Below are 144179 nucleotides of genomic sequence, written 5' to 3'. Positions count from 1 at the left end.
CATTTTTATCTGTCAGCATTAAGAGAAAGATTATCCATTCAAAAGCAGCTGCCATCCAATTAACACATGATTCCAAGTAATAAATCATATCACAGATTTTACTGACGATCTGTAGGACATTATCTTTCCAATGACACTTGGCATGACCTTTAACTCTAAATGGTTTAAAAGAAGTTCAAGTACAGCAATTCAGAAGCTGCCACAATTCTAGTGCATGACACATCCTGGCAAATCTAGGGAGTGCCAAGCAGAATATGGAAAGGGCACGCTTGCTTGAAATACAATTACTGTTGATTAAGTATCATCCAACATCTCTTGTATACAGAATCTATTTTTAACATGCATATTTAAAATCCAGTTGAACTGGATTTCCTTTTTCAAGAGTTCATTATTCCTATCCTTTTTTTCCTAGAGAAAGATCAAATGTTCTATAATGCATTTTGTGTAAAACACTGTTTTAACACCACAAAAAATTCTGTTAAATGTCAGAAGAATTTAAAGCCTCGTTGTTGAAAATCACAGGCTCAGGATGTTACGAGTATTTAGATCTCTGGAAACTTTAATAACCAATGAGTGTGAAAATCTTTTGCAAGTCCCTGTTTGGCTGTAGAATATGATATGATCACTAGTTTATTAAAAGAAACCAGTAATTATGCATGTGAAACACAGGAAAGATTTGGAACGCTTTTACTTGGGTGCCATATAAGTCTTTATTCCCATGCACTCTCATACAGTTCAAGAGTATCAGCATTTCTCTTCATTTGTTCATTCACTATTCTAAATAGTAATGTCTGTAGGGTTGTTAAAATAATTTGCTATGTTGCATTATCTTGTGAGTACTTAAAATATCAAAGAAAAAAACAGAGGCAGAATTTTTAATCTAGAGGTGGAGACCTCAGGAGACATCAAAAGGAATTCAACATGGGTTAAACACACACACGCATGCATATACTTGCACACATGTACACACATATGCCCATATACATAAACATGTGTGTACACACGTGTGCACACAGAGAGACACACCACGCAGAGTTATCTAACATTGAAAATAGAAATCTTGTAAGACATTTTTCCTTCTGGTTAAACCACCAGATTATTTTAGGAAACATTCCTATCCCTAGCAAGTATTCACGTTTCCTTTCAAGAATGTTCTAAACCTCACTGACTACTGCCTTTCCTAGTCTTGCAATAGTTATAGTGCTGGACGTATGAAGCCTGAGAGTGCAGACAGTAAAATAGTTAGCATAGGGCTATTGATCAGGTTGAATAATTAATCTCAAAATTAATAAAACTAAAAAGCTAGGAAAGAATATAATATGGGGAAAAGACACTTGAACTCCCTACAGAAGATCTACCAAAAATGTACAAAGATGATAACATGACCAAAACCTGGTGTCCATGCTAATTAATGTAAATATATTACATATATAAATATATATAAATGTATGTGTGAGTATATCTGTGTATATATACACGGGGTGGGAGGAGATTTCTATTTACCAGGCCCTCAACTAGACACATTAAGGACAGAGAAATAAACATGAACGTTCCTGCTCTCACAGAGCTCATGATCCGCTGGTCACATAAATAAATTAAACTACTAAGCACAGCACAGAGAATAAGCCTGTTGTAAACCTTAGCCAACAATCATAACTATTATAGATCAGATATTTATTATATGTAAACTCAACAATAAAATTAATCTGGGAAAGCTTTATAAAAGTGGTAAATGTTAAACTCAGTTTTGAAGAAGGAAGAGACAAGATTTAGTGGGCACATTTGGAGTAGGCAAATCAGGAAAAAAAATCTATCCCTTGAGATATTACAGAAGCAAGAGATTTTGAGCTGTGTGCAAAAAGGTAAATACCTAAAATTATTTCTTGAGTCAAATACATAATAAAAGGTTTAGGTAAAAGGAATAAAAACTCGGTTCATAAAAGGACCTCTTGCTTAATGTTTCCCAAATTTCTGTTCTTATTTCCTGAATAATCATTGGTATATTTGACAGTAAAATATAGAGAAAGAACATAAGTTTTAGGATTAATTCAGTAAACAGGACCTTGGAGAGGAACCTGTCTCCTTCCCTGATGTGAAAAACAGGCAAACAATTCTAAATTAGGAGATAGTTTTGCGAACTAAGTGAGATAAAATACGTAAAGGGCTTAACATAAGGCTTGGTACCTACAATACACAAAACAAATGTTAGTTCATTTACTTCTCTACATATTTGTTCCCTGATCACTTTGGTACAGGAAGCGCTTAGTCTAATTTTTCAAACATATCATAAAGCACTGGAACATAATGATATTTGAAGACCTGACTTTTATATTTAAGATTCACATTACTCTAATCAAAGAAAATTCTCCAAGTTATGATTTTATAAATCTGCTTTGCGGTAGTCCCCATATAACTTAAATAAAACAAATCATACGTGGTTTAATCACAGTCGAATGTATGTGCCTCTTGGATCAAGAGAATACGTTAGTGACTGTGCAGTCTTTAAACACACTCTGCACATGGCTGTTGTAACAGAGTTCTATTTCTACAATTAGCTGTCAGGTAGAAGCTATGCTTTTTAAAAGAATTCTTCTCCTTCGGGTGCTGTGCCAGTTCCTCCCTCCTGTTGCCCCTTTCGATTTGTCCTGATGTGTTGTACATAATTGCCCTTGATAATAGTACCTAGAGCTCTTGATAAAGAGCTATAATGAATACGCCTCAATTCAGCATAAGAGGGACGGGCAGAGGAAGGGAGCTGTATGCATATCTGGGCTATTATCTCCTGACACGCTCTCTCCAAGTGAGACCCATTATGGCTTTCTCACTGGTTCCATGGAGCCAGGCAGGCTCCCTCCTTTCAGAAGCCGTCATCATCAGCTTGTCTCCCACCCCATCCCACAGATCCATGCTTCTACGGTGTCCCGGGAGCTGAGGGGCGTAGGGGAGTGGGGTTTCTAAGCCAAGGTCGCCTCCGGGATTAAGCTGGGTTCCACGGGCACAGATGTGAAAACTCTGAAGATGCCCAGTCGGGTTCTGCCCTCACTTCCTCCCCAGAAGGAGCACCGTGCTTCTTCTGCAGATGCTCAGGATTTTAATGAGACCCTTGCTGTCAAAATTCCTGCTCCTACGCGCAGGTGTTTGACCTCTGCACAAACGGGAGTGTCCTGCCTCAGTAAACAGCACGTTACCACCATAGCAATAAGTTAGAAACTCGAATTTCAGAAGCAGGGTCTTCAAAATAGGAGAGGATGATTTCAGGGCAGGACCTACAAGATAATGAAATAATTCAGATCTCCCTTGGTTTTACCAGCACTCATAGATATCGTCTGCAGTATTTCTCAGGCGATAAGAAAACCCCCAAAACATGGAACTAAAACTAAAATACAAGCCTATTTCATTAAGGCGTATTCAATCCAGTCCAACAAACGTTTATTAAACAAAACATTTTTGAGCCTCTATCGTATGATTTTTTTTTTTCTATTCAGCTTGTTCATTACTGATATATTCCCTGACATAACACTTCTTTTGCCATATAATTTAAGCGTTCACACTACTAAATTCTGCTCAATTTGCCCTCCTTCCACCTTACAATTAAAATGTTGCTATGAATTTAGTGTTTCCCCACAATGAAGTTGAACCTGGAGAAGAAAGGTCTTTCTTCTCATTTGGTAACCCCTTCACAGGTATTTGCTCCATTAACTATGCAGGCAACCAACTGCGTACTTTGCTCAAAGGTGTTTTGTAAATAGAGGTCCTTCTCCAAAAACTCTATTTCCCAAATCCCTGGACACTTTTGCCAGCCTATTTTTTTTTCTCACAAACTGACTCAATAGAATATTTAGTAAGGTTCATTTCTTTCATTCGCTCATCACCCATTCACTTACTTACCCATTCATTCATTCATTCAATCTATACTGATTACTGATTATAGGGCAGGCTCGTAGCTAGGAGCTGGGATCAGAGGGAACCAATCAAGACACGGTCTCACTCCTATGGAGCTGACAGTCTGTGGTTTCATTTTGTCAATGGGGCGATTTCAGGGGCTACCAGGAAATTCTGGCAGCCTGACAGGCAGACAGTGGGGCAGATTTGTAGAGCACACACACTTGGAAGTCCTCAGATAGGAATTCCGCCACAGTCTTGGGAACTTGGGGACGTTATTTACCCTCTGATCCTCACTTACCTCATGGATAATTATAGAACCTTCCTAGGGTTGATGGGAGGAGAAATGAAGTAATAACTCAAGTGAAGCATCCGGCACCAAGCATGTAAGTGCTCAAGAAATGTTAGCTACTATTATTTTGTCTTGATTTTTTTTTTTCAGCTGAGGAAGTGATTCTTTTTTTTTAGACCCAGTACTAGGATGACAAACTGTCAGCCCCCAGCCAGCTGCCACTGCCCACAGCAAGCATACATGCCGTACTTCTATGCTATAGCACTGATTAAAAATAGATTTTCATTCCCCACAGGACAAAGCTAAATCTGTGCACCTGAGCTTTCCCATCTCACTAGGTAAACCCTGTCAACTCCCTGGCAATATGCTCTTTAGACAAGTTTTAGTCCCTACCTGGGCTCACCTCTGTCTGCAAGACCAGAGGAATTCAGGATCATTCCCCCTGGAGCACGGAATCTTGTTCATTAGACAAGAATTATGAAATCACTTTTGCCACAATTGTCATAAACCTAGTTTATTAGTTCTAAGAAATCAATCACAATTTTTAAAAGGCCTCCAAGAATTATAAAAGAGGCTGCCTGGTATCCAAGTTTTTCCCAGTACAGACTCTTTGAGGGCAGGGAGGACTGGGGTGGAGTGGGGTGGAGGGGTGCTGGGACATTGTTGGCTCAGACAGGGGACATTCCAGCCCTGCCCCATGCTCCGGCACTGGGTTCTTTATTCTAAAATTAGAATGTCCTTGGCATTTCTGGGCATTTAATGCCCTGCACTATACCTCTCTCCTGTGAATTCTGGTTGTGTTTATCTTAACTTACAGAGATGATTTAAAAACCTTAACGTCTAATAGTTTTGTCAGACTCAGCCGAATGATTAGCTGTGGGGGGAAATTTTTTAATGATATTTCTATGCTTCATTAGCAGCCAAATATTCCAAACTCTCAAACTGGATTCCAAATCCCCTGAGAAGGAATCGAGTTTTTTTCAACTTTCAACCCCACAGAAACGTGCAGGTCACCTGGAAATGCACAATAATGAATGCATGAACAGAAGAACGCACAGCAAATCCATTTTCCGTGGTAGAACCCTGGGGCCTCGGCCGTGTTGCACTACGGTTCTCACTGCTCTGCAGGACCAGACAGAACCGGAGGCTGATTCCCAAGTACACTCTGAACAGCTGCCCGCAGGCGCTCTGAACGGGGACTTGGGAGCCGATGGGGAAACAAGACGCTCTGCCCCGAGTCGGGTCCCAGCTAATCCTTAATCCAGGATGTATGGACAACGGAGTAGGAGGGAGGCTGGACCTTCAGGCCCAGGAAGACACGCCCACACTCTTCCCTTCTTCTCCACACCCCTCCCCTCCTCCCATCGAGCTCCTCCCCTTTTCCCCATGCCCCTCCCCTTTGCACTCCAAGCCCCTCCCTTCCTTCCCCACACCCCTAAATGTGAATGTTTCCTTCACAGCCTCGGAAGGAACCATAAACATGGGTATTCTCCAAAATTCCACCCTCCTCCTTTTCCTCCTTTTCCTCTTCCATTCTCTCAGAAATCCCTTCTAATCCCACATATTCAACTTCCCCATCAATGGCATGATTAACAGCACCAGTCCTGGTGCCAGACGGCGCCACCACGTTTTAACTGTAGAGCCATGGGCAAGTTATTTAAAATCTCTGCCTCAGTTTTTTCATCTTTAAAATAGGGATAATAGTACCTCTTTATATGGGACCATTGTGTGGATTGAATGAACTGGTACAGGCAGAGCACGGAGAAAAGTGCCAGTGTAAATATTCACCATTTCTTAAGGTATCGGTATTGTAATTTCTGAATGCAGATGACTCTCAGGTCTTTACATACACTAAGAACTCTCACCATCATCTCAAGGTCTAAATGGCAAAGTTTGCACCCGTCACATTCGCATGTCTCAGCTCTGCTATTTTGTGTATATTTCCCCACACAAATATGACACCCTCACTCACCCATCTACCACAGCCAGAGCCCAAAGAGTGCATTTTACACTGCACTCTCCTTCCCTCCATTTCCTATCGAGGATAACTCCTGACTTTCTGAGCTCTTCCCCAGACCCCTCGCCCCCTGGCCCCTCCTGGGTGTGACCATCACCTCTGGGAGTCTCCCTTCTACAGGTCTCAGCTTCCTCCAGCCCCTCACTGCCTCCAAAAGTGGTGTGACCTGCGAATCCCTGATTAATCATGTTCTTTGGAAAGTGTCAGCACACAGTTCAGGACAGTGCTGTCTCTGGGAGGGCAGATGGGGGTGGACGCGATTGAGGAGATCAAAGCTCTTGATGTGTCTTACTTAAGCTGAGAGGACGTCACACAAGAGTTTGCTGTATTCATCTTCATTAAATTATACTGATCCACACTATATATACTCTTTTGTAGCTAAGCTTTATTTACTTTAAAAAGCAGCAAAAGTTTAAACGCTAACTGGGTGCAATGCCTGTAGGAAGGGCCTGATTCATAAGGCTTTCCACAATCGGACTCAAGTAACCTCTTGGCCCTCATCGTATGGTCGCATCACCCTCCTTCTTTCACTCTCCAGCCACGATGCAAAGGCGAGAGAGCGTGAGGGCAGGAAGGGAGCCAGGGCGGTGCAGGAGTGGGACCCCATCCCGGTGGTAAGTGGATCTCTCCCGCCATGGCCTGGAGGAGGCGCCCTGAGGTCACCTGCTCCCCTGTCCCCCAGCACACCAGCTGTGCCGCAGAAATCACCAGTCCGTTGTGTCCCATGGAAATGTGCAACTTACCCACACTGAGAGCCAGCAATGTGGTGCTTACAGAGGCTGGCGGAGCACGGGCAGAAACCACACCCCCAGAGAAATCAGCTTCAAATCTGTCCGACCTCTCTGTTCCCCAAACTGCTCGTCAGCTGAGCTTCTTCTGAGGCTGCTCCCATGCTGGTGTCTCCTCCCCTCTCTGCTCTTGTATGTGTGGGTAAGTGTGTGTGCATGCGTGTGTGTGCTTGTGAGCGTGTGTATGTGTGATCGCCTCTCCCTCCCGCCCAGCAGCGAAGCTCTCTTGGTCTCCTGGTTCTTGTTACTTTCCCAGAGCCTGGGAGGCTCGTGCTTTGCCTCAAACACCTGATCACAGGGAGTCTTTCTAACACCATGATTTCCCTTCAGGAATTCTGGTGAATACAGTGTTCTCCGTTGTGTTAGAACAGATTATCTCCCTCTAATACGTTTACGATAGTTACCACTTTCCCCTCCTGGGGTATTCGGGGAGCACTGCAGTATTCAGGGGCATGTTGTAGTGGGACCAGAGGAGGTGATTTCTCCTACAGCGGCTCCCGACCCACAGCGTTTCCACATTTATACGAGATCGACCCAGGGTCCAAGCTTTCCCTATGTTGTTGGCTCTGTCTGGAATATCTCACTTCCTTCTTATCACCTAGTTAATTCCTACTCATTCTATCATCTTTTTTTTTTTTTTTTCGGTACGCGGGCCTCTCAGTGCTGTGGCCTCTCCCGTTGTGGAGCACAGGCTCCGGACGCGCAGGCTCAGTGGCCATGGCTCACGGGCCCAGCCGCTCCACGGCATGTGGGATCCTCCCAGACCAGGGCACGAACCCGTGTTCCCTGCATCGGCAGGCAGACTCCCAACCACTGCACCACCAGGGAAGCCCCATTCTACCATCTTACTTCCATTTACTGTCATCCCCTTGCTAGAACTCCTCTTGAGAAATCGTAACTCCTCTCAGGACCACCACATTCAGTAGCCCCAGTTGTTTGTTCACTGCACAACTCCAGTGGGTGCCATTCCCATAGCCATTCCCATTGGCAACTATCTGAATCGTGTCCCTTGAGGTGGTGCAGGGTACAACCTATATGACCTAATACGCTTTCTTTTGTTCCTCCTCAGCAAGGCACACTCCTCTTTTTGTGTAGTTTCCTCTTCTCTGCTTGTCTTACCTCTACTGAAGTCTGTTCCTCAAAGGAGCAGGGAGCATGTTTTCTCTGAGTCTGTCCAACACTTAGCACAGTTCTGGGCACAAGTGGCTCTCTGTAGATAAGTAAGTGAGCTCATTGATTGGTTAGTTCTAAATGGATCGTAAATTCTCCAATTGCTCCGCAATCACACTGGTGACTTAATGAAGGTTGCTGAGCAATTGTTCTGCATACTTTAATGAGAGAATGAGAGAAAGAGAGAGAGAGAGAGAGAGAGAGAGAGAAGGGAGAGAGAGAAGGGAGAGAGAAGGGAGAGAGAGAAGGGAGAGAGAGAGAGAGAGAGAGAAAGAGAGAGAGAGAGAGGAGGGAGAGAGAGAAGGGAGAGAGAAGGGAGAGAGAAGGGAGAGAGAGAGAGAGAGACTGCTCAAAGTAAATAATACCCAGGAAAAGAACTGTGTAATAACACTGGTAGACCCTAATGAAGAAGCCTCGGAACCACCATGCCTGATTCTGATCAGAAGTGAAGTCCTCTACCCACCTGCACGGATAAAGGATGAGAAAAGCCAAGTAAAGCAAGTAGATAAACAAACTGCCAAGAAGGAGATTTCTTATGCTCTGGGGAGAAATGTCGGCATTACTGCGCCTTACCCTGGAAAAGGTCAAAGGAGTGTCTCCGCGGAGGCGTTCTAACAAGGATGCACTGCCTTTTATTTGCAAAAAGAAAGCTTCTGAGCGCAGCTCAGCCCGCGGGCGGGTCTGGGCTCTCGGATGAGCGCGCACCGCGGTGACGGATTTGAGTCTTTTCCACCTGGGCAGGTGGCTGCTGCTAGGAATTAGCAAATGACTGACCCAGCTGAGAAAAGTGTTTAGTAAAAAAAAAATTACCCTTAAATATTATTAGTCTATTTTCAGTAGACTTCAGGTTGACGAAATGAAGATCAAGCGAGCCTCCGCTCAACGGTTCCAAATTACAATTCTTCACGCGTTGCAGCGGAGAGCGCTGAGGCTCTCGCCCCAGACGGCGTCCCCAGGAAATCAACAGTGCCTGCGCTCTGGGGCCATTCTGCCTTGTTCCCTACGTATTGTTTCGATTCAGATTATTTCTGGAAACAAGATAATTGTCTCCTGGCTACCTAATTCCCCGGAATTCTCCCAAGGCGCTGCTCGTGGGAGGGCTCGGGGAGCCGGTTGCTGTTAGCAGCTCTGGACATGAACCCTCTCCCCTGGGTCTCTCCAGTTCCCGAGAATATAGAACAGCTTTTCAACATCCACACCGGGGAATTCCTTTCCGTTTTAGGGGAAGCTGGGAGGACAACTTTTTAGCATATTTACAATAGTCAAAAGTAAGGAGGTGGATGAAAAGAATTCTGTTAAAGGAAGAGTAAACAGGATCCTGAGACATCTATCTGTAGAAAGTCTTGCTTTGCTCACAAGTCAGAAGCCGGAGTTTTAAGATCACTCATGTAAATACCTCCCAGGATGTCTTCCCTGATTGAGGATGTGTGAGGGTTATTGAGTTTTGAATTAGAGGCACTTTAATAAAACAGTAGAATATTCTTATCTGATTGCACCTGCATTAATTGTGTTAAAGAGGTCTCTCCTTAGATCAGGGTAAATGAACCCCTGATCCAAACTTACTGGAGACTCAGACCGGTATTAGTTTTAAGATTCCTGTAAGCTATCCAATTTGTTAGATTTCAGTAATCGAAGGAACATGAGAGCATGCCTCTTGTTGAAGATTTTTTTTTTTGCCTGTGTTTTAGTTTGCTTAATCTCTCTGATTGCATACTCCAGTCGAGGTATTAAAAAATAACTTGCATTAAATAACAGAATTTATTTCAATTGTTTTTTAAATTGTAAGAAGTCTTTCATAGAAACAAAAAATGCATAGTTAAATATCACATAGGAAAACTAGCTATATATCTAATTAAAATGGAATGCACATTTCACAATTAAAATGCAAATATGTGTTCAATTGATATACATGCATCAATATACTTCAGATTATTAGTTGTGTAGTTTCTGATGACTTCCAGAAAATCAATATACATGAGTAAACGCATGGACAAGCTGCTACCTATTAGTACCCTAAACCTCAATTCTGCAAGAAAAAGCATTCATTGAGCTGAAGTTCGGAAAGTTTTCAATTGCCATGTGTATGATGTTGTAAACTTTATTATATATTATGAGAATATTAATAAGGACATCTTCAAAGTTTTTCCTCAATTGTAGAGATGTTCTTTTAACAAGCTTTTTAGATTTTACAAATAAAGCAAAACAAACACCTCAACATTAGAATTCATTAGTTCTTTCATTCAACAACTTTTTGTGTGTTTGTTTTAGATCCTACTGTACTCTGGCGCTCTTTTAGGAATGGGGATATGATGGTAAATGAGACATATGGGATCCCTGACTTTATGGAGCCAAGGAGCCAGTGCAGATGACAGACAATAATGAGTGAACATATAGAAGCATATAAATTCAGATGAGATGGAGAAAATAATGCACAGTGAGGCTATGGAAAGGTTGGGGAGAAGGTGGGATTACTGGATGGTGGGATGGTGGTGGTTCTCTTGGAGAAGGTAAAAGGTTAGCAGCAACGTGACTAAAGAGAAAGAAAGGAGAGTGTGAAAACATGTGGGAGGGGTGTTCTGGGTAGAAAAATCAGCAAGTGTGGAAACCAGATGTGGCTATGAGTTTGGTGTCTTAGAAACTGTATGGCTAGGAAGGAGTGAGCAAGGAGAATGGTGGAGAAGATGGAGTAGAAGGTTATTTGGGGTACCAGATCAGGAAGATCCAGGAAGGACATGGTGAGGACCTTTGACTGCATTTTAAGTGTGATGGGAAGCTAGTTAATAATTTAAATAGGAGTAACATTCTAATTTGTGAATTAAAATATCATACTAGCTGCTGTTAGGAGAATGGATTGGTGAGGGGCATAAATAGAAGCAGTGATGCAAATACAAAGATGCGTTGAGCATTGCTAATACCTGCCCAAATCTCTTCTCCTTTCTTACATAGTAAAAGAATTCAGCACTTCTTCTGGACAGTCATGTGACTACCTAGAAAGCTATATTTACTTGCTCTCATTCCAGAAGGAGTTGCCGGTGGGGTGTAATCAGGAGTCAGAGAGGGAGTCAGACATGTGGCCTGAGTCCTGTTGGCCCCTTCCTTTCCTCCTGCCTGTGTGGTCAGTGGTGTGAATGTGATGGATGACCAGTGACACAGGCGTCTTGGCCCATGCGGTGATGTTAGGATGGCAGAGGAAGAATGTAGAAGGATGGCCTACCTCTGAAATTCTGTGTGAAAGAATACAAGCATACCTTGCTTTTTTTTGGCTTTGCTTTATTTTGCTTCAAACATACTGCACTTTTTACAAATTGAAGGTTTGTGGCAACCCTGCACTGGGCAAATCTATCGGTGACATTTTCCAAAAGCATTTGCTCACTTCATGTCTCTGGATCACATTTTGGGAATTCTCATAATATTTCAAACTTTTTCATTATTATTGTATTTGTTATGGTGATCTTTGATCAGTGGTCTTTGATGTCACTATTATAATTGTTTTGGCATTTTTAACAATAAAATACTTTTAAACTAAGGTATATTCATTGTTTTTTAGACTTAATGCTATTGAATACTTAATAGACTACAATATCGTGTCAATGTAACTTTTGTATGCACTGGGAAACCAAAAAGTTCATGTAACTCACTTTAGTGCCTATTCACTTTATTGCAGTGGTCTGGAACAGAACCCACACTATCTCTGTGAATGACTGTAAACTTCTGTTTTGTTTAAGCCACTGATATTTTGGAGTTTAGGTTAGGCAATCTAATTCCAAGTATTTCAGTAGATAACAATGGCTTAATGAGACACAAAGGTGCTTGCTTGGATTGGGTATAATGTCGGAGGTGGGAATTGTTGGATATCACAGTGTATTTTGAAAGTAGAATCATGAGAGTTTACTGATCTGAATTTTCTAGATGAATGTGGATGATGAGAGAAAGAGTGGAACCAAGGATGGCTGCCAGGATTTTTGCCTGAGTAAATGGTTGGATTGGAAATGTAGATAATAAAACACACCCCTGGCACATGATTATAAGGGGGCAGATTTGTGATGAAAACATGAGTAACTTCCCTATAAGTTACTTCTATTTTTCAGTGCAAAGAAGTAAGGTCCTCAGCTGAGAGTGAAAATGATAGATGGGCTGTTGGAAACTTAAGGAGGGCGGAAAAGGTGTAGAATGGACATTTGAAAGAGGAGGTGAGTGAGTTGAGCTGGGAGATGTACTAGCATTCCTGGACTGCACTGAAAACTCACTTATGTTTGTGATGAAATGTTTCAAGTAAGACAATCTTCCCACCACCAGCAGCATCATTAGATAATCTTTCCCAGACCATATTCAACTGGTCAGATATGGACACATAGTTAAGAGAGTTGGATATAACCAAAACAGTGGTTTTACACAGAGAGTACAGTTGAGGGATAGAGGGGCAAAAGCCCTGAGGATGTATCGAGGGAGTTGCCATAGTAATGGACCATGAAATCTAAGCTGGGCAAGCAGGGAGTAGGAGGTGTAGGGAGGGATGGACATTGACAAAGGGGTAGAACAAATGAATTGGAGGTCCTAGTGTAGATGAAGCCATATCAGTGTAGAAGTACCAGCTTAAGTGAGCTGGAAAAATGAGACGTTGGGCCAGAGAATGCTTTAATTAAAGATTTTGTAGAGAATGTGGTACTGGTAATAGTAAGTACAAGGAAATGGTCATGGAATTGGATGGCTGAAGTGGAGGAGGAAAGTTTATTCTGGAGGTGAGGGAATTAAGGGACAGTAGGGTATGTTTTTGAGGATCCTTTACCTGGGTGTGCAAGTCGCCAGGAATGATGATCAGTGCCTTGGTGGAGAGAGAGAAAGAGAGTCACGTGGGTGCAAGCTCCAGACTGCCCAGAAGAATGGTAGGGGACTTTGACTGGAAAAGGGGGGCATTTGGAATAATCTGATTGTGTGTGCTTTAAGGATTCTGGGGGGTCATCTCTTTGGTCTCCCTTGTTTATTTTATAGGCCAGAAACAGACACTGTCTGGGAAACAGGGAGGATACCACCCCATCTCCGGGCCCTGCAGAGCCCATCACGAGGACGGGAGCCATCACTTGAGAGGCTTGTAGTGCAAACCGCATCTTCAGGTGGTAGTTGGGACTATGTGAGAGCCGGAAGGTGATGCACTGATAACAAGGCTCCACAGAGGACAGAGCTGGACAGAAATGTGGTCAGAAGAGAAAGAAGAGCAAACTGAGAATACACATGGTGACCAACCCCTGGAACATTCTTCAGACTTGGACATGTGCAAAGCATTCTTAGGGTGGAGGGTGGGGATTGGGGAGTGTGGGAATACTGAGCTCTTCCCGTCCCAGCCTCATGAGTAAATGCAGCTGATTGTCCAAGCCCCAAGGAGCATTCAGTCCCTGTTGCCTCTCAGAGGACATACTTGAAAGTAGAGATTGGACAAGCTTGGTCAGGCTGTCTCTGTTTCACTGTCCCTAAGCCTCCCCTGGGCTTGAGGAAAAGTCAGAGGATTGTCACACAGGCGTATTGTAGTGTTTTCTTTAAGGACATGTCCAGAGGCTCAGAGAGGTGCACACTTTAGCTTTAATTCTTGAAGTATTAAAGAATTAAAGTGCTAAGATGTCCTTTCCAAACCTAAGAATCCGTAACTGCAAGCTATTCTTGAAGTTTAAGACATATAAATGAGTTTTTAGAAAGAGAAATTCTAAGACCCAAAAATGATGACTCCACCCCTTCCTGGGCTGTGTGTACACACACACACACACACACACACACCAATCTGTCATTCAAACCTCATCCAGTTCCCTCTTCTATGTTCTCTTGGTAGCCTCCATGCTCATCCCTGCTGAGTACTTACAAGACTGTGTAATTTGCCTCTGTTCTTGTCTTCTTACTAGACTTGCAAACAGGAGCTGTTTTTACCATTGTGTTTCCAGAACTCAGTAAGTGGTAGGTGCTTGAGAAATGTTTATTGGATAAAAAAGAATGAGTAAACAAATGCCCCGAGACCCATCACAAAGTAGGAGACACCATTTTTTTTTCATGATTCCAGGCACATCCTACAGGTCTAGTTTCCCCTTACTCTGAATGGGGCCAGCAAATCTGTCTTCTCTTTTGCCATGTAAGCCAAGCCACCTGGTGGAAGCTGTGAAAAGGGTTGCCGTGGAGTTCATGGCTGTGACACCATTTTCAATATGGCACTAACCCTTTCCAAGCTAGGAGCCACCATGGGAGTATCCATCCGTCTAATGAACGGACCCTGATGTAATGCAAGACACTAACAGACATTGTTCATCCATTAAGTGGTTTATGGCCTCCACACTCCATCTGCCTCAAGGAATCAAAGGCCGAAAAATAAGTATATTTTAATGAATCCACTTACATGTTTCAAGTATGTTCTTGAATAGGTTCTTCCCAAACCAAAGAGCACCTAAGTGTATCAATGAAGTGAAACAGCACAGAAATAATACCAATGATCAAAGCCCCGTTCATACTGTAATTTCTTCCCGCAAATGCATTTCTCTCTAGTAACTGTCACCTTATACTGTACCCACACATACAAGAGCTTCTGTGCACTGAAGGCAAAGATCACACGTGTGAAACCAAATAGTCCCACAGCAGAAGGAGACTTTACCTCGCCTCCATAGATAACAACTCAATCGATTGTCAAAAGGCACTTTTGTCCCAACACTAATATCCCCCAAATCAGGGAAGAAGTTGAGGATACAATTTAAGTAACCCACAAAGGATTAATAAAAAAGTAATTACATGTGAATAAGACAAAGTAGGGAGTTTCATTTCCTATTTTCATTTCCATCATAAGGAGACAACAGAGAATCTGAAAGTGCCTGGATATAGGTTCACGTCACGCTCCAAAGCCACATGCAGACTGAAACAAAAATCCCACAGCCAAGAACCTGCTGATGAAAGTCAGACACACTGCCTGGTATGATTCTTGTGCCAACTGTACCTTTGGGAGCTAATGTAGAAAGATTGTGCTAAGAATAGCTAAGATTCAGCGCTGGCTTAGCGTTTACAGACAGGGTCCTGGGAGCCATCACAGACCACCTCCATGACTGGTCCTGCCCCAGCTAGGGATCCAAGGCCCACAGAGCCTGCCTGTGGGAAAGCAGGATACCTGGTTCCAAGATCTGGCAATAATGTGAACACACAGAAGTATTTTCAGGGAAGTGGTAAAAGAGGGAAGGTGGACTCATTTGTCCGGGGAATGGTAGAGTCCTTTGGTCCTGAATAGTAGCTGTTGGCTATGAACAGTTACTATGGATAGTCAGGCTGAGGAAATATAAGATCCTTCTTGCAACTAACTTTTGCATCCTGAGATCAGACACAAAAAACGTTTGGGGGGCTTCCCTGGTGGCGCAGTGGTTGAGAATCTGCCTGCTAATGCAATGGACATGGGTTCGAGCCCTGGTCTGGGAAGATCCCACATGTCACGGAACAACTAGACCCATGAGCCACAACTACTGAGCCTGCACGTCTGGAGCCTGTGCTCCGCAACAAGAGAGGCCATGACAGTGAGAGGCCCGTGCACCGTGATGAAGAGTGGCTCCCGCTTGCCACAACTAGAGAAAGCCCTTGCACAGAAACGAAGACCCAACACAGCCAAAAATAAAAATATATAAATTAAAAGAAGGCTCAACATAAAAAAAAAAAGTTTGGGGAATTACTACTGATCTTGCCAAAATTTTTTCTTGGTTCTTGGTGAAATGAGAAAAATAATGACTGTGTAGAGAGCTTTCTGAAAGGCTAAATATAGTCATAAAATATAGTCTTACTTTTTCTAATTAACCTTCTACCCTGTTTTTAGTGTTAAAATGCCTTTTCTTTTACAGGATTATAATGATATGTATGAGGTGAGAGTCACACCTCTTTGGTTTATGTCCTTGTTGGCATAATAAGAGGTGGATAACCCTGCTGGACCTCCACTCTCTTTGGAGGTTTTTACTAGACTGAAGTCTACTTCCCAAGAGGATCAGAAGCGGCTGCTCCAGAGGGCAGTCTTGACTCTTGCATGAAAAACTTGGGTCAGAAATTCTTTCATCAACCAAACAAAACCCAAGAGGCTGGAGAGAAGTTCCACTGCCCAACTCGCTGGGCCGCGCTAGTGAACATGTGTCTTGGACCCTCTCTTTTACCTTCTCCCATGCTGGCAGCATTTCATAAATCAGCAGAACCCACAGGGCTTCTCAAAACATGTGGCAGGAGAGCCCACAAGCTCTGCCATCTGTGGAGGGCACCAGCATTCCTCACGAGGATGAAAACCTAAAGGTCAAGGGCAGGTCTGTGCCCTTTCTCCTTCCTAGAATGTAAGTGATCCCAAGATGCAGTTCTACGAACAGAACACAGAAGATACATTCTGCTCATTACTCCTAAAAGCAGGACATTATGAGTGATGAATGATTGCGTCATTTCAGAAAATTATCTCCTAAAGACTCTCTCTCTTTGGAAGTTTTTTTTCAGGCATCTTTTCTCTTCCATCTTTTACAACGTCTTGGCCTCATCCACCCCAGCACTTTCTTTCTTTCTTGTTTCCTTTTTTTAACCTTCCTGACCCTCGGCACCTTATTTCTCCAACTGGAATCATTTATAGTAGAGAAGCTTACAGCGAGACCACAGGATGTAGTGGAGAGAACTTCGATCTGGTCCTAACAATAAATTTTTTGAAACTAGACTCTTCAGAGGCCTTCATTTCTATTGGAATCATGTCTAATATCTCTTCTAGCTCTAAACATCTGATCTAGGATTGCTCAGAGGTAAATATGTTTTCTTTAACCATAATCACACAAATTCTCCCAGAATCCAGGCCATGAGCTACTCCACGCCTCTCGGCTTGTTTGAGGCCATGTCTGGTCAGAATCCCATTCATCCACTTTTTCAATCATCTGTTCATTCACTCAATCATTTCTTATTTGTCAAATGCAACTGAAAAAATTACCACCTGTTTTTCTCCACATGTGTGAATGGAAAAGCAATCGCTGCTTTCTGCACACACAAGGTTAGCTTTCTCTTCTCCTCTGTAAAGTCTTCATTTGTTTTTGCAGATAAAGCTTCCCCACTCTGTGCTTTATTTAGAATTTCACTGTGAAATGTGTAGTACTGTGTTGTTTTTCATTGTTTACACACCTCCCTCTCTGACTGTAATATTAGCTCCTTGAAGGTGGTAAGTGGCTATGACCCAGTTCAGACCTAGAACAGAGTGTGGTGTGTAGCAACGTCAACAATTCCTTATGAAGTACTTTCTAGATTCCAGGCACTGTCCTAGTCAACTTACATGTACTAAGTCATTTAATCCTGGCAATGACCTTGTCAGTGATTTGTTGGTATCATCCCCACTATACAGGTAAGAAACTGAGGCTCAAAGAGTTGAAATGATTTGACCAAGTTCATACAGATGATAAGAAACAGAGCTGGGATTCAAGTCCAATAGACTGGTTCCTAATTCCACATAATAAATATTACACTATATGACCTCACCATTAATTGAAAAAATTGAATTGATTATCACCATTGGCTTCACAAGAATGTCAGAATGACATAAAATACAATAATTATATTCAATATATAATATACTCCAAAAGTTGAAATTTTACAATGATCTTCAGATTCTGAGATCCCACTTTGAGGCACAATTTTAAAAGATTATACCTCTATTTATTGTATAATATTCCACATTATATTAATTACATAACTCTTTGGAAGCATTCCATGATAAACTCCTCCATGGAACTGAACATATTTCTTATCTCCTGAGCACTATTCTAACTCTCCTTCCAAATAAGCCTGCTAACTTTAACTTGTAAATATGTTTACTTGGCTAGTTCAGGTTTTAGTCAGGGAAACATAAATGGCAATTAGGATGAAGATTCATGATTTTGGGAAACGAGAAGTAAATCTCACGGTGTAGACTTGATTGAAGATATTTCAATGAATAAATGGGCCAATAAAAAATGTGCTTTCAACCTTTATTAGTCACTGAATATTGACTAAATAAACGCTGAACCATGGGCTCTTCACAGATTAATTTTCCAGTTCAATGTGCAACCTCCTCTGAGGTTTCCTCAAGCTGGACTCAGTCCTTGGTTAACTTCATTACAGCTTGAAGAGACTAGATAAAAAGGAAGATGAATGGTATTTGAAATTAGTATTTTCCCCTTCAGGGCTAATCTACACATCAGATATTATCAATTTTTTATCCTATTTCCAAATCAAATGATTTCAGAGACTCTACACTGGCTGAGTTTGAAACAGAAATCCCCAGTGAGCTGAGACTCACAGCTGTAGTTTACTTGCTCCTTCCTCAACTTAGAAGCAGAGTCATTAATTTGGGCTTAGATTCCAGCCAGGCCCCGGGGGGCAGGGCTGCTAGGGGCACCTGGCAACTTCCCGAAGGCCTGGAGGAGTTGGGCCTAAGTATATCAGCCCTTCTTTTTAAAGATACAATAGGAACTTGTGAAGATTCCTTTTTTATTGGTAATTTCATTTTCCTCCCTTTAAAGACATTCTTCAGTAATGTGGTCCTCTTAGCATCTTAAATATCTCGCAGGCTGTTACAAAGACGCCATTCAGGTCTTCGCGGGAGCAAAGCTCTGTGATAGCACAAACACAGGAACTGAGAAGCTACAGCCTGTTCCCAGGGAGGGACTCAGAGCCACAGAAAGTTGGCAGAGGGCAGCCGCTGCTCCGAGGAGAGATGGCATGACTGCACTTGAGACAAAGGGCCGAGGGAGACTGGACCCATTTTCCACTGAGGATAAAAAGCTATCATCAGCCAAACCACCTAGTTCTGCTCCCTTTCACGCTTCCCTTCTCTCATCTTCTTGTCCGAATTATTGAATAAGTCACCCATCGGATGTTGTAGAAATTATGTAAAACAGAGAAATGTGACTTTATTGGGGAATGTGAGACGTAACTTGACAGGTCACCCCTCCATAGTTGCTGCTTTTATTGGCAAAGTAACCCAGGAGGCAAATATTCATTCAGACTAGTGAAAAAACTGAGTTTTATTTCCAGATGACAGATAACATATCCTTGAGACCCAAAGTATTGTATTATTCTACAACAGTAGTATCTTTGTAGCAGTAGTGTATGAGCAAGCCTTGCTTCCAAAACAAAGAAACAAAGTTAGGAAGGCTGAATGAGCTGCCATGGTCAAAAAATCAAGAAATTTAAAAAAATAATTTACTTTATTTACATTATCAGTAAATGGACTCAGAAGTCCTCAATGATCACTAGACCACTATATTATTTAAATCAACCACCAAGAGGATAGTATAACAAAACCTACCTCCCCAATATCTAAAGTAAAGCTACTGGGAGACTAAATGCCCCTTGGTGTTACATCATGGTTACTTGTACATTACATGTTTTTCTCAGTTAATACAACTGGTTTAAAGCACTATTACAGTAACTAACACCAGGACCATTTAATTATGTTTATTCAATAATGAAGAATCCCTAGCATCTTTCCTACAGGATAAAAGCAAATTGTAGAAACCTTTTTCTCTAAGGGCAGTACTCAACAAAAGGCCATTTCTTTTGAAAGTCCAATTTAATTATGGTCTTTGAAAAGCAGTAGGCATTTTGGCATTTCACTTAAATCTAATAACTGTGGCAGAGTATTTGACTTGTGAACAATATTAGCAAAGCCTAGAAAACTGGCGTTAAAATCCCCAAATTTCCATTTGTTTATTTAAAACAGAGAGTTCTTGATAAGCAAGATGGTGTCTTTCTCCTCCCCCAACCAACATGGTCCATACGCCTTTCTAAGCATTCCCTTGAGTCTGAAGCTTTTATAAAATCTTTCCCAAGGCTGTTTGACTGCAGGAGAGGTCTTTAGAAGGGGTCTGCACCTTTCCCTGAAGACCAACTATTAGACTTGACGGGATCGCAGTTCACCATTATCCCTCCCAGAGATGATGGAGTGTTTGTTCTGTGAAGCTCGTTCATGGAGTCCTGAAACTCCTAACTGAGGTGGTTTTCAGTTATTCTGGCCCCCATAAGGTACTCTTGCCACCTCCTTTGAACTGTCCCTCACCTCAGGGGTACTAACTCTCCACAGTACGGTATGAGATGTGACAAAAGATCAGTGGGAAGAGTCCCATTGTCCTCCTCTTACTCTGTGTGGCCCAAGGAAAGAGCATTCATCTCTCTGATTTTCAGTTTCTCATCTTTAAAATGGATACAACAGAAGCCACTACTCCTATTACAGAGTCATTTTAAGGTTAAAAGAAAATCATGCATGTCAAGCCCTTAACAGAGCACCTAGTACAGAAAAAAATGTGAGAGTAACTATTATTTGAGGACTTAAGAGACAAGGATAAAAAGCCAGGAAAAAGCTAGGAAAGTCAACAAGAAGAGGAAAAATGATGAGTGAGCCAAAAGACGGAAATAGATGAAAAGACACAATTACAAAATTTTGTCATCAACCACTCATTCTGCTCTATAAAAAGCTGGGTAGAAAGGCTCCTCTCCCTCATTATTGTTGCAATCCGTGTTCCACGACAGTGACTTCAGCTCATTTGGAACAACACAGAGTATAAATAAATAATGAAGTGCTGGCTGTTGAGAATGCACATCTACAATCTGAGAAGAAGAGTCACTTGTAGGTCTGCAGTCCCTGCTAGGTATGCTTTGCATGCATTTTCATAATTGTGACAAGAAGCAGGCAGCCCTGGCTTAAGGTAATTGACCAGAGGTAATGAATACAGGGCTGAGCATTGCACAAAGAGCACTGCAGGGACTCAGCCCCGGCCCTTCAAATACTTATAATTTAAGGAGGACATTAATGGCAGAGACAGACAGCCAATGGAAGCCATACAGCTCTGAGCCAGCATGAGGCTGACAAGGAAGGTGTGCGATGGGAAAATTCAATGTCAATGTATTTTAGGCCAGGGAGAGTGTATAACTGAATGCATAGCCAAATGGTTGGATATCCAGACTGGGTAAAGGTGGAGAAAGAGAAGATTCTGGAACTTTCTCATGAGCCCTAGAGGACTCTATGAGTATGACAGTCAACACTGAGAGTGTTGGGAAGAGGATAAAGGGTAGGTCAGGGTAGAACCTCACATGCTACGAACAATCCTTCACTCCTGAGGAAATGGGAAGACCCTGCTGTCAAAGAGACAAAGAGAAGAGTGAGGTGTGGTAGGACACATTGGCATTCACCAACCCTGCCTTCTCCACTGCACTTGAGCCCAGGTGTGGTGGAAAATCCATCAAGGCAAGCTGGACCTATTTAAAGAACTCCACAGAGAAGAAACTGATCAGGAAATAAAAAGTGTGGAACTTCAAACACAACTGATCAAGCCATCACTCTCTTATATCTAAACGTTCCATTAAAACACTCTAATTTTGAAATCATACCCAATAGTGGGCTATTTTGGGGTGGTCTTAGAGAATCAATACGTGTAGGAGGTTCTGAATTCTCTCTGCAGGTACTCCAGGTTTTCGGGGGTATCTCTACATCCCCAGAAACTTTGCTGAGCAGAAGACTCTTCTAATGTTTGCACAAACAGCCTGGGAGCCAGTCCTTACTCTGGGTCTATCCTCTCAGCTCAGGTAGGTGGGAGAACTGGAGTCGAGAACAAAGGCTTCTGGGAGTTTCTACTCTTCAGGCAATGGTAGAGCGTTCACTCCTTTTCCAGGACTCATTGCGCAAGGTGCAGCCTTCTGCCACCTTAGGCTGGAGAAAGCTTCCAGGACTTCAACCTTTTTCCACAGAGAGAAATGGGGAGGCAGATACCCACCAAAATTGGTGATACCATAACAGCAAATTTCCTAGCTAGACCTTGGTTTGATGGCAGTAATATGTCTCTTCATCAGTTCTCTGGTCAGGCAATGTTTAACCAAGATTTTGGAGGCAATATTAAGGGATAATTTAGCTAATAATTTCTAATGGTCCAATTAAAGGGCTTCTGTATATAAATAAAGAATATCTGGTCTTAGGGTAAATGCATTATTCTTGTACATATACATCTGACCTTACCATGCATTGGCTGTAGAAAAATTCTACAATTCAATTCTATAATTCAATTGCATAATCTGGTGACAAAGTGAGGACTAAAATGTGTTTCCTATGCTAATATCCTATTGTTTCAGATCAGCTAGTTATGGTAGGAACTGTGAATACATTGACTAGTGACAACCCTTGTCCTCACTAGGAGAGCCCAGTGGTAGAGACAGACAAGCTCACAGACAATTCCCTGTGAGAAGTGTTCTCAGAGATATGATTGAAGACCTATGAGGGCATAGGAGAGGGAGAACTAAAGTTCTGGAGAAGTCAGGTAACTCTGACTAAGAAGTAGCACTTGAGCAGGATAGAAAAGGATGACTAGGTGTGCCCAGTGAAGGAGATCACCTGACATGCCCAAGGCTAGGACCACACAGGGTGGTTTTTCAGGTTGTTACCTTCCAACTCTAAGAGCTATGGTAATGGTTGAATCTGCATAAGCCTTACGTCATTGTACTGGCGCCCTCTTAGTTATTCATCATCATTTTTTTGGTTTGTTTTGGACTTGGGTTCTTGCAATGGTCTTTGCCACCTGATTAATTGGAAACTATTTGACAGAAGGAGGCTGACATTGCTTCCGCCACCACAAAAATTCAGTGAGGTATATATTAATATGGAAGAGGGGGTGTGAATTGAATCTGGCTTTTAAGTTTAGAGATGGCTAGGAAACAAGAGTGGTACAGCTGAAAAGCACTCTCTCCACTGTGCAATAAAGGAGATTTTCTTAGCAGAAATATTAAGAGGAAATTTTCTGAGCGTAAAATGTACATTCACAAGAAAAGTAGCATAATTGATAGAATCTATGGTTTAACTAGAGCAAATGCTTCTTGTTATTTAAAATAAACTAACTTTCCTTGACTAGCTTCTGACTTTGGTGACACAATGAAGAAATGGGAATTTTCTCCTAGGAAAAGTTTCGGCTCTTTATAAAAATAAAGGAATCCATCAGGTCATTTCTTTGAGAGGCCACTTTAATTATAAGGCCACATGCACATGGCAGCAAGAGGCAATGACCTAAGAGAACAAAGATTCTGCATTTTGAGCAAGTGCCTATTAATCGCATCCACTCCACACTCTGATTTCCTCACAAATGGCCCAAGTGCTTATGAGATTTTTCTCTAATAATTGGGCTTTTTCATAATTTTAAATTTATGTTATTTGTCCTTTGGCAAATGTGTCCTTATGCACTGATCCTTTGCAAGGACCTTTTAGCCTTAGTGCTTGTTTCAGCAGTTCTAAATGCTGATGCCAACACAGATGAGTAAAAGCTGAGCAGCTGCTGGTGACAGTGGATCTGGGATTCCTTGCACGCACCCTAACATCTCTGTTCAGACTGGTTCAGCACGTGGTACAGCTCCCTCCTGACCTGTAGGTCAAGCCTCAGGTGCCCTAGGAAAGTGTGGCTGTACCCATCCTTACTTCCCTAGAGCGATGGCTCATTGCAGCCCTTTTGTCTGTCTCTTCCATTTGGATTTGAAGTTTTGCTCAGAGCACGCTTTTGGTACCCAGCTCTTCTTCCATTTTTGGATACCACACTTCCCAGTACACCTTGATGGCTGCCCTCAGCCCTGGCCACATCGGCCACTCAAGGGCCAAGTCCTGACTCCACAAACTCCTTAGAAGGAGGTCCAGAATCCAGGATGTTAACACACTGTGATAATAATAAGTAGGAAAAGAAGGTGAGACGGACACCAGATACTATCCGCGCTGTCTCTGATTCCACAGGAATCAATGCATGTCACATACACACTATGTTTTAGGCTCTCCCCATTATAGCCTTGTCCTCATTCTCATCACTTACTGTGCACCTGCTATTCAGACTCTGCTAAGCACATTTCATACACTTTTGCATTTAATTTTAATGAGGTTTTGCTGAGTAGGCATTTTTATCCCCGATGTGCAGAGCAGGAAGCGGGGGCTCAGACAGGCTGCATGATGAGCCCATCTAGTTATCAGCAGAGCAGCGGCTGACTCTGAGAAGGGCTTTTCATCCTGGCCAGAGCTCAACTCCCAACCCAACCATTATCTCTAGGACCTTGCTCTGGTAATTATATATGCTCTTTCATTTTCCTTCTTTTCTCCATCTGTGCCACTTTGCTCTCTGCCTACAAGTAGGCTTAATTATACTAGAAAAAATAAATAAAACTCCTTTGGATCCTGCTACCCTCCCCTTTTCTTTTTTCTTTCAAGGCCAAACTTCTTTGAAAAGTGGTAGAACCCTCCTGCCCGCACTTTCTTACCACCTGCTTGCTTCCCCCCAACACTTCACTGAAATGGCTTTCTTGGACATCAGTACTGACCTTGTAATCATCAACTCCTCAATTATTCTTGAAGCGCATTTGTTCTGGACGCTTCTGCTCCCTCACCCTCCATATCAATTACCAAGCTCTTTAAAGTTTACTTTCATTTTTCTTTCATTTTACTCCGTATTTCCTTCCTACAGTCCCACTGTCATTCCTGTAGGCTCTTTCACCAGGATGACGTCAGCAATTTTTCACTTGTGCCTCTACAATTTCATCCATTTCCTCTAGAAATCCCAACCCTGATGATATTACTTTTCCTCTCATGCCTTCATCACCCCTCTTTTCCTTCTTGATGCCCAGTTACTCCATCTTCATTAGGCTCCCAGCGCTAACCTTGAACTCAGAGCATCTTTTCTTCCTCTCCATCCTAACCCCAGAGCCCAAGCAAGAGAGTGCTGAGGATTCAGTCCAGCTGGAAATCTCGTTGCACAAAATCCCATTTAGAAGCTCCCTCAGTGGGTTGGTTGTGCAGTGCTGTTTATTTCACTTAGACCTTTTAAGAACATAAAGAGATGTTTGAAGTCTAGAAAATCTTGGAATATATGGATAAGGTAAGTCATTCATTCATCCAACAATCTCTGTTTTACCATAATAGAATTAGGGGACATTCCTTGAAACTTAAAAGGGCCAATTAGGTCAAATTAAACACTGTTTTGCAACTGATAGCTGAAGAATTAAAAATATTGAAATGGGTTTTAAAAGGTCAAGGAAAATTTACATAAATTCAGAATGTAAATTTCTGATGGAGGAGTGAGAGTGAGGAACACCTACAGTCTGTGCTGCCCATTCAGCCTGGACATGTTTCCCTCTTCTTCAAGCTCTTTGCTCTGAATTTCCATGGGACTGAGAGCTCTGTGCAAATAGGTTACCACTTAATTACACATTGTCTTGAAATGTTTAATGTTGTATCATGGATGTTCATTCTATGACCTCAGCTAGGTTATAAGCTCCTTGCGTTCATGGCCATGTCCACTTTTTTTGTTGTTGTTCTATATTCCCCACAAATCCAACTATTATGGTATCCACCAAAACATTTTAAAATAAATAATTATAATTAATCCTCAAAATTTTGCGATTTACATCATCTTAGTCAACCATATATTTTACACTTAAAAGAATGTTGATACACCTTTCTAGGCAGATCAGTAGGGTGTATGGATTATTGTTCTGACCAATTACAGTATTTCTTGTGTGTGGGGTAAACTATAACTCATTCTCCCAGAATTGATCCTTTTAGAGCTGTATATGAACACTTCAAGCCAAGAGCACATGGAGACAGATAAAATCATGATTAAAATTTCCTAACACAAGCAAGAGAAATCTTTAATAATGATGTTTAATATTTTAATATTACACAACTATGTGCAACATTTAATTTGAAAATATTATTTTCCTTAAACAGACTAATTCTTTAATAGGAACAAATATTCACTTATTTTTTCTAAATTATGCATTTTGAATAGCCTAACCTAACATTTGTATGTCCTTAGAAGCCCACATCAGTTGTTATTTTTTCAAGGATCCTAGGAGTTTTTAAATACTCCATTGCAACAAGACTTGTAGGAAATAGGTACTTTTTGAGATAATTAAAACTTATGAACACTGACAAAATGGAAAAGAATCTGCAGGAATTCTTGTCCATTTTCCACAAAATTTCTAAATACTCATCTCATATACAAACACCTAAGTTCACCAGTCGAATGGCTATAGTACTTTCACTCTACTGACAGTACTGTATGGAATTGTAAATGGAAAATTTAAGCAATTCTGTAAAAATGTTGGATCCAGCATATTCATTTTACTCCAAATTTGGCTACAGTGGATCCTTCTAGACTTCAATGAAGTGAATCTGAGTTCATGCAACCACACTTACTGGACAGAAGAGAAAACCACAGAAGGTGGGATAAGCTATTGGCACTGTATGGCAGGTCTTCCTATGGAGATGACCCATTTCCTTCAGGGAAGGTACTTTTTCAGGCGTAATTCTGAGGTTGCTTTGTAGACAGGGAAATCTCCCAGGACATTTCAGGCATGGAGTAAGGAAGTGACCACTAAACACCACAAGGCAAGCAGCAGCGTCTTGACTCTCAGAATTTGGCTCTTGGTCAGCTAAGCATTGAAATTGCAAACAATTGATCAGTCTTAAACTAACAGTGCCATTTTCATATCTCTAACAAGTCTGCATGCTTAAAATTCCAAAAGCTTAAAAAGTATTAAATGTCTGGACTCGACCACAACTTCTGATTGTTTTTTGTTTTCATTATTTTTACTATGAAAAAAACAAAAGCTTGAGCCTTAAAGGAGAAATAGTCAAAAAGATCAAAGTACTTGAAAACTACAGTTACAGTAGAATATATTCATGCTTTCCTTGGCTGTACCTACAGCAAAGCTATTCCCTTTATTCTCATCTTCAGTCTCCTCCCTTACCTTTCTGCTTTGAAGAACTAAGAGCTTTACAGAAGGTTTGATTGATTCAAGGAACCAAACGTAGAAGATGTTCTCCCAGCAAAGCCATCTGCTAAGCAGTCAGATTCCCCCAGGCATTTGCCTGCAGCAAATATGGCATAATACCTCCAGGCAAATTGCATGACCCAGATGCCAACAGATTCGCTGTTGTTGAACCATTTCTGTGTGATGAGGTTTTTAATCTTGGCAATCATAAACATGGCTTCTGATTTATTTCAATATAAGACAATTTTCCTTTTTGCCAAATACTAGGGGTCACATTCTTTTGATAAATTCACACTCTCATTCTGGAAACCTATAGCATTCCCTATCACATAGTATGGTAACCTTTCTTTGCTCTTTGCTTGTACCCAATACAAAGTATCTTGAAAGACAACTTAAAGAATTTCTTTGACCTACTATAGAGAGATCTCTACATATATGAAAAAAATACAACATATATGAAAAAATAAAATACATATATGAAAACATATATGAAAAATATATGAAGAAATAAAATACAACACCCTCCAGTTTCTGAGCAGCCCCAGTGTTCATATTTAACTGAAATTCAAGAACAATGTAGCTATAAGCCATACTAAGCTGCTTCTAGGGAAAATGTTATTTTACAGAAAGTCAGTCATCTGGCTATTCTGTATTAATGAATGCCTTCTGTATGCTTCCTTAGATAACACTATGATTCACCCAGCAGATGCACATAAATTAGCTCAAAGGTCAGGAAATGACAAGGAAAAACTTTTAAAAATATAAACACTGATTGACTATTTCTAAACTGCTTATTCCCACCCCTCCCATCCCTCTCAACCATGTGGAGCAAAATAGCTCCTTGCATTTTCTGACCAAAGCAGTTCCATTTGAAAAGCTTGCCAGCCAGGATATTTTAAAATGTTGCTGAATGATTAAACACAAATCGTTAAATGGAGAGAGCTGTTTTTTATTAAATATCCTAGAGCAGTGCTGTCTGTCCACACTTGTGCCCGTGTCTGGCTGCTGACAGATAAACGTCGTGGCTTTAAGATATTACTTATTAACATGCCTGTATATTTCTGCCTCATGCAGTCACCCAAGGTTGATTGCTATCTGTTAATTGAATTCTGTGCCCGCAACTGTGTCTTTGTGTGCTTGCCATTATAATTTCAAGGGTTGTAACTTCATTTCCTATTTACAAATAATAGTGATAAAAATATAAAGTGATGTACTGATGCACTCCGAAGTGTTGTGTGTGTGTGCACATGTGTAGTCATATATATGTGTGTTATGTGTATATATATTTACATATATGTATATATATTTGCATATATATATATATTAGGAAGAGTTGCTCAAAGTTACAATATATTACAGAAAGACACAATTTAATAAGCCAAACATTTCTATATAGAAACACACATATCCAACCACTTGACAGTTTTCTGCTATTGAGCATGGCTGACAGTCTATAAAATAAAAACAGGCATTTTTATTTTTTGCACAATAATCAAAACTGACATGGTGGGCAGAATAATCAGTGAACAGTTATAAAACTGTTCATTTATAAAGCTGTCTTTTGAAGTGTATAAGAATAAGGCACAGTGATTTGGTTAGCCCTCTTTGGATTTCAGAATGTCTGTCTCTGAATCAGTCATCGCATGAAATGAACCTCTGGTGAAGAAGAAAATTGGACCCTGGATCAAGACGGAACTTCATCAGCTGTGGTGAATAAGGTGAGGAGACAGAAGCCGTGGACACTTAGAGTCAAGGATTTCAACTTCTCTGGTGCAACCTGACCTCAATTCCTTTCATTTACTCCAATTTTCTAAGATTAAGGGAATTTCCTGAAGCGTGGTCAAAGTTTTAAGTCTTCCTGTAGCTGAGTAATATGCTCAATGATACATTCTGTTGGTCATTGGTACAAAAAAATGGTATCGACTGACTAATCCAGAAAAATGTTCCGGACATTACTAACAACCCACATGACTTCACCAAGTGATACAATAGATATTTCCAGTTCATGGAAGACAGAGGAGTGGTTTAGATTTTCTAGGGATGAGTCGTGATTCTTGGCTATTCTAACCACTCCCTTTAGTGGGACCCCTATTTATGTTCCCATGATCCCGAATTCTGGGTGAAACTTTCTCCTTTAGAAGTGCCAAAGTATGTGATAAGGCATGACATACTCGCATGTTAAAATGCTTCGCATCATGAATTTAGTGTTTTCACTGGATTTCTGGTATCTCAAGATATTTGGATTAAAATCACCGTGCACCTTTCCTTCTAGACTCAAAGTGGCAAAGTGGCAATAAATAAAAATAGATTAATCAAATGAATGGACACAATTTTCCAAAGAAGCCACTTTGATCTGGAGATAATTTCTAATTTCATAGAAACTGCTGCTCCCATCCCTCGGGTAAGCAATGGTCTGGAGGGTCATGCAGAGTACACAAAGGCTTATCTTTCTACATCCCAACAAGTCCTGGCATTCTCTCTGCCCAACTCCTGGGATCCCTGAGATACAGACCTGTGACTATGCTAGGCTTCCACCTGCAGGGAAGTACTCCAGATACAGAATTACTCACTTATAATGTATAGTACTTTCCCCACAAACAAAACAATTTAAATTCCATTTTATGCAAATAAGTTCATCAGCATTAACAAAGCAGAAATAGAGACACAGATGTGTAGAGAACAGACATATGGATGGGGGGTAGAAGGGTGGGTGGGATGAATTGGCAGACTGGGATTGACATATATACACTACTATGTATAAAATAGATAACTAATGAGAACCTACTGTATAGCACAGGAAACTCTACTCAGTGCTGTGTGGTGACCTAAAGGGGAAGGAAATCCAAAAAAGAGGGGATATATGTATATGTATAGCTGATTCACTTTGCTGTACAGCAGAAATTAACACAATATTGTAAAGCAACCATACTCCAATAAAAATTAATAAAAAAAATAAAAATAAATAAAATTCCATTCTATTACTGCAAGTGATTTTTTTAGGTATTGGGGAAAACATAATCTATTTTTTCAACTCAATTCAAATAAAAGTTGAGACCCTACTTTGTAATGTACTGACTTTCAAACTACAGAAAAGACAGGGGGAGAAAAAACATAAAATCAAGCATATAAGAGCATTTGGGGAGAATGAAGTGAGAGTGATGGAAAAACAGGAAGAAGACAAATGTACAAAAAAAGTGAGTGTCATGAACCAAAAAAAAAAAAATCGAATGGTGTTGAAAGGAGGGAATGATCATAACACACGTAGTGTTGAGAGAATGACAAAGAATTTATGGAGAGATGGCATCAAGGATGTATCTTGAAAAATATTTAGGGTTTAGAAATTTGGCAAACAACAGGAAGCAGACAATCCACGTTAATGAAATAATATGAGGAATGACATGACAAGCAAAAACTCTGGGTGTATTTTGTGCCAGCGCTTGGGTTTGACTGTAATCTAAATGCAGAAAAAGAGAGTTTGCTGACCTCTGAAACGGAGGATAAGCCATATTGGGCAGGGGTCTTGCTGACAATCTGTGCAGGCGGACCACACAGTATGTCATAGGGAGTCACTGACAGTTGTTGAGCTGTTCCTGGAGGCTATGACTGCAGTTGTGCTTTGAGAACTGCAGTCTACAAAGTGTACAGGAGAGGTTGGGGTCGAGACAGAGAGGAAACAGAATTACAAACAGGTGATTAGCCTAGAAATGGAGGTATGCCAATTAGCTATGTCCACAGTAATGCTGCATAACAAACAACCCCAAAATTAACAGCAGCAATAAGCCCTTTTTTAAGTCACAAATATGCAGGTTGGCTGGGTGTCAACTGATGTGGGCTTCCATATGGCTTCCATCCCTCTCCTAGGACAAGTGGGCTAACCCATGCCTTCTTCTTCTGGCGGGGACAGAAACACACTGATAGACACAAAAGAGCAAACAAGCACAAATGTGTAAGCACATTCTGAGGTCTGTGGAGTCAGACCTGTCAATATGCCACTGGCTAAATAAGTCACCTTGTCAAACCCAGCGTGAACAGAGCAGGGATGTCTTCCTCTCTCATGGAAATAAGCAAGAGTGAGTGAACAACCTGTGCGATAATCTAACCCACCATAACGGCATCAAGCAAAGAAGGTGACCCTGGAAACGGTAAAGAGGAAACAGATGTGAGGAGTCTGACAGAGGTAAAACCCAAAAAAGTCAACCATCATGTCACATAAAGGGTAGGTAGGATTAAATGACAGAGTAAAAAGACATGAGCTTCAGGTTTCAAACCTGGGAAGTTATAATTATTAGGAGGCCATTAGCATCAGTATTGAGAAGAAAGAAAATTTGGGGAGGAACATAATGAGTTTCATTTTAGATGTATGGAATGTAAAGTGTCAGGAGAATACAGCATAGGTGTCCAGCTGTTTCTATAGAGCTGGGACTCACATAAAAGATATGTCAAGAGAGAGCTGTGTGTCACGTACATGGAGGTTGGACTCAAGGAGTGAATAAGATTTTAAAGACAGAGATATCGTTCCTAGAAAAAGAGAGGAGGGGCCCAAAGGCAAGGCCTCTGAGGGCTGCGCCCACCACTCATTCAGACTCCACACAGCAGGCTGTCTCTGATGGCCCCTTCTTCCCATTATCCACATGCAGTCACTTTCAAAGTTCTAAACACTCTTTTGCTGGAATGTCCATCAAAGTTTTTCTTAAATTTTTATTCCCACTGTCACCTTAGGGTTTGATATGATAGTAATATATCTCCTACCTCGTAGGAAGCTTAAAATATAGACTTGGAGTCTAAACAGTTTACACTAGAAAGAGCAAATTTAGAGAGAGCTGTGACTCTCCCAACTCTTTGCTCTAGAGTTGGGAGAGTCAAAATTCCAGGAATTGGTTGAGATCATGAAGAGAATAAATAATGGGGTGAGGAAACAAGAAACTCAGGGGAAAGAGGCCCTACAGATTGGAGGTGCATAGAGGAAGAAGAACCAGTAAAAGAGCATAGGATACAGCTAGAGAAGATGGGGAGGTGGGACTGTATGAGGTAAAGACCCTAAGGGTCCAGGGAAATCTAAGAACGAAGTGGTTGCACACATCAAATGCGACAGAGGAAGAGAAGATGGTGAGGTCTGGAGAAATGACATGATATGGCACATAGAAAGTCCTGAGGGTCTGCGAGAGACTCAGTAAAATGAAGGTGAAAGCCAGATACCCAGGAGGTAAGGTACAAATGGAGGTAGAGGGGTATGAACCATGTCCCTAAGTTTGATCATAAGGCAAGAAAAGACCCAGAGGGACCCAGAGGAAAGAATGGCAGGAAGCAGTAATCTGGGGAAACTTTCTGATTTTTGAGCAATTAAAACAATTCCATTATTCTCCAACATAATCTTTGCATTTGAAGAAGATTTAGTTCTTTAGTTGACCACTGAAGTGTGGAGGTTGGAGAGAAGCATTTTAGTCCTTTTCTTGTGCCTCATTGCCCAAGCTAGCACTTTTCACACATGAAATCCCACACTTTCACCAATTGACAAGTCTCTGAATAAGGGTTGGAAACTTGGCTGGTTTTCCAAAGTAATCAAAACCCCAATCAAAAATTAAATTTTATTTTCTATCCTTGGGGATGAAAATTCTTTGGATTCTATTATCTTGTGCTAACTGTGCTACTTGTCCATATATTTTCAGGCACCAAGTCCTAGCTAGCAACATCCTCACCGTATCTCAGAGCACTCTTTCTTCTGCCATACAACACGGGTACACAAATGAGGTGCTGGAGGTTGTTAGTGGGACTCAAGTTTATTGGTCTGTACTATGTTTGAGTTTTAGGGCAACTGGCCTATATTAATCAAGAACACAGGGGAGTTAAAGTTAAGTGTTGGTATTAAATATACTATCAAATGCACCTGTTTAATGAGGCATGAAATTTTCCTATAGAAGCTTTCAATTATTAACAGATATGTCTACCTAAGAAGCCAGACTGGGGGAATAAAGTGTGTGTGTGTGTGCGTGTGTGTGTGTATGTGGAAGGGACCTATAATTTTTAAAGTGGAACACTTTCCTCATCTTCTCTGTAATAGAGATGATAACCCCAGCTACCATTTTTGAGCTTTTGTTATGAGGGCTCTTTACACAGATCATCTCACTCAAGTAGTTTAGCTTTCTGAAAAACTATTAATATTTTTGAGTCCCCAGAGCAAAACGCCCCTCTTCTCTGGACACTGGTACATTTATATTGTCCCTCACCGTCCCTCCATGCCTCTCTTTTCAATATGTCTTCTCTAAAGTTGACTTAGAACGTGGTGTTTCCATTTTCACCACTCCTTGTCGTTATTTTGTGGTACAATCACAGTTTATCCAAAAGACTTAAAGTCAGAGAATACTGGAATCCCAAAGATCTTGGGAGACTTTTTTCTCCTCCTCTCGTTTTGTTGATAAAATTAACCACGGCTTTTAGAGGCTGAGCTGTGATGCTTTCGGGACAAGAACTCCATTTTACTGGACCTAAGTCTAGTGCTGGACACAGGAGATGTTCATCTCTCCATAGCAATTCTAACACGCACTTGACCAGCCTCTTGTCCACACCCCATCTGATTCTGAGACAGGGGCTGGACTTCCCAAAGCTGATATCACTCTGCGGCAAGCCTGAGTGCGTAAACAAATCCAACACAAAAGTGGGCAGTTCTCCAGAATGAGTGATATAAACCTCACTTGCCTCCATTCAGGATTAGCAATGATCTGAAAACCACGTCGCTGGCCTCGGTTTACCAGGGCTGTTGCTGGGTTTTGGGAACTCAAGTAGGCCAATCCAAAAAGGCTCAGTACGAAAGCGGCCTGAGACAGAGCCCATTGTACAGCCCATAAACACAATTAACTCTTCTACTGCCAAAATTCCTACCACCTGCTGAAAAATGAAAGATTTCCCAGCTGGAAGATAGGCAAAGCCACGGGTGATTACCTAGGGACCCATCACCATCATTCTTCTGGTCCAGTAGGATCTGCTAATTACATTTATTCAAAATATGAGCATTATTATCTTTTAATTTCAAAAGTTACATATGATTTGATTGGGACTTTAATATTTATGTTTTTTGGTTTTGTTTTTTACTAAACATGCAATATATCAGTCAACATTAAGGCATCATTTTAGTTCAGTGATTGAGTGAAAGTTTCCATGCAAATAAATAACCAAGTATTTCCTAAATATGCATTTACATAATGAGCTATTTAAATGCAAGGGATTGTAACATATGTAAACAACTGCAAATGGCATGTATGTGAAAATCCATAGCAAAAATGTCCACTGTCACTTGGAATATGTGATTCATAATTTAGCCAAATCATATCTCCAAGTTTTTATATAAGAAAGAACCATATACTATACCATAAGCATAATACATTTTTCAAAGCAATTAGATCAGTAAAGTGAAGGAGTTAAAATGCAGCATGACAATGCTGAAAAGTTATTAAGTGTCAATTATAAACTTTTTCCTGAATTATGTAGTGTGTAACAGCCAGAGGAATATATTTTACAGTCATCAAGATCAATTCTACTACAACAAAGCCCATAGGAAGTGATTTCAGACTTTTTTAGTGAGTACTGACAAATCATACAATGCATAGTTTTTGTAGAGAAACATTCAAAATCATATTTTAATTCTCAATAGCTGTGAAGGGTTTTTTTAGCCAACCAATCAAAATATACTTTCTCAAAATATTTATTAAAATCAAGTTTGCAGCCAGCTCAGCTGTGCAGCCTTAACAGAATTAGCTCATCTTTCTTCTATATATTCCAACATTTTTTCCACCTTTCTTTTTTTTCTATTTTTTTCCTAGATGTGAAAAAGGGAGAAGGATAAAGAGAGTGAGAATGAATGCTTTCTGTTTTTGGTTTGTTTGTTTTTGGGTTTTTTGAGGTATGCGGGCCTCTCACTGTTGTGGCTTCTCCCGTTGCGGAACACAGGCTCCAGACGCGCAGGCTCAGCGGCCATGGCTCACGGGCCCAGCCGCTCCGCGGCATGTGGGATCTTCCCAGACCAGGGCACGAACCCGTGTCCCCTGCATCGGCAGGCGGACTCTCAACCACTGCGCCACCAGGGAAGCCCTGCTTTCTGGTTTTGATAAGCAGTAAAAGACTGATGTAGAGAGGGCCAGGTGAGGAGCTTAGTAGCTTTTGGCAGTAGGATAACCAAGTCTGTATTTCACATCTGCTGCATACTAATCACTGCCCTAGGAAAACCACTGGTCAGACACAAACAGCTAAAATCAGTTAAGCTCAAAGCTAATGGGTGACACTAACTGTCATTGATGGCAAGGATGTGGAAGATGTTTGGGAGAGAAAAATGTCTGTTTCTGCTGGTCGACCACTTCCCTTCACCTTTTCCTCACCCCAGATGACCTGAAATAACCAAACTACCGAACACACGTGGGATGGCGGTTTCTTCCATCTCCGCTGATGGAAACCATATACTACATTTCAAAGGCCAAACGCAAATTAAAGTTATAGCTGACCTGGAATTTTTTCATCACTTCCCAATGCTTACCTTATTCAAGACTCCAGATATTTTGAAAACTAATTTATATAAAAAACTTAAGAGCCCCGGTAGTTACTTCAAATGAATAGAAGACAGCAGGACATCATCCATTATGTAGTCCTGAGCATTTCACAGGGTGCCGAGGCCACATTAGGGAACATGATGCCTTCCTTTTTAGGGGAAGGGTGAGCCCAGAAAAGCAGCTCCATTAGACAAGGACCAAGGACCTGGTTGATCAGGATTTTAGGATGTTTTCCACCTTAAAAATAGCAGAACTATGAAATTCCAATAGTTGTAAACCAGAAACATGCACACACACATACACATATATATGTGTGTATATATATTATATATATACATATGTATACTATATCTATTATATATTTTATATATATTGTGTATATATATTGTATATTATATGTATATAATAAGTATATATTCCATTATATAGTATATATAATATGTATGCATTCCTATATATATAAATATAAGTATGAGGGGTCCATTTGCTGTTCAAAGCTCTCAACTCTAAGATGAATACTCTGAGACTATGAAGTTCCCTCTCACGATGTTAAATTGAAGAGTGTCTTTTCCATAGTTACCTGAAAAGGAGATAATATAGTTAATAGGGTCCACTCTCTTGTAATGGATTTAGCACCTCAATCACTTAATTGACTGACTGAAATGGATGAGAACAGACCTTTTCATGGACATACCCAGTGCTTTTTGTTCTGTAAGTTAAAATAACAATGGCCTATCATTTTCCCTATTAAATTTTTAAGTAAAATTCAAATTAGCAATCAAAGACAAAATACAAAAGTAGCACCCAAAAGGCTTCAAAAACAGTTTGAAAGATTGTTAAGGAAAAAATTATGAAAACAAACAAAAAAAGTGACTGCAAAATCCACTTCTTCCCGCAAGTCACGATATTTTCACAGCAAGCTCTTTTTATAGGAAGCTACAAGCTTTCGACAGGCTCATTTTCACCAGTCTGTGTCCAAGTAAGTCATTTGTCACATCTGAGTGCATATATTTTGTTCTGGACCCATAAACCCCAGAGAAGGTTCTCATTCTTTTTTCATTGAAATTCTTCCCCCATGGATGTATGTTTTTCTTTTTTTGCAAAGTAATTTCATACTGCCAGTGGTGTTGGCAATAATATATTAAAAGTTAAATTTATGTCAACATCCCCAGATCAACTATCAGATGTTGCTATTAACATTGACATCAAAATCATTAAGAAATTTCCATCATGTAAATTAATTATCAGAATTGTATTGTCATGAATACATAATGACATTATTCATGCAAATAATTAAAAATATGCTTCCTGAAAACAAATTATAATAATGGAATAAAATGTCATTATTGTGGCTTCTTGACAACCCATTAGGCTTGGTTTTAGGCACTCAAGTCTTGGAGATTATCATAAAGAGGGAGAACAAACTGAAGGCATGTTATTAATGTTATTGATGCCAAAATGGAGACCGAGAACAATACAGCAGTGGGCAGGACCCTGGTGATGACCAGGCAACACTTTTATGGCCCCTCTTTACCGTACAATTATCTACTGTACAATTATTGTTAAAAAGAAGATAGCTTATTTTATTGTTGCCAATTTCACGTCTCAAAGGACCTCTCACATAAAAAGGTTGTGGTTATTAAAACACTGATATTATTCTAGAGCACAGCAGAGAAAAAAATAATTCACCTGAGTTCTCACAGGTTATCTCTTGCCACCCCACAAAAATGTAATTACTACCCATCAGAGAGCACAGAGAGAGTTTGGTTATGGAATTTGCAGATGTCTGCAAACGTTCCCAGTAAGAGAAAGACGAGACAATGATGGGAATTAAGTTCCTCTGAGGGAAAACTATGGCTAACCCTGTTGAATTAACGTGGCTAACACGTATACAGCAGAGCACGTAGTTCAGTGGTGGTCCCCATTAATGAATAGAATTTATAACAGTGATAATATTGGCTAGGAGGCTAAGTGAGCCGTAGAAATGAAACCATCACCAAATAGATCCTATTTGCACCTCACCGCCAAATTCTCTAAAGAATCTTTTGTCTACAGAAGAATTAGAATCTCACCCAAATCCCTTATAATTTGGGGCTCTAATTCAGAGGAAGAAAGCAAAAATTAATAAGCATGAGTTGCAATTAAACCAAACAAGAAATGGAAGATATATCCGTTGAAGAGACATAGGGATACTGTTATCAGCAGAATAAGTTGCAATGGTGAATGGAAAAAAGCAAAATTGTATCAGTTCAAAAGAAAGTTGCTTTGCTAGAAAACAGAAAGCAAATGCTTGATGGAGTTTGCTTAATGAGGCATCAAAGATTCCCTCGCTGCTTGGAAGCCCAGGTCCTTCTGTTGCTAATCCAAAAACACATCAAACCTATACCCTTAACTTGATGCTATATTAATAAGGTCCTGTCTTGGGGCATCTCAATGATAATATATCATGTGTTGTAAGTATAGTGTTTTTGCAAAGCCATGGCTTGCGCATAGTTCACATGAAGTACTGCAATTTTAAAACAGCATGTTTTACAAAGCAAAACCAAAAATAATTTAAATACCTTTCATACTCTCTCTTTCAGAAGGATCACCTATAAACCCACAACTGGGATTTTCTATGTCCATTAAACACACATCTACCAAAGACTCCAAATTTGTCCAGGAAGGGAAGATATAGGCCATGGCCATCCGGAATGAAGAGGGAACAGTTTCCACGTTCTCAATATTCCTGGAATCAGGAATATTTTAATTTCCCAAATGCTTAATAAAGGACTATAAGCTGGGCTTCCCTGGTGGCGCAGTGGTTGAGAGTCTGCCTGCCGATGCGGGGACACGGGTCCGTGCCCCGGTCCAGGAGGATCCCACATGCTGCGGAGTGGCTGGGCCCGTGAGCCATGGCCGCTGAGCCTGTGCGTCCGGAGCCTGTGCTCCACAATGGGAGAGGCCACAACAGGGAGAGGCCACAACAGTGAGAGGCCTGCGTGCCGCAAAAAAAAAAAAAAAAAAAAAAAGAACTATAAGCTAAATCTTGTTCAGAACTGGAAAGCCTAGATTTACACAGAAATTCACGAGTCATAGGAGTAAAACTTTGGAACCTTGGAAAAAACTGCAGTGTTACTTATGGTAGCACACTCGAATTCAGAAACAAGGATGTCTTCCTCCTAGAAGTTACCTCTAACCAAAAATTATTATGCATGGAATCTTCCCTGAAAAGAAAATTATTCCCTATAAAATATAAGGTCTTCCCCTACGCCTTACAAGACTAACTGCCCTCTGTATTTTAAGAAAACCGGTTTTAAGATCATCTAGAAATCAAAAAAAGAAAGCGAAAAAAGATACACGTTTGTCTTTCTTCTTAGTGGGCATTATTTCTAGTTTTCACAAGAAGAAAAAATGACATTATTATTTTTAGTATGAAGCAAGAAGAATAAATCACCCTAAGCCCCCATAAAAGTCATCAGCCTTGATTACGTTCCAGCTTTGGGGCCCTCCTTGTGGAGGAAGAGGAATTTTACTCTTTCTGTGCCCTGTATTTTCTGTAGTCTATCTGCAGAGCTACGGTGACAAAACCTGTGATGACCAGGATCAATAAATAGATCTTTGTCATGATCACCTCCTAAAGAGGTGGAGAAAGGGATGTCATGTTACATGCTGGACAGCGGGATGAGGCTGAGGGTGAGAACCGCACGAGAGAATGGACAAAGTGACCAAGACTGACAGGGACATAGCACAACCATTAAGGTTTCAGTCAAACATCAGGAGCCCAGCAACAGCAAATCCATGGATGGGGCCCCTTTCTCCTAGTGCAAGGTGGAGAGAATGGGACTCTGCTGCTCTAAGCCTACAGGCCAAAAAGTGCACTTGAGCAGGAGACAAATGAGCAGAAGCACACCCGGTTCCCCAGGGCCTGGGACAAGTGGAAATACGGCAGCGGGTAGAGACCACCATTCAGAAGGGGTACCAGTCAGGCCTATGCTGTGGGGTTAGGGCCACGACGGGGATGGAGAAACCCTGGGCAGTCATAGGATTCGGGGAGAAGGGTGTGAGCAGCACTTGACCATCATGGATGTAGAAAAACACTGCAGACTAGAGGAGGGTCTTGAGTGCCTAACGCATCCACAAGCAGGCACGAGGCCAAGTCCACCCACCGTAAAATGTGCTGGGAAGCAGAGAGGTGGGGAGAGCCGCTGGCCTGCCCTCCTCTAATTAGTCGGGGCAAAGGAGCATCAAAGCCCACAGTCAGCAGCTTGTCTTTGCCTGCACTGCAAATGGAGCCAGAGCAGGAGCACCAGCTGATACGTTTGGATTTATGTGACAAAACTACACGGGCCAGTTAATTAAGCCTTGGCCATTTGCCTGCAAGCGGGGTGGTGTCAATCTACAAACAGCGGTTTTTGCTAATTGGCGTGCTGACCCAGAGCGACGTGCCCCCAGAGTGGGATGCCCCAGGAGGAGCAGAGTGTGCACTTACCCCAAGCAGCCAGTTCTTCTCCTTCCTATAAACATGTAACTCCTTCTCAAAATACCAGAATAAATATTTACTGTCATCCCTGATTGAATGCCCTTGGAGAGAGTCTTCTTTCAAATAAACAAAAACTTGATCTCATTCACTCCCACCTTCTCTCTTTCCTCCAAGGATACATTTAGTGCTGAGTTTGGGGAACCTGGATTGAACAAATGCAGATACTTCCTTAATGTTACCAAATCCCTTTGATAAAAATACTGTTTTTGGAAACTACAAATATAATAACAATCACCCAAATTCCCATCAATCGAATTAATAAATATAGCATTGTCTTTTATACTTTTAGACTTTCTCTTCCATATGTGTGCTTTAAAAAATAAATGAGTAGTAGAGTCACATGACCTCCCCTTGAAAACGAAGACAATATTCCAGGTGAAGGTAAATCCCTTTGTCTCTATCCTGGTCCCACTCCCTTCCCTATTTCCAGAGGAAAGCACTATATGCCTTAACAACAGGTCTTCCCAAATTATCTGTAAGCCCTTGAATTTAAGCAAATGCAAACCCAGATTTGGTCATACTACAGCCAAACTGCCTCAAACTTCTCACCTTGCCCCCTCTCTGCCTCAACTTTTTAGTTCCTCCTAAAATCATTACCCTTACTTATCTTACTGACCACAGAAGTTCCTTTTGTTCTTCGTACATGACAACACAACTGTTGCAACACCCCAGTTACAACGATGAGCATCGTCTCTCTTCATCATCCTTGCTTTAATCAAATAGTCTTTCAAGGTTGCCCTCCACTTGGCATGAACATCCACCTTCCCCCAAAAAAACACTCATCAAAATGTTTTCTATGAAAGAAACGCCCATGTCCTTTATTACCCCTATGATGGCGTGAGAGACGTTTATAGGAATATCACACTGCAAGGACCAAGGCACAATCGCTGGGTGCAGGAAAGGAATCACATAGGTAATGGCATCTTGAAATTGACATGACATGAATTCATGCCATTGCTCATTCAATATGTATAGACTTTTGAGGTCACAAAAAGCAGACACTCACCTCTGAGGTATGATAGTCAAGACATCGGCACCACTGAAAATATTTCTTCAGCTGCCCTGGAACTAAGGCTGTGGCCGGCTTGAATTTTTCACCCTCAGTCACTCAAAGACATGTCTTAATGTGAAAAAAAATGTACATATGTTATCTAAGAAGACAGCAATTAGATTAGTAAGATGGCACAGAGTGTGACTCTGAGAAAATAGACAGAAAGACTAGATATGTTGAGATAAGAAGAAGAAAGGCAGGTTACTTGGAGCCCGTGGCTTGGGAAGGAGGTCAAATCTCAGGCACCAGAGCAAGGATGGAGATGAGCAGGCAGGTGTGGGCCCCCGGGGCTGCACGGAGGTGGCTGAGCCACGCTGCAAAGGCTCTTGAATTAAAGAGTGAGGCTCCTGCTCCCAGGAGACCCAGGGGAGAGGAGGAGTATAGCAAGAGGAAGACTAGTATGCAGCAAACTACCCGGGCGTTTTCCAAATAAGTCATCCCCACGGCTTCTCCATGGAGCCAGCGGTAAGTGCTCACGTCTGTCTAACTTGCCTTGAGAGTGGAGCTACTGATGTAAATAAACCACCAGGCTTCCTTTCTCCTTTTGACAGCAAGCTTTTGCCATCAGAGGCTGCAACTTTGGTCTCCGTCAAGGACCTTCTGGTGGCAAGTGAAGAGAAAACGCTTCAGGACAGTTTAAGATATAAGAGGAATTGGTTAGAGATGATACAGATTATTCCTCAGGACCTAAAGCCAGGCATGCTTCACTCATGCATGTGTACTGTATGTTAGGGTGAGTGGTAGAAAGTTGCCAAGAGTCAATCATGTTTCACCTTTAAACATGGTAATTTCAGAAGGTACAATATGTATAAGTTTTCTTCTCTTCCTGCCCTCCCCTTCCACCTTCCCCCGACCCAACCCTCTCTTGAGGATTATAATATCCCCTTTGAAGAGAAAACATCCAACATTGTTAGTCACCACATCTGAATTCCAAATACTTGGGTGAGATCATCTTACTGGCACAGTTTCAATCCTGTAGTCAGGGGCTGAGATTAGAGACCACAAATATGGTTGTCAACTGCTACTTTTTTAGTAAGATGTATGTATGTGTGTGCGCATGTGTGTATATATGTGCATGGGTGTGTGGAGGGGAGGAAGGAGCCACCAGAGTCAGCGCTCCAAGAAAGAGTGATGGTGGATTGGCACACCACACTGGGGTACATTTTAGAGCACTTAATACTAACACCCAGTGCACTTAGTATCAAACACCTAGACCCTGAAAGGAAGCTAATAAAAATTAACTCAATGGAGCTTCCCTGGTGGCGCAGTGGTTGAGAGTCCGCCTGCCGATGCAGGGGACACGGGTTCGTGCCACAGTCTGGGAAGATCCCACATGCCGCAGAGCGGCTGGGCCCGTGAGCCACGGCCGCTGAGCCTGCGTGTCCGGAGACTGTGCTCCGCAACTGAAGAGGCCACAACAATGAGAGGCCTGCATACCGCAAATTAATTAATTAATTAATTAATTAATCAACTCAATGATGAAGATGATGTTTCCGTTCAATTACTACACCACGGACCCACTGGATGGCTGCAAGCAACCTTCTGTCTGGCCATTATCACCCAAACACCACCCAAGAAGCTCCATGCTTACAGGACAAAGTCCAGATTCCTGAGCCTGCTGTGTGAGGCCCCCCTTGGCCTGACTCCACTCCCACCTCTAGCCCATCTCCCATCACCCCCAAATTCACAGTCATCTATTTGCCCGTCTGGACTCATTTTCCTCGATCACAGCTCCTGAATCTCGGGGCCACTGATGCCATTTACCCAGGAAATGCCTTCTTTCTCTTCTTCCTCTTCATCAGCTCTGCAAATTCGACTTCTTCAAAATGCCTTTCAATCCCACTCTCCTGCATGAAGCCACTTCTCACCCATAGAGTAGTAACAACAATGCCTAGTTCATAAAGGTGACGTGGGCAGACATCAAGGTAACATGCACAAAGTACAGTATCTGGCAGTGAGAGCTGCTGTTCGTATTATTCTCTAGTATCAATGTTATCTAATAATAGTGTTAATATTTTCCTCTCATTAGTTCCTCTCCCACACACTTCTCCATTTTCTAGCATCTTAAAGCTCTCCCTGGCGTTGATTCCACCGCATACTCCCTGGCATTGTCATCCAGCTGTTTTACACCTTCTCAGAAGTCTGTGTTCTCCTGAAGAGCGGACCCCTGCATTGTGCTTCTCATTTCCTAGCACTGGGCGAGTTAGAGCAGGCGCTTGATGGATACCTATTAAATTGCTTGGAGAATGAGTGCAAAAAAAAAAAAAAAAAAGCAGTAAAAAAATACATAATTTTAGAATACCACATTCTGCACATTTTACATGAAGAGAGCACTAAAGGGTAAATAAGACAAATTCCTAATGGTAGCAGGAAATTTCACGTAAGTAGCAGCAGAAGTAGAGCATGTCGTAATTTATTTTCACATAACATCTTTTATTCAAAGCATTGCCAGACATTTGCTGAAAAGAGTTAGCTGTACCAAGGGCAGATGACTCAATGAAATATTTTAGACACATTTTATAATGGGGGTGAGACTCTCCTGAGACATCTTTTGAGACCCAGCAAATGATCAGTAGGCAAGAAACCAGCAGTGTGAGAAATTCAGAGTATAAAACAAGCCTCAGAGTTTAACCAGACAACATGGTCAGTGCAAGGCTGAGGGGAACTTACTGTAACTCAACGTCTAGGTGACTTGAAGTGATGATAAGCTGAGATCCCAGGAAGCAGCCTCAGTCTATCAGGGTTACTACCATGGATGAATGCCTTCTTTCTGGGGCACCAGGAAATTAGAATTGATTTAAGTTTCAGGGATAATGTTCTGTAAGAAATCCAAGGGGCAAATTCTTTCTGGATAAATCCCCACACAGGCAGCATCTACACATGTCACTAACAAAAGATGCATTTAGTGAATTCATCTGGGAAAATATTAACGCTTGAACTATTTGTATTAGTATTGTAAAAGACTGAACTACTTATTCAGTTCTGAATTCCCTATTCTTGATTGCAAGAAAGTAGTAACAAGAGATTCATTTTCTAACCACCAATGGCCCCTCATCTTTCTGGAAATATTAATCAACTAAACTATGAGCAAGGAAAAGAAGGAAGAGAAATAAGAAACTTTCCTGAATATTTGCATTCAGCAGAGTGAGATTTATGCATGAGATGCAAATTGCTATGCGGTATTTACACATCTAAGGAAAAACAAATCTTGAATGTAAATGTTTAGAGGGCATATTATTTTTAAATACGAAAGTGGTAAAAAATTATTAGAGTGTTTGCAACTCCTACTCTGTTAAAGAGACATTCAAATGAGTGTTTAAAAGCACTTTTGTCAGAATTACAGGAACTATACCAACAAGGCATCTGAAAAATTAGAAAGCACAAAATATCTGGCTGCTTGTACTTCTGCAAATCCTTTAGAACAATTAGTTGCATTTTCAAGTGATTTCAGGACTAGTCCTCTCTCTATAAACATTTTGCTATTGATTAAATATCAAACGTGTAACATACACCCACTACTTATTTTCAAGCCCTTATTCTTTCTGTTGGAATTCAAATAAATAGAGCACTGTCTTACCTAGCTATTTCGGTTTCATCTCTTTCATAGACAATTAAAAAAAAAAAAGAGACGAAACTAGTCGAGGAAATGGAGATCCATTGGCTCTAATTCTCTGGGTCGGGTCCCCAGTAGTTTATTTGGGAAATTATGTTAAATACCAAGCTATGTGTTATGCAGGGCAGGGTTTACCTACAGACAATAGGATTATCGTTTATGCTTAGCACTTATGATGCTAGGTCTCCGTTCTAAGTGTTTGACATATAACTTTATTTAATTCTCACCACAGTCATATCAGATACTATTACAGTAGACCCCTCCACCTTATCCACAGGGAGAGTTACTTTCCCAGATCCCCAGGGGATGCCTGAAACCTTGGCTAGAACCGAACCCTATATATACTACGCTTTTTCTATGCATACATACATACGTACATCTGTATGATAAAGATTGATTTATAACTTAGGCACCGTAAGAGAATATAATTGCCAGCATTATTATCCTTCACTTTGGGGCCATTACTAAGTAAAATACAGGTGACTTGAACCCAAGAACTGCAATGCCGAGACACTTGATCTGATAACACGGGCAGCCACTAAGTGACTCTGGGGCCGGACACACTGAACAAAGAATGATTCCTGTCCCGGTCAGGACAGAGCTGGACAGTGTGAGGTTTCATCAGGCTGCTCAGAACAGTTCGAAATTTAAAACTTATGACTGCAGGTAACTGAAACCTTGAATAAGGGAGACGACTGTATTATGGTTGTCATACAGATGAGGAATTTGAGGCTCTGGAAGTTAATAAGATTTCCAAGATGGCACAGCCTCGTGAGCGTGCAACCAGGCTCTGATGCGAGCGATATACCACGATGAAGGGCGACGCCAACAGGTGAGACTGAAGGGGAACAGCTGCTATCACGGCACCCGGGAGAGCAAGACGCACCCCTGCTTTCCCACAGGTTGGTCATTAAGCCCAAAGGCCGGGCTCTGTGCTGAGCACTTTGTATGTTACTCTCTCATTTAACCTTCCTAACAGCCAAGTTAGGAAATGGGCATCCTGGGCTGTTCAAGGTCACAGTTAGAGGTTGTTGGAGCAGGATTCAAACCCAAGTCCTCTGACTCCAGGCCCACATCTTTAACCAGAATTCCTTCCCAAATTATTTTCTTTCAGATTAAAACAAAGTGTCCCAACTTATTAATGAGAGACTAATTGGCAAGAGATGGAATAATCCACGTCTGCAAAAAGCAATGCCTAGTGTGAAAAGAGGCCGTCTCACTCACATTAATAGCCCTCCTTTTCAAAGACATGCTTTTTGTTACTCCTTTTAAGCAGATTTATTGAGGTATAATTTATAAACAATAAACTGTGCATGTTTCAAGTTTCTGTTTGGGAAGCTTGGGCTTGTGTATATCCCGATGAAATCATCCCTGCAGGCAAGGGGATGAACTCACCCAGCCCCGGGGCAGGCTTGGTGAGCTTGTGACCTGCAGGCTTGGTCTACTGTTCTGCTTTGGAGTCTTGAATTTATAATGATTTTTGAACAAGAGACGCCACTTTCTCCTTTTTCTTTACAAATTACGTGGCCAGTCCTGCCATTACCTCAAAAGTTGTCTCATGACCTTTTATGATTGTGGTAAAACATACATAATATAAAATTTACCATTTTAACCTTTTTTTTTTTTTTTTTGCGGTACGCAGGCCTCTCACCGCTGTGGCCTCTCCCGTTGCGGAGCACAGGCTCCGGACACGCAGGCTCAGCGGCCATGGCTCACGGGCCCAGCCACTCCGGGGCATGTGGGATCTTCCCGGACCAGGGCGCGAACCCGGGTCCTCTGCAACGGCAGGCAGACTCTCAACCACTGCGCCACCAGGGAAGCCTGCTGACATATACTTTTTAAAAGTATCATGTTGAGATTACCAAAATGCACATTTTTTTCAAGTATTGCTAAATTTTTAGTAGATTTTTGGTTTTTTTTTTTTTGATTCAAAAGTTATTTGGAGAATCACTATCATCATGTGGAAAGCTGAAAAAGGGATTTCAAAGTTAAAACTTTAAAAATAAGTGTTATTCTTCAGAGGAGTGCTCCTCGCTCTGAAAAAGTTAGGAAGGCTCAGGACTAAGAGGACTAGCCAAGATACAAGAAAACCTAAAAGTGGTTTTACTTTAAGCCAGGAGTCCCCAACCCCCAGGCCTCGGGGGCTGGGGACCAGGAGTGGTCCAGCCTGTTAGGAACCCGAACACACAGCAGGTGGTGAGCAGGAGGCGAGCGAGTGAAGCTTCATCTGCCACTCCCCACCGCTCCCCATGGCTCCTCATCACTGCCCATCGCTCCCCATCGCTCCCCATCACTCCCCACCACTCCCCACGGCTCCCCACGGCTCCCCATCGCTCCCCATCGCTCCCCATTGCTCCCCACCGCTCCCTATCGCTCCCCACCGCTCCCCACCGCTCCCCACGGCTCCCCATCGCTCCCCATCGCTCCCCACCACTCCCCACTGCTCCCCACGGCTCCTCATCGCTCCCCACCGCTCCCCATGGCTCCCCATCGTTCCCCACCGCTCCCCATGGCTCCCCATTGCTCCCCATGGCTCCCCATGGCTCCCCATCTCTCCCCCTTGCTCCCCATGGCTCCCCATCACTCCCCATCGCTCCCCATGGCTCCCCGTCGCTCCCCATCGCTCCCCATGGCTCCCCATGGCTCCCCATCGCTCCCCATGGCTCCCCATGGCTCCCCATCGCTCCCCATCACTCCCCATCACTGCCCATCGCTCCCCATCGCTCCCCATGGCTCCCCATCACTCCCCATTGCTCCCCCTTTCTCCCCATGGCTCCCCATCGCTCCCCATTGCTCCCCATCGCTCCCCATCGCTCTCTATGGCTCCCTATCACTCGCATTACCTCTTGAACCATCCCCACCTGCCCCTGGTCCGTGGAAAAATTACCTTCCACAAAACTGGTCCCTCGTGCCAAAAAGGTTGGGGACTGCTGCTTTAAGCAATTGATACCTTGGGGTGAATTCACTTTTAAGAGAATTTTTTAAGTTAGTCATTTCACAAAAATGAAATGAAAAAAGAAAACATGTTAAAAATTCAGAGGTGACAAACTCGTGGACCTTAGAATAAACATCTTTTGGTTGTAACCCACACAGGGCATTTAAAATTTTGAAATCATTGTCGGTGGTTATAAATTGAGACACTTCACACAAAAATCCAAATTTCTGGCTTTTCTTGAACACTCTGGCAACAAGAGGGCAAGAAGTGGTCAAACAGCTTCCTGTTTTCTCCCAGAGGCCAAATGATATGGACACTTATTTTCAAGTGTGCAGTGATGTGCCGCTTAAACTCTCCAGCTCCTGTCCTGTGCACACCTGCTGGGCCCCTTGGAGAGGCTGGAGGATTTGCAGGGGGCAGGGGGGTGGTGAGCAAAGAGCGCTGAGTATGATGAGGAAGAAGCGGCCTTGGAAGTCCAGGCAGTGCTCACCTGCCCTCCAGCTTGGGACACCCGTGGGGACCAGACTGAGAGTCTGCAGAGAGAGCCCTGGGACACTGCTTCCCAGGGAGCATTAGGAACAGAACCCAGCCTGACACTTTGGAGGTAAGGTTATCTCTAGGCAGAAGCAGGGAAAAAAGGATACAAGATCTCTGAAGATTTGGTGTGTGATTTGTTTGTATCTGACTCTTCACGTGCCCTCCACTCTCCATCCCCCTTTGAATTAAAAAAAAAAAAAAGAATATATATATATATAACTGAGTCACTTTGCCGTACACCTGAAAATGACACAATCTTGTAAGTCAACTGTACATCAATAAAAATTTTTTTAAAAAGAAAAAAGAGTTGAGTGAATTGAGGCTGGGCCAACAGACTTGTCTCAGCAAGTGGGCGAAGGTTAAAACATTTTCATCTCAGGAATTCCCTGGAAGTTAAGGAGGCATATATATGTGTATCTATATAGAGATACACACATACACACACATGCATGAATGTATATGCACACATAAATATTACATACGTATATGCACACATGCATACCTAAACATATATACACACACATAAACATGTATAAAAACACATAGATAAATATATATACACATTCACACACACATTGTATATATGCACACACATATGTAAATATATATATCCACACAAAAATATATATACCTTTACTTACATATACATATCAAGACATAAGTGTATAGCTTAATACATATAATTATCTAAGACTTACCATTATGAAATAATTTACCAGGCTTATTTTTATTTCTGATTTGCATTTTTTTAATGAGAATCTCATATATTTTACGCTGTATACCAATATACTACCAAAAGCAGGAATGTATAGAGGTTACTCTACCAGCCTTGTTTCCTTCTCTCCAAAGCAGTGGTCATATCCCTTTTAGCCATTGTTCAAGGACATGGTTCTGGTAGAGTTCTAGATCTTTTCAGCATCCCACACCTTGGGCCTCCGGGCCTTTACTTCTCAGTCTGTGTACTAATGTGTGTCCTTGTGCAAAGTTCACCTTCCCTGGGCCCCATGCCTGTCCTCCATCAGCATCCTTTCTCTCATGCCCTCAAGACACAGATCTCCAATGCTAACAACCTGGCAGGCATTTTTCCATTTTTATAGCATGTGTAAATATGCATAGATAATAGTATATACACACAGGATATTAGTCTTAATTTCTGTATTAGTGTCCTAGGGCTGCCTTAATAAGTCACTCCAAATTGAGTAGCTTAAAACAGAAATGTATTCTTTCACAGTTCAGAAGGCCAAAAGTCTGAAATCAAAGTTTTGGCAGGATTATTTCCTTCTAGAGCTCTGAGGGAGAATCATTCCACTCCTCTCTTAGATTATGACAGTTGCAGGCAATTCTGGGCATTTCTTGCTTGTAGATGTGTGTGGTCAGGCCACTCAAGACGGCTGTTCTCTTGCTGTCTGTCCATCCCCTGCTTGACCGGTGCCTGCTTCACCTCCACCTACTCACAGGACTAACCTTCCTACATACTTGTCCCAGGCCCCAGGTAATGATTGCCGCGATCTAAAGATCAGGACATCTCCACCCTGATAGCTTATCAGAGGGGTGGGGAAGGGCATGCCCCTCTGCTGGTTTCCCCGGTAACTGACATCAGTTCCTCCTATAACTGATAACCTCCCCATACCTCAGGAGGGAAGGTTACTACCATGTCTTGCCCACCGTCCACAACACAGTGTGGGGTGTCGTTCCAGGACCTTGCTTCCGACGTGCAAGCTCCCCTGACCATTCAACCACTGGTGTCTCCATTGCTGATTCCAGGCTCTTTCTCTGGTCTCGAGGCTGGGCAAACACAGGGCCTGCTGGCCCACAGAGGGCAGCGCACCAAGATGCAGCACTTCAAATTCTGCTTCCATCTTTCTCCTCACATGACCTCCTTTCTCTGTGTACGTGTCCCAAATGTTTCTCTCCTTTCATTTATAAAGACATTAGTGAATGGATCTGGGGCTCATCCTAAATTCAGGATAATCTCATTTCCAGATCCTTAACATAATTACATCTGCAAAGACCCTATTTCTAAATAAGGTCATGCTCACAGGTAGGGGAGTTGGGACTTGGACGCACTTTTGTGGAGCCATCCATAACTCAATCCACTAGAGTTTCTTTTTTTTAAAGTGTATTATGTGTTATTAAACTTCTCCCAGTCCTGATTTTCTCACTTAATAGTACGTAGTATGATTGCTTTCAAATTGTTGGAAAAGGTCAATGTCATTATTTTAGGAACTACATATTAGCTCATTGTACAAGTGCACCCAATTTTATTTAACCATTAGAATCCAAGCTAACTTCATTTTAGACACAGAATCACTTCTACCAGCAATTTTAGTAAAGAGTCTCCCCTTTCTCACTGAATTCACTCCTTTGTCAAGTTTCCATAATATACGGGGATCTATTTCTAGGATTTCAATGTTGTTCCACTTCTTAAAATAGAAGGAGTTGGATATTATAGATATGCAATCATATCATGAGGAAGAAGAATAACTTTATCTCTTCTTTACAAGATTCTGAAGACTATTTGTTTTTCTTATCTTATTAGATTTCTTAGAAATGTCAATAATATCAATAATAATAGTGATAGTAAATATCCTTGTCTTGTTCCCAGTTTTGTGGAAATTGGTTTAACATTTCATCCTTCAGAATAATGCCTGTTGTTGACTTTTTACAAATTGTCTCTTTCAAGTTTAAATTATTTCCTCCTAATTCTGAGTTGCTTAGATATTTTATTAGGAATACCTGCTAAATTTCATCAAATATCTTTAGAATGAGTCGATATGATTGTGTTTTCTTCTCCTTAAATTGGATGATGTAGTGAGTTGTGTAGAGATGTCCTGAGAGAGAATCATTCCTAAATTCCTGAAATAATGTCTAGTTAAATATATGTAACCTGGGGGACACATGTTTGGATTTTGGGTGCCAATTTTTAACTTAGAATTTTTACATCTGTAGTTATAAGAGGGATGGTTGTTACAACAGGTTGGTTTTACAGTGCTCTCCTTTTTGACTTCTAGCCTTTAAGTAGGTCATCAGTGGACTGGTGAGCTGCTCGGCTTGGCCTGTGGTCTGTGCCCATGTCCTCAGCCTCGTGTGGTTGCTGTTTTGGGGTGGGAGGGGCCTGCCCTTTCCCCACAGCCCTGTCATGACAATGTTTCCTCATACCCCTAATCCCTGCAAACTCCCTCGGTCCCCACGTTGACACACAGAGACTAGGCTTTTTTGTGTCAGGTGACATCATGATTATGAATGTGTCAGGAAGTGGCTTTAAAACCACATCAGGCCTTCCCTGGTGGCGCAGTGGTTGAGAGTCCGCCTGCCGATGCAGGGGAGGTGGGTTTGTGCCCTGGTCCGGGAAGATCCCACATGCCATGGAGCGGCTGGGCCCGTGAGCCATGGCCGCTGAGCCTGCGTGTCCGGAGCCTGTGCTCCACAGCGGGAGAGGCCACAACAGTGAGAGGCCCGCGTACCGCAAAAAAAAAAAAAAAAAAAAATCAGTGAAATATACTCCAAGGAGGACAGAATAGACCCTGATCTAGGAGGAAAGGACAAATATCCATCAGCCAGTGTGTAAATGTGGGATGTGTTTTCTAAAGAAACTGCAGTGAGTACTATAAATTAGAATAGTGACTCTGTGAAATATATCTTCCCATTTCATAGATAAGTAAAAGTCTTGTTTTAAGGTGTTCATAACTTACAGTGTTGCATCGTCCCTAAGTGCCCTGGGAACATCACGGAGACAAGCCGTGGGTTCAACTCTTCACTGGACATTCCTCAGCGTATTCACAGATCTGTGCCCCGGTCGGTAAGAAGCAGTTCAGAAATCCACAATATTCCTAAATACCTTTTGTAACCAGGAGGCTGGAACATGCTGACAGCACCAAAGCCCAGGGAGACGGGCCCGCGAGGCCATCTCTCACAGGCCTTGACCCCGAGTCAGGGGGCTGCATGTTTGCTTTATTGAACAGCCTGGGGGTGATGGTGCCGCTAGACAAACATGCCGGGCTCTCTCTCTCTCTGAAAAAGAGCGTTCTCCCCCAGCCTGGAATGTGGAAGGCAAACATTGTCCCATCTTTCCCAGCTAATGAGGATTCCTGGAATGTGTGAGCTGGGGCAGCTGCCGAGGACTGTGTTTGGGGAGACATCCCCCCTGCAATGAAAGGAACTCTGAGATCATCAGAAGACAGGACTGTGACAGCGCCAGCAAAAGGAGCAAGAGAGGGACGGCATACAGCAAGGCCCATCAAGTGGACGTGACTTGCTTTTTCAAACTCTAAGAAAATTACCTATGAAGATTTAGCTACATAAAAGTGTAATTGGTTCAAAGCCACAAAAGTGCTCCATATTTCACAGTGCCGCTTCATCAGGCTGGTTGTTCCAACATAAACTCCTTGCCATTGGAAGGCGAAGATTGCCACTCTGTAAGGACATAAACTGCTATGGGAACCCCGAATGTTGTGCAGTTAAAGCCCCCTCCCCTACCTCACGTGCCCCTCTACACGACAGAAGACTTCGATTCTGCCTCTCAACGTTCCTTTTCCTGATGAATAAGAGTGAACTGAGTGTACGACATACACCCATCCATCCAGCCTCTGAAGTGTTCCTTTTCTGGAAACGGCATGAGACCCAGACAGCTGGACATCCCTGCCCTCGTGGGCCTTATGCCCCAGGGGACCTGGCAACCACCAGGCACATCTGGGCATCAGGAGGTGGAAGTGCAGCAGCCTGTGCTTCCACTTCTGTCTCCATGTGTATCCAGCTCTGAATCTCACTGCACGGTGGTGGTGAAATGCTCACAATTGTTTGTCAGCGAAATCCAAGGCATCTCCAAAAATGGAATTCTGTGGAGCATCTCCTCAGAAACTGGGCTAAATTTTGCCCTGAGAAACCAGAGCAGTCCCACCCCATGGAGCCAGGAGGAAGCGTGGTTTGAAGGTGCTCTGGTGCTGGTTCAAGGGTTAAGAATGCAACTTTGACAAGACCCGCTGGGAGGTGATCTCCAAATTACCTGACATACCTTGGTCGCAACAGGAGCGGTGAAAGAAACACTCTTCTGAATGGATTACAGCTTCGTGCTATGTAAACACACAACAAAGTAGTGTGCTTTAGTAGTTTTAATTAAAAATAACATTCATTGTTTTTCATTACTATAGCAATGCATGGTTAAGAAAATAAAGATAAGCCAAATTTCTTTAAAAAATTACAAAGCATCCAATATCTCATCATACATAGATAGCTCCTGTGAATGCTTTGTGCACATTTATTTCCAAACCCCTCTCTGCCTAGATGTTCATCTATTTTCCACACAAATAGACTCCTATTGTCATTTTCCTTTGCACCTCCTTCTTCTTTTAATGATAGATGACAAACCAATTTCCATGTCATAAAAAAATTTTTGTCGAATATCATTTTAACAATAATTTATTTTGCTATTACTTAATGGCAATGTATTTTATTTCATTCTTTTTTCTATTACAAGGTGATGCTCCATTTTTAATTTCAATAAGCTGCTGCTTATTTTCTCAAATACTTTTCTTGGTTTTGTTTATTCAATATATTTCCTGGCTAACTGGCATAAGTTCAGCTCTGGGGAGATGAGGATGAAGAGAATAGGCGCGCTCCCCCGCCAACCCCAAAGGAACGTAGAGTCTGAAGGAAGAGGCACACATCAGGCAAGCATTTAAAAGTTACCTCCTAACTAAAGATAAAACTGTAAAGTTTTATCTAGACACCAGTAAGTGTCTTGGAGGAAAAAGAGAGCAGGTGACAGGTGAGAATAGTGATATTTGACTGGAGGCCTTGATGAGGCAACCGTGTGATGAGGAGGGGACATTCATGTAGGGGACAGTGCACATGAGGCACCAGGGTGAATAAGTGGGGAACAGAAGACAGGACTCTGCAAGGACCAGGCATGGAAGATGATGCACAGCCCAGCTGTGCCGAGGAGATGCAGCCTGACTGTGGGTGTGGTGGGGGGAGCCCTGAGTTCACACAAGAGACAGTATGAGTCAGGGCTTGAAGATGACTTGGGCATCCTTGAGGGGTGGGGACAACGGTGACACAGAGGTCTGCATGAGATGCCAGTGGCTTGGCCTGGAGAGGAACGAGAGGAAATGTTTTTCTGTTTCTACTATGGGATCTTTGCAAAACATTCAGAAAATACTGAAAATAAAGACAAAAGTAAGCATCACCTCTGCTTCCACTATCTGAAGAAAATCTCTGACCTATTTTTGCACCCCTTTCCAGAGTATGTTATGCCTATGTTTACATGTAAGTGGTTTATTGTTTTTATAATAAAATGAGATCATCTCTGTATTATACATGTGTTGTATAATAAGTTTTCTGCTTACTATATCATTAATATATTTCTATATTGATAAATATACAATTAATCAACCTAGAAATTTCCATGTTGATATGTTTATTAATTTAATTCAAAGTAATAAAATATGGATATAAAAATGTCCTTAAGCAGGCCACTATTAATGAACAGTAATGATGTTTCCCTTTTTGTATAAGCAGTATACCTTCATAACCACTACTTAGATCAAGAAACAGACTATTACCAGATTTCAGATCTTCCTCTTGCCCTTTTTCCACCACTATCATTTCTCTCCTCTTCAAGGATAACTACTAGCTTGACTTCTAATACCCTGGATTAATTTTGACTGCTTTTGAACTTTATGAAACGTACAGTGATTTTTTAATGTATAATAGTAATATTATATAATAACATATAATAATTTTATTATAATAATTAAAATGTTTAAGTATGTTATTAATGTGTTTATATAGTTGTGTTTAATGATAATATATTTTAATTGTATGGACAGTGTATTATTTTGCCTGACTTCTCTCACCAAATCTTACGATTTTGAGATTCATTTATGTTATTACATGTAACTACAGTTTGCTCATTTTTCTTGTGCTATAGTATTCTATTGCATAGATGCATCTTTTTATATATTGATGATTATTTTCTTAGCATAAATTTGAAGAAGTGGGATTGAAAGGCCAAAAACCAAATATTAAGACATTTGCTAGGCATTTCCAGTTATTCTCCAGAAAAGATACACTAATGTATTCTTCCACCAACCATGCAGGAGTGAGCCTGATTCTCATCCCACGGCCAACATTGGGTATTGACTTTATTTTTTAAATTTTTTCCAGCCTGATAGACAACTAAAACATTTATTGTTGTGTAACTCCTTTCAAATCACACTTTGTTAGGAATTTGCACAATATGTTTTTAAAAAACTGTTCTGTAGCCTTTTCCCTTTAACAATATATCTTGAACATTTTCCTGTGGTCTAAGTCAACAACTATGCCATCGTCTTTAATTAATACATAATAATCTATAATAGGGATATACCTAAATTTACCTCCTGAAAGTTCACTATGTGAAAGGCATTGTTTTGGCTTAGTTTTTTTTTTCATGAATTCATTGTCATATGTCTTTTTTTTTTTTTTTTTTGCTGTACGCGGGCCTCTCACTGCTGTGGCCTCTCCCGTTGCGGAGCACAGGCTCCGGACACACAGGCTCCGCGGCCATGGCTCGCGGGCCCAGCCGCTCCGCGGCATGTGGGATCTTCCGGGATAGGGGCACGAACCCGTGTCCCCTGCATCGGCAGGCGGACTCTCAACCACTGCGCCACCAGGGAAGCCCTGTCATATGTCTTTTAATTCTCATGGCAATTCTATGAATCAAGGTCTATTATTATGCACATTTTAACAACAAGGAAACTAGGGCACAGAGAGATTGTGTAATAATTTGCCTAAGACTAAACAGCTAGAAAGGTTTGGAACCAAGATTTGAAACTGGTTCCAGCAGCCATGATTTTAATACCCTAAATCCTGACTCTTTAAAGTAATTATCACACTTTCCTCTCCTTCAGAACAAAAGGTGTGGTTTATTTCCACTGCACCTTTGTAGCCTCCTGTAGATGGTAATTGCCCAATAAATCCACTAATGAAGTGCCCTATAAATGAGTGAAACAAAAGTTAATCACTGCTTGATTTCAAAATGTGCTAGTTTTGTTTCCTACAACATTCACACCATTAACTGTTGTTTTCTATCAATGAATTCATGAAATCACTTTCATTTTACTTCTTAAGCTTTATACCACAAATATTTATGGGTCCAAAGAACAGAAATTCCAGTATGTTTCTAGACGTCAAATTCTACAGGACAAATCCCTCCTCAGTTAAGAGGAGTTACCAACTTCCAGGCTAGCAAATCATGCCTTTGGGTTTGCTGCTTCTCTCACTGCAAAAAGTGTGGAGTGGCCAGTTCTAGATGGTAAAGTAGATAAACTGATGCATTGTCCAGAAAATTTCAGAATAACTTCTTGGTAGTTTTTCCAGAATTACTAGACAACTGACTTATTCCTCCACACGTGTCTGGCTTTGGAAAGTGACGTTAAGAGAGAAGATAAGAGAAAGGATCAATGACTTCATTAGGTTTATTGAACATCTGAGAAACGTGAAAAGACGTCTGTAAAAACGACCAACCCAACGCAACTGTTTACTATGGGTTAAAAACAGTGTGTTCAGCCAACCTCTTTCCACACAGCAGTAACCTAAATTGCTGTTTTCAAAAGCCAGTGCCTTTCCCTGCTCAACCCAATAGCTGTCACATGATTAATGTGCTGGTGTCTTATTAACTGCTCTGTTACAGAAGCTGTCCAATTCACAGCAACCCTCACTGCAGAGACCTTTTTGTTAAAAACCTAGTTGAAATCATGCTGTTCTGACTGCAGGCTACTGCACCTTTCTCCAAAACATCATAAAGAGCAAAGAATTATTGTTTCCAGTAATCCAGGCCATAAATCAACCCAGTCTGAGGATGGAAAAAAAAATCATGTGTGTTTCCTTCATTCATATTCAAAAACCTATCCGTATAACAGCATATTTTGGAAAACGTCGGAGGACCTGTGGGTGCCTGTGTGTGTGTGTGTGTGTATGTGTGTGTGTGTGTGTGTGTGGTGAACAAGAGGTGATGGCAAAGGGAAGATTCCGGGAACGTGAGGGACAAAAGAAAGTTCAGCACCAGTTAAATAATTCCAAAGGCTTTGATCTTATCAGGCCCTTCCGTGCTGGAACAATATTTTAGGATTGTTAAAAACTACCACCTTATCTGTTTGTCACTATCTCCCACTGCTTAATTTATCTGGGCCCAGCTGTTTGAGAAAAATGTGATGTGGCATGACCTTGATTTCCCAGGACCTGACCTTAATATCTATTCAGCTGTATGTCTCAGTGAAGCCATCTAGAGATGTCACCTAGGCCCCCCTGGCAGCCAGTGGTTGAAACGATGTTTACTTCTTCTCCTCTTTGAGACATCTTCCAGCCCTACCCAGCAATCCTGCCCTGCTAATCTGTGCACTGGGTCCTCAGGGGTGATGGGGTACTTGAAGATCTTGGACGCCCTTTCAGTTGAAAATAATCTGGATACCTTTAGGTCAGTCGTAAAAAATGATCTGAGTTCCTCCTGAGACTTCTGAGGGGAAACTTCAATTTGGATGAAGAAAAACATTAACCACTCATGGCTGCTGTAGTGTTTATAGAACACAAACCCTTCTCACCTGTAACAGCCAGTTTGAAAGTCATATAATCCAAAGCAGTAAATACACACACACACACAAGCATGCATGCATGTGCACACACAGGAATACACATACACACATTCACACATGTGCACACAATACATGCACACACATACGTGCATACACACACACACGAACTCTAAATATTACTCTTAAAGAGTGTTTTTAGAAATGTCCAAAGGTGGCTTAGTGACCCCACATTGAAGTCTTAAAATTCCAGAATGATCTAAAGAGATGTCAGAGTTATTAAAGTACCATTATATTAAAAGTGACATAAAAGGACCTGGGTTTTCTTTTCTCTTGACAACTTTGGAATCATATTTGCTTTGTTGGCAAAGCAATAGTTTCCTGCCAGCCTGGCGGGCTCAACCTGGAACCTGGAAATCAAGCTGTTTTCTCCCTGGTTTTGACACTGTCACCAAGAATAAGTGTCCCACCATCACGACACCACTGTCGCCCGCATCTCAGATCCAGACAAGAAGGAGCCCTGATCCCTCTCTTTTGTTGTTACTATTCACGTTCATTTACATGGTCAGCTACAATCATACAGAATGCTCATGGATTAATTCTTGAGGATGCTCATTTTCTACACAATAAGTTGTAATGTTGCCTCTGAACTTGAGACAGAAAGCTAAGGGGAGTGCCAAGACACCATCAGCCCTCCTCACCTCTGGTCTCCCCATGAAGCTGGGACTGGTGGATGAGGGGGACACCGCGTGTCTGCTGGGGCCTCCATGGGAAGACGGCCGTCCTAGCAAAGGGCTCTCTGGACCAGAGTCTCTCCTCTACCTGCGTGGCCCCATCCCCAGGCCACACAGCTCTCTCCATGGATCTGTGCTTCTGGTGCTGTCATTTGCAGTCGGGGACTACAATCCTTTCTGTGACAGAGTTCCTGACCCCCTGCCCTTTGTGAAGACAGCCTTGTGGATGGGGAGACACTGGGTTCCTGCGGCCAACCCCTAGGGGGTGCATCCCCAGGGCTGAGCGGGGTTTCTGGAAGCTGCAGGACTCCCGGTCCCAGGACCCCAGGCTGGGTGCGTTGCTGCCCCTGCCCACCGGGCAGCTTAGGCAGTTATGGTTTGGGCTCCTCCTGATGCCGTGGCAGCTCCGAAAATCCCTGATCAGGTTTCCATCAGCCCCGAACTGGTTTCCCTGCACGGCTCACAGGTCAGGCTCCACCGAGGTGACCCTGGAGGCTACAGGGAATGCCCACCTGCAGCCCTGAGTGCCTGAGCATCAGCCAGGGAGAGAGATGCCCAATGAGACCCACATACACTGGACTTCTTGGCTTTATGGGAGCCGCCTGTAGTTTCTGTTCTGCTTTCGGAGTCTAAACCTTGCATCTAGAACCGCAGTCCATTCTAGTCGCCAACAAAAGACTCGGGATGCTTGCCCCTGCTTGCAGTGTTGGTTACTGCTTTCCAAGAGCTTCTACACACCTGTGATTTGAAGCCTGGCTTTTAACTGAAGTTGCCCTCCCTCCTGACTTTCTCACAGGCCCCCTCTCACATTTTTCCCTGTAAACCAAATCCCCCTCCCCAGTGATGAAGAAAAGACCCAGCCAGGTGGGAGGATTGCTTCTGTGTTGAAATCTCAGTCAGTGAAGAATTTTTAATAGGTTTAGCGGCTGGTCTTCAAAACTCTTCTAAGGTCTGACAAGGTCTCCACATCTGAGGGAAACAGCTCTGTGGGGTCAGATGCTGACATATGACATCTCTTATCTGGGCAGACATAACACACCCAGGAGAGCAGCTAAGCCTGTCCTCACAGGCTGACAGCGCCTAGCAGGCTCCAGTACCTTCTTCCAGAGGAGTGGTACCTAGAACGAAGTGGGGTATTATCAAAAGGGGAAACCCTCCAAATAGATGCTGAGATTCAAGGTTAAAATGTCAAATTGCAGAAAGATGTCCCCCACTGGAAGGGACAGGAACAGGTGTCGCCACCCGGTGAGAGAGAAATCAGATACAGAGACGGTTCCCCCATGGGTTAGAACCATGATGGAAGGATCAGAATCAGCATCGCATCCTGGAAGACTGTGTGCAGAGCCCTGTAGCTGCTCCATGGAGCTCGCTGTCCTGCTGTGACTTTGCATGAATCTCTGGCTCTGGCTGCTCATAGGGTGTCACGTGCACTGTAATTAGATTTTGGAAATGCAGACAGCGAGAGGGAAATGGTGGAATTAAGGTAACCTATCAGATGCCCAGCCTCATCCTCTAGAAAGGAGCTGATGTGCACAGCACGTGGGTTTCACACACCACCCTTCAAGGGCAGGGACGTCAGTGTGGTCATTGCGACAATTCCAAAGCCACTCTGGAAGGGAGCCTATTTTCCACACCAAAGTCAAGGTGGCGAGTTTGTTAGCAGAGAGGACACATCCAGAGACATGCCAGCAATGTCAGGGTGGCGGGCAGGGCACTCAGAAACTTGATTTTGCATTTGGGCCACACAATCCTGTTTTCAGAGAGAGAGCTTAAGGGAAGGGAAAGCAAAGCAAAGCAAAATTCACTATGAACTCGAGCTGGGGGGGATCTTGCTTGAATAGTCAAGCCAGCAGGAGATGCAGGGCTTCTGGAAGCTGATTCGGCCAAGGTGAGCTACGATACAGCAAGGGTCTTGAACTTTCATCATATATTACCCGAGCATTTGCTTTTCACACCAGGAGGCTAGCTTTTCACCTTCATTTCTGAGAGCGAGAATAAGAATCAAGTAACTGGAAGTAGAACCACTAGGTCTGTGCTCTGCTCTCCTGTGACTCAGGTCCAGGGAGATGTCTGGGTTCAAATCCCAGGTCCTCCTCATGTGAGCTGTGTTACTTCAGTCAAGTTACTTAACTTCTCTGTGCTAGGCTATTGTAGTCGAGACCCTCAGTTGGTCCTGTCTCCCTTTCTCCACCTCCTCGACTAGTGCTCCCTCTCGCTGACCCTGGGCTTGGCCGTGGCCAATGGTACAGTAACAAGAGTGACACCAAGGGGGGAAAGTAGTGGGGGCATGGGGGTGGTGGTAGGATGAATTGGGAGATTGGGATTGACATATATACACTAATATGTATAAAATAGATAACTACTAAGAACCTGCTGTATAAAAAAATAAATAAAATAAAATTCAAAAATTAAAAAAAAAAAAAACAGTTGACTCAGCTGAGACGTGAAAAACTTCCTCTCTCGCTGCCCTGTAAGCCTCCTGCCACGCTGCTAGAAGATGCGGATGAGGCCCGGTCTCCCTGTCTCCACCCTGGACAGGTGCAGGAGGCCACCCTGACCAGACTGCAGAGCACGGCCTCCCCAGAGCTGCCCAGCTGAGTCACAGAATCATGGGCTCAATCAACAGCCCCTGTTTGAAGCAACTACGTTTGGGGAGGTTTGTTATACAGCAACCATAACTGACATGGTTCCTAAGCCTTGAAGTCATCATCGCTAAAATGGGGACAATGAAAGTACAATCTCTACCCGCTCATCCACAATTTTGATTTCTACGGTTTCAGTTACCAGGGGTCAACTGAAGTCCGCAAATATTAAATAAAACATTCCCAAAGTAAGCAATTTGTAGGTTTTAAATTGCGTACCTTTCTAAGGAGCCTGATGAAACGTGTTCTCTCCATCCTACTCAAGACATGACATCCCTCTGTCCGGCCCATCATGCCTTGTTAGTCACTCAGCAGCCCTCAGTCATCAGATGGGCTGCTGAGGTATCACAGTGCTGGTGTTCAGGTGACACTATTTACTTAATAATGGCCCCAAAGTGCCAGTGGAGTGATTCTGGCCATTCGGATACACCAAAGAGAAACTGTAAAGTGCTTCCTTTAAGTGAAAAGGTGAAAGTTCTCTACTTCATAAGGAAAGAAACAAAACCATATGTTGAGGTTGCTAAGGTCTACAGGGGGAATGAATCTTCTATCCATGCCATGGTTTCAGGCATCCACTGGGGTCTTGGAGGGGATCCCCTGCCATAAGGGGAGCTTACCCTCTGAGGGGGGTCGTGAGGGTTAGCAGTGTCAGCTCTCAGACAATGTGCATTGTGTCTACTACAGTTTAAAAAGAAAAAGTAACCATCCCTTTTTCTAAATTTTTAAGACAATTTCTTGGTGCTTAAGAAACACCAGCTCTAACATTTAAAAAAATTGTCAGAGCAAAGAAAGTACCAGCAGGAAGAACTTTTAGCATCATTTCTCCCATCCTCTCCTCTCCAGTGAAAACAAAGTGACTTCACAGCATCTAAGGTGAGCGTTTTGGACAAGATGTATACACCTCCTCCAAAACTGAAACTCGACTGTAAGAAAGTCTCATGTTATTTATTGATGCACCTGGTTACCCAAAATACAGACTCTCCTCAATCACGCCACAGAAGAGACCACCAGCGACTCAATTTTATTAGCCATACCCCAGCTCTGAGCAGGCTGGGGAAACCAAACATTTATGCTGATGAGATGGACCTCAGATGAGCCCTGGAAAAGGAGATGATAGAGGGATAATCAACAGAAAACCCCCTCCTGGGCTAATTAGTGGACGGCACTGGAGGGTCTTGAAGTGTGCCGTGTTTAGGTCTCTAAAAAGCAAAGAAGAAAAACACTCAAAGGGCTGACTCACTTATTTACGCGCCGGGCTCTTGAGTGTCTGATGAGGGTCAGACGCTGCCCCTTTACTCATCCTCACAAGCCCTCCCCTCTGTATCCCAAACCACTACAAGGTGCTGGGATCCGGTTTAGCCCCGGAATGAGTAAGAGGCAGGGTTTGAACTCAGACTTTCTGCCTCTAAAGTCAGAATTCTCTCCTCTCTTCCAAGATAGGGAGAAAGAGGAACCAGAAAGTTTTTTGATTAAATGGAGGGAGAAACAGTAGCAAACACAAGGGCCTCTTGAGGCAAAGCCTTTAATACTCGTAGGGCGAGGTGAGGGGGGAGAGAGAGAGAGAAGGGAGAGAGAGAGAGGGAGAGAGAGAGAGAGAGAGAGAGAGAAGAGAGAGAGTAAAGGGAGAGAGAGAGAGAAAGAGGAGGGAGAGAGAAAGAGGAGGGAGAGAGAGAGAGAGGGAGAGAGAGAGAGAGGGAGAGAGGGAGGGAGAGAGAAAAAGAGAGAGAGGGAGAGAGAGAGAGAGAAGGGGGAGAGAGAGAGAGGGAGAGAGAGAGGGAGAGAGAGAGGGAAGGGGGAGAGAGAGAGAGACACAGAGAGAGAGAGTTTGGACCAAAAGAAGTAGAAGATTGAGTTCAGTTCCTGACATTCACTGAGAACAGAGGAAACAGAATCTAAAGCAGAACAACAAAGAACTGACATAATTGCCAAGATGAAGCTTAGGCTGTGGGGATTATCTTTTCGGTATTAAAAGAAGCTGATAAATATCCACCCCCCCCCCTTCCCCAAGGATTATTACAAGAGCCATTGGTAAGATCTGTTATTTTACGGAAAAGTGGGGTTTTGAACATGTTATTCAGATTGTAGGCTAAATCTCTTGAGTGTGTGACATGAACTTCTGTAGGGATGACATTTATATTCATTCAGGAAGCATTTACTAAACACTTGCTAAGTGCACAATATGGGGGAATTCCAGAAAAAGTCAAAACCATGCTTCCGGGCTTCCTGGTGGTGCAGTGGTTGAGAGTCTGCCTGCCGATGCAGGGGACACGGGTTCGTGCCCCAGTCCGGGAAGATCCCACATGCCGTGGAGCGGCTGGGCCCATGAGCCATGGCCACTGAGCCTGCGTGTCCGGAGCCTGTGCTCCACACTGGGAGAGGCCACAGCAGTGAGAGGCCTGCGTACCGCAAATAATAATAATAATAATAATAATAATAATAATAATAATAATAATAATAAAATAAACCGTGCTTCCAAGGTCTTTGCAAGGTTGGGAAGGTGAGAGCACAAAAGTGAGTCACAGCAGTGAGTGAGTGCCCTGAATGCACAGTCAGCAGAGCAGACCTGGGGCTTCGGAGAGCACAGGGCAGGGAGGAGGGTGTGGGCAGCATGCTTGGGAGGCTTCCTGCAGGAGGAGGGCCTGGGAGAGGCCGGGGCAGGGAGCCGGAGCCCCCAGGGTGAGGAGTCCTCGTCCCCTGGAACGAGATGTCCTGTTCCCGGGTCACTAGACCCTCATGTGACAGCTGAGAGGTTAGGCTTTAAGAGGCCACGGTGGAGAACCGCTGACAGCATCAGTGCCGTCCTGCAGAGAAAGACCCAGGTATCTGTCGGGTTGTATGAACCAACTACAGTGTGACAGTGAGAAGAATTAGGTTGGTTACCTACAAAAAGAACTGCTTATTTTCCTTGTCTCAAAATAAAAGTCATTTTTAGAAAATCCAGTGCCCTGTCTTTTAAGATTCTAAGTAATTTGGAATTAGGGTGGCTAGATTTAGCAGATTGAAGTAAGACGCTGGTTAAGTTCAAATTTCAGATAGTTTGAGTAATTTTTTGGTATACGTATGTCCCAAGTATTGTCAGGTATTCTGGTTTTTGCCTGGGAACTCTACTTAGAAGGAGTAAGGAGGACCAGGCATCATTCAAGTAATTGTAGGATGATGCCTTGCATTCACGAGAACACAGAGCACGGAGAGGCCAGTGGCGCCTCGGTGCACACAGCAGCTGTGGGCCTAAAAAGAATTTTCTGTTCTTTCTCGTATCCATCACATTTACAGTGACCTTCTATTTGAAGGAATCAAATACATTTTCAGAGTAAAGAATATTTCTGAACTGGCAAGAAGCAATTATCTAATAAATGTTAATGCATTTGATTTAAATCAAATGTTAGTATATTGCATTTTTCTAAAAGGAGAAACACACTGAAGGAAACCTTTTTGAAGAGTCAGGATGCAAAGCCCTGGAGGAGTTTCCATGGAGTCATTGGGAAGTCCCGACGGCCCCATCTGGGAGCTTCGGGTGGAATCCTCCGGGCACAGAAGGACAGACGGTACATTCCTCTCCGCCCAAATATCCTGAGGAGGAAGCTGGAGCCGGCGTCGTCTGACCCAGAATCAGCAGGGTTAGAGCAGAATTTATGAACGACTTTAGGATGCAGCATTGAGATGGAAGATTTAGAACTGGAGAATTAATTTTCTCTCCCTCCTGAGTAAAGCAGCTCTCTGCCTAAAGCCAAGAATCTTTACAGAATCAAAGTACTGAATGGAAACAATCCCGTAAGCACTGCATGACCCTAATAATTCTGACTATGTTATGCCACATTTTGCAGTGGCCTAAATTAAACAGAAGAGAATCCACGTGATGCAGTCCTCCCGAGAACAAGGCTGAAGCTCTGCCAGTGGACCCGTATTCCCTGGGGGAAACATGGGGCATTCTCTTTTAGAAGCTAATCAGAATAGAAGGGCACTTGGATTCTGTGCTAAGAACTGTTTACTGGGTTTGAGTGTTTTAGGTGACACAATAGCTAGGAACAAGCCTCCGAGAAACAGAAAATCTGGGTTCGATAAGAACACTTGTTTATTAAAATGTAATCTGAACAATTAGAGCCCTGTAAATATTTCAAACTGGAACTCCTGCAAAATTAAAAAATTCTCATGAGATTTTATGTTTTCTAGTAAGTATCCCTCTTGCTCACTCACAGTTAGAAAATGATATGCATCTGTACATGATCCCAGAGGAATATTTTTAAAGTAGAAGATTTTAAGAGAAAACCATGTAATCCTAATAAAAATAAAAAACCTTCCTTTTCAAACACCTTTTGATTTTACGAGAAGGGTTTGTTCTCATAATACCTGTATAAGACCAGTATGTTTTTTTCCAATATATAATGAATACTTTATTTGCCTACAACTCTTAAGTCTTACTTTTTAAAACTGCCAATTGTTAAAATAAAGCTCATAGATAGAAGCTAAGGAAAGATAATCTCCATAAAATACAAATGAACCTAGGCCTAAACAAAGATATTAATAAGACTAGCACAAACATTGAACAAAGACACAAGATGAATTAGGCTCAAGATGAATTTTTTTAAAAAAATCACTGACTAAGTGTAAAGCACCGGGTCTGTCAGCATGAAAAACAACAATAAAAATATTGATAAGAAATAGCCTTCAACTTTATATACTATGGAATAATTAGAATGAAATTGAAATAAAATATTCTTCAAAACAGAACTCTTATAAAAAAATGGGAGGAACATCAACAGATTTCCTACACTGATATTCTATGAAACACTTTCAAAAATATTAATAAAAATGTTACAATGTAGAGGTCCACGGCCCAACAGTTTTAGGGAAAACTCTGTGTGTTGTTTGAAATATTTTCTTATTAGAGGCTCTGAGAAGTTCTGCAACAAAGAATCATGTTTGATTGTATTTAATCCATCATTTTCAAAACTTACTTGATCATAGGACACCATTTTTTCCCGCATGTCTATCAACAAGCTAAAGAATATTTCTCAGGAATTACTAATTTGAGAAACAGTCCCTGATTTAAAGAGATCAGACTCTCTGCATTTATCACCCAAACTTTCAAAAGAACAAAGAGCTGTTGAAAAAAATTCACTGAGATATTAACTCATGCTGTTAGTCAAAAGCATGCCATCCATTTTTTCACAACATTGGTACTATTCCGGCTTCCTGGTTTCCCAGATCTTGGGAGAGACCCTCCCATTTCCACTGGAAATCTGGTCCCCAGAACTTCCAGCAGGGGGCTGTGTCTGCTAGTGCTGACCGTGAAGGCCTTGAAGCCAGTTCAAGGTTAAGAGGGCTCAACAACCAACAAGCTAGAAATGGCATCTGGGCTATTAGGACACAGCATTACAAAAGTATGATCACGGTTCAAGAATGTTGCCAGGAGAGAAATCTGTGCTCAGAATTTTATTATTAGTCTTTATCATGTGTCCATTTTCAAATATAGCTAAGAGAGCCCAAAGGGGTAGAAATAAAACCCAAGGAGTATTTTTATAACCTAATAATCAAGTTATGACTGATACTGAAAAAAATTTAAAAGACTTAAAATTTCCCTACGTGGTTAGCAACTCATGTATGTTAATTTTCTATCAAAAATAATGCAGAAAAACCAAAATGTGAAAGTACAATTGAAAATGAATGGCAGGATTTCCCTGGTGGCACAGTGGTTAAGAATCCACCTGCCAGTGCAGGGGACACGGGTTCAATCCCTGGTCCGGGAAGATCCCATATGCCGCGGAGCAACCAAGCCTGTGTGCCACAACTACTGAGCCTGCTCACCTAGAGCCCGTGAGTCACAACTACTGAGCCTATGTGCCACAACTACTGAAGCCCAAATGCCTAGAGCCCGTGCTCCGCAACAAGAGAAGCCACCGCAATGAGAAGCACGTGCACTGCAAAGAAGAGTAGCCCCTGCTCGATGGAACTAGAGAAAGCCCGCGCGCAGCAACGAAGACCCAACACAGCCAAAAATAAATAAATTAAATAAATAAATTTTAAAAAAAACAGAAAATGAATGGATATAAGTTACTCCTACTGAGATGAAGGACAAATGTAACTCTTCAAAGAAAATCTCCGCGAAGGAGGGAAGCACCATGTCTTGGCAAAGTGTATACTGGTGAAGTTCACGTCCATAATCTGGATTGCTTTCTCTTAAACCCCTTTTCCCATATCTACCTGTATACCCTCTCCTAAAAAAAAAATTTTTAATACTTATAAATTGGGTTGTAAAGAGATAAAAATATATGGTTCAAAGGGAAAGCAGTATCACTTTAGCCAGAATGGTTGGAAAGATGACAAACAAAGTAGCCGGACAAGAAGGTCAAAAATGCAAATAGACTGAACGGGCACACAAAACATTGCACTTTTGCTTTAGCCTCAGGAGAGGGTGGCTGCTTGGAGGGGGACTGATTCCCACTGGGAAAGAAATCTGCAGCATGACAGGTGCAAGTGGCTAATAAACTGTGGGATTTGCAAGAGTGGAACAATTTATTCCCTCCCTAGCCTCAGGAGAGTTTGTATGTAATATACCCACACACACATATACACAAAACATCTCACCAGTAAACCAGTCAAACCTTTGCCATTCTTTTATTGAAATGCCAAAACTATATCTATAAATAAACCATATATGAAACCAGTGCACTGCATTCTAATTTCCCCATCATCGTGTGTAGATGATTCTGAGAACATGATTACTTTTATCCTGTGTTTTGATCTCATTAAAAGTCAGTGTTATGTAAAGATGTCATTCCCACTTACTCTGTACTTTCATGTACTTTTTATTTTGCTCCAGGAAAGTGACTGTTACAATGTGTGCAAGGCGTACCCTGTAAACTGTGTGTAGAGGGCAGATTTGGGGAAAATACAATATAATGTAAGCAAATAATAAATATTTTCCCACAAGGGAACCTTTCCCTTTCACCTTTCACTGGGAAATGTGACCACAGGGGAGAGCGTTCCAGGGCTCTGGGCGTTCCTCAGCCAAGCAAGCTCTTCAGACCACACACTGGTATTTCTAGCAGCCAGAGGTGAAGATCTGGGTGGGATAACACAGCCCCAAGAAGGGAGGAGATGGGCCACAGAGCTCCTCAGAAGCCCATGCCGGCACTCCCCAGGCCCAGACCCCATGTGCGGGGGGCTTGGGAGACTAAACCCGATTCTCTAGGGTTTATGTCGAAAAGTTAGTGGCAACTAAGACCTAAAAGCAAGTTATTCCACAGTATCAGACCATCACAGAGTTTTCTAAGAAAGTGTCCTACATATCAGCTAGAAACAGATACGCTGGCAGGTACTTAACAGCTAACTCAGGGAATATAGCTGTGATTTGTAGCATTTGCCAATATCTGTGGTATAAATACTCCCACCGTGGCTAATTTCAAGCCACCGTGTGAGGTCACTGGATGCAGAGGTGGGAAGAAGTACATACAGTTGACCCTTGGGGCCGCCCAGAGCAGGTAAGTTCAGCAGACTGAGGGCTCCCAGCAGCTCCAGACTCCAAGTCCAGGGAACTTGCTTAAAACACAAAACTAATTTGCTTTAGGAGTCTGGCTCCACGCTGGAATTGCTTCTCTTTATCATAAATCAGAATTTGTTTAAAACAGATATTGAAACAGCATCGTGATGTTTGTTAAATTCCACCAGCAAAACTATTTTATGTTTAAAAAGTAGTTTTAAGTATCTTAAAAATAACTTTTCCAAAGCAAACCATACACTCTTGCTCAGTCATTTCCACAAGGCTTTTCCTGAGAGCCCCATTTAGGAATAGGAAAAAAGACGGTCCAAACATTTATATCTGTGCATTGTTCTGGCATAATTTGGATGAAGCATTTTCAATGAACCTGCAAATTTTTTTTTTTTGCCCCCCTCTTCTGCCTTACTCCTACAGTTGCCTGATTTATAACTTCACCTTTTTCGCCTGTGATTATTTCTCATGGATCAGAACCTTTACAGACTGAAGGACCGGGAGACATGGATGCTGAGTAATAGATGGTGGCGCAGGGCAGGAAGAATGTCAAGAACCACCAGAAGCCTTCACCAAGCCCCGCCCACTTACCACAAACAACGAGTTGGTCTAAGGTATCTCCATGTGTTTCCATAGGGCCTCTGTCTTCTCACCTTTTACTGCCAAGTAAAAATGAAATTTCTTCTCATGATCCCAAGCCATAAAGCTCTCATGTGGCCTTATGAACTTCAGAGCATTTGCATTTCTTACGGTTCTTTTGTGATTAAATATGTGGCCTATCAAACATTGAATATATGGGTAAAAAGAAAGATGTATCATGAAGAAAAATACTCATGGCTCTAAAGTATAATTTCACACAATTGGTTTGGGCCAGTAAGATCCAGATATTATACTTTGTTTTTTGGTTGTAATCCATAATCACCAAAGACATGAAAATTTACAATAAGCCACCTCCAAACGATAAGCATCTTAGATGAGGGAAGCTGAAAAAAAAATTCAAATTCTCAATTCATCATTTTACTCTTCATGTGATTTCTGGGTTTATTTCATGACTCTAAAGAGTAGAGTGAATGGAAATAATTCAGTTGTTTCCATCTTTGTGCCTCTGAGGCTGTCTTATGATCCTGAACACATTTTGTGCTGCGAAAAAATCTCTAGGGTTGCAAATGTTCTGAACATGCCGAAGTGATACTTTTTCTTTTTTTTTCAATTTGTCGGTAAGGACCTGATATAGACCAATTTTATGAATTTTAACAATGTCATTTAGAACAAAGTATAAATGTGATAGAGCTCAAAAGATTTTGCATAATCAATGTGCTATACTCAATAACTCCAAGAAAATGGAAAATCAGTCATAAAAAAGGGCAAGATGAACTCTATGAAAATACAAAATAAAGCCTGACACAATCTAAGCACTGAGGAATTAGTGAAGGTAATTAAATATCGTGAACATTTCCAAAGGAAACAAAAGAAAAAAATCAGGGACTAAAATAACTAGACACAGTTTTAAAGAGAAATGTTACAGTTTGATAATTAGATGAGTGTGTTTGGAAAACATCTTTGTTTGGCTCCTTTTCTATCTTAACTAAAATTTGAAATGACAGTAAAAATACAGATGAAAGGTGGTCCAAAGGAGTCTAACGATACCACTGTAGCTAAAGAATTTTCCAATAAGCTGTAAAATATTAAGGACAAATTAAAGAAAAAAGAAATGCCAAGAGACAAGCAATTACTGTGTTTCTTCTCTTGGGAGCAACCATGGATGGCCAGAGGCAGGACATGCGGATGGGAGCTCACTCTGGAATCAGCTATAACCACAGTTCCCCTCAGGATTTACACCTTAAAAAAGAAATCCAAGACAAGAGGCTTTGCCCAAACAACTTCTCTCTATCTCTTTTTTAAGTGCACAAAGCAAGTCGCACATCTTTAAAGACTCATTAGGAGATGGACCCATCCCAACAAAGGGCATACAAATGACCGTACATGTTGAAAGAAGCTGGATTTGCTGTAGTAGCTTGTTTTGTCAAACAGTTTTGAATGTCTGACAGCTTATGTAGATGCAATTTGTTAAACACGGTTCTGCAGGGAAGAACAAAACACACCATCCTGTCAACAAATAGCTTACTGTGCTTTGTGTTCCTTAATGCTGCAAACCAACCACAAGATCTTGAAAAGTCAAGTAATCCAGAGACAGAATGCAAAGGTAACTACTAATAACATCTGCTTGGTGTGTATGGAGGGTGAGTGTTGGTGTTTGAGGACAAGTGGAGCAATCAGATTGACCAAGGTAAAACCAGGGTAAAATTTAGCACGGGCTCATTTCACGCAGACTAAAACTCTAAGAGGGGTAAGTGTCCCAAGTCACTGCAGAGAAATTGGTCAAGGCAGAAGGGTCTGAATGAAGTTGAGGGTTAATGTGAACACATATGACCTCGGAATAATGTCCAGATATGACTCTTCCAACTCAGCACTCTGAGGAATTACAGAAATGGTACAGGACCAAGCCATTTGTTTTCTATGCTGGTAGAAGGAAATATATGTGTGTGTCAGTGAGGGGAGGGGGTCGTGGATTTGGCCAGTTGAATAGAATATGTGGCTGGGCTACAAGGGTCTGATCTCCTGGAGCTGATTTGGTACTATGTACAATGTTTTCTGGTGTTGCCATGGTGATGATGTGCCACTAATACAGTAGCCTCCAAACCCACCTCCCAGACTCAAACACTAATCCCCTCCAACCCCCTTCCATTCAGCCCCATAGATATGTTTCTGAAATGTCCACTCTGATCATGCTACTTTCTCATGTAAATACCTCAGACGAGCCTAGTGTTCAGTCTACAGAAATAAATACAATGATAAGGTATTTTCCCAGCTGGTCCCATTTCATGGTAGATGCCCCGTCCCCACCCTGATCACCAGCTCATTCCATCTCCTTGGAAAGCTTTCCTCCACCTTCTCTACAAAGCTAACTAACCATCTTCCATTGGTTACTTCCAAGTGTCACCTCCTCAATTTGATGCTTCAGGGAAAACTAATTCTCACTCTTCCCTGTTTCAAGAGCATTTTACTTGTACAGAGTTTAGAAGGTGTCATATTGCATTAACGTTTAGAATATATTATATTTGTATTATTTCTATTATGTGTCTGTCTCCAGTTAGATCAAGGTCTCTCAAGGGCAGGGGCAAGTTCTTCTTTCTTTCTGTTCCCAGCAGCCCACAGGCAGTGAGCACTCACTCAGTAATGGTTAGTTGAATAAACAGAGTTTTACAAGTTTACAAGTTTGATTATTTAAAGTTATAGATTTTTCCATTTTGCAGGCTTAAAAATACAGACGCAACGCTTAGAATCACCCAGGGAGTGAGAAGCCATTCCATTCAATGATAGACCTGGAGACATTATATATTTTTTCAAAGGGTCCTGGACTCTTAACTTCCCTTCTGTAAGCAAGATAATACATCAACCAGATTTTTTTTTTTTTTTTTTGCGGTACGTGGGCTTCTCACTGTTGTGGCCTCTCCCGTTGTGGGGCACAGGCTCCAGATGCTCAGGCTCAGTGGCCATGGCTCACGGGCCCAGCTGCTCCACGGCATGAGGGATCTTCCTGGACCAGGGCACGAACCCGCGTCCCCTGCATTGGCAGGCGGACTCTCAACCACTGCGCCACCAGGGAAGCCCCATCAACCAGATTTTCAGTAGAAAAACTTTTATTTGCAAAATTCATAGCATTAACATTGTTATTGGGCTCATTTTTTACACAAGAAAACATTAGTACACAAAAAGCTAGACTAATTTACAGGGCTTTCTTGGTGAATTCACAACAGAGCCACAGCTAAGAGCCAAGATTTACTGAACCCCCAAGTTAATCCGAGTCCTTTGAACCATTCTGTTTACTGAACCCCCAAGTTAATCCGAGTCCATTGAACCATTCTGTAGCTCAATCAAGGTAGATCTAAGGAAGAAGGGTAGGGTTGAAACAGCACCATCTCTGCTACCAGCCACCGACAGTAGGGTATGGCTAGAATATACCACTTTCCTGTAGGATAACAAGCGAACCATAGCCCTTTCATGCTCTCCCTGTGTCTCTGGCTGGTTTGAAGCAAGCACGTTACAACTGGTCATGGCACCATCTTTGGGCTTGAACCAGAGTGAAGCCAATGAGTACATCAGGAAACCCACTGAGGTCTAAACTCTTTTGTAAAATGATACTTAGTTCCAATGCATAAAGATCCTTCCTGAGCACTAGATGCCTGGAAAATTATATCTTCCAGGGTAAAAAATAAAACTTGCCAAGTTATGCATTGAATGTGACAACCCTCAGTACATTTGGATGTTTCTAAGAAATGTTTCCTAAATTACATTTGGATTTTCTGCATGCTAAGGGAAACAATTTGCATGTCATCAACAGATGCATGAAAATTCCAAGCTGTGTTAGAAAAACTTTATTAACATAAATATTCGGTCTGCCAAATTTCAGGCCTAGGTATGAGAGGAATAACAGCTCTCTCATGATTCTGTATTTATGTTGTCGACAGGGTCAAATCAAAGATAGGTACAGTGCTTTCATTAAAGAGAAGGATGAAAATGATAGGCCGATTTGGCAATGCATAAATAACCACATAAGAAAAAAATGGGAAAAAGTGTATAAGGACACCTTAATCGATGTGAAATCAGTTCTCTTTTAAGTCTGATGCCCCACAGAAAGTCAGTGTCAAGCAAACACACACGTACACACATGTCCCTAGCGTGAAGTCCCGCCTCTGGAACGATATAACTGTGGGACCTTGAGAAAGTCACAAACGCTGAGCCTGGCTTCTAATTTACAAAATAAGAATGGTGATATCTTTAGAAAGCAAACTTATGGTTACCAACAGGGATAGCAGGGGAAGGAGGGAGAGAGATAAATTAGGGGTCTGGGATTAACATATACACACTACTATATATAAAATAGGTAAACAACAAGGACCTACTGTATAGCACAGGGAACTAGAGTCAGTATATTATAATAACCTAAAATGGAAATGAATATGAAAAAAGAATATATATATATAATAACTGAATCACTTCACTGCACACTTGAAACTATCACAACATTGTAAATTAACTATATTCCAATTTTTTAAAAAAAATTGACAATTAAAAAAAAGAATAGCAATGGGTGATGTCTTCCTCATGGAACTACTGTGAATATTAAAATAAATAAGTACCTGAAAATCTGTTATAACTAGGAAAAGCTTCTTACAGACAGGCAATAGAAACAACAACAAAATACATGTCATGAAGTCCAAAATGTGAAAACCTAGTGAGAGGTAGATAAACATGAAGGTGTAAATGAGCCATCTTAAGCGTAATTTTTTTAACAGGGTCCCATCATTTTCTAATTCTTGAACGAGGACTCCATTTGTAGAAAGAAAACTAGATTATTGCTGTTTATGCACCAAATAAGACTCCTGGTTACTTGATACCTGACCTCACCTGGCAAGCTCCCCCTGAGTCTCCAACCGACTCAGACCTACGTGTCCTGCAGTGACCTCACCCCCCCAACCTGTCCCTCTGCCACTTGGAACCTCTCAGAAGCATCACTACCCAGCAATGTGGGAAAGACAAAACATCCCCGTCCAAATTCAAGAGCGGTGCTCAAGGAAAGAGCTTCTGGAAGAGTTTTATAGTTTGCTGGTCTCCAAGAGTGTTCTCTGGCTTATCTCACTTTCCTATTTTGGTTTCTCTCACTTTCATATTTTTATCCCATTTTTTGGTGAACTTATTTCATCACTTCCTTTGTGATGTCTTCTCCTCTCACAGCCACTTTCCTTTTTCTGGGGTCTCTTTCCTGTCCTCTCCCTGCAGCCTTGTTCTCCTCCTTCTCTTCTTTCTCTCTTCATCTCCTCCCAGGTAACACAGGCACGATGTCAAGGGCTCAGGGCTCTTAGGAGCCCATGAAATGTTTTGACTTCTTTTGGAACCAGAAGAGAAAGTGAACTCTTAGGTCAAATAAAATGTGTTAATAAACAAGATTCACATAGTCGGAGGAGATTACAGACAGAGTTGTAAAATCGACTGCTTAGTATATTCTTTCTGTGGAAGAAGGAACCACAGACAGTGGTCTCTAGGGCCCACAGAAGTCATACTGAGGCCCCGCCTTCTTCCTTTACTGAAACTTATCAACACCTTGACTTGACTTCTAGAGTAAAATCTACTTCATCATTTTTCAAACTTTTCCCAACAATGAAGTTAGTAGCTGACTTTTCTGGGTTCTTGTAGCACTGTGAACATACATATCCCTGACTGGAGTTATTACCCTTGCATCAATTGTCTTTTGATGACCCTCAGTGGGCTGTGAGCAGTTTGCAAGCCTGAACCTATTTACCTTCGCAGGGGAATAACCCGTGTTTCACATCCTACCTAATCAGCAGGTGAATTGAGAAGTCATCAGTGACTTACACTGTGCCCGCTGGTGCTTCTCATTCACTAAAATGTACACACACCACCTGCCATCCAAACAGGGCAAGAAACCCTAAGAGAAAGGGGTAGGTCACAGCCATGACAGAAATGTAGGGGTAAGACGTGAAACCATCAGCAATGCTTCTCACTGGTGAAGAGGTAAGATGCCCAGGGTCTGCTGTAGATGTGGCAACTGGAATTTTGCAGATTTGGGGTGGGTTACGTCTGCTCGTCCCACATACCTGTTTGCCGCCGGAAACTTCCACGGACAGATTCTGAGCAGCACACAAATGAATATTTATTTACACACATAACAAGCCAATCCATTATCCATACTATCTGAAGTCTGATTGATTGAGGCAGCAGAATTCCCAGGGGGAAAAAAAAAAGCCCTGGAAATACACTGCAGTCGCGGGATCTTCGAGTTTATGGAAAGGTTAGGTGGCCCTTGGATCAGAGGGAAGGATGTTTACAATCCAAGGGAGGAAAGTAGAGCAAAAGTAAGAGACTACAGCTTCACATTTCCAACACTTTCATGGTTTACACAAGCCCCTTTTTCAAGGCCAGAATAATATTTCTTCGTTTCTCATTATTGTAGCTTGACACAGTTTCAAAGCACCACATGTACTTCTGAGTTGGATAACGCACAAAGAGAGTGTGTGTGATGTTACTGCTGAAAAGAATCCTAAATCAGGATTTAGAGCTCTTGAACTTCAACAAGTGTCTTGGTAGGTGGGTAATTCAAAACCTCCCAGGGAAAGAGCGAAGCATTTGCTAAATCAGGACCCATGTGAGTACGTGTCTGCCGGAGGACACAGTTGCGACTTGAAAAATTCGACTTGGCAAAAAAAGAAAGTGCTCTTTTCCCTCTAGAACTTTCAGTTCTCCTCCTGTCTTTTGTTGCTGTAAAATTATATTCATTAACAAAGCCCCCTGGAAAGCTGCCTGGGCTGAACAGCAGCTGGAAAAGATGCTGCAGAAGGAGACCAAAATTGATCCATAAGTTTGCACAAGCCCAAGGCTTCAAAAAGCATGAGACAAAGCAACTCCAAAGCCAGGGCCTCCACCTGGGGTGAAGTCCCTGCCACCCTGGCTGGCGTGGCCGGCCTGACCCCATAAGGCCCTGCCTGTCAGATCGCTCCGACTGTGGGACCCGTCCTCAAAGCACAGGGAGTGTGACACTGCCCTGACAGGTTGAAAGTCAATATAAGAAAAAGTGAAAGTGGGACTCTTTCCTTTATTTAGCAAACTCCCAACTGCGGGCCCTTGGGTGGGAGAAAAGCAACGTATCCAGAACAGTGCGTGTCAGCTCCGCATCCTCAGGAAGCTTTGTCAGGGGAGACCTGGAGAAGGTGACCTTGCAGCACAGAGGCCATCACTGATTGAATGTATCCCATCCTCAGTCCAGAGATGGGCAACCACAGCTGATCCTGCGGGATCCCTTTCCTCCTTGACTACTTACTTTGTATTCTGGGCCACCGGATCACTTGGGTTGGAAAGGACTGGTTTGACTTGTTCTGCTGTTTTCAGTTCACCCAGGAACTCACATGCCTACGGCCCCTTCCAGGCCCTGGGAAGCCTAAGCCTGTGCCCAGAGGAGGACTTGTGATGACCTGCTACTTAAATGTAAGTGAAAGCTGACCCAGTGCCCCTAGCATGTCTTTTAATGAGGCTAAAGATTTAAATTTGGAAGTTGAACTTTTTCCTCTCTACTAAACCTTTAATTTCATAGGCTGGGCCAAGAGAAAAGGAAACCCTCAGGCATGCCTGGGAGAACTAATACAACTGTTCCATCTGTGACGGCCACATTGAAAAGATTTCATCAAATAACTAGTGTTTTCTTTTCGCTCAGATATGTTTTCAAACTTGCTAAAGTCACTTTTTATGGCTAGTATAAAAATAAAAAACTCACCTGTGCAATTTAATGAGTTCTTATGAAAAATAATTTTATTATTATTTTTAGTTAGCTCTGAACAAGGAATCTTCTCTGAGCTTTGAGGTAATAATGCACTGGGTTTAATGTATAATTACCAAAAAACTCCCTCAGTATATAAGCCTCAAAAATATTATATGAAGAAGAAGGCTCTTACTCTGTAACAAAACCACAGGAGTTTTTCCAACCTGTCGGATTATTAGTAAGAAAATGTGGGGCTACAGTTTTCAGATTTACCAAGAAATAAAATTGACATGCAGGTGATAGCTAGCACGAGACATCTTGTCCCTCGAGAATGAATCTGATTCATCTGTGTCTCCTGGTCTCTCACTGATGGCTCCTGGCAGGATGCCCTACGCCCACCAACACCTAAAAAGTATTCACTGAAGATGACAATTTATGTCTGCCCTCAAGACTGGGACAATATCCCTGCCTGTTCGATGTCACTGGCCTTGTGCCACCCAAACCGCAAATGCAAGCAGCAGGTGGGTTTATGGAGCAATAAAATGAATGTGTGTGAGGCCACCTGGAGGGTAATGGTGCCAGGGTGCCACTCTTTCCCAAACTGCCCCAGCCTGCTAGTGAGGAAGGAAAGGCTCTCCAATAGATTTTACACCAGACAAATTGGTGCTTCAGTCTGCTAGGGCGCTTAATTAGAAATAGGTTTAATCAAAATATTTCACACTGCAAAGATGCAAACCTATTGGATAACTAATAAGAACCTGCTGTATTAAAAAAAAAGATGCAAACCTACAATCTTATATATTTAAAACATTTTACTAGGAAGAGAGTGTAAAAGGAATTTTCATAATTTCTGATATAATCTCTGATTTTTAAATATTTCAAATATGGGAGAAGTACCAAATCACTTAAACTCAGCAATTCTGACAGGAACTTAAAAATCTTATTTTTTATAAGCAGATTATGTCATTAGAGCCTATTACAGTAATTCCCTTTCCCTTTAGAAAACTCCGCTGCTTATAGATCTTAGCTAACCTCCATTAGCACCAAAGGTTACCTGTCTTTTTTCTGGTAAAGGTAAAAGCATCCTGTTACTGGTTTTAAACTCTAACAATAGGACAACAGAGGCCCCAAACCTTGCTCTTCTGCAGGACCCTAATGAAATCTAACTGGGGAATGAGAAAGCAATAGACATCCCAGGCTTTGAGGTTTTTTTTTTTTATTTTTTTAATTGCCCATTTTCCCCTTGCACTGAGGCATTAATCCTTGAAGAATAGAAAGTAGACTTGCCAATAACCCAGCAGAGAAGGGTCCTGGGAGTGAGAGAAGGCAGGAAGCTCATAATTGTGGGAGAAGTCCTTCTCTCTCCCAAGAAACCACTATTGAATCTTGTGGGCCCTCCCTGCCCTGGATCTGGAAGTCCCCCCCTGAGCAGCATTGGTATTCAAATTAGTCTGCCAATCTCAGCCTGGCACAGCTCTTGGTGGCCTGTCAGTACACGGCTTGAAGAAAAGGTACCCGATCTCAGATCCGGCGAGATCCAGCCAGATTTCCAACCCCCCCGGAATATATGTCATCAGCCTGCAAAGCGAGCTGCTTTGAGGTGGGAAGTGTTTTCTTTGCTACAGTCTTTATTTTTATTAAAACAAAAATAACTAGAAGACAATGCATCACCAACAGAGATTTAAAAAGAAGGAGGCAGGGGCTGCAGAGTCAAGCTACTCATTCAGCTCCATGCCGGTTTCTATGGGAACAAGAGCTGCTTTGTGTGGCTTGAACAAGTCCCCGTCCCCACCCCACCCCCGCCCAATGTGCTGGGGCCACTGCCCTGGGATTGTATTTGTGTGGCCACCGCTTCTGCCTCGCTCACTCTCCCTGCCCCCATCGGTCCCCAGCAATAACACCCAGCGCCACAGAAGCAAAAAGAAAAGGAGAACTCATTACACCCGAGCTGAATTAAATCATGAAGCACAAAAGTGTTCAGGAGACTGGGAGCCGGCATTCAGCCCAAAGGACCACGACCATCATGGTTTCTGGCCTCATTTTTTATCCCTTCTTCAAGCAGGTTATGACTGCTACTTCTTAACTCTTTTCATGCAGAACACACACACTTTATGTATCAATTTAAATTGTTTTCCATGCATAACATGCTGTGGTCACATTCAATATTATAGAAAAGTAATAATAGTGATAAGCTAAATGGAAAATGGCCAGAGAAGCATGGTTTAAAGCAAACTTCACTCAGTAAAATTTTTTAAATCTTCACGCTTTCTGTTTGTGTTCAAGTGCACATGTGTGTAGGGGGCCAGGGGGAGAGAGAAGCTTTCATTTTTTTTATTTTTGTTTTTTAACATCGTTATTGGAGTATAATTGCTTTACAATGGTGTGCTAGTTTCTGCTGTATAACGAAGTGAATCAGCTACACATATACATATGTCCCCATATCTCCTCCCTCTTGCATCTCCCTCCCACCTTCCCTATCCCACCCCTCTAGGTGGTCACAAAGCACCGAGCTCATCTCCCTGTGCTATGCAGCTGCTTCCCACTAGCTATCTATTTTACATTTGGTAGTGTAGATATGTCCTTGCCACTCTCTCACTTCATCCCAGCTTACATTTCCCCCTCCCTGAGTCCTCAAGTCCATTCTCTATGTCTGCATCTTTATTCCTGTCCTTCCCTTAGGTTCTTCAGAACCAGTTTTTTTTTTTTTTTTTTTTTTTACATTCCATATATATGTGTTAGCATAGGGTATTTGTTTTTCTCTTTCTGACCTACTTCACTCTGTATGACGGTCTCTAGGTCCATCCAGCTCACTACAAATAACTCAATTTCATTTATTTTTTATGGCTGAGTAATATTCCATTGTATATATGTGCCACACCTTCTTTATCCATTCATCCGTCAATGGACATTTAGGTTGCTTCCATGTCCTGGCTATTGTAAATAGTGCTGCAATGAACATTTGTGAATTATGGTTTTCTCAGGGTATATACCCAGTAGTGGGATTGCTGGGTCGTATGGTAGTTCTATTTTTAGTTCTTTGAGGAACCTCCATACTGTTCTCCATACTGTCTGTATCAAAACTTTTAGAAGGTTCCCTCTGTCTACCTTGGATGAGGGAGGTGGAGCAGTGCTCAGACTGTGAGGCCAGGGAAAACCCAAAGTTCATCTTCTCTATTTGACTGGGTATCTTTACTTTGGCACTTTTTTCTAATTCATTTTGACTTTTAAATTAAAAAAGGGAAATATTTATGAATCTATTACTCAGAAGCTGCCATGCAAAACATTTTAGCACATAAATCCTCATCATTTTACTAAGTGTCAGGACTTTTTTTTTATTAAAGGAAAAGCATATTTCTTAACATTGTTCATAAATCACCACTCTACAAGCTCCTTAGCTTTCAAAGGCACTCTTTCCTTTAAAAGCTTTATGGAGTGGTTCAAAGTCTACCTCTGGCAAAACCCAGTGCTGTTCCCAGGGAAGCTTCAGATTCAAAGACATTTGTGTTTTGTTTGTAAGTATTTATTTAGGAGATCTGCAATTCATTTTCTTTTGCAAGATGAAATATCAATTTTCATCATTTAGATTCAAACTCATAAAAAATATTTTAACCTATTTATATATAAGCAAGTTGCTATCTTACAGTTTTGAAAGGTATCTTGGGATATAGGGCATGAAAGGAGTAATAAAGATTTAGGGCCATTGTAAGCCTTAGTGAATAAGAAATATGATTTGCTCATAAAAGCCAGAAATCATCCTCAAATCCTTCTTTTCCCTCACTCACCTTCCTCATAAATATAAAACCTCTTTATCACAAAGATGTTAGGACACTGGCAATCTGCAGAGATTTTTTACATTCTCACAACCGGCCTGTTTTGTCCTCTCCCACAAAATTGTGCAGGATTCACTTAAAATATTATTTCTCAAAATGTGAAGCAGATTGAAACTCCTGAGCAGGTTGATTTATCTCCCAAGGTCACAGTTAATTCATATCCTCTTTTCTCTTCTTTTCTTTTCTTTACTTTTTTCCTCCCTTGTTTCCTTTCCTCTTTTGTTTTCTCTTCTTTTCTTTTCTTTCTCTAAGAACCTTCCCAGAATGAAGCATTCGAAGTCAGGATGCCCCGAAGACCAGACACCACTTTATCAATAATTACTGAAGTTTCTGCTCTCCTACATTCCACTCTGAGTGGAGTTTCTCTCCTTCCACTCTGAAGGAGAAAAGCCTCTCCAGATTAGATCACCCTAGTGTTCTGGGCCCCTCCCTTTCTTATCCCTTAGGAAGCAGCATCCTTCTCTGTTTCAAGGGTTTCCCCACCTCTGGCCATTTCTCTGCACTGGCTTCATTCCTTCTGCCTTGAAACATGGGTAGGTCTCTGAAAATCCTATGAAGGTTTTCACCAGGCTTTACTGCATCTTCTATTTACTTTCTCTAATCACCATCAAAATCATCCAAAGAAAGGTCATAGCTACCACGTAATTTCTCCGACTCATAGTGCCTTTGTAGGAAAAGCCACCGACTCAACTCTCTCTCCCTTTCCCATCACGATGGACTCTCCAATGGGTGGCCTGCACGTTTCTCTGACTCTTCCCTCTTTTCTTTCTTCTACCTCTGTAGTCTAACACCCATTCCCACCAGGGTATCAAACACACTCTCCTGAAGGTCTCCACAGGCAGAGAGAACTGCTTTAGCCTCTTTGCTCTGTTGCTCTCCATTTTCTACTTGAAATGCTTTGCTTTTACATTTCCACACTGCAGAAGCTTTCTGCTACTTCTCCTACCTCTTGCCTCACCCTGTTTGCTTTCATAAATCCTGATTCTCTTCCCCTTCCTTCCTTATTTTCTCTCTGTGCTCCACTCTCCTCATTTTATTTCAACTCCAATTCCAAGTCAGATAACAAATCTTGTCTTTTCTTATACATCTTCATCTTCCCTTCCCTTACATGCCAGTTGCTACTTCTGTTTATCAAGCACTTGTCACCCCACACCCGGGTTACTGAAATGACCTCCCAATAGGTCAACTCTAAATCCAAAGTTCATTTGGGTTCAAAGCAAGAGACTGACTTGAAAACTACAAGAATATATGATCCTTGAGCATTGAGACTATCTTACTCAGCTTTTAATATCCAGAGATCTACAAGTAATCCATGGAAATCATATGTCTAGTGAACTCTAAAAGACATTCACTCATTCAGAAACATTCACCACGTCACTACTAAGCAACAGAGACATGGTAGCAAAATATACACATGGGGGTATCTGCATTTCTGAGACTTCCAGTCTAGTAGAGGCAAAGACATGGAGCCAATAATCATTAAAATAATTAATTACAATTAAAATACAAGGGAAAAACAGAGGGTACAGTGAACGTGTATAACAAAAGTGCCCATCTGGGGTGGGGAGAACAAAAAACTGCCCTGAAGAAGCCTGAGATGGGACCTGAAAGGACATAAAGGAAGATGGAGTGGATGTGATCACTGGAGCAACAAGTGTGGGAATGTAAAGCCGGAAATTGAGGAACTGAAAGATGGCCAGTAAGGCTGGAAGGAGAAAGGGAAGTGTAACCAAGCAGGACCCTATGGGGCCTTCCTGGGAAAGACCTTCCTCCACCTTCCCCTTGTTTGTAGAAAAAGTTTAGCCTCCTAGGCTTTCCCCAAGTTCCAAAGAATAAATTTAACCAGAGAAGTGAGAAAATGCAGAAACAAAGGAAAACAGTCAAGCAAGACACAATAATAATAGTTTAGCCATTAAAAAAAGTCAAGGAGCTTTAGTTCTGCCTCAAGGGCTATAGATAATATCCTGAGCCATACTTTTTGAGCTGTTTTGCAGATACTGAAACCCCCACTGGTGGAAGAAGTTAACTGTATGCTGCCTACAAGCATGTAGACCCCAGACCAGCTGGAACCAGAAGGTTGATGATGTTGACTCCCAATTACCTCACAACCAACCAATTCAAAGAATGTCCATGGGCTGATCACACACCCTGCAACCCTCTCTCTCACCCTGTCTTTAAAAGCCTTTGCCTGAAACCCATCGAGGAGTTTGGGTCTTTTGAGCATTAGCTGCTGGGACTCCTTGTTTGGTGCCCTGAAATAAACGCTGCACTTTCTTTCACCACAACCCAGTGTCAGTAGACTGGCTTTACTGTTAGCTGGCAAGTGAACCCAAGTTCAGTTAGGTAACAGAAGCAGTGGTGCAAGATGAAGGACTTAGGTCATTCAGGGCCAAGTCATGCATGATAAGAATGTTGAGCTTTATCTAGAACAGAGGGAAGCCATTACACACAAAACATAGATGGTGCTTTTAGAGCTTCTTCCCATCGATTTTGGGAAATTCACACAACTTCTCTATTCTTGTTGCAATAACATTTAAATCTTTAAAAATAAGTGTAATTGATATTAATGATAGATGGTTGGAATGGAAATAGTTGAAATATGAAAACATTTGAACTTCCTGTAGATGGGAGAGACATACCAATAGACAGGACTAAAATCGCAGAGTGCTGGGAGAGAAGGGAGAGTGGCTAGTAACCCACACGGCACCACATGACAAGACAGAAATAGCCAAAGATGACAAGATTGTCTGTCTTTGGAAATATTCAGCTTGAGCACCTTTAGGCATGTAGTACAACAGGATGACTTCAATGCTGAGAAAGTCTTTTCCTGCAGGGCCTTGGGGAAATGGGCTTTTCAAGGGGGAGCATGTTAAAACTTTGTAAACATCTTCTAATTAGTATGGCAGCAAAGCTTGTCAAACTAGTAGCCCCCAGAGCTTTCTGACAATACATTGTATTCAGTGAACACTCAAGGGATGAGCCTGAGAACTCTTTGAAATGCAGTGCAGCTACCATTTTTCTTCCGTTTTTGTGACCATGACCTCAAAAATAGATATAATTTTATAAATAAAAAATAGTTCTCCTTTATGTCTAACTTCTGCACCCACCATCCCTAAATTAATACATATGAGATGGCAAGATTTTATTTTGACATTTTCACTGAAGTCATTTGATGTCAATTTGCTTTTATAAGCATCTAAAGCACAATTACTGCTATTCTGATATTTGGCTTTTAATTATCAAAGACAACTTACCCATTAGTCATACCACCAAAATCTTCCTCTATTTACCTTATCCTTTTTTTGGTTTGATTACCCCAAGATAAGTTCTTCATCATTTAATCAACCAAATTAACAATGTAAGTGTAGTTATTCAAATTCATGCTCACTTAAAATAATGTAACAAAAAGGACTTTTGATAAATATGGCTTCCAGATTATCAAATTAGATGAGCATTTACCATTACTTTAATTTTTAAGTACTTTAAAGTTTCAAGAATGCTTCCACTTATATTCACTTACTTTATTTGGTTCATAATTCATTTATTTATCTGGGCTGTGTGACTTGTATTCTGAGAACCTTTGTAAAGTTCAAATATTATTACTCCATCTTAATTTATTGAGGTAATGTTGTGAAAGTTATCAATGTATATATTTCTTAGGATATAGGTTTAGCTGCTGTCACAGAAACAAAAAATTACAGTACCTTAAATAAGATGGAAATTTATTTCTCTCTCATATAATTGTGGGATGAAAGTATCTGGGCTAGAAGGGTAGCTCCTCCTTTCTATCTTATTTTTCTGTACTTTCTAAGGTCATGTGGCAGGCACTGGTGGGGGACCACAGACACATAACGGGACGGAGGAACCCCCAGTGACCGGCTTGTGGGATCTTGGTTCCCAGGCCAGAGGTCAAGCCTGAGCTCCTGTGGTGGGAGCTCCGAGTCTGAACACTGGACTAACAGCAATCTCAGACCCCAGGGAATATTAATCGGAGTGAGGCATCCCAAAGGTCCTTGTCTCAACACAAAGACCTGGCTCTATCCAACTGCCTGCAAACTCCAGTGCTGGACGTCTCAGGCCAAACAACAAGTAAGACAGGAATACAGCACCACCCATCAAAAAAAAAAAAAAAAGAAAAAGAAACAACAAAAATATATGTTACAGACAAAGGAGCAAGATAAAAACCTACAAGACCAAATAACTAAAGACAAAATAGGCAAACTACCTGTAAAAGAATTCAGAGTAATGATAGTAAAGATGATCCAGAATCTCGGAAACAGAATGGAGAAAATACAAGAAACATTTAACAAAGATCTAGAAAACTAAAGAGCAAACAAACAGTTATGAACAACACAATTACTGAAATTAAAAACACTCTAGAAGGAATCAATAGCAGGAAAACTGATGCAGAAGAACGTATAAGTGAGCTGGAAGATAAAATTGTGGAAATAACTGCCAGGGAGAAGAATAAAGAAAAAAGAATGAAAAGAATTGAGGACAGTCTCAGAGACCTCTGGGGCAACATTAAATGCACCAGCATTTGAATTATAGGGGTTCCAGAAGAAGAAGAGGAAAAGAAAGGGTCTGAGAAAATATTTGAAGAGACTATAGTTGAAAACTTCCCTAACATGGGAAAGGAAATAGTCAATCAATTCCAGGAAGCACAGAGAGTCCCATACAGGACAAACACAACGAGAAACACATGAAGACACATATTAATCAAACTATCAAAAATTAACTACAAAGAAAAAAATATTAAAAGCAGCAAGGGAAAAGCAACAAATAACATACAAGGCAATCCTCATAAGGTTAACAGCTGATCTTTCAGCAGAAACTCTGCAAGCCAGAAGGGAGTGGCAGGACATATTCAAAGTGATGAAAGGGAAAAACCTACAACCAAGATTACTGTACCCAGCAAGCATCTCATTCAGATTCAACAGAGAGATTAAAACCTTACAGACAAGCAAAAGTTAAGAAAATTCAGCACCACCAAACCAGCTTTACAACAAATACTAAAGGAGCTTCTCTGAAATCAAACCCAAAACAATTAAGAAAATGGGAATAGGAACATACATATCAATAATTACCTTAAATGTAAATGGATTAAATGCTCCCACCAAAAGACATAGACTGACTGAAGGATACAAACACAAGACCTGTACACATGCTGTCTACAAGAGACCCACTTCAGACCTAGGGACACATACAAACTGAAAGTGAGGGAACGGAAAAAGTCATTTCATGCAAATGGAAATCAAAAGAAAGCTGGAGTAGCAATTCTCATATCAGACAAAACAGACTTTAAAATAAAGACCATTACAAGAGACAAAGAAGGACATTACATAATGATCAAGGGATCAATCCAAGAAGAAGATATAACAATTTTAAATATTTATGCACCCAACATAGGAGCACCTCAATACATAAGGCAACTGCTAACAGCCATAAAAGAAGAAATTGACAGTAACACAATCATAATAGGGGACTTTAACACCCCACTTTCACCAATGGACAGATCATCCAAAATGAAAATAAATAAGGAATACAAGATTTAAATGACACATTAAACAAGATGGATTTAATTGATATTTTTACAACATTTCATCCAAAAACAACAGAATACACTTTCTTCTCAAGTGCTCATGGAACATTCTCTAGGATAGACCATACCTTGGGTCACAAATCAAGCCTTGGTAAACTTAAGAAAACTGAAATCGAATTAGGTACCTTTTCAGACCACAACACTATGAGACTAGATATCAATTACAGGAAAAAAATATCTCGTAAAAGATACAAACACATGGAGGCTAAACAATATGCTACTAAATAACCAAGAGATCCCTGAAGAAATCAAAGAGGAAATCAAAAATTACCTAGAAACAAATGACAATGAAAACACAATGACCCAAAACCTATGGGACGCAGCAAAAGCAGTTCTAAGAGGGAGGTTTATAGCAATACAATCCTACCTCAAGAAACAAGAAAAATCTCTAATAAGGTCATGTGCTCAGCCACATCCAAAGCTGGCTTACACTACATCCATGTTTCAGGGAGCAGAATGGAAGAAGAGGCAAGAAAAGAAAGTCTCATCCATTCCTTTAAGGTCACCATCTGGAAGTCTTTCACCTCATGCTGCACACTCTGTTGGCCAGGACTTAGCCTTATGGCCAGAATTAGCTGCAAAGTAATCTGGGAAATGTGGTCTACCTAGGCAACAATGGACCTAGCTAAAAATTCCACTACTAACACAAGATAGGAAGATTGGATTTATCAGGTAGAACTAGCAATCTATACATTTCTTTTTTTCTTTTTAGCTTTTCAACTTCTGGCAGCAAAGTAAGATTTTGCAGCAAGACCATGAACTCAAGAACCAAATATTGTTGAGAGAAAAGATTTAATACTTTATTTCCCCCTTTAACGTATCAAGGACCACACCTCACTTATATTGAGGACTCACTCAAACCATTCTCTCCTGGAATAGAATGGGCTCCCCTTTCGTTTAAGAGGATGAGATTTGTTCTTGTATCACAAGTAGAAAATGATATAAGACAAGAAAAAGAAAAAAACTGATACTGTTACAGTCTAGGATATGGTGAGAAGGACATAGAGAGGGAAGGAAGAGAGTGAAGAGTCAAAGTTATAAATCTCCAGGCTGTACCATGAAAGGGGGTGGTGCTTCAGAAGACTGTGTAACACGGAGAGCAGGGGAGGCTCATGCTGCCATCCTCCATGTGCTGACTTCCCCCTGGGACTCTGGGAAGGGGTTTTCTTAAAAGCTTCTGTTGTATCAGTCTGAAGTTGTTGGTGCAGTATAATTTCAGAGGGAAGCCTTGAGGTCAAGCTCTCTGGGTTACTCTTAGCTCCTTTATGTTATGAGTGCCCAGTTGAGAGTCAGCAGATATGCCAGGTGGCCAGCCAATGCTGATGCTGGGCTAAGTGCCCCCCGAATGATATCTGGGGGTCACAAGTTGGACAAGGGGAAGGAAGTGGCTGAGACTCAGGAAGTCAAGCTGAGGTTGAATAACCCAGCTTTGTTCAAGGCAAAAGAAAGACCACCAGAGTGTATCGGTATATTTTTAAAATGTCATGGAAAGAAAAATACATTAGAATTTTCCCCCAGACTTTCTCCTAGCAGTTGAAGAGGAAAGGGATTTTTAAAACAAACCCACCAACCAAACAAAACCTTTATTCTGAACAAAAGTATACCATAGTTTCATATGATACATTCCACAAAGTAAAAGGGGACTGTTGCCAAATGTTTATGAAGAAAAGACAAGGATTCCACCCATCAGTTCCCAACATCTATAGTGAAACTCTTTCCTTTCCTAACTAAAAACAAGCAAAAACCTGAAAGGAAACAAAGGAAAAAATCTTGAAACAAGTGCAATTAAAAACAATGTATTTTAAACAGACAGTCTCACAGACTTACAGAAGGAATTTATGGTTACCCAGGGGAAGGGTCGGGTGGGGGGGATAGACTGGGCGTTTGGGGTTGACATGTACACACTGCTATATTTAAAATAGATAACTAACAAGGACCTACTGTTATAGCACAGGGGAAAAAAAAACAATGTGTTTTTTCAGATGTAATCTGGTTCTCAAATCATAGTTATTCAGTGCTTGCATACTTCGGTGTTTCTCTCCTCAAAGTTTCCTTACTTTTCAATGTATACCAACAAATTCCAATTTAAAGTACATAAAAACACCTCTTTTAGTCTTTGCTGCAGTTGAAATGATTGTAGGTTCTGTTCCATCACTATCCTCTCTCCCTTCTGCATCTTGACTCTCACTACTTCCCTACAAATAGCTCAAGTCTCATTCATGTCTCTTCCACTGATCCTGCCATGTCCACAAAAGAATAACTTCCCTTCCTCCTTTCTCTCACAGCTAAACTTTTTGAGTAATCTACCTAGGCTTTTTAAGGCTATCACCTTATTCAAACTACCCCTCCAGGCTCCTATCCCATCTCAATACACATGGGTTAACCCCTCATCACTCCATTTAAAGCTCTTTCACGATTTTCCTTGCTGATTTCCTAAAGAACAAATTTAACAGCCTCTTTGAAGATAATCATTTTCACTAAACTTAGTCGCTTTGGATACACCTGACCAGCCTCTTCCTTGAGGTTCTCTGTCTCTGGCAGCACTGACCTCTGTTCTCTTAGCTCTCCTCCACTCCTTCCATGAGCTCTTCCCTTGCTCCTTCCTCTACTGTTCATGTACAGGTTCTGCAAAGGCCCATCTTGATGCCCCTCCTGCAGCTCTCTCTGTACCGTGCCACTTCTATGACTCATTGAGTAGATGTGCAAGAGTCTCTCTAGGCCCTAGAGTCCAGGTTATGTACCCGAAAGGAGCACTGTGCAATCATAGCATATGAATGTATTCGATATTACTACATTCCCAGAATTGTTCTCCCAGAACTGCACGAATTACTGTTCTCATAAGCAGTGTAAGAGGGTGCCCTGCTACTCTATGTGTACCCCACATAGATCAGGATGGAGGGCTGTCAAATCACATCTCATTGTTATTAAAATCAAATGGTTAAACGTCCTTTCATATTTTATTGACAATTTAGATTTTCTATTCTGAAATTTCCTGTTTATATAGATTGCTTAACTTTTAATTTAGTTCATTTGTCATTTTTGTTGAGTTTCGTCCTATATTATGGATACTAATCCTCCGTGGGTTCTATGCATTTGCAAATTTCTTCCAGTCTTCTCAATGTTTTAAAGCCATGTCTTATTGTCGGGAAGTCTTAATTTTAATATTGTCAATTTTATCAGTCTTTCCCTTTTAAGGTTGAGCTTTGTATATCATATTTAAGAAAATGTTTTTTACTATAAGATTGAAAAATATATTTTTATGTTATCTTCTAAAAGTTTCACTGTTCAGTTGTAGGTCTGAACAGTGGGAGGTACAAATGTAACCTAGAATTTTGAAATATAATAAGAATAACCAGCATTGTTCCATGATTAGTGAATAATATCATATTCCACTCTGATTTATAATGCTGTATCTGACTTTTTGCATGTGTGTTTATCTAGCTGTGGCCTCCTCACTCCATTCACCTATTGTTCTCTTCCTTCTCTCAACATAAACATCACAGTGTCGTAAGACTGTTGCTCACACTGGCATCTTCCCTCATATGAGCACATCTTCAGCATGACTTTATCTGAGGGAGTCTTAGGTAAACTTGGATGAGGGTATATAATTACAACCCTCTTGTGTTTAATTTTACTGGATGCTCCAGAATGATTAGCAGCTTAGAATCACTTTTTAAATTATCTTTTGGCTTGGAGGCTCCTGGACCATATGGTGGCACACACTTCAACCTCAAAAGTAGTACGAGGTCACTGCTACGGTGGTAAAATCTTAGAGATTTTTTTCTATGCAGAACTAACAAGAAGAAACATAAGCTTCCTAGCAGTTTCCCTCCCTTGTGGACATATTGTTTAGATTGAAACTCTGACTCTCAGTGTTGCTACTTGAGGATTCCAGCTTTATGCACCTGGCCCTACTTCATTCGTTAGTGTCTGGAGCTTATTGCCTTGTAAGCCCAGCTCTGCAATTAAATAGACATATGAACAGATTGTCTCGGTGCTCCTGAAGGAGGGATTTTAGGTTATTTAGTCCAAACTATTGCCGATATGAAAGTTAACTGACTTACTCCTAAATCTGTAACTTGAGCCACATCTCTGCGTTATGCTATCTCTAACTATCTGATTGCATAACTTCAGCAAGATGACCCACGAGCACCTCAAAATTAACCGAACTTCTCATTTTTCTTCCAAAATAAAGTTACGTTAATGACATCACTGTCTTCCCCTACACACAGGTTCAAAACATCCACTTCAGTGCATTTTATTGCATGTAAATTTTACTTACAAAATGTGAAAATAAGTGTTATCTTTGTGTCTTCTTTCCTGGCCTTCAAAGCCAACAAATGGCCAATGTATGTTTAATGGACCCCAGAAATGCCCATTTTCGTTGCTTTCTTTCCAGCTCCAATGCCGTGACTCTCTCTAAATCTCTCTGGGCTTCTCTCCAGACCACTGGAACAGGTTCCACCTCAAGGCGCTTCTCTTCTTCAAGACACCTCACTCTGCAGCCAGATGAAACTCCCCAAAGTGGAGTTTAGATTCTGCTATTATCCTATCCCCAAATATTATATTCTCTATGGTTTGTGGAATGAAATGCAAACTCTTCAACCTAGAATTGAAAGCTCTCCCTGACTTGATCCCATTCTACCTCTGAGTCTAATTTTCCAACACTCCCTTCTCATAGTACCAGCCTCCACACACAAAATAAAATTTCCACGTCATCCTACCCTTGGGGAAGAGTATGAACTCTAGAATAAGAAAGTTTGGATTTGAGACCTGGTCTCACCACTGACACAAAACTTTTCTACCTAAGGGTCATCAGGATGTATTTTGAAGATACAGCAGATGTAACTTGTTGATGGATTGAAAATGAGGTGTCAGAGAAAATGAAGAGTCAAGTAATGCCAAGGTTTATGGCCTGAGCTGTGGGAAGGACAGAGGCACAATGAATGCCACGAGGATGGTGAGAGACAGGAGGAGGGACGAGATTAGGAGTCCGGGTTTGAACACCTGACATCAGGATGTCTATTGATACACATCCTTCATGACACAGCTCAGCTAGCATCTCCTTTGGATGGCGTCACAAGTTCTGCCTTTCACAGGGGTGTCCATCTCTGCTTTCCTCTGGGCACTGCTTTCTCCCTTGCAGGACAGTCAGAGTACCTGTCACTTTTCTCCTCCTACACATCAATCTTACTAATAAGAGGACTCATGTCTGCATCACCTCCGTCCCCGACCCCAACAGGTAGGCAACTATTTTACAGAGAGAAGCTCAAAAATATTTCTGAATGAAAATTAAAATGTATATGGAATTGTTCCTTTTATTCTGTATCCTAAATATCAATAAAGTGCTTCAAACCGGTGAGGAAAGTCATCCTCATGGACTTCTGACATCCCACCAACAAGCAAAGCATCCTTATCAGACAATGTCTGAAAACTTCCTTCTAGAGAGAGCTCTTCTAATTCTGCCTACATTTTCCATCATCTCATATAAGAATCTGTGATTGTAGATAACTATGGGGAAGCAATCAGTTTCCAAACTTAGTGGTAAATATCCTTTAATAGGAGCCTATGGCTGCTCTTCATTTGAGTAACAGAGACAACGTATTTACCAAGCAACTAAAAATAAGAATGTGAATTTAAAAATACATATTACTGAAGACAACTAAGCTTTGCCATTCTAGCAGCATATAGCTATGCTACGGGTCCAGGGGAAAATTGGACTTCCAGTCAGAAAGTCATCTCACTGTAACTGTACCACATTCATGTTTCTGCAGGAAAATATTTCGTTAGTGAAAATGCTAACATCCCCCTTCTGAGCTCCTGTGTGTCTTTCAGAGACACCTGGTGCCTCCGATTCTGCATTCAAAGAACACACTCGGCTCCTCTCCCACGTGAAGGGCTGTGTTCATTGCTGTCTGTCTGCTTGCTAAATTGATTGATTGATTATTTAAAGTTTTCTGGAATACGGAAGAGTGACTTATAGTTCTGCTGTAAATATCAGTTGTCTTCGGGATGCCCTGGGGATATTCTAGAATGTGCAAGTGTCTGCAGGCCCTACCCCAGACCTACTGATCCTGAGTCCTCCGGGGAGGGTGGGGTGTGGAGAAGAAGCCCGGTATCTCTGCAGATGGCTGGGGAGTCCCCCTGCCAAGGTCTGTGCCACAGCTTTGTGGCTTTGTGGCGGGCAGCCCTGTAGTTGAATCCCAGTTCTGCCACCTTGTAGCAGGGTGGCCACAACTTGGTACTGAACCTCTCAGAATCAGCTTTATCCACTGCTCAAGGGTCATCTCATCCACCAGGCTGTCCTAGAGGTTAGAGATAATGAATACAAAGATGCTACCTTGTGCATGACAGCCAGTGCTCAGTACTGGCAGCTTGGTACAGGCAGCACTTGTTTTACTGAACTTAGCTTTACTGGGCTTCGAAGATATTGCGTTTTTTTACAAATTGAAGGTTTGTGGCAAGCCTGCATTGAGCAAGTCTACTGGCACCGTTCTTCCAACACCATTTGCTCACTTTGTGTCTCTGTGTCACATTTTGGGAATTCTTGCAATACTTCAAACCCTCCACCAGCAAAATATCACAACTTGCTAAAGGCTCAGATGATGGTTAGCATTTTGTAGCAATCAAGTATTTATAATAAAGGTATGTACATTGTGGTTAAGACATAATGCTATTGCACACTTAATGTGTTTTTGAAACTGCTGTATTATCTACTTTCAGTGTTAATGCAGAATTGTCATATATGTAAACTGCATGTTAGACACGTCTTTAAAAAAAACTAAAATAATTATATTGGTGTGAGGCATATCATTTTTTCAAGCATGAAAGTAATCACTTAGCAAACATGCTTGGTAATTTGGTGTCTGCTAAGGTAGGAGAGTGGTGGACAGGTAAGCTATGCATATATCACTAGTGCCAAGACATAAAGTGAGGGAAAATATATTTTACCCCCCTCCTCCAAAAAAAGGGTAAGCGTGACTTTACATGCACTGGGAGACAAAAAGAATTAATGTGATTTTCTTTATTGCTATAGTTGCCTTATGGGGGTGGTCTGGACCCGAACCCGCAACACCTCCCAGGCATGCCTGTATGGAGCTTTATTAACGATCACCAGCAAATCAATTTTGATGACAGAGCCCTACACGGGGGGCCTCTGCTGCCTCTGAAGCTCATTTCATTCCTCTGCCTGCTTTGTCCCAAACACCCCAGCCAGTCTGTCCTGCCTTTTTTTAACTCAAGCACGACACACCAGTCCTCACCGCGGGCTCAGCTGCAGTTCTCCCGTGTTCTCACAGACGGTTCCCCTCCTTCTGGAACTTCACGCCTCCTCTCTCTAAGGGGTCCTCACGCCACCACCAAAGCACCTTCTATCACATTACAAATGCCTTATGGTTCTCCTACAGCTCTTCCAACGACCTAATACTTGTATTACATTGATTTATTTCCTTCTTGTTGATCTTTTCTCACCAGGCTCTTGTCTGTTTCATGCTCTCTCGAGCCCCAATTCCTGAGACAGCGTTTGCTGACTAAATGAATAGCCTTGAAAATCAAATTACTCAACCATAATAAATTCAGATAGTCCTTGGATTCATCCCTCCAATTCTGAAAAACAGAGACCCATATTACAAATTACAAACACAGGGAATCCCTCCAGAAACTTTAAGAGAAATGTAGGCCATGCTGCACAGTCCTGCCGGGTCCCTCTGCTGACAGAGGCAAGTTCAGGCTTCAGGAAAGGGCAAAATCCGTAAAAGGGAAAAGACGGGAAAGGATAAAGCTTTCTTGATTTTTTTCTTTCCTTTTCAGTTTCCCTGTAATATTTTTCTTCTCCCACTGCCGTCACTTTTTTGTAGACTAGAGCAATGCCAGAAAATGAGAGAACAGTGCCCGCTGCTGCAGTATTGACAGTGACCAGGAAGGTAGGGTGGGAACAGGATGCTGTAGGACAGACACTTCTCCGGCTCCATTGCCCATCAGGACCCAGCTGAAGCTTCTAGGAGCCTGGCTCAGGAAACCACAGTTGCGAAGAACAGTAGCTAAAGGTCAAATGGTCCGGTTGCCTGGAGAGAACTGAAACTCTCGGAAACAGCAGCTCCGTGCAGTTCTGTAAGAAACTGGGAGACCTGGCCTGTCCACAGCATTTGTGACTCTAGACAGGGTCCCCTTGAGGTTTACCCTCTTCTCTGCCTGGTGGCAAGAGGGGTGAAAGAACAGCCACCGCCTTCCAAAGGCAACCTTCACCTCCCTCTCTGTCTCTGTCTCTCTATCTCTGTTTCTCTCTCTTGTCTGTCTCGGTTTCTGTCTCTCTCTCATTTGCTGAGCTGTATTTATACATTTTGAATAAATCAGCTAAGAATTAAGCCTTTCACCTTCAGAACCCACTTCCCATAACCACGTTTCCATGGGGCATCTATCTGGCAGGCTGGGAGCACAGGAAGTTCTGACCTTGGTATTAGGTTGGTCTTTGGTGCAAAGAAGGCTCCTTGATCAATGGAAAACTTTCGGTGCCACATTTTATATGGCATAAAGCAACTTTATACTTTTATTGTTTTTATTGGTTTCTTTTTTTAATTGCCTTTTTATCAATTTAATTCTTTAGTCGCTATTTTTTCTGAGTGTAAATCAAACTTTCCTGAATGAATTCTTTTTCTCCATTGATTGGCTTTTCTGGAAAGACTCCCTGTCTTTTCAACATGCTGTTTACCTAATTTCTTTTCCTTTTATATTTTTTCTTTTATGTTTTTTCCCTGGTTAATTATAAAATTTTCCTTCCTTTTATTGGCTTTGTTAGGGTCTGGTTTTAAAGCATTTCTTGGCCTTCTGAAAGAAAGAAACTTGAACAGCACATAGAATGTGGTTTTTCATTATATACTTGTAGCAAGTAAGTGTATGATAAATATGGATTTAGGACGTTTCAGAAACAGAAGCATACCCAAAGATGGGCCACCTACAGTACATATTTCTAGCAAATTAGACTATTTTGTTTTGAACACTGAAGAGAAAGCTAGCTGGAACTCAAAGCCCACCATGGAAGGACGGTCTTTTTCAGGTAGCTGTCAGGAGAGCATTGGCTGGGGAAGAGGTTCCAGAGGAAAGACCAGGGGCAATGTACGCCCTAATATATATAACTACATATGTGATTAATCCTAACATATATGACTGACGCTAATGTACATGACTGATCCTAACATACACCCAATTCTGAAAGCAGACAAGGAAGCTACTCACTGCTAAATAAATAAACCACAACAGAAAGAAGAGGATCATGGAAGAAAATCCCCAACTCCTCACCACCTGAGTGTCACTGTAGAAGATTCTGCACTGCCTTGGTATGTAAACAAGTGAAAGTCTTTAAATTCCTTCACACGGAGAATAAACAAGATAAGTGGTCACCTTCTAAAACTTACAAAGGCTTTTTAAAAACTGGAGGTCAAGCAGAATCATTCTGTGAACCCCAGAGGCAGATCCTACCCCTGGACCTGCCGTCTTCCCAGCTGCACTTTCTGTATTGTGGGAACAGCTCTTCCTCCCTAACAAAGTCAGCTGCCATCGGCTCCAAGTGACTCAACAGTGAAAAAAACTACGCAGCAGGCAATCTCTAAAGCCATGTTTCCGACTAGCCCACAGTGACCTACTGAGCCTGGACAAAGAAGAGGACAGGCCAAAAGTGCCCCCTGCTCAGTTCTAAAGACATTCTAGCCCCATTCTCAAGGGACCAGCCCCCACTAACGGAGTCGCCTTTATAACCCCTACACTCACCCCTTACAGTCCTGGGAAGCTCAGGGGATGTGCCCTGTGAGTCCGCTCTTGGCCTGGAAGCACAAGAAAAAATCAATTCTCCCTTAAGAGATGGCTCCAGGTTGTGAAGTGCTCATGGCTCGCTGTATCAAATCCCATTTCCCAAAGCAAAATACCCTCTACTTTCATTTTCCAGTATTAACAAAAACTGATACATTGGGGCTGCAAGGATGACTAATGAGATGTTTCTAAAAAGACATATAATTATGGCAAAATGAAACTATGGCTCCAGAAATTAAGCCAGCTGCTCGACAGGGCAGATCAACTAGGCTTCCCAGAAAATTTCTTGTAGGAATAAAATAAGAAGGGTTTCTAAGATGCAGTACGAAGAATTATTTCCAGAGCAAAGATTTTTAGTTTTCAATATTTCATTTTGGTATTGTTAGACTTATTTAATTGGCAATGGCCTGCATTCAAATAAAGCAAATTATGTATTTAATGCAATTCAACTCAGCAAACAACTCTCAAGCACCTACTCTGGCTCAGGTTCTGAGACAGGCAGTTTACAGCTGTTATCCAATCTTCCACAGAAAAGGTGGTGGGCACCGTCCTGATTTTGCACATAAAAGACAGTGGCTCAGGGAGGCTAATGACTTGCCCAAAGTCACACAGCCATTATGTGGATTAGCTGGGGTTTGCCTCCGGGTCTCCCAGAGCCTGTGCTGTTCATGCTCTTAACCATCATGGCTCTTGGACCTCATCCTTCACCCCAAGTATTCATAAAGTACATAGAGAAAGGGGAACAGAAAATGATTTTCAAGTGAATAAAATGATTACTGTAATTTTAATGATAGAAATCCACATAAAGTACTGTGAAAACACAACGGAGGGATGAATTAATATATATTTGAAAGCAATCTTGTTATTGCAAATCAGAAACACTTCAGGATATCCTTGGGAAGGATATTGCTTTTCTGTTGCTGTTATTGGTACTTGGTTTTTACTTTGCTTTGCATTTTGGAAAGGGAAAGAAACCCCGTGGGTTGGCTGAAGCTACCTAAAAGGCATTTGAAGGCAGCCTAACTCCATGCAATCCATGCCTCCATGGGGCCATTTGAGAGTTTTAACTGCAACATAAATGTGCACAATTCACCAGTGGGAAAGAAGAGCCATAATGACGCATTCAAAGAACCTTCACTATAAATGCATAAGATTATTCAGCTGCTCCAGACTCAAAGATGCTTAAGCTCCGTTCCAAAAAATAAAATAGTGGTGCAAAGTTTGTTTTGAAATAATGTCAGACTCTTACCATTAAACTATTAATAACATCATTTCCTATTTTTTTAATACCTTAGAGGTACAGCTCCCAAAGCCATCAATTGCCTGACAATAAAGTGAGATGGGGCATGTAACAGATATAATTTAATATCTTCTACTACCCTAGGACATAATAAAAGTAAGATTCAAATATATATCAATAAAGCTGATAGAGCAACCAGAACAGGTAAGTTTCAAAATCTTATTCAGCATAATGCCGCTGATAAAAATGAAAAAGAAAGAAAAAGATGGAGGACGAGGAAAAGAAAAAGAGAGCCTATTTGCTCTACTGAGGCAGGATGCTAGCCCAGACTATAGCATCAGCACAGGACAGACGGCAAACCATGCACCAAATTCAGAGCCGGATGCCCAGTGTCCTGGGCTGCAGGCCTGGGACCACCGTCGGCCCACACTCAGCCGCCCATCTTTGCTCATTCTCTTGACTGTTTCTATGCTTCTGGTCCATCTGGTCTCGCAGTTTGCACCTTTGGAAAACTTTAATTCTGTCTCTTTGTTTTCCTTTCCAAATGAAGGATCACTTTCTCAGCTCCAGTTGAGACCTACTTTATTCTGTTCTTCCTTCATTTTCTCAACAGTAATCAGACTCCCCTTGCTCAAGCACACCGCTTTTATCTAAGCAGCCTTTCTTTTCTCTCAGACGTGTTGTGATCAAGGCTGGAAGCCAAAATGTTGCCTCTAATGTACAGGGTAATATTATAGGCAGCTTTTACTGAGATGCTGAAAATGAATGAGCACAAAAATCACTCTTGTAAATGAATGCAAGACAGGCTCAACTTGGCCCACTCTTGTTTATGCTACCTGTGGAAGAAAGAGGAGAGAGAGAGAGAGAGAGAGAGGCAGAGAGAGAAATGTTCTGTTATTACTAATGTTTCCACTGATTTGTTATTATCTACTGAGCCTTTTCTCCATCCTTCTGAAGATTATTTAGATCAGTCATCAGATGCCAAGGAGCACAGTGCTCTTAACAGAAGGAATAGCCCCAGGTCATACTTTACTTCAACTAACACACATAAAGGTTTCAGTGGAATCTCAGTGGTCTCCACCACCAGATCGTTGACTGGTCAGCTTACTTAGATCCAAACCAAGGAACTGAAGACAGTTCTGGAATGAGAGCGTCAGCCTGTTTATTAGTGCAAACCAACCACATCGTGCATTTGAACAAACTTAAAAGGAGCTGGAAGTCACCTGGTTCCAAAGAAGTCAGTTTGAAGGAGAGTTGTTATTTGTCACCTGTTCCACCAGGAGTTGTTTTCTGCTTGACCAGACGCAGGGGATGGGAGAGTGTAGGCAGAATGGGGACCCAGTGCTGGCTTTGGAATGAATGGGAAAACCGTGAGAAGACCCCAGGGTATGTCCAGGAGAAAACCACTCTCTGTTCCCTAAGAAAACTGTCAATAAAGAGAGAGACAGCTTCCTCTGCCTGGGATTCTGAAGTGAGAGAACAGTCTAGACCCTCCAAAATGCTGATTGTACTCAGCATAATACGGCTCAGCCCACTTTTGGGTGGTCACATGACATAGAGAGATATAGTGAAAGAATTTTTTTTTGTAACACTAGGAGCTGTTTGGGAGTTTTTGCTTGTTACGTTCAATATCCCAATGACCCAATCTTCTGGAACAAAGCTCTTTAGAGCAGCGGTCCCCAACCTTTTTGGCACCAGGGACTGGTTTCGTGGAAGACAATTTTTCCACGGACTGGGTGGGTGGGTGGGTGTTTCAGGTGGCAATGTGAGTGATGGGGGGATGGGATAGTTCAGGAGGTAATGCGAGCACTAGGGAGCAATGGGGAGCGGCAGATGAAGCTTGCCTCGCTCACCACTCACCTCCTGCCATGTGGCCAGTGGGGGTGAGGGGTGGTGAGGGCGCTGGGGATCCCTGCTTTAGATGATCGTGAAAGGGGTGCTATGTATACATACACATGGCCATTTGAAAGCTGGGTGCCATCCATCACTCCACTTTCTCCAATCAGTCACCAATTAGTCACCCAGCAGCCGGGCAGGGGACGGTGGGATGAATGGCTGCGTTAGTTCAGAATTGCAAACAGCTGCACCCAAATACACCCAAATACAGCAGCCTAAACACATGGGGTGCACTCAGCACACACTAGGCGCCCATGAGTCTAACTCTCTGGGGCCGCTGTCTCTCACTCACCCTGTCCTTCTCCAGGTGTGGCTACAGCCAGAGCTGCCTTGTGCCTTCTGCTGGTCCTGGGCAATTTTGCTTTCGTGAATCCCTCAAAAAATATTAAAACTATAATTTTATGTATAAAGACAGACGTAGGACTATTATATTTAAACATCTTCTTCAACTTAAAAGGTTTTTTTTCCTTCTGACTTTAAAAGGCATTAAACTTTTTCATGGGTCCCTGAAGTATGGTGGACACTAGGCACTGCACTTACTGTGCCTCATGGATGTCAGCCCTGGGTCCAGCCATCACCTCGGTATTCCAGACAGGACAGAGGGCAGGAAAGGAGAAAGGGGCTTGCCTCCCGGGTGAGATGTCATTATGTACTTTCCTGGAAGACCCAACCGGATTGGCCAGAGCTTAGTCACATGACCACCCAGTGTGGCAAAGGAGTCTGGGAAATAGAGTCTTTATTCTAAGTGTGAGCCAGGCAGCAAGCAGAATCTGCCAAAGCTGCCAATCTGAGCAGATGAATTGCTCTCTTCAATGAACAGAAGTGGTGCAAAGGCAGTAGTAAAAGCGTAATCTGCTGGAGATAGTATTCGAGATTCCTTTCAAGGCAGCCCATACAGAGAAAAACAAAACTAAACTAAAGAAGCAAACAAACAAAAACTCCACTGCCTTTTGCTTATGTCTAAAATTCCTGAACAGGAACTTTATTTGAGCCTAAACTTCAGTGCACATTATTTTTCCCTCATCATTTCCATCCATCTTCCATGCCTCAGTTGTGGTGTTTGGAGATCTCTTCCCCCGATGTGAAGGCTCGAGTCAAATAAATTCTCCTAGAGAAGCTCTTCCTAACGGTTCTCTGCAGTGCCCGCCCAGCCCCCATTGACAGGTGAGCTGCTCTCTTTGCTCCGCACCAAGCACTTTGCAAGTAACCTCTCATAAACCGTTTGTTTACAAATACATACTCAACACTCACAAAGATTTGTTGAACGAATGAAAACATGGTGTATTTTGATTAATTATGTGTTTGTCTCCTACCATCAGCCTTGGACTCTGGGAACAGTCTGGTTCTCAGATACATGTACATCTAATCCACAGCATCTAAGAGAGTTTGACACAGAGTAGGTACTTCATGAATGGCAGCTGAATGGAACGGCAAAATTCCAGTGACTTGATAATTAATAATTTGCTCTGCTGGAATGTATGCTAGGCCAAGCCGCCATTGTTCCTTGTCAGGTGTCAATGTCCTGCTTCAGGAAGAATGCTAGGTGGAGGTGGCCTCATCCTAGAGAGCAAGCTGGACTGTAGAAGCCAGTCCAGCTGTCAAATGCATGCTCACTGCCTGGTTCTGTAAAGTAGCGTCACCACATTTGTACCACTTCTGGCAATTCAAGGCTCTTTGGAATAAAGGTGAAATAGGAAAATAGTGAAGTGGGCATTTTAAAGTACACAAAGGGCAAATGATCATCCTCTTCAAAATATATATTTGTAATTTTTTTCTGGACCATCTTTAGAAGGGACCCTACTCTCCCTAAACAGAGGACAGTGACAAGGGTAAATAAATGCCATAGTCAACAAAATGGATTTTACAAACAAGACAAATTAAGCACCTAGGATGGTGCCCAGCACACTCAGCAAAGTGCTTGAATGAATAAATGGTAATTAACCAATCTCTAAAGTAATATCTCACTTTTTCGAAATAACTCACAATTAGATTCTTTCACCAGGCCACTTTAGCATAACTTAAGTGATTTAACTTATAAAAAATCCAATTCACACTGACTTTTCAGGAGGAGACTTAGTTCTTAAAGCCAGTTATGATTTCAGGTGTATCTATTAATTTAAATTTATCTAACTCAGAGCCCTAGTTACCCTTTAATGACAGGATAAAGGCCTGAAGGATGGTCGTTCTGATTCATTCCAAAGCCCAGGTGGTGGATGGGCATGCAGAAAGATTGACCTGTGCAGAGAAAGGGGGGCAGCAACAAGTAACAGGGAAGGTGTGTATTGAAAAACTATGAGGCAGAAACTCAGAAATGGAAAGCACAGGAAGTATAGAGGATTCTGTGTTACCACATAAGGGTAACAAAGGGTAAGGTTCAAAATAAGTCACATCTTAATCAAATTATAAGGAAAGACCTCATTCAACTAAGAAATTCTCAAGAAATGTACATATGAAATACCCTTCTTCTTAACAATAGGCATGAGCAAGTCAAACCGTTGTTGACAATATCTATGAAATGTTGCTTTGGGACGAATAAAGACTTGATCCTCATGAACAGAGACAAAGTTCCTCTTCTTTGGACTTAGACCACCATTTCTTCCTTGAAAATTTCTGGCATGTGTGGAAAGCTCCCAAACTCCTCAGCTAATGTCAAAGGGCAGATTCTACACCTGTTAAAACTAAATCTGCTTCATCTTTCAAGCTCTCATTTCAGGGAAACGGTAGAAATTTTCACTTAAAATTGTCGATTCAGCGAAACTCAGCCACTTTCAGTTTACACAAGTCTCTTTTGAGTAAATAGTAAACTCCGTATCGCCCCCCTCCGCTTCATTCCCTCCAGTCTCTCATCTTATTCCCCAGAGGTTTAAATGTGGCCCCCACATCAAGACAGGGCTCCCCAGTCCCTGAGCCTCCCTTCTACTCACATCTTCCTTCTCGCCGTCCTGCTGGTTGTCACCTGCACTGCTGCTGTTGACCTATGGCACCTGCCGGGGCTCTGTTTGACCCTCCCGGCCCGTGTGTGTTCTGCTCTGGCACCTTCTCCAACCTCTCCATCCCTATCCTGACCCCTCCATCCCTGTCCTGATAGGCTACTCTTAGCTACACGTTGGGCTTCTCAGTACCATTTTCACCCTCTTCTGAAGAGGGGAATGTTTACCACCTCCAATTGCAGCGAGCCACAGATGGCAGAACCTCACCAGGCTACCATCAGGACCCTTGGAAATTGTTAACTTGATGTCTGAATTAGAAGCTCTGTAGTTCCAGGGCTATTCTCAACAGAGGTTCTCGAAAAGAACATTCACCTTCTCAGCCGTTTCCCAGAAACAGAGGTGCAATCCTACTGCTCTTGAGTCTCCCGCCAAAGTATCAGTCAGGTCTCTGTTCTCCCCTGGGTTTTAGTGGGTAACGAGGGAAAGGGGGAGACTTTCTCAGGATCATGGGTCTTCTTCCTGCCAACACTGTCCCATCAGCCCACTTTAGAATCCATCATTCCTTTGAGGGAGGAAAAATGACTGTGATGTCATCTAATTTTCCTTTTTCCTTTAAAGCATTGAGTATGTATTCTATGCATAGTGTTCTAAGCTTAGTTCTTTTTTTTTTTTTTTTTTGGTCACACTGTGTAGCATGTGGGATTTTAGTTCCCTGACGAGTGATCGAACCTGTGCCCCCTGTGATGAGAGTGCAGAGTCTTAACCATTGGACCACCCAGGATGTCCCTAAGCTTAGTTCTTGATATGCAAATCCCACCTGCTTTAGTCCCCAGAAATCTTTTATTATTTTCTCAGTAAAGTCTAGTTCTTATCAATCAAAGTCAGTTTGGCTTTCAGGCTGTTGTTTCTGTTACTTGTCTCAAAAATCCACCCAGAAATTAAATTTCCCATTTTGTCTAGGCTGTATCTCCCTCTTTTTGAGACCAGGCAAATTGTTGCCATGTGAAACAGGGGAAAGATGGAAGGTGAAATGAAGGAAAATAGAATAGCTAATATCAAACCAATATCACAAATTAAATATGGAAGTTCAGGATCCAATTAGCTATGATCCAGTTAATGCACTCTTATTCAGATTATTGCTGCATATGTTAAAAAAAAAACAAAAGCAGAGATGATAAATATGATTGTCTTCTCTTAGGAATAATTATGTGGATTGTTTGTTAATTTATAAATTCATTACATCATCAAATGCTTTGCCAAACACATGTCACCCCCCCATAATGTTGTTAGGTTTTGAGCCCTTTAAAGGCAAAGATCATGCCTCATATTTTTTTAACATGTCTCATAGCAACTCTCACAGGACTAGGAGCTCAAGGGATGCTCAACTTTTGCTGCTCTGCCCAGAGCTGATGAACAGAACCTTGTTCATTGTTCCCTTTCAAAACGGAGAATCACGCAAAAGAAATTGGAGGTGATCAGCTGGGAGGAGGTGGTGTTAGGGGAAGAGAAATGTCCCTATTATTCAATATTGAATGAGAGACTTGTATCAGGAATCTCTGCGGGCAACTGAAGCAGTGTGCTAAGCCATCTCCACAGGAATGAGGTAAGACCACTGTATTAGGTAAGGTGACCAGGGTGTTTATTGTTCAAAGTGGGAAACATTTTAAAGTAAAAGAGAGCACTATAAATAATTAGCTTACCTCACACACACTGGGATATGTGGTCACCCTGGTACCAGGAGATTTTAAGACACATAGAATCATAGAACATTAAAGATGGAAAGTTCTTAGGAAATCATGTAGCTCAATACTAAAGGAAAAAAATCTGTTCGCCAGAACAAGAGGTGTTCCTTCTGAGAAACTGGTTTCATTAATACTGAGAAACACACACAAAAAAAGTATTTTGCAGCAAAATAAATTTGGTGCATACACTTAGAGATTCATCGTGCATATTAAACATTAAAGGGAAATTCTTCCACATGCAAACTTTGTTTAAAATAGCATTCCCCCAAACATTTGTATACTGATCTCTTCTACTTTTCTGTTTTGTTTTGTTTTTATAATGTGCTTATTGCCACCTTGCAGACAGAAACATGTATCTACTTCCAATTTAACAGGGGAGGGAGAAACACAAGTAGATTATGTAATGTGTCAAAGATCATATAGTTTGGCAGGACTAAAACAGTGGTGGCGTAGTAACAGTAGTAGCAGTAGCAGTAGTAGTAACAGTAATAGAAGTAGTAATAATCATAGTAGCAACATCAATTGTGGTAGTAATAGTAATGGTAATAATGTCAATACTACCAATTGTAGTGGTAGTAATAGTAGGAGTAGTAGTAGTAGCAGCAGAAGTAGTAGTAATCATAGTAGCAACATCAATCATGGTAGCAACAGTGGTAGTAATAATAGTAATAGAAGTGGTAGTAATCATAGTAATAACATCACTAGTAGTAGTAACAGTAGTGGTAATAACATCAATACTAGTAGTAATTGTAGTGGTAGTAATAGTAGCAGCAGCAGTAGTGGTAGTAAAAGCAGTAGAAGTAATAGCAGTAACAGTAGTGGCTACCATTTTTTGAGTACTTTCTACTAGGCACATTGTAAGAAATCAAAAGAGTATTTTTTACCAGCAAGCAGGTAAGCTCAGTGAGGGCAATTTTCACCCTTATATCCTCAATACTTGAGCCTGGTGCCTGGCATGAATTAGATACTTCATAAATACTTATAGAATGAATAAATGCTTATAAACAGTCCATTTCAAGACTAAGAAAGAACTTCTCCAAAGCTCCAGAATGTTCCTTTATAATTATCATGAATCATCAAATCTCTTTCTAGGATTTCTTTCCCCCTTTCTTTCTTTAAAGGTAGAAACACAGTGCAGTATATGTGCCCATCAGCTCTGGAAAAGTTCTTGGTTTCAGGAAGCAGCATCAGGAATGCAGTTCCTCATGCAAACAAGTAAACATGCATCACACTGGTTCTGGAAAATCACCTTGACCTTGAGCACCATTCGAAGAACTAAAACCTGAGCAGTGCTTTGTATTCACCAGGGTCACACACTTAAAGGATTCCCACTGAAAGTTGTTCTGCTACCAGAACAAAAAAAAGGGGGGGATGAGGGGGAGGGTAACAGCAGGTATAGGCAGGCAGGAAGGAAACTAGCCTACAAAATGAGAGGAATTACCTGTAATAAAGGAAATTAAGGATTTTAATGAGCCTGCCAGGAACCACTTGGTAATCACTGTTTAATAAGATGAAAAATAAACAAAAGGGAAAATGATGGATGTTATGGAGCAAGAAAATGTTCTCAATAAATTTCTTATCTTCAATCTTAGTGCATCCTTTGTGGTACTTTTTTTTCCCTTTCTTCTTTATTCCAAGAAGGTTAGTTTCTATTTTCAGCCTAAAGGGAAAGTTGAGAAGACAGTGACATGATGGCCATCTTGAAGTGTTTGAAGAGCTCTGGTGAGAAGGGGGAACACGTGGGCAACAGGCAACCACACCTCATACAAATATAGATCAGAATTTTCTCATACTTAGAGCTGATCAATAATATGGAGCCGTTTTCCTCAAAAAATACAAGATGGAGTTTCACATCCCTGGAAGTGTCTGGACAGAGCTGGGGCCGCCATCTCTCAGGGGAAACTTTCATTTGGACAAGTTAGCATCCAAGTGTCCTTTAACTTCTGGGACCAGTCCCCCCAACTCTCTGTGGGATGGGACACAGAGATTTTCATTTTCCCATATTTCAGCCCTAATGCAGCACATTTGGTGAATCTTGCCAACCAGCGGCGAGTTTCAGGGGTTTATGGGTCCCGATGTAATCGTTGGGACACACATTCTCAACCCACCCCCGGGTGATCTCTAGTTCCTTCTCGTTTGTTCAAGGCAAGCAGAGAAGACAAGAAGTGAGTATCCTGTGGAGACTGTCCTTTCTCACCTCATCTGGGCCTGGGCCTGCTGGGGGATGCACCCAAAGTGGTAGAAATATGCTTCATCTGCCATCCTGTAAAACTTCCAGTGAGCCCTCTGGAACAACTGAGGATTTGGGCAGGTCTAATTTAGACCTACATTGAATCCCTTATCATGGCGTACCTCCTTTTAAATTACATAAAGAAATCTTCTAAACCATTAAGAGAAAGACAGACAACCAAAGAGAAAAATAGGCAAAAAGACTTCCCAGAATAGGATAACTAGTTGGTTCATAAATACATAAAATGTCTTAGCCCCTTAGTCTTCAAAGAAATACAGATTAAAACTACAACACATTATTATTATAATCACCCTAAAATTAAAAAGACTGACGATAGAAAGAGTTTTTAAGAATGTGGAACAACTAGAACTCATATTGTTGGTGTGTTTATTTGTACAATCACTTTGGGAAACCATTTAGCAGTATCTATACATACCTTATGACCCAGAGATTATATTCCTAGGTACATATAGAAGGCGTACTTTTGTGCACCCAAAGACCTATACAAAAATCTTCATAGCGGTGTTATTTATGATAGACAAAATTATAATACAACCCAACTATCCATCAACAAGAGAATGAATGATCAAGTTTGTTATGTTCACAAAATGAAGTACTAAACAGCAATGAAATAAACTACAATTACATGCAATATCATGGATGGGTCTCCTAATGTTAAATAAAAGAACATGAACAAAAAAATAGTATATCCTGCATGATTCTATTTATATAAAGTTCAATAACAGGCAAAGCTAATCTGTGGTTTTAGAATTCAGGACAGCAAGTGCCTTTGGAGTGGCGACAATGATTGGGAATACACAGGGGAGCTTCAGTGGTGCTGGTAGTATTTTATTTCTTGACTCGGGCTGTGGTTAAACAGATGTAGTCCCTTTGTAAAACTTCATTGAGCTATACAGTTATGATCTGTGCACTCTTCTGCATGTCATACATCAACAAAAGTTTGTTAAAATACATTATTAGAATGAAAAAATCATATAACCTTTCACTTCTTCAGGTTATTTTTACTTTGCTCAATACTAAATAATTCTAAAATTCAGGTTGACTTAATGCAATCTGAAAGGAGAGGAAATCAAGTCATTGACTGGAAGAAACTGGGGCATTCCAGAACTGAGGTAAAGCCTAGTGTTAGAACTAGAACAGCATTCCAATAGAAGCCAAGAAGTTCTTGTGGAACCATGACCCAGAGGACATTAGTGCTTGACTTAATGCTTAGACGGAGGAAGTTTGTTAGTATGGCTTCCAAGAAATCATTCGTTTCAGGTAAAATTATTCCTCCCCCATACACTCAACTTGTCAATGCACATGTACATGCTAAATGCATAAAATCACAGATCTCAGAATCTGTTTATGCATTTGCATTGTATAACTGTATAGAATATCTTACTTCTTGAAGTTGTTCCTTCTTGTTCAAAGATATTAGGGTTTATTGCCATTTTAAATTTGTTATAAAGCCATCACTTACTGTGCTTAGGACAACAGAGCATGGCATAAAGACAAAGCTTCTACCAGAACTCGATATATCGTTTTGTGAATTAAAGTGAATTGATAAATATTTAGTTTTAAAGTTTCTCCATTCTCCATTTTATAATCATTCCTTTCAATCACAACTTGTTACATGCCCATATAATATGTTTCATTTTGCCCAGTATGTATGGGAAGCTGCCAAACTGGCTTGTCTGTTCTAGGCCAAAATCAGAAACAATTTTCCTTTGAGTTCTAATTTAGTAACAAAATTTAGAGAGGCTTCTTGGTAAAAAAAAAAAAAAAAAAAAAAACAGCAAAAGAACTGAGAAACACCGAACTGAAGATAAACAAGAACTATGTGTGTTATTCTGGCAGTAAACTACAGCCGCATTTCATATGTATGTGTGTGTGTGTTTGCCTTTAGATATCTATATGCCTATCTATCTATCTCTATTTATCCATCTATCTATATATCTATTATCTATCCAACTCTCTACCATGGTTCCCGTATAAATGTCAAATCCCCACCCTCCAGAGACGATGAAACCTGTATGGGGTCCTCGGGGAAATTTCTGACCCAGGCAGGTCTGAATTTTCCATTTCTTCTCTGACTACCTCTGCCTCACGCTGCTGGGTCCACACCACCTTCACTGACATGCACGACTTCTTTGCGTACAGAGAATTTTCAGCCTTCCTGGCTATACCTGTTGGAGGATCACATCTTATCTGCACATTTCAGGAGGTTTGCTTTCCTGGAATATTTACCTTCTGGAGATCACAGTGCTCTCTCTTCAATTCTTAACATTTATCTTACCTCCACTCACCAATGCTGAAACTTCTGCTGTTTTATAAAGTAGAATAGGGCTTCTTAACTGGGTATTCCTTATAAAGAGTTCCATAATGTGCAGAAACCATAATTTCTATAATATTTCCTGTTTTAAGCAGTAATCTACCTCCTTTCCTATTTTCCCCCAGAATTTAGCTACCTGGGATTTTACTGTGTAACTACTGGTAACTTTCACTTAGACCAGACCTCAGGGCACATGCTGTTCCAGTGGTAAAGATATTCCTAAGCAAAGTATTAAGACCCTGTCCTTTTTGTTCTCCAGCTTTGTTCACCTTCATAACTTATGGCATTTCTTCCCATTTTTTTTCTGGGTTTTGAGTCCCTTGAGAATAGTTCTCCACATCTGACTCATCTTAAATATTTATCCAAGCAAATTTTACAGGTTTTCTATAAATAGCTCTTCAATAAATTTTTTAAAATCATTGCATGAATAAATATTTTAAATATTTGTATGTTTCTCATCTTAAAAATCTTTTTTAAAATACACTAGACAAGTCATTTTGTACCCCATCTCCTTTCCACTATAACACCCTGGACCTTTGTTAGTTCTGTGTATAAAATAACCCACGTCTTTAAAACTGACCATTTACTAACATGACCAATTCAAGTTTTGGAACCACTTAGAATCATGAAAATTTAACAAAGGGGAAGTAATAGTGGAGTTGTATAGTCAGACTACCTTCCTGCAGGAAACAATTAGAAAAGGTAGACAAAAAATTTTTTAAAAGACTAAGGCACTAAGAAGGACCAAAAATGGGCATAGACTGGAGTGGAGTCTAGGCTGGAAAGATGGAAAGATCAGCAGTGAGGTTTGTGAGTCTGCAGCTTTTTGACTGAGGGGACATCCTAATCCATGCATCTTGTGCAGTAGAAAACCACAGCCTTACTAGCTAAAGTGTCAGAAGACAGAGAAGACCAGTGGCAGAGCAGCTGCAAACACAGCAGGAAATCCTAGAAGGGAGATAGATCCCAGAGGAGTGAACCCTGACTCCTAAACTATGCATGCACAGGGAACCCATGAAAACACAGCTTACATTATATAGCAAAGATTTCAGCATCCACCCACTGCAGGGGAGACAGAGTTTGGAGTGTGACTTCAAGCAAGTTAACTACTGTGAGAACAAGGATCAACACTCTTCGGAGGAATAAGACAGAATCCATACTCTCTACATATTATTATGTCCTAAATTCACTAAAAAAAAGCCACTAGAAATATGGGAAAAAGTTGACTAAAATTGAAGAGCAAAAGCAGTCAAAAAATCACCCCAACATTACCCAGATGTTGCAATTAGCAGACAAGATTTTAAAGCAATTACTACAAATATATTCAAGGACTCAAAGAAAGCATTCTTATAATGAATTAACAGGTGGGTAATCTCAGGAGAGAAACAGAAACTGTAAAAAAAATTTCAAATGCCACAAAAATACCTGCACACAGATGTTTATAAAAACTTTACTTATAATTGCCAAAACTTGGAAGTAACGAAGATGCTCTTCAGTAGGTGAATGGATAGATAAATTGTGGTACATCCAGATAACGGAATATTATTTAGTGTTAAAAAGAAATGAGCTGTTAAGCCATGGAAAGACATGGAGGAACCTTAAATGCATGTTACTAAGTGAGAGAAACCAATCTGAAAGGGGCTACATACCTTATGATGCCAACTCTACGTCATTCTGGAAAAGACAAAACTATGGAGACAATAAAAAGATCAGTCGTTGCCAGGGGTTGAAGGAGTGGGAGAAGGAGTGGGTGGAGCTCAGAGGATTTTTAGGGCTGTGAAAATACTCTGTAGGATTCTGTAATGATGGATACATATCATTGTACATTTTTCCAAACCCATAGAGTGTACAACACCAAGAGTGAACCATAATGTGAACTGTGGACTTTGGGTGGTTGTGATGTGTCAGTTGTGACAAACATCCCACTCTGGTGGAGGACTCTGATAATGGGGAGGCTATGCATGTGGGAAAGCTTTACAGGCAAAATAGCTAGTTTTATCTGAAATTTGAAGTTGATTTTGTCCTATTAATGTGAAGCCAAAATTGTTTTTTAATGTTTTAAATTATTCATTGCTCCCCTGACCAAAGATGTATCTATTTCCATAAGTAAGTGAAAAGCAGGAAATACATACACACTCTTTGCTTGTGGCATTTGTTGTCCACACATAGGTATCTCTATTCAGACTTGTATTTTTCTGGACCAGCCCATCAGGACTTTCCAAGTGCTGCTATAGTTCAGTTCTCTTCTACAGAAAGTAGCATTTCCATGCTCCATTATGTAGTACTATTAACATTTTTCGCTCAACAACAGAATATTACATTTTACTATGTTTTCTCTGGCCTAGAGAATAGCTATTCATTTCTTAATAAAATAGTACAGTGTGTTTTCTCCAAGATTATTTAAGACTCAGGTGAGACACAAGAACAATAAAATAAAGAATTGAGGGCTTACCTGGTGGCACAGTGGTTGAGAGTCCGCCTGCCGATGCAGAGGACACAGGTTCGTGCCTCAGTCTGGGAGGATCCCACATGCCGTGGAGCGGCAAGGCCCGTGAGCCATGGCCGCTGAGCCTGTGTGTCAGGAGACTATGCTCTGCAACGAGAGAGGCCACAATGGTGAGAGACCCGTGTACCAAAAAAAAATAAAATAAAATAAAAAAATAAAGAATTGAAAACTCTGTTCTCAGGATTTCACTAGCTGAATTAGATAAAATGACTACTCTCTTTAAATCTTTAACATCATTTTTTTGTAACATGATTTTATGTTTTTTCAGGGGAAGGTACATCATGCATATTGTCATTATGTAAGGGAAAACAGTCAATATACATTGAAGTCAAATTCCCTAAATTACAAACAGCAAATTAGAAATACCAGTTGATAAAAAAAGAGAGTGCTCTGAAGTTAAATAAAAATATTAACAATATTAAATTTAATTCAATAAACATTTATTATTGAGAGGCTACAATGTCCCAGGGTTATGTTGTTTTAGTTATTAAAAGATATTTTACAACTATTGTGTATTTCAATACAATATGATTTTGCATACACGTCTTTTAAAATGTTTTGCAAACAGACTAATGAAAACACTGGCAAGATTCAAAAGAATATCTCAAGAAGAAAATAGGCAATAGCCTAGTAATATTTCACAAATTAAAGAAATGAAACTTCACTGCTTCAAAGACCAGCCATAAGCTATAAATTTGATTCACAGAGCTCTTTACCTATCAGCCAGGAGCAGGCAGTAGAATTGGCTTTGATAAATGAGCTGTCAGAATTTTTTGCCATCTTTATTTAATTTTTAATTTTCTTCCTAAATTCTAGGGTCATACTCCTTGTGATTCATATAATTAAACAACAACAACAATAAATCTTAAGAAGAAAGTGAGGAATCAAAGTTGTAGGCATGTTACAAAAGAATAAATCACTACCTACAGCAGAACAATTAAATGCTGGAGTTAAGCACGAGCCTGATCTAGTGGAAATCTGTTCAGTTAAGCAAGGAAGACTTTTCAGAGTGTGAGAGGTGTACAGTCTGCCCAAAAGGTCATGTGAAGATTGCCTAGGAACATGATGAGGGTCTCTGAGGGGATACATCACCTTCACCCATGAAAGATTCCATCAGGTGAGTGTCCCACCCAGAATAACATTGTTTAACAAGATACATCACCTATTGCCAAACCTCAGTATATTCCTTGAGCATTTGAGTCCAAAGGGTAATTTTTATTTTATTTTTTTTACTGACCTTCAGATATCCCAGTCTGTGGTAATTCTACTTCTGTATAAGTGACAGCTGGCTGAGCACGTAAGAGGAACAGCCAACTCGGGCTGGAGGCATCAGAGAAGATTTTTGAAGGAAAGTAAATCTAAGATGAAAAGGAAGAAAAGAGCAGGAATTACGTACACCAGGGGAGGAAAGAATATTTCAGACAAAGGGAATTGCATGTACAATATCCTGAAAGTGGGAGAAAGTGTGCTCTATTCGAGATGAAAAAAGAAAAATGCACTGTGCCCAGAGCTGTAAACGGGGAGGTGGAAGAGTGAACAGGTGTACAACGTGCAGGCAGAGGAACTGCTGGCAAGAGGAATGGAAACAATTGAATTGCCTTCCTCAGGCCAGTGCCCTGATCAGATCTGTATTTTTAAAAGATCACTCCGACTGCAACATTGAGTATGCTATGAAGTGCTCAAGACCAGACACAGAACAGCAGTCACAGGGTTATAAAGTAGAAAACTTTCCATAATCTCACAGAGGCATTGTGCTGACAGGAATTGGGAGTAACAGCAATGGAGACAGAGAAGGATGGAGATATTTACACGTTAGAACACAAGCTTGGTAAGTTGGGGTGTGAAAAGAGAGTGAAAGCAGAGCCCATGCCCGGACAACTGACAAAAAGGAGGTCCATTAGCTGACCACAGGTTTGCAGGGAAGAGAAACAATTGAGCTTGGGCTTGCTTGAACATGAAACATGTGTGGGACTGTGAAGCAGAGATATCTAGCATTAGTTGGAGCTGGAAGTCAGGAGATGTCATTATGAAAGAAGCAAACTCAAGAGCAGATGGTGTCACCCATGGAGGGAGGGAGCAGGAAGGATAGCCCAAGAAGGAGCCTTGAACCAAAGGCCAAAGAATCCATCAAAGAAACTAGCAAAAGGCCAGTGAAGTAAGGAAGGAAGACCAAGAAGTAAGGAAATTTTGTCAAGAGTCCCCCAAAAGAAGAGGCTTTCAAGAAGGAGAGAGGATGAGTAGAGCCAGTTCCTACACACATGTCCAGGGAGCTACACACACCTTCCAGTGTTTCCTCCAAGACGTTGATTCAAATGTTGAACAACAAATGGCCAAAAACAAACCCTGTTCCCAATCTTTCAGTCTATTCATCAATGTCATTTAAGGCTCAATTATGGAAACTTCTAGAAGTCATCACCAATCTTCACTTTTTTATGTGTCCACAAGTTTATCACAGGAATTTGCTAAATTCCCTGAAAAGTTCTAGTCACACAGTATTTCTCTCATTTCTCAGACTGGTCTGAGAATAACACTGCCACCAATCCCAGGACCAGTGGGGCTCGTCTGACATGACTTGTTCTCATGAATCCCATCCTGGACCCTAGGGAGCAGCCTTTCTTTTCTGGTCAACCAGAAACCTGGGCATCATCTCACTGGGAATGTCACTAGACTCCCCAAACTTGCCCAGCCCACAGTCCCCTAACCCCATAAGCACTGAGGATCAAGCGTACAAGCCAATGCCTGCAGGGGACTCAGGACGTTGCTTCTTTATGGTGCAGACATGGACCAAGACTTGTGCGGGAGGAAGCACGGATTTTAGACCTGATGTGCATTGAAATTCTGGACCCTACTTTAAGTGAGACCTAGGGTGAGCTATGGCTCTTTGAAGCATTAGTTTCCTCACTTATTCAGTGGAGAAAAAAGTCTAACTACCAGAGTTACGGCGAGGACTGAGTGACGTCGTGTGCTCAGGGTTTCCCATGTTGCTAGCACACAACAGGCACCGAAAAAATACAAATTTCCCCCGACCCTGGCCCTTCAAAACAAACAGCATGATTCTAGAGGGTGGAGGTAGTTTCTTGCTGGTGTTATCAGTCTCATATTCTCGTTACAAAGATCAAACTCATGTATAAATACAAAATGCTCTTAGTTGGGAATGACCAGTGATAGAGTCTAGGGTTGAGAAAAGGAAAAGAGCAGACATTTTACTATTAGGAAATATAGGTAGGGTGATGATGGCCCAAACAAGGAACAAAAGACAAGGTTTGATATTTGTAGAAATGGAAGCAGAATTCTAGCAGAGAACCGTGATGACTGTAAGAAGAATAGCACATGGGGGATGTTCACATATAGGTAAACTGGTGATGGGACTGAAGTGATGTTTGTGGGAGAAAAGAGCAGATTGTAAAGGGCCAGAGAGGAGGATGGCTGGGGACTTCCCAAGCATTACCAAGCTACTCAGCACCTCCAGATTCTGAATTACAGAGGTAATACTGACAAAGTTATTGAAAATCTATATCGTAGAGTCCAAATGCTGGTAAGGTAAGGACACTACCACCCAGAATACAAATAGAGTTGGATAAATAAGATACATGCACAAAAATAACAAAATAGTATACGAAGAGGGTCACAGGTAGGGTATAGTAGATGAGGCTTCTGGCATCAGGGAGCTGGCTGTGAGTCTTGCCCCAGTGCAGACCATTAGGGAAGTTGGCCCCTTAACCTGTTACTTAATGAGTTACTTAACCTCTCTGTGCCTCAAGTCTCCTGTAATTGAGTAAGGATGTTTTAACACATTCCCAGGAGTATAGGAAAGCAGTCAATAAGTGGCAGCTATTCTCATAATTATCAGTGGCTTTGGGTAATTCTCTCATCTGTAAAGCTGGAAGAGTGGACAAGAATGCTAAAGCCTCACTGATCCTAAAAATCCATGAATGATACAAGTGAAAAGAAATCTAATTCAGAGTAGGAGGTGTTCCCACGGGTGGCATTCCAACAAAGACTTCTTGGCAGCCAAGATCTTGGCAACATGATGTTTGCTCATAAGCACATTCCTTTGGAGGAGGTGAGTGGTACCCAGAAAGAGAGCTGGGAGAGAAGGCTGGGAAGGTATACAGTGGTTAACAGAGAAACACTGCAAATGATACATAACAGACGTAGAACTTATCCCGTAGGAAACAGGGAGCCACTGAGGATTTTAGACAGGGAAGTAGTACAGTTGACTAGACACTTCAGGATTTTTCTGGCTGTAGTTTGCAGAAAAGATTGATCAGATATACAGATTCTAAAGAAAACAAGTTAAGAGCCAGTTGTATTTTTAGACGCAAAATAATAAAGCTCTGAACTAAGGCGGGGCAATGGACACAGGAAAGACAGGAGAATACAAGAACCCAAGCCTGAGCAGGGCTGAGAAGCTGCCACATCCAGTGGGCACTGGGCCCCAGCCGGGGTGTCTTCATGTATGGCATCTTCATCTGTGTATTTGGACAAAATTGCATGCGCTTTGATTTGGCTAATGGATGGCAAACAACAATAGGTATGCCTTTGCTTCCATCTATTCTTGTCTTAAAATAAACCATGATCCACTAGTCACAGCTGCACTTGCACAAAGAAATAGTAGTCATCCATTTGCAAGGGAAACAGCTAAGAAGGGAGAAAACAAACAAAATTTTAAGATCTGAGATTTCATCTGGCGTGAGAATGGTTTTTGAAAATGATTTCTTACCCTGAATTGTTTCCTGTCTCATTTGAAAGCATCCCCAGCGGGCTGTGACCTCTCGCACATGGGTGATGGGAAGGCCATGCAATCACAGGCAGCCACTCCTCCTCCCAGACCCCCATCTTCGTGGCAAAAGCAAACACTGATGCCATTCTAATAGCTGTTAAAGATAAAAATTGAGGGAAAAAAGTGGTCAACAGGAAAAATATAAGATTCTCCCCTTGGCCTTCTCTGGCTCTAGAGTAACAGGATGCTGCAAGCATCAATAAATTTTGGGGACAGTTTTCGACTGAGAATGTAAACCTTAATGTTATCTGATATTTGGGTTGTACAAACTTGAGGAATTGAAGAAAGTCTGATCCCAGGCAAGGAATCAGAGCTGCAGATCTAATTGGTACCACACACTTCTATCTATCAGCTATGTTCTTGGTGCAATAGTGAAGAGATGAATTACAATTTGGATGTTTTTTTAATCCTAAAATGAAAGAGGGAGACAGAAGGGAAAGTAGTCAGGTGGGGTTTGGCTGAGAAAACCTGGCTAGAAACACGGGCAGGGATTCCATTCTGGAGGTGACCTCTCAAGCAAGGCTGCAGAGGGTGGACAAAGCTGGCCTCATAGATGGAGCTCCAGGCAAACAGCTCTCCTTGCTCCCTGGTACCTCCTGCCACTATCCTGTTTGTTGTTGATGCCAAGAATCCAGGCTTCCGTGATTGAGAGGAAATTGATACAGACACAGTAACCCAAAGGCCAATGAATACCTTCTCTTTTCTTTTGGAACAGTTCTCACTTTTGTGAAGATTTCCTAGCCAGGCTCCCACTCACTGATTCTCCTTCCTCTGAACCTTTACATAACTTGATACTTGGCATTTCTTCTGAATTGTTTTTTGGCATCTCATTTGTTGTTTTCTTATTTAGTTTTTTCCTAAAAGACACCTACTAGATTCAGCCCAACTCCTCCTTTCATATTTGAATGCACTGCTAAGCTATTGGTCATCTGCCTACCAGACAGGGGAGAGAAGACCCCCAAGGACAGACGTCTCATTGCCCACAGAGTCTGCTCCATCCTAGAACAGAGAGGATCCTTGGGAAATTAGAAGCTTTGGAACACACCCATCTGTTCCTGATGGGGGTATAAATGTTGATATTTCTGGAAGACAGCTAGACAAAACATACAAAATCTTTTACAGTGCTCATACCCTTTGACCCAGATACTCCACTTTTAGGAATTTATCCTAAAATGTCATATTGGGTGGTCCCAGTTGAAGGCAACTCACCTCTCCCAACTCCACGTTCACTGAAATTGGTCACAGTGGGGGAGGTAAATGCACTTACACCTCAGAAAATCAACAAATGCTACAACTGGGGCTCCCCGACCGTGAGCTCCAGAAAATATTTTCAGCATACCACTGGGTGGGCCCAAATGTTTAGCTGAAGTATATTCATTACAGAAAATTATAGATGAAATAAAGAAAACAAAAATGAGACACAACTTAAATGTCCATGTAGGCATTAATTAAATGAATTATAGCATGTTTGGATTATGAAATATTATGCAACTTGCAAAATAATATTAAATAAAAACATAGAAATATATGTATATATTTAGTAAAAAATAAAAACAGGTTACACAGCAGTGGGCGATGATAAAATCCCATTTTTGTTGTAAGGGATGAAGGAAGAGAAAAAATCAATGGGACTTTTAACTGGAATGTGGGATGGTGGGATTTATTTTTTGTTTATCAATATGTATCAAGTCTTCTACGATAAACACACATCTCTTTTGTAATATTAAAACATTAAGGATTAACTTTGAAAGCAGACATAGAGACACAGATGTAGAGAATGGACATATGGATATGGGGGGCATGGGGGTGGGATGAATTGGGAGATGGGGATTGACATATATACACTACGATGTATAAAATAGATAACTAATGAGAGCCTACTGTATAGCACAGGGAACTCTACTCAGTGCTATGTGGTGACCTAAATGGGAAGAAAATCCAAAAAAGATGGGATATATGTATACATATAGCTGAGTCACTTTGCTGTACAGCAGAAATTAACTCAACATTGTAAAGCAACTATACTCCAATAAAAATTAATTAAAAATAAAAAATAAAGACACACACATATATTCCCCATCAGTGCCTATACTTAATTGCATAGTTTTGTTGTCTGACACATTATTTTTTGTAAGGGAGAATTGCGGAAGGAAAGACTGGGCTGGGAAGGCCCAGGATAAAGTAGAAGATGTGCCAGGACAGCCGACAGGAGGCTCCTCCTGCCCCACAAAGTTCTCCACTGAAATATGGCACTAATCTAAACAGAACTTACCCAGAATCTAGGGAATAATCAACATAACATGAGATCCATGGTCTAATCAAAGTAACCACATTTCTTGATTTTTCCACTTAAAAAGTCTTTATGTCACTTATGGCACCATCACAACAAAGTTGAAAATATGCCCTTTCTTCCCTTTTTCCTCCAAGCCTTTTCTTTCTTTCTGGGTGCTTTCTCTGCACCCGTATCAGAGAAGTTCCAGTGCTGGGGCTCTCCCCAGGTAAACAGCAAGGGCCACAGAGATTCCTCTGGGGATGGAGGTTGACATCACTATGAAGAGGTCCTCCAGCTCCAAGTGACAAAGAACTGTCCCCACATGCTGCCCTGACTGATGGATGGCAACCACCTTCTGAATGCTAAGGAAAAGCAGTCCTGTTCCAGAGACTCCACTGCTGTGGAATCACAGGGAAAACTCTGAGAGCGTTTATGCAAGACACTCCTCCTTAAGGTGATGCATTTTTTTAACTTTTTATTTTATATTGGGGTAGAGCCGTTTACCAATGTTGTGATAGTTTCAGGTGCACAGCAAAGTGACTCAGTCATACATATACATGTACCCATTCTCCCCCGAACTCCCCTCCCATCCAGGCTGCCACATAACACTGAGCAGAGTTCCCTGTGCTATACAGTAGGTCCTTGTTGGTTATCCATTTTAACTATAGCAGTGTGCACATGTCAATCCCAAACTCCCTAATGATTCCTTCCCCCCACTCTTCCCCCCCTCGCCGCCACCTCTGGTAACCATAAGTTCATTCTCTAAGTCTGTGAGTCTGTTTCTGTTTTGTAAATAAGATCATTTGTATCATGTTTTTTAGATGCCACATATAAGGCATATAAGGGATACCATATGATATTTCTCTCTCTGTCTGACTTACATATATACAATGGAATATTACTCAGCCATTAAAAAGAATGAAATAATGCCATATGCAGTGACATGATAGACCTAGAGACTGTCATACTGAATGAAGTAAGTCAGATAAGGTGACCCATTTAAAACATGCTCGCCAGTTGCCTTGATGCTCCCTGTCTGGCTCTGCGTGGGAGCCTGGGCCTTGGCCTCTCTCCACACCCAGGAAAGTTGCTCCCCTTGGCCACCCACTTCATCTTGTCTAGGCAACTGCCTCCCAAGTGTTTGCAGTGAAAAGTGGACAAAAGAAGAGAGGGTGGTGAGGCTGGACAGAAGGGGCTGATTGTCTTCCACTTCCTTCCAGAACTACCTCCTTCAACGTGGCCCAGAATGAGCGTGAGATGCATGTGGAGTCACCGGAGAAGCTCTGAGCGCCTGCAATTCCTGCCACATGAATCCGCCAGGTGAGGAGCCTGGGCATTAGGATTTATTTAAATTTCCCCAGGTGATGCTAACATGCATCCAGAGTTCAGAGAAAGCTCCACACCCTCTAAAGAATGTGTTGCTGGAAGGAGATGAGCCTACTGCTTCTACTACAGTTATTTTCCCTGGAAACCAGAGATCAGAGTGTTAGTATGTATTCTGGCCTTGGGGTACTGGGTATTAGTGACGCCCCACGGGGCATCCTGAATTACTCAGAGATCATCTTCGGGCTGTTGAAGGATTTCCAACCCCTCCTCCCACCATCACCACCAACTTTTCTTTCAAAAGAGACTAGTGAAAGCATCTGTAAATGCTTCAAAGGGGGCAAAGTCTACAGACAACACATGATGACATGACGGAATTCAAAAGGTCCTGGGAAGAGGCAAAACCACAGATTTGAAGGGGAATTTCTCATGAGGTGAAATCTTAGAGGCATGTGGTGAAATCGTCTGACGTGAACCCTTCAAAAGATTAAAGTGTTCAATCTCCCCTTGGCAGGGCGAGATGAGCTGCCAAAAACCCAGAGAGGGAAAAAAATGTTCTTTGTGATAAAGAAGCTGTTTGATAAATTACCAGATGTAATGGGTTCAATTCTTCCATCCTTAGATCAGGAAAATAAAAACCCTAATGCTATTAATGGAACAGTGGCCAAAAGAAGTAATGTAAAAATATGGAGGGAAAGAGATACAGAATGGGAAAAGAATATTCACATGAAATATACTTCTTCTAAAAGCTTTGCAAGACCCATTTTTCCCTCATGGAGGTGGGGTGACAGGTTAAAGAGACAGCAACTGCGTACTTAGACTAAAAAGCTTTCCATTAACACTGTTCATAAATTTTAATGCTTCAAATGAGGACAAATTAAGGTTATCCAAAAAAAAAAAAAATGGTAACTGCCATTATTTCTGGTGTAAGTTTTTTGCTATGAAAAGGAGTAATGTCTACTCACGAAGACTGCCTTTGCTTCACTTTCTACATTTGATTCTGGGGAAATAAGCAAGTGTGATTATAATTACTTCAAGCAATTCCAAGACGTCGCTGCCCTGACACATAAAGCAATTTCTATCTTTCCTCCAGGACTCCACTACAGATACAAATGCTTGTGTTAAGTCTGAATCTGCAGTCTGTCCCACCTACCTGTCCAGGAAATAATCTGCAGAGAGACCACTCAATATTACAGTATGTTCTCTGAATCAGTCCAGGCCACATTCATCAAGCAATAGCTTCTGAGGAGTGAAGGGGACAGCACATGATGGGGAAAATACAAAGTGTCACACAGGGGCAGGGAGAGTGTGGACTTGAGCTTCACATCCTGTTCTAGGCTCAAATTCTTCCTCCCCTAATCTAAAGAGTAATAGTTATGCCTCCTATATTGGAAATATTTGGAAGTTGCCCATAAATTTTGGTGATTAATATAACCCACTAACATCCATGATACTAACATTTTTGCAGTTCCTCTGTTGAAGAAGGAGGGTGCGGGGGAGGTTCCAGATCTTGTTCTTCTTGTTTTGTGATATTGCACATATATTTATGGCTTAAGTGGCCAAGAGCGTGGACTTTGGAGTAAAGTTTGGTCCTGTCTCTGCCCTTTACTTGTTGTATGATATCGGGTAAGTTATTTAACCTTGTCAAACATGAGTTTTCTCGTCTATAAAGTGGGAATAATAATTAAAATGCTTCAGGAGATCAGAAACTCAGCGTTATCTGTTTCCTCTTACACTTCCTGTGCCTTTAAAAAGGGCTAGAACTATGTGTAGAATGAATGGATAATTTCTGATTAGGATTAATTTAAGGAAAGGCAGCTAAATTCCTTAGCACACTACTCATCCAGAGTAATTACTCATTTAACGATGGTTATCATTGTTTAAGAATGAGAGACTAAAAACATCTTTATTCTTTATATGATAGGCACTTTAGTTTCCTGAAAGGAGCTCATTTTACCCAGGGAGCAAATTCAGCAACCTTACCCTGCCTGCCAACTACCAGATCGGTGGAATTATTACTACCTGGTGAGATAGAGCCATGACTTAAATGAAATAATCCGTGTGTTAACGCAGAGCCTCAGTAAGCACTGGCTGTCATTTTTATCCCCTCTCATCACCATCTTAATCTGAGGCTGGAGCTTGGAGGGTGTATAGAGATTGCTGGGCTTAATTTTCTTCCTTTCACAGATGAGGCAACTTGTCCAGGGTTGCCTAGAACTTCACAATCAGTGACTGACTTGCTCTGGGGCTTCTGGTGCTTTCTATTCTACTCAGGCAAATGTGACTTATGTACTATGTATGTATAAGTACATCCAAAGTGTGGCTGTGGGGCGGATCACAGAGTCATAAGATGTCACAGTAAGAAAGAATATTAAACATCATGAATCCGAAACGTTCGGTTTCCATAGGTGATAGTGATGCTCGGGGGAGCCAAATGATCCTTCAAGGCTCCCCAGGTACATAAATACCATCATGGTTACCATCTAGTAATCAGCTCTATTTATAAAATTTGCTGGACATAATCACTGCTGAAAGCTTGCAATCTAAAATGGACCAAAAGAGAGAGCACCAAAACGTTAGAAAATATATGAAGTGAGAGAGCAGTACATCTAAGTGGGAGGGTACAGCAAAAGCTGCTCCAGAATCCATAACTAAATTTCTCTTGCAGTAATCCAGGTAAGAAATGATATGGCCTTAACTGAGGCCATTACACTTGGACTGTAAAGGGATCAATATGCAGAGAAATTAAAGAAGTAGAACCAAGGGGACTGTATTATTCTCCTAGGACTGCTGTACCTCAAACTGGGTGGCTTAAAAGCATCACTATGCTCTCAGAGTTCTGGAAGCCAGAAGTCCAAAATCAAGGTGTCAGCAGGACTATGCTCACCCTGAAGGCTCTAGGAGGGGAATTCTTCCTGCTTCTTCCAATTCCGGTGGTGGCTGACAACATTTGGTGCTCCTTGGCTTATAGCTGCATCACTCCAATCTCTGCCTTTGTTGCCACATGATATTCTTCCATCTGTGTGTCTCCGTGTCTGTGTTTCCTTAAAACTCTCTGAAAGTACGTCAGTCATTGGATGAGAGCCCACCCTGAACCAATATGACTGCATCTTAATTTAAGTAATTATACCTGCCAAGACCTTATTTCCAAATAAGACCACATTCTGAAGTTCCAGGTAGATGTGAATTTGGGGAGAGGGATATGATTCAATCCAGTACAAAGATTTATTGACTGACTAACTGGATGTGGAAAGTGGAAAAGAGTCTGGATTGACTCCTACATTTTGGTTTGAGAAATTGGCTGGATGGTAGAAGACATGAGAATTGATGATAATTCTATCAGATTAGTTTATTTTGAGCTGGAAGTGACTATGGACCTCTGATAGTCAGTGAGACGCAAGGCTAGAGAAGGGCTCTGGGATTCAGATTACCTTGGACCAGTGAGAGCATATGTGTTCCCAAGATCTGGGGAAAGCAGGGAAGTGTGGCTCGTATCAGGACCCCATTTCTATTCCAGAGATCTTGATTCACAGTCATTTGAATGATTGAGAATCTTGTCTTTCTTCTAGCTTTAAACAAAACATATAAAAATGGGGAAAAAAACACATAAAAAGCTGCCTTGACGGGGAGTTATCCCAGCCTTCAGCTTTGATGAGTAGCCAGGTAGCCCCTTGTGACTCCTCATTCCTCTTCTCCTACCCAAAGCCCATTCTCACAGCAGAGCCTGGACCACACAATGCATTCAAGTATGATAAGCACACCTACATCCACAGTGAAATTTTAGCAAGAAGACAAGTTGTACAACCTAGACCGTAAATAGTTCAAGCAGCTAAGGTGAACATTTACACAGACGAAACACTGAAAACACATGAAAGATTGAAAAGGCTATTTTGGAAGATGGAAAGCAGATAGAAGAGTGATAACCAATTTAGCAAAGTAGCTAAAACAGAGGACTGAACGCCTGGGGAGAGGGAAACCATCAGTAAACAAGCTATGAGTAAGGCAGAAATGCAAGTTTCAGGAAATGCAGACCCCAGGAAAGGGAAAGAGGAAGTGAGGCACAAGGCTTTCTGCTTAACTGGAAACCTGTGTGTGAGGGTTGCCTAGACCCCAGATCTTCTCTCCAACTCTGTTCTAGGCAACTTCTTCTCCCTTTCCCTCCCCCTCTCCAACAGGTGACAAAACATATACTCTCTGGAGAATTTAGAGGTTTCCTAGACTCAAGATACTAGATACAGTAGAAGGTTGAGAAGTGAAACAAAGGGCTGAAAACAAGGGGAATTGAGTGAAAGTCATCGTACTGGATGGTGAGGCTCCCAACTCCATCCCTCTTCAGAATACCCAGCACCAGCATCCAGGTTCACTCTAGTAGTCTGAAGAGCAGAGGTTTCTTCTTCAGAGAAAGTGACTAGCTCTAGAGAAATTCCTAAGGATTATGGCATTTGGCCATCCATAGCCAAATACTATCTAATCACCCTATAGTGAGGCTCACTAGATAATAACCTCAACCCAGTACACATAGCTTCTAATACACTTTTTATAGGTTTGCTCCTGAATGTGATAGATAACTAAAGACCACCAGAGAATAGAGGAAATCTTCTATAAAAAACAAAGGAGAAAAACAACAACAACAAAATTTGGAGAAAGATTTGGAGAAAGAAAGAAGAAACTTTTTTCATAATATAATTAATATCCTCAGAGAGATAAAAGAATCTTTTACATGCCTGAAATAAAAATAGCCTGCTTTAGGAAAGGAACATTGTAGGAATAAGAAAGAGCTCTTAGGAATTAAAATGATCATATTATGGATTTCAAAACTCAATTAAATGTTTGTAAGGTAAGTTGAAGCAGTTTCCTGCAAAGTAAAACTAAAAGAAAAAGTGATGGGAAATAGGATTAAAAAAGATGAAAAAATTAGATGATCAAACAGAGAGGTCCAATACCCACATAATAGGAGATCCAAAAGAGAGACTGGAAAAAGTGTTGGGAAAGAAATTAGCAAAGAAATAATACAAGAAAATTTCTCAGAATGGAAGGATAAGGATTTTCAGATTTAAAAAATCTATCAAGTGCCTAGAGCAAATAATTTACAAATTTAAAAATAAACCTACATTAGGCCACCAAGGATTAAAAGAAATATCTCTAAAGGCTTCCAGAGATTATAACAACAACAATAAAAAAAGAAAAAGAGAGAAATCATGAATCAAAATAACATTATATTTCCCAAGAGTAACACTGGAAGCATGTAGACAATGGAACAATTTCTTCAAATTCTGAAGAAAAAATATTTTAAAATTGGAAATTTCAGTTTAGCTAAACTATCAATCAAGGACAAATAAAAAAGAGTTTCAGACTTGCATGTCTCCAAAAGATTGTTTCCCACACGGATTTTCTCAGAAAGCCAAAGTTCAGTGTGTTAAGCAAATACAAGAGAGTAAACTAAGAATGAGATCCAAGAAGTGAAAGCTTAAGTTTGGAAGAAAAGTAAGTATAATTCTCAAAATGCAGGTAAAGGGAAAGTCAAGCCAGGTAGCTGTGCCTGGAGGACCCAGGTGGTGCCAAGATCCAGGAGGATGGACTCCAGGACCGATGCATCCTAAAAGGTAAGTAACTCATATCTTTGATTATAGAAAGGAGTTTTACTGATTGATTGATTGGTTGATTGGAAACTTTGGAGAGGAGTTGGTGATGGAAATATAGACAGCTAAGCAAGTCAATCTTGAAAACAAATGTTGTACAAGAAAGAAATTGTAGTCATCTGTGAAAAAAGCTCTATTAATATAAATATTAAATGTTCAAAATATTAAATAATCTAAAACTGTATTAGGAGGGTGAGGAAAAGGGGAAATGGGGAGGGGTAAGGAGAGGTCTAAGAGAGCTAAAAGTTTATCTTCCATTTAAAAAATGGAAGTCAATATGTGGTATCTAAAATTTTGAGAATGAAAAAATTAGTTGTATATTATTTACAATGTGGAGGTAAATACCAGAAGTACCTAAAATAACAGAAGTGGGGGCTGTGACCCTGGGGAAGGAGGAGCTCAAGAGAATGCTTGCTTTTATATTTTAAACCTTTTAGTGATATTTGAAGTTTTAAACTATGTTCATGTGTTATTTCATAAAATTTAAATTAAAAAAGAAGAGAAAATTCTATTTTCAGGGCCAAGAAAGGAGGACAAGTTAGCTGCATACTCACGAGAGCATACCCTTAAGGCCGATTCTGGGGCACACCTGCCTGCTACGTGGGCATTGAGACACAGCAGGGATTCCTCATTCAGGCTTTGGCCAGAGAAGCTGGGGACTGACACCCAAGACAAGAGGTAAGTGATCCCTGGGTTCCGGGGAGAGCGTTACTTCTCTTGCCACTGTTCCTGAGGATGACTCATTAGTAACTGTGACTCATTTTGCTGTAACTTAAACACACCAATGCCTTGGGTTCATAACAAGTAGTTTTGAGGGAAAGACAGCATGTTTTCATCACTTCATAACAGCCCTCGCACGGCATGCAGTTAACTTGGAGTGAATTAGGTTCATCCTAGCTTTGGGAGAAGGTTGTCCTCAAGAAATAAAAACTCAAGACAAAATTTTAGAAGGAACAAAGATAGTATTTACCAACTACAATTTTTTTTTAAAAAAAGACCTATTTCCATAAAGCCAAGGCCATGTTTTGAATACTAGGGTAACTATCCGCTATTGATTTCCTGCACTGTTAGGTGTACCAAGGTCTGCCCAGGTGCTTTATATCCACCATCTCACATGTCACAACAACCTTGTGAGATGTGTATTTTCATGTCTATTTTGTAGGTGAGAAAAGTAAGGCTCAGAGATTAAGTGGGAGACTTAGAAACACACACTCCTAGGCTCACTCCAGAGTTACCGAAATAAAATCTCCAGTCATGGGACTCACGAATCTGTGATCTTAAGAGCTCCCCGGGTCAATCTGAGGGCAATTCAGGCTGCAAAGCACGGTTAGGTCACCTTGTTAAACTAGGTGTAAACTAGTTATTGAGATCAGTCAGCTAAATAACCATTCTAAAATGTCATTCAGTCTTTTTCTCTGCTCTCTTGTTTTTAACTCTACATTTATGAGTAGTGTTTAAAAATAAAAATCTTATAAAGGAACATTTGGATAACAGGAAAGAGCTTTTGAGAATGAAAATTGTGATATTATGTATAAATGAAACATGCTTGTCTAAAAAAAGTCTAACTTTTCCTCAGACTAAAATGAGAAGTTGCCTGCAAAGGAGCTGGCACATAATAGAGGCCCAGCTAGTGGTCGGGAGGGCGTAGGATGTCTTGGAAAGAGTGTGGGCTTTGAAATCCAACAGACCTAAGTTCAAATTCTGGTTCCACAACTTAGGCAATCGTGACAGTTGGTGATATTACCTGCCTTGCAAGATTGTTCTGAAAGTCAAACTGTAAAAATATACCCCAAACCCCTAGTACAGTCTTTGGAACATAACTGTGCTCAAAATAATGTGAATTTTCTCCCCCATAACCTCATCCATCTCCTCTATTTTGTTTGCTTCTCTTTTCTCTTTAGACTACCTTCCCATTGTGCAAAATGCCATAGTCCTTTCTACAATTGCCTCCTTTGCTAATCCAATAAATAATATAGCATTTTTCATTTTCTAATCTCACAACATTTTTATCCTGAGGGGGGAAAGAAGGTATTTCTTAAAAAGTCTCCACGTTTCCTGTAGATTACTTACATATATTAAAATCAATCTTTTTGGGGTTTTTGCTCTAATGAAAGTTTTATACTTTGACTTTCCAAAATAGGGTATCCATGTGATGATTTGCTTTAGTTCTTTTTCGGATGGATTATCAAATTTAATCCTGTGATCCTTATCAGATAGTCCTTTATGCCTGACTATACACTATATTGATCACCTTCCATTACCAAACCCAAGACTATGTATGGTGACCATGTGTCCTTAATTTACCAAGACAGTTTCAATATTAGGTAATTTTATTCTTTTCAATAATTGAGGGGTATTAAATATATAGCAATGTGAATTAGGTGTTACACCTTTATATGATTTTTATATAAATCATTCACCTTCTTTTTGTGTTAAGACACTCTACAATTTTTATAATACATGAATTTGTTATTAGAGCCTTAAAGTGATGTTAAGTTAGATAATGATTCTTGACATATAATGAATCTTCTTAAGTGAAATGAATAAAATTATCTAACATTGGAACTGTCTGGGATAATCTGGAACATACGGTCACAATAAATATAATTTCCTTCCTCTGCATACTTAGGAAGTGGTCATATTATGATCTCACATGAATTAGAGAAAATTACCAAGAGCAAAATTATAGAATAATTGTATTGTACAGAGAAACTCCCTCAGTTAGACAACAACCAGAAGATGTTAACAAAAATATTTAGCATTGATGGCATAAGGATTCAAACAGATTAATCCAATACAGACTACTCAGTGTTCATAAGATCAACAAGAAGTATATGTATTATAACTGTTGTTCAGAGCTTTGGCTGTTTAAGCTGGTGCTGTGTGTACTGAAAATAATCCAAATTGCAAATATGAGGAGACCACAAACTAGTAGAAATAAATTATGAAATAGAAAGGTGTCTTGTGTTAAAATATTTGAAGGACTAGTTTTATGGACCAGCATTCAGGTCCACAAAGACCGTACAGAAACTTAACTTACATCATCAAATTCTTAATTGACTGGTCTCCCCTCTGCCAAGAGTTATTCTCTGGGACATTTAGCTCCTTCTCCTTTGTAGTAAGTAGATGCTAAATACAGTTTCATCAGCAAGTGCATTTTTTATCAACTCACTCAAACAAATGGTGCCCCTAGAGCTGTTTATCCAGGAAACCACCACTCCGTTGACACCTTGTGTGCTGAGTACCAATACCCAGCACTTACCGAATCCTGTGTGCCAGGCTTTACACTCAGTGGTGTACTGGTAAATCAGTTTCCTGGGGCAGAGGAGGGATGTTTACCCACCAATGGCTGTGGTGTAAGTTCTTCCACCGTAGCCAATTTCAAGCTACTAACAGTTTAACAATTACCTTTCAAAATTAATGCAAGCTGACTTGAGCACACAACTATTAAATTATTGAATTAACAGTGAAACAACCAGGCAGGTAATTTTTATTGACCTCCTTTTAAAGATGAAAAAAACTGAGGCCTGGAGAAATCAACTACATTGGCCAAGATCACACAACTGATAAGTGACCAACTTGGGATTTGAGTACATGTTTGCCTACATTCGGTCTATTATTCAACAAATATTTGTAAGACCAAAATACTACCTCCTCCACCAAAAGACAAAACAAACAAAAATCCTTTAAGAACTTACAGGCTGGTGTAAATCAGTCCATGCCCTTAATCATTCCAGTCTTTTCCCTGCATTACACGTGTCAATCACCCCAGAGGATTGCAATGAGACAAACTGGAAGACCCTCCAATAGACACTGACCCCACATTCTGTTGCCTTCGGGCAAGGTTTGTTACATTTTTTTTCTTCTCTGTGGAACCGTTACTTGGAGGTGCCTCTTCAGCCTAGCACAAGGTCAACTGGTTATAAGAAAACATAAGGCACTTCTGGACGGCTCACTACATACTGACTAGAAAGTTAGGGCTAAATGGTCATTTCTTAACAGGTGAAGCACTACAGTCTGGGTTCTTCACGACTTCTACCTACTTGTCTCTCAGGCCAGTCAGATCACCCCTGACCCATGAGGTTTCCTTCTTGGTCCTCTGGGTGAGCATAACCTGCTGTCTCCACGGGCACCTGAGCTCTGACTGGGAGACTCAGCCCTTGCTTTGTTTCTTGGCATTGCTTATTTCAAGAACACCTTCCCAAACCCTGGCTAAATCTGCTTAAACAAATTCCTCTGAGCACCCCTTCCTGCTTTCAAGCCCTTTGTATGGGATTCTCTCTAGTCAGATAATGGTCCAGCCTCCATCAAATTGTCTCAGGTTACCAGTTCCTCTAAGCATCCAGTAAACACTCCTGTCAGATTAAGGGGCCACCTCTTGCCCAGCATCATTAAAAATACCAGCATAAGCAGAGCTGGCTTGCGGATTGTTGGAAGATGGACGGACTTCATGGAAAAAATATGAGGAGAGTGGCTTAAACTCACATTTAACTCAGTTTCTTCATCTGTGAAGTGGAAGCTTTAAAAATATATACCTTACAAGGTTGTTAGGAGAATCACACAAAATGCTTATTTGAAAATAGTATAAAATATCATTATTTACATTTTATAATACAGTCTAATGAGGGATAAGCTATATTACTATTCCCTAAGCATCTGGGAAGAATGTATTTCTAAACAAGATATGAAAAGTGGTTTTCTCTGTAGTGATTGCCCTTAAATCACATGTTTTACAGTCATTATGCCCCACGAAGTCACAGAACTATCTGATTGAGCCCAACAGTACGGCAGGCACCATGCTGAGTCAATGATATAGAGTTGACTGAGACTTGCTCCTTGCTTCCATGGAGCTTACAATCTAGTGGGTGGGCTGCCCAGGAAACCCTCCTTACTCTAGTTAGAGAAAGGCCATGGCCTAAAGGAACCAGAGCATCTAAGCCAAACCAGTGGTTGGGGAGTTACCCCTGCTCTGAGTTTTGAAGAAGGAGAAAGAATCAACCCCAGGATTTGGTGATCAGAGGCCAGAATCACCATGGAGCCTTGTCAAACCACACTTGCAAAGGTTCAACCCAGATATTTTGGCTTGATAGTTCTTGGGTAAGGCTGGATATTTGGATATTAATAATCTCCACAGGTGATTCTGCACAGGGGTAACTATGACCTACATTTCTCTGATTTTTGATCAGAATATTAGAAACTACACTTATTGTATCTACTAAACATATTAGAGTTAATTCTTGGTATCTGGGGACTCTTATGATATCCAGACAGTAGGAATGATGCTACATCGACTCACATCACATTTCTACTCAATTTCTTAATTTTTGATTTTAGAGCTCCTTGCAAAATTAGTTGAGCTTGATTTTTTAATAACCTTAGAACTGTTTAATCCTATCCACTTTGTCCATTTCTCTTAAACTCAAGCTCATAATTGAGGCCAACCACATTTTCCCTGAGCTCTGAAACTTTAGAAATAGTATAGTATAGGTTTCTCTCTTTATTACTGTAGGCAGTAGAAACTGTAGAAAATAGTCCCAGTCAAAATATCATCTAATAAACAATTCGCCAGAGACTCTGAAAGCTCCCTACAGAATTCCACCATAACAGTGGCCATAAAAACAACATTCTATCCCTAGATCATGCTATGTGTTTATTCAGCCAACAAAACATTGAATGAACATCAGAAATGGCAGCATCTGGCAACTCCTGTATATTGACGTATCTCCACTCATTTACTGTGTGACAGCTTGAGAAATGGAATAAAATACCAGATACTAGAGGTACCAGACAAGTGACATATCACCTTCACAGAACCCCAGAAACCTCCATCTGCTCATCCTACTGATGAGGAATTAAGAGGAGGGAAAGGTAATTGGCTTAATTGACATATTCAGATTAGGGCAAAGCCAACACCAGAATTTTAGTCTCTCTCTGTCCAAAACCCAAAGTACACTAGTACCTGATAATTTAGTCACATTTTTATGATGAAATAACACTGTGATTTCTTTGTGCATGATTATAATTTATGGCCAGCAATAAAACACTTTTGTTCAAAAATAAATTGCATGCAAAAAAATCATTCATATAAGCTATGTAAACAATTACATATGCAATGATATCTACATGGGCAATGATTTGACTGTAAATAGAAAATTATTTTAATTTAAATTCAAAGTCCAGAAGTTTACAATCTAGTATAGACTGTTGTCAGTACTTTGTATTTTCAGCCTAGAGTTCAGATACAAAGAATCAGGAAAAATTGCCTCCTGATGAGCTTTAAATTAAAAATGTCAGTGTGGAATGAACCAAAACAGAGCTATGCAAAAAAAAAAAAAAAAAATACTGGCAAAGAAGAAGATGAGGAGGGAGAAGGCAAGGAGGATGAGATGGGGAGGAAAGACGATACAGTTAAATTATTTGGCAATACTTTGATCCTTTGGAAACTTGCTTTCAAGTCGTATTAGGCAGGAATGGAGCAGTCTTCATCTAATCTCTCTGAGGATTCTATTAAATGGCCTGTGGTTCCAAGGTGTCCAGTCAGTCTGGGTGAACAGCACTTTTCTTGATGTTGCACGAGCTTTGAGGATTGTTCCTTCTTTGCCTTTCAGGTGGTTATTCTCTAAGCTTGGGGCAGTTTCCTCACAATATGTTCTGAGCAACACTTAGAATAAGGTTGGAGAGGGAACTTCTGTTGGTCTCTGGAGGGTCTCCCTGCTTCCAGTGCTCTGATCCCTTTGTCTACCTGGACTTCTAGCTGCATCTCCTCAACACAGGGAGCCTTCCCTGCTCCACCTGGTAGAGGAATAAGCTGTGTGTATTCATCAATTGCTCTTGCTTGTTACCCCTCTCTCAGGGATCTCTGTCCTATGCTTCCTGATGTCCGATATCTAAAACCATTGTTTCACATATTCCATCCAGTTTTTAGTTTCTTTCGAGAGAGAAAATTTTGTCCCTGTTGCTTTATCTTGGCCAAATGTGGAAGTATCAGTGTTACCTTTAGACCACTTAGCTTTTTATTATAAGTTGGCCTTCAGATTTTACACCTAGTCTCACAGTTTGGTAAGCATGACTCTGCCCTTGTATACAGACTACTGTTTGTGCACCAGCACACAGGTGTCTGGTCCTTCAGGCCTGGGGTCTGGACCCCCGACCCAACAGTCATCAGGGTGACATTGTGAAGGCCTTAGGGAGATGGCAACCCCTATGAGACACATGCTGACTGAAATCAAGCCTGATTCCTACGTTGAATTTCTTCACAGGATGAATTACTCATGTGCATGATTCAAAAAATAAAATAGCTCCATGAACATATGTAGCTTGCAGAATGTTGTATATAACCAAATCCTGTGATTACTCATTATAATTTTCAGATGGAAAGTGTATCTATCCATATCTTAGCAGTACCATTAGGAAAAATACTATATACTGAAAACAATACTATATACTGAAAACAATACTATCTGCTATTATTTTAAAAAGCAAACTATTTTATTTTCCAGGAAGTGTGAACTTGTGTTCAAAATTAGATTTTTGTTATAATATGTTTGCCATATTCCAGTCTTTAAATGCCAGGCTTTTGAAAACAGACTATAACGGGAACTTGATTTCATGTCCAGACTTTCCGGTCTCCAGTTATTATAATACTAGTGAGGAACCTCTCGCTAGGTAACTAACTACCTGTACAGGTCACCAAGATGGAAATTTCATCTGAGAGGAGATGGAGTACCCAATTACAGACCTATCTGACCTCAAGGAAACTTGCCAAAAGTTCTAATTTGATTTGATCAGCCTGAGGCAGACTCAGGTTTGGGCCGACTTTAACTGGAATTTTCTGTTACGAAAACACAGAACTCAGTGAGTCTGTTTACTTCTTCTCTCCTTCACCCACTGTCCCCAGTTTGGCTGGAAATAGGAGAAGTCTTGTCTGAGACATTACTTTCCAATTTTTAAAAAATTTGTCTTGTCTACTCAGAACAGGTCAACAGAATGGATCTGGAAATTTTATGATCTGTTTGTCTCCCCAAGTCCTATTCAAATATACTCTGATATCTGAAAGATAAGGTTGTTTGTCCTTACAACATTTCCAAAGATTTATTTTTATCAAAGTTTTATATGTATGTATGGCATATGCACATAGAGTCAAAGTGCTCTCAAATCTGTTACGAAAAACAGCAATTTCTCTCATTTCCATTTTCCCTCTCTCCCAGGAAGTTACATTCAATCTATTTACCAAGTCATTTGTTATTTACTTCCATATCTCTAAATTATACATTTATATTGTGATGTCTTCACTATAAATATGTGTATATATATATATATATATATATATATATATATATATATATATATATATATATATTTAGTTTTAGTGAATTTCTACCAGAATCATGGATATTTAGCTCTCTTCCCCATTCCCGTTGCAGCATCTGCATGCACAATGCCAGGAAAGCCCCATGCATACTATGTTCCTGCTGAAAAGATCCTCTTGAATCAGTACTCTGGGGAGCTCCACCACCACATGAATTGTCCTCGCAGAACTTATGTGACTCAGGGACCCTGCTCAATCTCCTCCACATTCCTCTACCCTTTCATCCCCATCCTCCTAATTTAGATATATTCATTTTGGTTACATCATCAATAAGTAAAGTATTTGCATCATTATATCTTTATAGTACTAGTTACATAGTATAATACGATTAATTTTATGTTCTGTACATTTTTTACTTGAACAAATCATTTCTTTGATTTTGTTGTTTGCCTAGTTTTCCATGCACTTACCAATATATCAACCCCAGAATTTCCATCCCTCACCAAAATCCCTTCTTAATAAACCCAGATATATCAGGAATTCTATCAATTTTATCTTCTTGAAACGTTCTCTCCCTTTCCTTCTCCAGTTTGGGCTTGTGACCTCGTGCCAGCTGCACAAATGTCATATTGAGATCACCAAGCCTTCACCTGAGGATCCACCTTGCCTCTCTCCTGCACAGTGTTCCCTGTCTCCTTTATTCCAAGTATGCTCATTTCTTGGTTTCCTCCCTCATTTTGATGGAGTCTGTCCTGCCGTGGCTTTCTGAGATGGCTGTGTGGTAGGTAAATCTTTTGAGAAATTGCCTGTCTGAAGGCGTCTTTCTTCTACACTCACATTTGTTTAAGAGATGAGCCAAGAATAATATTCTGAGTCCAAGACAATTTTTCTCTAGAACTTTGAAGCCATGTTCTATTGTCTTCAAACCTCTGATGTAGCTATTAAGTCCAAAACCTTTCTGATTCCTGATCATATGGATGAAACTTTTATTTCTCTCTCAGAAGCTGAAAGAATCTTCTCTTTGTCCCAAATATTCCAAAATATCATGATGATACACTTTATCATATGGTGCATTTTAATTCACTATGCAAAGTTCTTTTATTGGCCTTTCAATATGGAAATTCCTCACTTTCATTTCCAGGATAGTTTACTTTCTTGGTTTGTTTAATGATGATTTCTCTGTTCTCTCTTTCCAGAACCTCTGTTATCAAGATGCTTGACCTCTTGGATTGGGCTTCTGATTCTCTTGTATTTTTTCCTCCTACTTTCCATCATCTTGTCTTTTTGTTTTACTTTCTGGGCTATTTCCTCCACTTTATCTTCCATCCTCTCAATATGTTTATTGTTCCTACCGTATTTTATCTTCCAGGAGCACTTTTTAATCCTCTGAACTTACTTTTTTTTAATTCTTCTTCTTGGGTGGGTGCAATTTTTTTTTATCACACTGAAGATATTAATAAGGTTTTTTTTTAACATATTTTCTTTCTTCAGAATTTGTGTTTCCTTAAATTGTTTTTGTTTGTTCGCTTATCTTGGTCCCTAGGTTTCATATTACAGGTTATCTTAAGACGTCTCCTAATCTTTGGTTGTCTGCTCAAGTTTAAGGCTGGGCTCTAAAAACTGGGTGGGGGCCCTGGGTGTGTACACAGTCAGGCTTGTTCATTGAAGAACCTTTGATGCAAGCATCTTTCAGTCTTTCCCTGTGGGCTAATCACATTCTCCACTGAAGAATCTTCTGTACTAGAATGTACAAGACTGGGGTCTGCCATCATTCTAGAAGCCAAGTCGGGGGAAAGCCTGGGGATCTGCACTTTTGTTTAATCCTCCTGTTTTCATTAGCATCTGAGCCCTCTTCTGTGACACATTCCTGAAAGCCCCAAACCCCTCTATTTTAACGTTTCCAGAGATCACCTTTCCCTCCAATGTTCCCTGGGGTACAGAGGGAATCTGGGAATCCTGTCCTTTCCCAAACAGACTTTCAAGCAACCCTCCAGATTTTTCTCCCACCTCGTCTGAATTTCCAGAGGCCCCTAATATCTCTAGTTCCTAAGAATTTGGTGATTCTGTGTTGCAAAGCACAGGGTTCCTGACTTTCCCTACTGCTGGTTTAGGATTCAATTTTTTCCAATTCTGCTGTCATTCATCTCTGTTTCCAGCTTCTAAAATACGTTACTTTCTTTCCCTTTCTCTCTTTCTCTATTTGTCCTTGTGAGATTATGCTTTGTCATTTTAGTGGGGATTCAGGAGGGAGCAAAAGTAGATGTAGTGAGCATTCAACCTACCATCTGTACCTTGAAGCCTGTTTCATTTATCTCTGTGATAAATCACACAAATATCCAAATTCTTCATTCTTCTTTGTACCTTTGCCCTTTTTAGTGTGGTTTTGCATCTTCCTGTCATCAGGAAGTGAAGTCTATTCCCTTTCTCTTAAACCAAGGCTGGTCCTGTGACTTGCTTTAGCCAATAAAATGCAGCAGAAATGGCAGCAGAGCAGTTCCAAACTTAAGCTTCTAGCTGCCTTCTCTGATTCCACTCACTGTCTAGAGCCCGGTCCAGCCACGTTGTGGACCAGCCCAAGCTTGCCTGCTGGAAAGTGACACATCCCCAGAGGAGATGAGCCATTTCAGCTGAAGCCTTCCTAGACCACCTGCCTTCAGGGATCCCAGAGCTGCAAGGGCAGGAGTGAATACACTTAAACTATTTAGAAAAAACATCCTCGCCCTACTTAGTACAAATTTCCAACCCACTGAATGGTGAGCTAAAGAGTTGTTGTTTTAATCCACTCAGTTTTAGGGAGAGTTGTTACACAGCCAAGGCTAACGGGCAGAGTTTCTAAAGAATGTGATTTCAAAGATTCACGCAGCTCAACTCTTTAAAGACATTGGAAAACGTCTTCACCGAGTCAGAAATGGAACCATCCATCTAGTTCATTTAAACTTGCTGTTGATTATGCATTTGAACAACACCTGAATAAATAATAATCTGTTGCTGTTGAACTTTATATTGTTCTTATTACAAAACTATGCTCCCCAAAAGATAACAAGTCAATTTCATAGCCAGTGCTCATGTAGCAGTAGATGATTTATCCTGACACTTGCTACCTGCTGGCTACAGTTCCCAATCACACCAGATGCTGAAGAGCACATCTCTGGATGGTGTGCAATCAGACTCGTTAAGATTCCAGGAGTGGGTGAGCCGTGTGTTTCACTGCACCATGGACTCCCTCCATGAGCAAAATAGTGACACCTCCAACTTTCACGTCTGAATTTCTTACCAGGACTAAAGTGACAAATTAATTCACTGGGAAGTTACCCTTTCTGAGATGTTACTGGATTTGCCCACAGTCAAAAAGAAGATCAAAAAATTGGAGCAAGTGTGAATGAAAAAACACGATACAGCAAAGCAAACACAATAAGTGCTTATGATAACCCAGTCACACCAGGTCCAATGGGGAGGCAACCATGTGTCCTCCTTGCTCAGCCTTCTCCAGAGCTGTGGGGAATGACCAATAGGTGCAAAGAAGTCTCAGTCTCAGCCCTGTTCCAGAATTGACTCATGCTTCTGGGTAGGACTGGGAGCGAGAAGCATTCCTTGTGGATGCAGTACAGGGTTCAGAGGCAGGAGGGTAGATCATCTAATCTGGGAGACATATCAGCTTTAAGCAGAGGAGGAAAAGCAAGAGGTGAAAAGAAAAATTTAGCCATAAAAATTTAACATCCTCCTTTCCTGAAACCTAGAAAATTCTAGTTAGCTTAAGAGATAACTAGATTGAAGAAGTAGTACAAAAAGCTGATTATCTAATTCTTTGCACACTGATTCTTTTAATTTTTAAAATACATGTAATTATATTCCCTCATGAAATTTGAAGTAGTGTATTATTTAGAATGCCATTAACAATTAACTTCACCAAGTCTCTAAAAATGCAGTGACAAAGGATTCTTCTATTTCATTTTCTTCTTTAGGTATGTCCCTTACCAAGTTTCTTCTTTAACCCATAAAACTGACTTGAAGGTTTTGATGGGATCCTCTAAGTGAATTACTGGTGGAGAGTGGAAGGAGATATCACTGAAACACAACAAGTAAAGAAGAGATTAACTGCGTGCTAGAAATGAGCAGAACTGCCTCAAAAAATTACAATGCTCACAGCATCTGCGGCTGGCTGTATATGTTCTGTGACTTTGTTGCTTTCAAATGTCACAAGTTAAGAAGCACTCACAGCACATATTCAACAGTAATGCCTTGCAAGGATCCATTCTTAAATACACATGCATTTAACAAACTTTCAAGAAACAGTTGTGAGCAACAGAGTGTGCTGTGGATTCAAGTGTGGAAAGACAGACACAGTCCTTGACATCATAGATTTACAAACTAGTGAGGGCTACAAATAATGGGATGTGACATGCAGAGGACAGAGAGCTCTGTGAGCACATGGGAAAGGCACTGAGCTTGGATGAGGGGCTGGAAGGCTTCCCCAGTGAAAGACCATCTAAGCCAAATGCGAGGAATGGATGGGAGGAGCTGGGAAACAAATATGGGAACAGCTGTGTGCTGGGCAGCGTGAGCCATCCGGGCAGATGCCCAGGGGTAAGAGATCACAGGGCTCCGGGGACAGTAAAGGTGGGTGTGTCCATTTAAAACTGATGTTAAGTAGTATTAAAGGCTGTAGAAGTCATCACAAAACAAAGTGGACAAATATTTATAAGCAGTATTAAGGAGGTACCCTAACCCTCATTCTATATCTAAAAATTTGAATTTAACCCTGATAACAACAAAGGAAACTAACTCTCTATGGATCTATCATCTATATCTATCATCTATCTATCTATTAGGTTGGCCAAAAAGTTTGTTCAGGTTTTTCCAGATGTTACAAAACAGACTGAACGAACTTTTTGGCCAACGCAGTATCATCTATCTATCTACCACCTATCTATCTATCTATCTATCTATCTATCTATCTATTATCTGTCTGACTATCTACCAGGAAGTTTGGAGAGAGCTTGGACATTGTGCTTTTGCTCATGACTATATCCCCATGGCTTAGAGCAGTGACTGGCACATCCTGGGTACTCAGTAAACTTTTGCTGAATGGGGGGACCTCTTGTGTATTTAGCTGTGGGGTGACCTGACTAGATTTGTGTTTCAGGAAGACATTGCAGCTGAATGTGGGGAACACGAGCAGAGGCAATGGATCAGTGTGGAGGCTCATCCACATGTAGATAAGGATGACAGGCATAGTAAGAAGTGTTAATGTATACCTAACAGGAAAAGCAGACCAAAAAAATCAGTACAATGTAGACTTGAACGCTACAATTAGCAAAGTGACCTAATGGTTAAATAGATTTTTGGATTCAACAACTGCAGGATGCAATTTCCTTTCAAGCATAAATAAAATATTTTCGAAAATAGACCACATCCTATCTGGTAGAGCAGATCCTCAAAATCCATAGAATTAAAAATCATACAGTTGCTTATGGTCTCATCACAAGATAATTAAGTTAAAAATCAGGAGCAAAAGGATAATAAGAAAATTCCCAATTTTTATAAATTAGAAAAGCCTCCAAATAACCCATTTGTTACAGTTAAAAATATATTCAACTGAAAGTGGAAAAACTATGTACCAAAACTTGCAAGATGCAAAGTTATGCTTAGAGGATAATTTGTAACTATAAGGTTCAAACCTTACGGAAAAAACAGAAACACTGAAAAAAGTCAGGGGCTAGGCATCCACCTCAAGGAGGTTAGATAGACATAGAATATACACAAACCAGGTAGAAAGAAGAAAAAACATCAAGCAGAAAATAAAGGGTTTGGTGACTGAGACGGGCCATGAGGGGGTCTCACACAAGGTTAAATTTCTGGGCCTGGATTATGCTTACAAATACATTCACTTTGCAATCGTTTATTCAGCTCTTCATTTTTGTTTTATATGCTTAGTTTAAGCATCTGTATCTATAAGGAAGCAACTAGAGATGACAGTTATCTAAACTAGCATAGGGAAAAGAGAAAAAGAGAATTAAGCAGAATCAATAAATATTAAAAATTAAAGTGCACTGGACACGGACTCTGGTGCTCCTTTCCAGAAGGAAACTGGAGGAAAAGCAGTTTGGGACCCACTGATTTCGGAGATCTGTGGAAGATTCTCCAGTGCAGGTACCCACTCTGCAGTCAGGTTTCTGTGTCTTGTTCTCAGAGGAGGGGCCGAAACTGGAGACTGGGGATTTGTGAGTCAGCAGCATGGGGCAGAGGGTCTTTGAGGCATATGAGTTAAGTAAAGAAGTGAAGAGAAGGTCAGGTGGAATCCAGAGGCACAAGTGGATTCAAGAGAGAGGTGGAGGAAATAGACTCCAAAGGCACTTCCAGATGTGTAGAACCAGGAAGCAACCCGGAAGAGAACCAGGAGGAAGTGGGCCAGTGAAAGCCAAGCCAACAGGAAGGAGTGACTCAAGAATTTTAAATGGTCAACAGTGTTTAATGCTACCAAGAGGAAAAAGGAGGTCAGGATGGAGAAGCATCCTTTGCATTCGCAACGATGGGGAAGGAGCCCTAGAGACACCTCCTCCGTTGTCAGGGGGGGATGGAGCCCTAGAGGCACCTCCTCCGTTGTCAGGGAGGGAAGGAGAAAGCGGAAAATGTAGGCACAGGTGAGTTTGCTCACCATGTGGTCAGAAGAGGGAGTAAGTCTGGTGGCCTCTCTCTTCTCCAAGAGGTAGGAGTAAGGATTCCAAGTGAAGCGAAGGGAGGAATGAGGTGAGGGAGGTTTAAGGGCATGACGAAAATTTGAGAAAAGGATAAACGAGGCAGCTGGCAACAAAACACGGTAAGACAAGGTCTCCGGTACCTCAGGCTCTGGACCAACTGGTTCTGGTGTATTTCACTATAGGACTCTATTTCAAGTACTTTGTGTGAAATTACCACATTTGTTATATTTAATTTCCCTAGGATATTATGTCTGAATCCAAGTTCCTTCTTTCTGTGTGTCTGAATCACACACGAGTTTTCATCCTTGGGCAGAGTCTGATTCTAGATGCAGTTGAGAACCATGTGGATAATGAAAAGGTACAGGACCTTACACTGCAACCTGAAGACGATTATTATTTGTGTGGGTAGTGACCTCAACAGCAATGCAAGGGAAAGAAAATATTTTATTACATTGTTGAAATGACATTCTTATGTATATATTCTTATGTATTGATGCACATAAAATGACTTTGCTGAAAAGAACTCAGGCTTTAAAGTCACTGATAGACCTGAGATCAAATCCAATACTGGTCATGTAACAGCAGCTTCTCATTCTCTATTAGGGAAACAATATCTATCCTTCAAATTGTGTGTAAAGAGTAAACATAAAACAAAGTCTTGAACAATGGTCACTGTATAGTAATAGCACACCCAGCAATTTATAGTTATTTATAAGTAAGTTACAGTAATTTATAATTATATCATCATCACTATCATCACATCATCCCTGCTGACATTTCACTGTGCTAGAAATCTAAGTTTAAGTGTCAGTTGTATCAGTAACTAGCTGTGTGACCCTTGGGCAAATTATGTAACCTCTTCGGGTCTTTTTAATTTATTTAACATAAATAAGGCTGATTGCAGTAGAAGAACTCTAAGGATCATCAAAGATATAAAATTTGATATTGATTTCCAACCAGAATTCTTTAATATTTGACCAGGTATTGCTAATTTTGACACCTCAGTATCTTTCTAAACATGGAATTTTGGCTACAAGCCAATATAAATTTCTCTTTATCACCATTTTCCAAATGTATAATATAGTCACTATGTGAATCTGTTCTTCTAGGTCAAGCCTCCCTTTGTTTTATTTTGTTTTGTTTTTAATATAACTTTCTTATGAAAGACTTGTGACTTATAAAAGGAGAAAAAGAACAAGTTAGTGTTCTCATCAACACAGGCCAAAACGTAAGAAAAAAAAATGTTTTCCCAAATCTGAAGTACAAAATGTATGCTTCTATAAATTACTTTTGGAAAGATGACCTCTCTTTAAAGTGAAATACACACTCCTAACTATGAGGCACTTGCGCATTTAAACCTGTTTATCTGGTCGTGAAAGTGGTCAAACTGCTCAGCGCAAGTGATCCCAGTTCGCAGTACCATACATTTGCTGCTGGCAAAAACTGGAATCTTCCAGAAGCCATGACATCTTCACTGTACATTTCAACAAAATAAAATTCCCAAATATTCCTCTATGCAGTCTATTATTATGAATGCTTATAATAAATTATTTGGGGAGGAACACAAGTTGCACATACACACTGTTTAATGTTCATTCAAGAATATCAAAAGGAATTCACCCTAACTACTAACATTGCTCTGTCTGAAATATGGAAAGGGAAAAGGACAGGAGTTTGAAGGAACTGTCACTTTTTACTTCAAATGTTGTATATTGTATAAATTTATACATTAAAATGTATTGTTTTATCATTTTAAATAAGGAAAACTTAATTGACAAATAAATTGATATAAACACTTTTATACCAACAAAGTGATTTATTAGGAAGAAGATACAAAAATAATAAGCAGTTCATGAGACATTTTAAAACTTTAAAAGCCATTTCTATTAGTTAGGCTTCCAAGATTGGTCTACTTCTTATCAAAATCAGTCTGTAGTTTACATAATTGCTCTATGTGAGATGCTTTGCCAAGGATCCACATGCATTAAAGCATTTAATACTCACATTAAATCTATACAATTGGAGTTCTTAGCCCCATTTTCACAGGAGGAAATTAAAACCCAGAGACATTAAGTGTCTTGCCACCTAATCATCAGAAGAGCGTGGACTCGGTAGTTGAATCGTGTTCTTAACCGTTACGCCTCACAACCTGCTTCCCTTTCCTCACTCTGCATTTTAGAAAACAATGCAATGAAGTGTCCAGAGCTGAAGAGTAAAATGATGTCGCTGTGATCAATTCTCCTACAGGAAGTTAAACACTGATTAGCCACTTACACTAACAAATGGTTACTTTACACCTGCAAGCGGTTCATGCACCTACACTTTGCCAAAAGCAGTCACAGGAGACGGCAGGATGGATGTGCGAAATGGAAAGAACCATCCTGTCCTCACCGCCACAAAGCTCGCGGAGTAGCCAAAGTGGATGGACAGTTGGATGGACTGAAGTGTTTGTATCAGTCCCAATAGCTTAGATTGCAGCCCCTGAGGACCGGAAGCACAGGTGTCATCTTTATTGCATATGCTCTGCAAAACCCCAAAAACATGTCTCAAATCTTTCGTTAGTAAATGTTGAAGGTACAATCTGAACGAGTTAGTGCTCTCTGGATCCAAGTGGCAGAAAATCCAACCCAAAGTTGCTCAAGTATATACAGATGCATTTATATTTACATTTATTTATATATTAAAAAGATACGCAGAACATATTTCTCTCCATATAAACGTACATACGTAATTTTTACATAAGTGACGAGCTCAGGATAAGGTAAGTGGAGGCTACAACTTACCCCAGAAACTTGAACACACCAGGACTCACTTTCTCACCCTCTCTGGGAAACTTTCTCCATGACAACTGCTTTGTGGAGACAGGAAGCTTCTGCAGCTTCTCTCGCCTCCCCACGTTCACGTCCAGAGAAAAAAGAGCTCTTTGTGTGATCACCAGCACCAAAGCCCTGAGACTCCCCGGGATTGGGTCAGTGTGGATTACATGCCTCCCCAGCCAGTTATCGGTATAGGACGTGTGGATGGCTCGACCCCCCAGGAAACCAGAGCTGCTGAGGTCACCTGAGGGATCGTAGGGACAGGATGACTTTCACTTGGAAGTCAGGGCCTGTGGCTGAAGAATGGTGGGAGGGATTCCCTGAGGCCAAGCACGGACCCTCGCAGGACCCCAGCTAGGAGTGCCGTCCAACCTCACAGCAGCATTTACAAGGGGTGGCACCACGTGTTCACACTACTAAAGGCTTGTTCAGCACAGTGTCTCTGCATCTATCAGCCTGTCCCGTGTAGCTCCTGGATGGTAATACTGGGCTGTGTGATGGGGCTACGAGCAGGGGCCAACAGTCCTCTCCAGAAATCACTTATTTCCGTAGTGGATGAGAAAAGAGCACCATAACTATGTAAGCTCACCTCTCCAGGCAGAGTCCAGATGCGGAAGAGGCAAGAAGGAGGGGAAGAAAGAAGCCTTAGGTTAACTCAACCTCTTTCCTGACCAGGATCCCCCAAACTTCCACTTCTGGGAAGAATAGAACCAACTTAAAAACTGAATGTTCATTAGTAGATTATCAAAGCAGAAATTCTGTACAGAAGAAAAATAAACAACAACAGCGAAAAGCTAATGAGTTTTTTTTCAAACTTCCAAAGATGAACGAATTATAGATAATGATAAAAGGAGTCAGGAATGACGAATTACCAACGCCTCGTTACCAGTTTCCGATCTGCCTAAAGGTGAGAAATGTCACCTACTATTTGCCGAAATTTTTAAGGAGTTTGCAGTCTTCGCACTTCAAGGTGCTCTGGCCCTCTAAAGAGGAATTTCTTCAGGAGGAAAGACATCTACTTCCACTCTACAAAATGCTACCCAGTAAATTGTATTGGAGAAAGTTTACTTTGTTTGATTATTAATAACTTTTGTACAAATATAAACACGAGCTGGTCCTTTTTTTCCAAGTAGTCATCTTCACTGCAAGGAAATGGAAAGCAAACTCTTCAAACAAAATGTGGGACATGTTTGCTTAAAATAGGCAAAGAAGAAGACCACAGAAGCCCCTCCATCCCTCTAGGTCTCCAAATTTAGTGGTTAAATGTGTCCAGCATCATATATATAGATCTGAACTTTAAATAATAATTTATACAAGAAATTGTATAATGTCAAAAGATTAAAGACAAAA

Source organism: Mesoplodon bidens (genome assembly GCF_964165515.1).
Source record: "Mesoplodon bidens genome assembly, chromosome: 12".
Taxonomy (NCBI): Eukaryota; Metazoa; Chordata; class Mammalia; order Artiodactyla; family Ziphiidae; genus Mesoplodon; species Mesoplodon bidens.
This window is presented reverse-complemented; position numbering follows the sequence as displayed.